This window comes from Metopolophium dirhodum, chromosome 7 (genome assembly GCF_019925205.1).
Source record: "Metopolophium dirhodum isolate CAU chromosome 7, ASM1992520v1, whole genome shotgun sequence".
NCBI classification, from domain to species: domain Eukaryota; kingdom Metazoa; phylum Arthropoda; class Insecta; order Hemiptera; family Aphididae; genus Metopolophium; species Metopolophium dirhodum.
In genome coordinates this window covers 29,175,997-29,305,920 of record NC_083566.1, presented here as the reverse complement: position 1 = coordinate 29,305,920, position 129,924 = coordinate 29,175,997, and the positions used below count along the sequence as shown (strand labels likewise).

General features: G+C 28.4%; 12 protein-coding genes across 18 annotated transcripts; 7 read left to right on the top strand and 5 right to left on the bottom strand.

Annotated features, from left to right (window-relative positions):
• Positions 1-9,958: 9,958 nt before the first annotated feature.
• On the top strand, positions 9,959-12,645 carry LOC132949295 (active regulator of SIRT1-like). 2 transcript variants are annotated; one of them, XM_061020112.1, is made up of 4 exons: positions 9,959-10,187; positions 10,271-10,408; positions 10,476-10,699; positions 12,506-12,645. In XM_061020112.1, the coding sequence occupies exons 2-4, from the start codon at positions 10,324-10,326 to the stop codon at positions 12,620-12,622; spliced, it is 426 nt and encodes a 141-aa protein (XP_060876095.1). In that variant the 5' UTR covers positions 9,959-10,187; positions 10,271-10,323; the 3' UTR covers positions 12,623-12,645. The 2 variants fall into 2 exon arrangements, with proteins under 2 accessions (XP_060876095.1, XP_060876094.1); XM_061020111.1 differs by having other exon boundaries at positions 10,266-10,408.
• A 198-nt stretch (positions 12,646-12,843) lies between these two features.
• On the top strand, positions 12,844-13,643 carry LOC132949294 (nicotinamide riboside kinase 1). The gene is given in 2 exon segments (XM_061020110.1): positions 12,844-13,293; positions 13,295-13,643. Coding segments are annotated over 2 exon segments (543 nt in total). The 3' UTR covers positions 13,388-13,643.
• Positions 13,644-15,805: 2,162 nt separating this feature from the next.
• LOC132948529 (uncharacterized) lies at positions 15,806-25,903 on the bottom strand. Its single transcript, XM_061019036.1, has 8 exons — positions 25,447-25,903; positions 25,204-25,374; positions 21,955-22,066; positions 17,087-17,252; positions 16,861-17,029; positions 16,620-16,797; positions 16,426-16,565; positions 15,806-16,352 (listed from the first exon to the last, which is right to left on the bottom strand). Exons 1-8 carry the CDS (start codon positions 25,543-25,545, stop codon positions 16,230-16,232), a joined length of 1,158 nt encoding a protein of 385 aa, XP_060875019.1. The 5' UTR covers positions 25,546-25,903; the 3' UTR covers positions 15,806-16,229.
• A 561-nt stretch (positions 25,904-26,464) lies between these two features.
• On the top strand, positions 26,465-30,533 carry LOC132948530 (dehydrogenase/reductase SDR family member on chromosome X-like). The gene is made up of 6 exons (XM_061019037.1): positions 26,465-26,967; positions 27,067-27,174; positions 27,920-28,084; positions 29,560-29,770; positions 29,857-30,052; positions 30,112-30,533. Exons 1-6 carry the CDS (start codon positions 26,853-26,855, stop codon positions 30,298-30,300), a joined length of 984 nt encoding a protein of 327 aa, XP_060875020.1. The 5' UTR covers positions 26,465-26,852; the 3' UTR covers positions 30,301-30,533.
• Positions 30,534-33,292: 2,759 nt separating this feature from the next.
• Positions 33,293-37,348, bottom strand: LOC132949785 (ras-related protein Rab-30). The gene is made up of 5 exons (XM_061020863.1): positions 36,875-37,348; positions 36,243-36,326; positions 35,115-35,298; positions 34,897-35,048; positions 33,293-34,316 (listed from the first exon to the last, which is right to left on the bottom strand). Exons 1-5 carry the CDS (start codon positions 36,959-36,961, stop codon positions 34,218-34,220), a joined length of 606 nt encoding a protein of 201 aa, XP_060876846.1. The 5' UTR covers positions 36,962-37,348; the 3' UTR covers positions 33,293-34,217.
• A 623-nt stretch (positions 37,349-37,971) lies between these two features.
• LOC132949781 (uncharacterized) lies at positions 37,972-60,130 on the top strand. Of its 2 annotated transcripts, none has more exons than XM_061020855.1 (14): positions 37,972-38,423; positions 45,707-45,914; positions 49,481-49,606; positions 49,676-49,846; positions 50,071-50,265; positions 50,321-50,599; positions 50,664-51,426; positions 52,541-52,673; positions 55,392-55,740; positions 55,809-57,264; positions 57,334-57,610; positions 57,671-57,897; positions 58,500-58,732; positions 58,824-60,130. In XM_061020855.1, exons 2-14 carry the CDS (start codon positions 45,753-45,755, stop codon positions 59,889-59,891), a joined length of 5,439 nt encoding a protein of 1,812 aa, XP_060876838.1. In that variant the 5' UTR covers positions 37,972-38,423; positions 45,707-45,752; the 3' UTR covers positions 59,892-60,130. The 2 variants fall into 2 exon arrangements, with proteins under 2 accessions (XP_060876838.1, XP_060876837.1); XM_061020854.1 differs by having other exon boundaries at positions 52,529-52,673.
• A 520-nt stretch (positions 60,131-60,650) lies between these two features.
• Positions 60,651-64,827, bottom strand: LOC132949783 (probable asparagine--tRNA ligase, mitochondrial). 3 transcript variants are annotated; one of them, XM_061020861.1, is made up of 5 exons: positions 64,549-64,827; positions 63,597-64,488; positions 62,568-62,697; positions 61,074-62,117; positions 60,651-61,014 (listed from the first exon to the last, which is right to left on the bottom strand). In XM_061020861.1, the coding sequence occupies exons 3-5, from the start codon at positions 62,688-62,690 to the stop codon at positions 60,745-60,747; spliced, it is 1,437 nt and encodes a 478-aa protein (XP_060876844.1). In that variant the 5' UTR covers positions 62,691-62,697; positions 63,597-64,488; positions 64,549-64,827; the 3' UTR covers positions 60,651-60,744. The 3 variants fall into 3 exon arrangements, with proteins under 3 accessions (XP_060876844.1, XP_060876843.1, XP_060876842.1); XM_061020860.1 differs by having other exon boundaries at positions 63,597-64,512; positions 64,606-64,827; XM_061020859.1 differs by lacking the exons at positions 63,597-64,488; positions 64,549-64,827 and adding an exon at positions 63,182-63,516.
• A 136-nt stretch (positions 64,828-64,963) lies between these two features.
• On the top strand, positions 64,964-71,149 carry LOC132949782 (cytoplasmic FMR1-interacting protein). 2 transcript variants are annotated; one of them, XM_061020857.1, is made up of 13 exons: positions 64,964-65,408; positions 65,483-65,695; positions 65,787-65,966; positions 66,072-66,479; positions 66,543-66,647; positions 66,749-67,490; positions 67,555-67,725; positions 67,949-68,580; positions 68,656-68,989; positions 69,057-69,547; positions 69,605-69,843; positions 69,912-70,059; positions 70,131-71,149. In XM_061020857.1, exons 2-13 carry the CDS (start codon positions 65,486-65,488, stop codon positions 70,326-70,328), a joined length of 3,858 nt encoding a protein of 1,285 aa, XP_060876840.1. In that variant the 5' UTR covers positions 64,964-65,408; positions 65,483-65,485; the 3' UTR covers positions 70,329-71,149. The 2 variants fall into 2 exon arrangements, with proteins under 2 accessions (XP_060876840.1, XP_060876839.1); XM_061020856.1 differs by having other exon boundaries at positions 65,474-65,695.
• On the bottom strand, positions 71,039-73,499 carry LOC132949784 (WD repeat-containing protein 55 homolog). The gene is made up of 8 exons (XM_061020862.1): positions 73,202-73,499; positions 72,946-73,089; positions 72,351-72,702; positions 72,078-72,269; positions 71,943-72,016; positions 71,698-71,867; positions 71,401-71,621; positions 71,039-71,333 (listed from the first exon to the last, which is right to left on the bottom strand). The coding sequence occupies exons 2-8, from the start codon at positions 73,082-73,084 to the stop codon at positions 71,072-71,074; spliced, it is 1,410 nt and encodes a 469-aa protein (XP_060876845.1). The 5' UTR covers positions 73,085-73,089; positions 73,202-73,499; the 3' UTR covers positions 71,039-71,071.
• Positions 73,500-81,477: 7,978 nt separating this feature from the next.
• Positions 81,478-102,754, top strand: LOC132948533 (ubiquitin-like protein 3). Of its 2 annotated transcripts, none has more exons than XM_061019041.1 (4): positions 81,478-82,780; positions 91,920-92,028; positions 100,806-100,970; positions 101,495-102,754. In XM_061019041.1, the coding sequence occupies exons 1-4, from the start codon at positions 82,745-82,747 to the stop codon at positions 101,557-101,559; spliced, it is 375 nt and encodes a 124-aa protein (XP_060875024.1). In that variant the 5' UTR covers positions 81,478-82,744; the 3' UTR covers positions 101,560-102,754. The 2 variants fall into 2 exon arrangements, with proteins under 2 accessions (XP_060875024.1, XP_060875023.1); XM_061019040.1 differs by lacking the exon at positions 81,478-82,780 and adding an exon at positions 91,664-91,829.
• Positions 102,755-112,219: 9,465 nt separating this feature from the next.
• LOC132948560 (uncharacterized protein CG3556) lies at positions 112,220-128,936 on the bottom strand. The gene is given in 9 exon segments (XM_061019075.1): positions 112,220-112,833; positions 112,918-113,100; positions 113,102-113,144; positions 114,847-115,117; positions 115,252-115,435; positions 115,759-115,919; positions 116,506-116,643; positions 116,756-117,076; positions 128,724-128,936. Coding segments are annotated over 8 exon segments (1,410 nt in total). The 5' UTR covers positions 128,842-128,936; the 3' UTR covers positions 112,220-112,833; positions 112,918-112,926.
• On the top strand, positions 118,795-128,686 carry LOC132948562 (uncharacterized). The gene is made up of 3 exons (XM_061019076.1): positions 118,795-118,978; positions 124,854-125,015; positions 128,261-128,686. Exons 1-3 carry the CDS (start codon positions 118,928-118,930, stop codon positions 128,441-128,443), a joined length of 396 nt encoding a protein of 131 aa, XP_060875059.1. The 5' UTR covers positions 118,795-118,927; the 3' UTR covers positions 128,444-128,686.
• Positions 128,937-129,924: the final 988 nt, after the last annotated feature.

The following is a 129,924-nucleotide window of genomic DNA, read 5'->3' as shown; positions in this document are numbered from 1 at the left end:
GTATTTTATTAATAATAAAAAAAAAAAAATAATAAAAAAAAATCGTAATTTAAAATAAACTATTTGCAAGATATTTAGATACATAAATAGTCAATCACAATATAGGTTTGTACTTAACTTAGGTATACTTTTAATCTGAGTTAATTATAGATTTCCAATATTATTATAACAAGAATCAAATACCATTAGGTATTACTTTAGTCCTTAGCCACCTAATAAAGAATCTAAATTAATTCTATTGTAAGAAAAGTATGATAGGAATAAGGAATTTATGATAGGAAAAGTACAAAATATAATGTAAATGTCCAAAACTAAAAATAAGAAGGGTTATGAATTTCAACTCCTAAATTCATACTTTGCATATGATACCTACCAATATAGGCAATCTATATGGTTCAAATTTCAAGTTTATCTCACTACGAGAAGAGCACCACAAAACATTGCACTTTTTTCATTACATAATTTTTTTAACCCCCATACATACCTAAGACATTAATGTCGACAATCGAATACCATTTTTACTTTAGCCACCTAATAAAGAATCCAAATTTATGATATTGTAAAAAAACTAAAAAGTAACTGTGAAGTAATTAATTACGATTACCTATAACGAAATAACGAATTAAAATAATAATACGACTGATTTTGATGATTGTATGTTAAAATAAAAATAATAAACTATGTTTGCCAACAATTTTAATCATATGATTTTTTTTTTAGTGTCATTATATTACCGATTAAACTACTTAAGTGTATAAAAAGGTAGTTATAAGAAAAATTATTTATCTTTTCTAAATTAAACCTATATCAATTATTTCAATTTAAAGTATTAATGCATATTTTACTAAACCTTAGAGGACCATAGCTGATAAAATAGCGAACCAAAATTGATTATTTGACTATCAACATTTTCAGAAACATAAGCTTTACCAGAATCCATTAAAAATATAGTATAGTTACAAATTTAGAAATCGTTATAAAAAAATTGCCTGTTAAAAATAAAGAAACACTTCTTTTTTCGATTTAACGAAATTCCATGTCATCGATCCATAATCGTTAAGAAACCCCGCGTACGGTGAAATAAGATACACCCTGTTTATTTATACTAGGGTGTGTTACTTACTTACAAACAAAATTTATAGGTACTACGTATGCGTTAAAGATTTAAAACCACGAAAACAAAGTACCTACCTATTTAAAATTGTCCGTAAATGCGTAATTTGTTATGACTACCTTACCTATACGGCTATATACTTATACCTTTTTATATACCTATTATAATATTTTAATGACTTATGGCTTATGACTTTATGAGTTATGAGTATTGATATGACCTGTGTGGCTGCGTTTCATATTATATTAGGTATAATACTGTATATAGCAAATAGGTATATAGGTACAAACATATTATTGAAATTGGTTTAAAACTTGACTTGAGTGTTTCCTGTTAAGTATGTATATTTTATCTCAAACGAGTCAAACACATTCATGTATTGTCGTTTAGATACTTATACTTCATAGTTTATATTAATAATTTATATAGTATTATCAATTATCATAGTCATAAACTCATAGCATCATTTTATACTTTAATATAATTATATAAATTATATAATATATTAATGTAGGTACTATAAATTATAATTTTCCTACGGATCTACGAGTAGGTACGTACAGGTACCTATAGGTAGTATATAGGTAGTATATATATATACTGTAGAGTGTCATACACGATATACCTATTTGCTATAATAGTCTATAATCGTCTATAATCAATGCTATAACCGGCCCCTACTATATATATATATGGATGTATCTTATGTCATTGTACGCGGGATTTTTTAACGATTATGGATCGATGTTATAGAATTTCGCTAAAACGAAAAAAGACGTTTCTTTATTTTTAACAGGCAATTTTTTATAACAGTTTCAAAATTTTTAAACACGCAGGTGTGCCAATAGCAAAATCAACTTTATTTTTTTAATAGTAACTACTATATTTTTAATGGATTCCGGTAAAGCTTTTTTTTCTGAAAATTTTGATACTCAAATCATCAATTTTGGTTCCCTAATTTATTAACTATGGTCCTCTAAAGTTTAGTAAAATATGCAATAATATACTTTTAATTTAAATAATTGGTATGAGTTTAATTTACAAGAGCTAAATATTATTTTCTTATAACTACCTTTTTATACACTTAAATAGTTTAATCGGTAATCTAATGACACTCAAAAAAAAAAAAACATAAACAAAATTGTTGGCAAACATAATTTGTTATTTTTATTTTAACATCCAATCATCAAAATCAGTATTATTATTTTAATTTGTTAATATAGGTAATCGTAATTAATTACTTCACAGTTACTTTTCTTACAATACCATAAATTTGGGTTCTTATTAGGTAGCTAAAGTAATAATGGTAAATGGTATTCGAATGTTGACATTAATGTCTTAGGTATGAATGGGTGTTAAAAAAAATTGTGTAATGAAAAAAGTGGAATGTTTTGTGGTGTTCTTCTCGTAGTGGGATACACTTTAAATTTGAACCATATGGGTTAGGTTTAGGAGTTGATATTCATAACCCTTCATATTTTTTAGTTTTGGACATTTACATTTTATTTCGTACTTTTCCTATCATAAATTCCTATCATACTTTTCTTACAATAGCATTAATTTGGATTCTTTATTAGGTGGCTAAGGTAATACCTTATGGTACCTATTTGATTCTTGTTATAATTATGCTGGAAATCTGTAATTAACTCAGATTAAAAGTATGCCTAAGTAAAGTACAAACCTATATTGAGATTGACTATTTATCTAAATATCTTGAAAATAGTTTATTTTAAATTACGATTATTAAATAATTCTTAAAGAATTTCAAGTGCTAAGTTCATACTTTGCATGCGATACCTACCATAGGGAACCTATGGTTTAAATTTCAAGTTATAAAAGTTAGTTATAAGAAAAAATTATTTAGCTCTTGTAAACTAATGAAGAAGCTCAATCATTTTACTTGCGCTTCCGCACACGACTTCTATCCCACCAAAATCCTCTTATTAAAAACCTCTCCTCTCTAACCCTCCCAGGGAATCCAAGGCGCAGGCTAAAAAGGAAATGGTGTCGTGACCTAATACAATTATAAATTTTAAATATACTATGTTCATTACATGTATATATTCATTTTAATCTCAACATATTGCAAAAAAAATAAAAATAAAACAAAACATATGTATAAATAATTCATGCTAAGTGCCGTCAGTGGGCGGCTTCTTACTCAATTTTTCATGCCATGATTTCTCTTAGCACATAAGCTTATTGTACATTCATGTATAGATTGTTTATATTCTAATAAATATTAAAAAAAAAAAAAAAAAAAAAGCTCTTGTAAACTAAACCTATATCAGTTATTTACATTAAAAGTATTAATGCATATTTTACTAAACTTTAGAGGACCATAGTTAATAAACTAGTGAACCAAAATTGATGATTTGACTATCAAAATTATATTAGTTACCATTTAAAAAAATAAAATTAATTTTGCTATTGGCACACCTGCGTGTTTAAACATTTTGAAACTGTTATAAAAAATTGCCTGTTAAAAATAAACAAACACGTCTTTTTTCGTTTTAGAAAAATTCTATATCATCGATCCATAATCGTTAAAAAACCCCGCGTACAATGACATAAGATACACCCTGTATATAGAGTGTCAAACATAGGTGCAATATGGAGGGAGGGGATAGGGGAGGCCTATATATACAATATTTATATATAGAGTTTTATTTAAGTCTCCCCCCCAATTTTTAAATATATTCATTCTTAAATCCATAATCAACAACTAATAAAAAAATTATCAAATTAAAAAAAAAAAAAGGTGGATAAGTGGATGTCGCTCTGCTGTACAGTAGGTTACAAGTGGGTCACTGTAATGGATATTGTTAAATTTGAATTCAATGATATAATATCATTGTATAAGAAAAACGATTCTGAGCGAAAACGGTCAGTTAGCCTATGATATTACCAAGTATATTTGATGATATTGTGAATAAAGTAATTTATATATAACCTATTTACGTGGAGCCATGTTTTAAATGTTCAATCCTTAGCCATAAAAGTTAAACATTTTATACATTTTTAACTACAAAATAATTAATAAATTATAAATTTGATAAATGTTGTCAAAATTTGAACATTAAATGCTTATAAAAAAAAATTTTGCCTATGTATTTTTAATATTTTTCAACTGCGATTAGTATTAGAACGATATATCAGGAGCCTTATATTCAATTTTCACGCTTTTTTACCCAACAAAAAATTTTTTATTGATATTTATAAAAAAAAAAAACTAAAAAAATCGAAAACTCACAATATTTGCAAACCACTCAAAAAGAGTCAAAATATTTTCAAAATTTTATGGTGTATAGAAAATGCTAATATAAACATTCAGTAAAATTTTCAAGTATCTACAGTCATTCGTTTTTTAATTACAATAAAATAAGAATATTGTTACATGAGAAATCGAGTGAATATCAAATGTTGTAAAAATATAAATTTCAGACGTTCATAAAAATTTAATTTAAGTTTCTTGTTGACATTTTTTTTTTGATAAAGGTAGACAAACTTATGAGTAATCTTATATTACATTTTAAAATCTTAGATTTAAAAAGAAAAATTTTTATGAATTCTCAACTCAAAATAATTTGCTAATTTTCGTGATTTTTCCGTATTTTGTCAAAATTTGAACTTTAAATGCTTATAAATAAAAACTGTGACTAAGGATTTTTAATTTTTTTCATCCGCCTTTGAAACAATAACCTAGGAGCCTTCTATTAAATTTTCAAGCTTTTTTACTCAACAGATAAAATTTTATTGATATTTATAGAAAAATAAACTAAAAAAATTGAAAACTGATAATGTCCGTAAACAGCTCAAAAAGAGTCAAAATATTTTCAAAATTTTATCGTGTATAGAAAATGCTTATATAAACATTCAGTCAAAATGTCCCTACGGTCATTTGTTTTAGAGTTACACCAAAAACCAAAATCGTTTTTTTGAAAACAGATTTTGCGTAAAAATTCCCGTTTTTCCTTAATTTTTCTTTTGTTTTTCACGTCGCTTTTGAAAACTACTGGGAAATCAGAAAAGTTACTGTTTAAGAAAATCCAATCACTTTTACTGTCCTAAAAGGTAATGACAGACACAAAAAAAAAAAATAAAAAAAAAACACACATCATTGTAAAATCAATACATTGAAATATACTTGAAATCAATCAGGCATTCAGGCTTTCAGGCACTTTGTGAAAATTGTGTTCCTAAACTCCTATAAATATTGTTTGAATATTTAAAATGTATGCAATTTAAATGTTGATCATTTGAAAATTAAATTAAATATTTTAAAATGTGACCGGATCGATCTTAAGTAGACATATAAAGAATTCAAATCGGTTTTCAGAAGTCTATCGCGTTATCGGGTCTATCGGTACTCGGTAGCATGAATAACATCTTATAATGTTCATGATCGGTAGGATTGACAACAAGTAGATCAGTGTTGAATTCAGACATTTTTTCCAGGGGGGGGCACTATGAGATGTGGAATTAATATAATACAACTTAACAAAATTTACTTTATTTACCTGATTGATATAATTGAACTTCAGCTTATAAAAACAATTGAAATTATTTAATATTTAAAAAATGTATAATTAATATTATCATTTAAAGCGTATGCGGCGAGTTTTTTTTGTTGCATATAAGTCTATCACCTCTTCGACATATTCAATTGACGGATCTTCATCACCAGTATAGAAACTTATTTTCATACAGTATTGAAGAGTATCTTGTCTCATTCGGTTGCGATGGTTTGTCATAATTCTATTCATCGCACTAAACGATGGTTTTGTGTAAATTTCACCCTAAGTTTAATTGACGGCGAGATTGCTAGAGTGAATTTCTTTTCGTGTCCCAGGCAACATCAGGCTTCAGGCCTTTTCACTTACCAAATATTCGGTCCAACTTCGCTAAAAATGCCCTCATTACAAGAATTACTTATATCTAATACCAACCTAAAATAGACAATAGGTAATAATCTTTCATACTATATTTTTCACCACATTTTTCTATCTTGTAAATATTGTTAAAGTTTTATGTTACACTTATCTATTGTTATCTAAAATCACTATCTATTCTAAGCCGAATGGCGTTAATTTATAATTTGTATCTTATAACCGGGACGGTGCGAGTGTGCGACGAGGATAATAGTAAATATTTTGTAGATTTAAAACCGCTGAAAGTTAATTTTATATTAATTATGATCGCAGGTTGTTCCAAGTTATTGAAAATTACAGATCCTACTCTGCTGTCGGTTCAAACAGAAAAAAAAAAAAAAAGTTATTGAAAATGCCCTCCGTTATCATAATGGGTTGGGAAAATATGGGGAAAATGGTGATATGATGATTTAAAATTGTTTGTAATTAATATTGATTTATCAACAATGTTAATTTAACACGTGAAATTGGCCTAAGTATAATAAATATAGCTGGTACCAATACATATTACATCTATTTTATATTTTTGTGTAACCATTTTTAAGGACTATATTCCTAAATAATATTGGGAAGACAGATAACACTGGGAGTGCTGTTAACGCCTATCGTACTGATGGTTAGGTGGGTCCCCCCCTACGTGGAGTCGGGACTCGAGTCGGGAGATTGTACCTCTGTATTTTCCCGACATTTCGGCCATTTCGCATATATTTTGCTTTAAGTGAAGTGTATTTGAATGTATTTGATAATATTAGTAGAAATTGTACTTACCAACCCATACAGTTAGCTATAAAAGCGTATAAAGTTTCGATACCAAAATGCATTTATTATAAAAAGTAAAATAACCAATATAAAACTATATCTAGGTATGCATCCCGAATCGGAAGTTACAAATTGTTTCCACCAGAGCGCGTTTTGTTAATCTATTTCCCCAATAAACATTTTAATAACTGGGAAACTACTGGGAAAGTACTCGTTAAAAAATGATAAATTTAGTATATAGGTGCATAAAAATGTTCAAAAAATTATTTACTAAATAATTTACAGTAAAAAAGAGGTGTTATCATTTGAAAAAAAAAAGTTTGTATCGCCACATGACACACTTTAAGTAGTAAAAAAATTAAAGAATTCAAAATATGGGCTTCAATTATATTTAAAAGTTTGAAAAATCAGAAATTAAAAAACTTCATTATTAAAAGAAAAATCACCATGTTTATAATATATATAGTAATAGTATAGATACCTGGCTAGTGACTACTGCAGGTAAACAGATTTACAATGATTTAGGCAGGTAGGCAAATCAATGTCAACAAAACGTTCTATTAATTTCTTAATATTAACAAAGCTATTCTGTTCAATCAATCTCCACATATGCTGATAGGCGATAGCACGCGCGCATATTGGCTTGTCGTCTAATACCTACACCTATTGTTCTGTCCGTCTGTGCCTACTACCTAAACTAAACATTTATTGTAAGTTGTGACTTGTGGGCTATGGTATCAGTAAAATCGTACTGCTACTTGCCAGTACAAGAGACTGTTTATATAAAAAAATGGTAGATTGTACATAAGTACATTTAAAATTCTTGACCGTCAGAATAATTTGTTTGCTCTTTTATTATTGATGCAATAACTGTGACCCGTGACTGTTCAACATAGAGACGTTAAAATAAAATCGGTTTTAATGGTTCACATAATATTAATCTCGAAAATTACAGTACATAGGTCATGTATTCATGTGTACAGCTAGTGAACTACGTAAATATAATATATATATATTTATATATATACAATATTAATAGTAATAACTACTATATATTATAATAAGTAATAGCTTTTTCCTATATTATAGCCTATTATAGCTGTATACTATATGATATATTACTATGTAAGTGTGCTGTGTGGTGTATTCAGTTCACTTTCACTATCATTAAATAATAATACTAATTAAATAAAACTATACTGCAGCGAACAGTTGCAGCCTGTTATAATACTATCTATATTACAATGAAAATTTCCAAACTTAGAAAACGACAATCATAAAGTTATTAATAATAATAATAATAATCTGCGAATAAAAATATAATATAATAGACAACACTCAATAGTAAATAGGTAATATTGTTAATATAAAATATGTATAATTAATAATGATTATGTTAGTTTAATAAGTGGTATGTCGTAGGTATGTGGATGTTACTTTTAAACTATTATATACATCATACCTATATTTTGTTACAAATTACGATGAATAATTATGCATTTTTTGAGCTATAATTGTATTTACAAAAAGCTAATAAAAAAATTATGCGTTATACTACTAAGTTTCTAAAAGCAATTTTTTTTTAGCTCACCATTATTTAGAATTACTCATAATTTCAAAAATTATAATTGAAAAGTTATATGGGTATTATGATATACCTATACATATTATATACAAAGCTTCGTAAAATGTAGGTATGAAGCACGATGTAGAGAAGAAATCTTCTCTACATCGTGGTATGAAGATATTATGATAATAATAATTAATATTATAAAATATACTATGTGTTTATCGTTTATGTAACAATTTATATATTTGAGAAATAAAATATTTAATTTACAAATTACAATACATTAGTTATTAAGAGTATTACATCACAATTAGGATACAGTTAATTTTCACATGATTATACATAATACATGATTACCTACATAACTAATCATTTAGTGTAAATATACATACTTAGGCTTGATAGTTTTATTAGTTAGTTTTTTGAGTGTGAGAATATGTTAGTCATTGTGTACATTTACGTCAGACTGTCAGAGACATACCATGGGCATCCAATAATTGGATAGGTAGTTGTAAACTATAAAGGCTAAAATGCTTCCAGTTGTCAATGTTGAAAACAGTTTTGCTTCGCCTCAGATTTGGAAGCCGTTTGACCGAATGAGAGCTATAATAGATTAATAGATGAACATTTTGTTTTTAATACTAAGTTAAAGATAAGTCGGATAAGTCGAATGCTTGAGTTAAATTGTTATCTTTTATTTTTAGTATGATATTTTTATGTGATTCTTCTGTCGATATACGATAGCTATTGCCTATTTCAATTTCCACGGTATTTTATTAAGTCCTAGTTTGACAAGGGATTATTCAGTTATTGTTTAAAACTTTAAAATTAGAGGATGACATTATTTTTCGATTTAGACCATTGAATTTTACCTATTATTGAGATGATTATGGAATGGTAGGATCGAAAACCGAATTGGGTGGCAAGTATTTTTTTTCCAAAACAATCTGAGAAAGTCGTTTTAGAAGTAGGTACCTATTCCGAATGGTTTGCCACTTGTTACAGGTAGAAGATCAGAAGGAAGATGGGTATTGACTTAAAAATATATTTGTGATTTGTTATAATTTTATATACCTATTTGATATTTAATTCCCCTGAAAAATAGGTTTGTAATTTGTATAGCCTATTTGATATTTAAACAAACTTAAAAAATGATATCTCAGATATCTATAGGTTTTATTTTTAAAGTATAACCCATTTGTCGTTTTTCACCCTTGTCGTTTTTCTCCAAAAACATAATATCAAGAAATATTAATATACCTATGTTTTTTCCATATATAATAAAGATACGGATAAGCCACGGCTATGTTAAATATTATATTTAAATAATAATATATAAATAATATAAATAATATAATATTTGAGGCCGCGTTCCCGGAGGGGAAGGCAATTGAGGCTCCTTTATCCATAGCCGTGATTGATAGTCGATACTCGATTTAGGTATACTTTATTTGGCCTCAATTTATTGTTCCCCTCGAAGACCGCTGATAAGACCATTATGTCCTTATCCATATCTTTATTATCTATGATTTATTATCACATTTCACATTACCTAACCTAACATTTTAAGATTCGTCAACTTCTTTATCACGAGCACATGCAACATGCTGTTGTCATTGTACTTTTGATAGGTAAATTGGTAGTTATTAGTTATTACTTAACACTTATTGGTTCGTGAGTAAATAAAATGTCTTGTAAGTTATGACTTGAATTTCAAGTCAAAGTCTTAAGATTAAGGAAGACTGACTGTCATATTTTGGAATATCTTGTTCTTTCAATTCTGATATTTTTGTACTGAAATCAAAATGTTTCGGTACGTATTTTAAATTTTATCTTAATATTTTTAAATAACTTATAAGTCAACTGATATTATTGTTATCTAATTTAACAGTAAATTAAATAAAAAATAAAAAGTAGTTTCGTGTTCTGAAGATACCAACGCAGTTATTATGTCTTATTCTACTTTAAAAAAAGCTCTACAGTTATTCGAGGAACAACCACTTATAAATCAAAAAACTACACAAAAAAAATCTGGTAATTTTTAATAAATTTTTCTATTTTATTTTGAAAAATTTAACTAATAAAGTACATGATTTTGCAGCCAACAAATCTTCCAGTCGCTTAAATAAATCTAAAAGTAAATCACAGCGTGCCAAAAGTGTATTTAAAGTACCAAATTTTATGAAATCTGATGCTGGAAAATCTGTTCTCAAAATAAAAGAACAAATAAAAAATGAAAAGGAATTGAATTTGGTGCAGTTAAATTTAGAACGGTTACATAAATTAGATAGGACTAGTTGTGTAAATAACATTGCATCTAACTTGGTATGTATATTTTTTAGTATTTATATTGCAAGTTATTGAAAAAAACATTTTAATTATCTAACTAAATGTCAGTTTGGTAAATTAGTTTTGAAAAGTGATAACATTTTATTACCTACTCGTTAAATGAAATATTTTACCTATATTGTATATAATATATATAATTGTAATATAGGTTGGTATCACATTGATGTAGGTACTGTACTTTTGTAAGGGCTTCGGAGCTGGTGTGTTTTTAGTTTAAAAACAGGTGCTAATTTGGTACAGGCTTTACAGTTTTTGCTTGTTCTATACTCGGTCTACGCTCGGTACAGGGCTATTGGACAACGACCGAATTTCTTATGCGTGATCTGTTGTCGGTTTTATATATTATTAATATGTTTTTTAATATTTGACTGACTTGAACCTGCAGCGTTACAACAGTGGGTTAACATTTTGTGAAGTTGTTGACTTTGGATTTATGTGCATATTGGAATTTCCCACACTAATGATAATGAACCGTTTGATGAATATATTCATGACAATTTAATGTTGAATATGCTCTCTGTTATATGTGGCCGGTATAAATTGTCATTCCAGCTTTTATATCATTTTTAATAATTAGTATAATAGTTTTGCCACGATACATAAATTGGCGTTCTGTTAATAAGTCTGGCTGTTTCCAACAAATTCCAAATACCCATGATCTTTCTATACAATTCCCATAATTTTGTTATGTTTGTACTGTTTCATTTTTGTTATTGGAATTATTTATTTCTCTTAATAGCTGATGGTCCCTACATTGTAATACATTTATCACAGTTATGCTTCCTTGAAAAAGGAAATCATAAATTTAGACAGTACAACCATGATACCTATTTTTCTTTTAGAACTAAACAACTTCCAATTATTTCACACAGTGAAAAATGACTGTTCCAAAGGTTGTCAAGATCTGTGTATGTAAAAAAAATCATTATCTTTGCAAAAAGTTTAATACGTCTAACAACTTTTTTTATTAGGTACATTATAATGTTTTATAAAATAAAGCCTTATTATAAAGGTACATTATAAAGCCTTTTTAAAACTGCTATCAGAATTCCTTTTTATTTTATACTCTGTAGTCTGTTCTGTTCCATCTAAGAGTGAACCACTCGTCCGACCAAAACACGTTTTTTCCGCGCATCCCCACCAAAATCTGGGCATCGGTGAGAGCATTGGCACAGTTGCCCAAAGACCGATGACTGTCGGCCAATCACAGAACACATAGCCATTGCATTGGGAGGGGGGGGAGTCAGGCACTATTCGGCAGCTCAGTCTGCGTACGCGAAAGCGGTTCATTCTTAGATGGAATAGAGTATACAAGTTGACCATTACATAAACTTTTATACATGTTATGGGATTATTGACTAGTAATAAACCTTAGTTTTTTAAGTATTGTACACAATTATGTAACTTCGTCTCTAATAATCTGGCTTTAGAAATGACCAAAAGGCAATAGTAAATGTCATTTTAAACTCATAAAACACAAAAATGTACATGTGCAAAATATACACTCAAGGAAAATTCACAAGCGGTCATAATTACAAATAAAACCGAAACTGTACTGATATCAATGACAGTAAATTATAGTTAACAAAAATAGTATATAAAATGACCATAACTGCAATAAAAAAACCTGTAGGTCAATACAATTTTATCGGTAGGTTAACTTGACATGTGTAGATCACGTATTAGACCGTTACCTAAAGTCTTGTACTTTTAATTTTCCTATGTAAAATGTATAATGTCTAGTTAATTTTTGTAATGATTTATTTATTTTTTGGATTTTAGATCAAGCAACGTTTAGTCAATTTGTCATCTGAAATACCAAATTCTAAAAAAGAAGAAAGTACTGTATTTACCGATGAAGATTTTGAGAAATTTGAGCGTGAATATTTTCAAGATTAATGGATGATTTTATACTAGGAAAAGTTATCATAGTCATAGTGCTAACTATATTTGCTTACTTTACTTGTTGGCTATTCATACCACCATTCGCTGATTCAGAATCATTTATTTATCAATTATTTCCATCCATTTATAATGCACTAGTAATGCCAGTTTCAATTGGTGTGTTATTTATAATTAGTCTTATAATCTATACTTGTGTTGCTATAAATAATTAAATCATGGCTAAACAATTAGTTATTGTAATCGCAGGAGTCACATGTGGGGGCAAAACTACTATTGCCAACCGTCTTACAAACACATTTAATGATATTTCAATATTACATCAAGATGATTTTTACTATACTAAATATGAAGATCATTTGGAAAGTATTCCAGAACTTAATTACCATGCTTGGGATAAAATAAGTGCCTATGATATGAATAAAATGATGACTGCAATTGATTCTCAAACTTCTAACATTTTAGTGCTTGAAGGAATTCTTTTACTTGATGATATTAGAATTTTAAATTTAGCAGATTTAACATTTTTTACTGTTTTGGATAAAGAAATTTGCTGGGATAGACGTGTAGCTAGAACATATTTGCCTCCTGAACCACCCGGGTATTTTGAAAAGTATGCATGGCCTGAGTATGAAAAACATTTAGAAATGATAAAAAAAAAAAAAAACTGATGTTATATTTTTAAATGGTTCTGACAGCATCGATTTTAATACTTCTGTTGTTGTTAATCACATCAATCAACTAGTATTAAATTTAAAATAATAGTTAGTATGCATTTGTTAATCAAATTTTTTTTTCAGTTTGTACTTCATATTATTATAGTTAAAATGTAATGTTTATTTTTAATCATACATTGTTTAAAAACTTGGAATGTTCAAACATATTACATAAGACAATGTTTATTATAATACACTTAAGAATTATTTTATCCTTCATAATTGTAATTTGTTAAATAGACAATTATAATATTTATATTCAATAAATCATTAATATAATATATATACTTATATTTGATAAATGTTCATAAGCTATTTACAATTTAAAATTATATTTTTTTTTCTTTTAACATTGTCCTAATTAATTTCCAGTACAATATGCAATACTATTACAAAAACAATATAAACATATTATATTTGTAAAAATATTAAAAACTAAAAGTTAATTCCAAAATACCAGTGAATGATAATTTATAGAAAGAAAATATAGAACAATGGAATAGAAATTACTTTAAAATAATTACTAATTAAAAACTATTATTAAACTAAAAATTAGATGTAGAAACATAGGCAGACTTTATAAATTGCATAAAAGGTACTTATTTGTTATCGCAACGCCTCTAAACCGTATTAAATGTATTACCCTGCCACCAGGAGGCAACCTTATATCAGTAGACTTTAATCTAAAATGTTGATATTCCTCTATATCTCAATGTTTTACATGTAGGTATCTGATCTATTTATGGAAAAATTGTATACTTTTATAATATTTGAAATTCTTATTATTATATTATAACCATGTAAGTATGAGTAATTTCAAGTCCACACTTATTTTAAAAATAGGTCATTAATTTATTATAATGAGTTATCCCCTGCCATATTTAAAATGGCATTCAATTTTTTCAATATATAAAATGTATTTGAGGATTTTAGGAAATTTTTTTATTTATTTTTTATAAGTACATTTTGATTATGCTACTATTAGTTGTAAACAATATGTTATTATTACCTACTAGAATTTTAAATTTTTTTAATGGTAGGTATATAAAAATATTATAGTATAATACAACGGACGGTCATCCAGTGGTGAGGTGATATATTTTATTCAGCTTAGTAGACAGACGATAGTAGACGAGCACAATGTGAAATAATCAGGAGCATCATTTCAGAATTTTGTATGGAATGCAAAAACAGTTACCAAATACCAATAGCCATCATAGATTACAGGGTACTCAAATTTGAAAAATGTTATTAAGTATTATATTTTAATAGTTGATTGTTTATTCTTGAATAAAAATGAAAACGAGAAAGTAGATATATAATACTACCAAAAAAAATTTTTCATTATAAAATATTAAAAATTATTAGGAGAAAACAAAGTGAAGATGGTTAGTTAAAGCACTTAAAATGTTCAATAAATATATTCTACAGAAAAGGTGAATTAAAATTTAAATATTATAAATCTCTCAAAAGTTATTTTTGAGTCAGAAAAAGCTTCTATCAATTTCTAAAACAAATCGGTAATTAGGAAGAGCCTCTATGAGAAATTGCACCACTTTAAAAAAATTCTGAAATGATAATTTTGACGTGCAAAGAAATATAATTCAATGTATATTGTCTTCTTTTAAAATTGTTTAGTTATAAACGATTTATTTTTAATAGGGTTAAGAAAGTCTGAATATATGGTATTATATTATGTTTATTAGTATTTACTATTTTGTATACAAGTTTAAATGATAGTGTAAAAACCTAACCTAGGAAATCAAAATCCATGTGTTCCTTTCTGATAGTTATACTAAATACAAGTATCAGTGAATTGAAAACAATTTGAATGCCATTATATAAATGTACAAGTGTAATAAATGATGTATAATACTATACTACTACAAATGTGACAATCATTTATTATTGTAGTTTTATAAAAAAAAATATTATTTATCCTATTCAAAAAAAATTAAATTTAATACATTCATATGATGGTTTAATAGTTTGTAATCCACTGATACTCGTTTTCTTAATGCTATTTGATACCAGTAAAAATAAAAGTATCCATGAGGTATGAACCTTGAACCATTTTAATGTTATCATATAAATGTGTTCAGCAGTTCTTACTTGCAGCCGTTAGCTGGAGGTTTGATCACACACTCGTTAATAAATTATATTTTTATGTTCAAAATGATGTTGCTATTTTTATGAACATCGAAAAGTTTATTTTAGCATTCTCTGCATTTAATCACTAATAGCACCAATTGCTTGTAGACTGTAACTAAACAAATGAATATTTAGTCATGTAAATTCTTAGATGTATAACAGTTCACAATGTGTGTAAAAAAATAAAGGGTACTTAAGAAACGGTTATAATGTGAAACCATTATAAACACGACTCTATCACAATGTACAAATCATATTTATAATAGGTATATTATAAGTCTAAGGTATCATACGTAAATATAAAATAAGAAGACAGTATTTATATGACATAATAAAAGTAGATTTAATGTAAAAATTGATTTCAATCTTTCATTTTTAAAAAAATATATATAAAATATTTTAAACGTACGAACTTAAAACAACAAGCGTAATACAAAATCGAAGCGATTATTAAAATATATGCATTATATATATATAATATATATATGCATTATATAATATAAATTCTTATAAATCTTGTACTTATAGATTTATCACACTTAAATAATTAAAAATATTTCCAAAAAAGTTGTAAGCAAATTAAAAGTTATCAATTATACTCTTGAAAATCAATGCTTCATCACCTGTTTAAATAGGATCCGCAATAGACCAACTTTTGGAAAATATGATTTACAGATTCTAAATTGTATATTACTGTATGTTAATATAATTTAACAGAAAAAATAATGAATCTTATTTCAAATTTGAGATCCTAGACGTGGCCTAGGTAGTTCTCCGAAAATTCTATCACCATGAACACTTTTTGCTAATGCTTTTATGCTAGCAGCAATATCCATTTTATTTTCAGTATCACGTCCAACCTAATTAAATAAAAAATTGTATAGTTAGTTAAGGTATTCCTTTTTTTATAATGATTAAATTATAATTAATTACTGGAATACGAGGATTAACATCACTTGGAACACTGCCGCTATGGACCATAAATCTGGGTACATCTACTGGTAAAGATATAGCAATATCTAATTTTTTGTGACGCTGAATGCAAATACCTTCGTCATGGCTTCCGGATTCTCCTGTACAAATAGTTATCTTTTATTAACAAATTAAAACGTTTAATCAATTATTACCTTCAGATTCAGAAAGATCATCATCAGAAGCACAATCTATTTGTAGATTTTCCATGTCTTCAAGAGGAAACAATCCTTCTGCATCAAATGATGCTGGAGGTAATCCGCTATCATTACTTCCCCCGACTGTAGGTTTTTTAATTAGACTAGGTTTTGATGATACACTATTTTCATTACCCTAAACAAATGTATGGTTAGAAATTATAACAAAATTAATAGATAAATAAAACTTAAATATTACCTTGGTATAAGGTTTGAATGTAAAATCCATTAAATTCATTGTTGGATTATTCTTGAGCGTAGTAATTGTTGGTTTTGGTAACTGTTGTATAGGAGATGACATTTTGTTAGTACTTGTTCGAGCAGGTAAATTCTCAAATTTAGGCTTTTTATCTTTTTCAGATAATATTCTAAAAAAATTAATATTATATAAAAACATATGAAAACAAAAATTAAAAATATCTTACCTAGCTAAAGTCTCATAATCATTTTGAGCTTTAGTTCTGAATTCTTCCAAAGATGAATATTGATTTTCTGTGAATTTTCTTATTTTATCTTCCACATGTTTTGTTTCTTTTTCAAGTACTTCACTCATTTGTCGTTGCAGTGCTTTGACTTTCGGAGGCACCAAACCTATTTTCAATTAAATTTATAAAATTAGAACCAGATAGATAAAATTATTTACAATATATTTATCACATTCTGGATGGATTTCATTGATTATAAATTTATAATTTATTAGTCATAGGAATAGATTATAGATATAAAAGAGCTCCAAAAAAGCTATTAAAACTAAAAATACTTTAAAATTGAAAATCGTCAAAAAAATGTAAGATAAAACTTTTTTTTCAACTCAGGCCATTGGGTGGTTTTTAACTGTGAGGGAGGGTACTGTAGGTTCGAACCGGTATGGTGCGCGTTGCAACCGATACCTTAGTCCATTCGGCCACTCTGTCCCCCATAAAACTTATTCTTTTGGTTCAATAATACATGAAACATATTTGTTCTAAAGCAAGTACCGCATAGCTTTGGAAAACAATGCAAAGTGCATCGTAATCTCAACTTTACTTATAAATTATAATCTATATCAATGGTTGTATTAGAACTAGAGATAAATTTGAAAGGAATGATAAATCTCTGAATTGAAAAATGTTTTTAAAAATCTATTTAATAATTAGAATAGACATGAACATAATTAATTAATTAATTTTAATTAGATGGGATAAAAACTCAATTACATGTATGTAATAAGTTAAAAGTGTTTCAAGTAGTAATTTATCATACATTGTACATAAAATTTGAATAGAAAATAGAAAACCAACAACCAATTAGTAATTAACATATTATGATTTACAAGAATGATAATTAATAGTACAATTGATTTTCAGCTTTAGAGAGTTCCACACTGCCATTTTTTTTATTACGCATTACAATGTACTGAGGTCTGAGACTTGAGTTTAATACAAAATTGCAATGTATAAATATCTAATGGTCATTGTTAAGTGTTAACTTACAATTTACATAAAATATAATTTAAAGGAGATTAAGAGTATAATGATTGATTAGTGAAAGTTTCTCTTCTTGGGTTTATTGGCCCCCAGGATGATCTCATCCCACAACTGAGCCTCTGACCTTCTCTGTAAAACGCTACAAGTACCTTCAATTAGAACCACCTTCCAAAGACCCAAACGTTTAACATCATTTTTAGCCTTCCCATATAGATCTTTTCAGTCACTGCACGTAGCAGCAATTTTTGATTTCTTTAAACATTGCCAGTCTATTGCAATTTTCTTCTGATAACTTTCAATACGTCTAAATCACTATATTTTAATATTTCCAGCTCTATTTTTTCTTAGTTTCTTCTCTTCTGTTATATTATCATTGTCTGAGCCATAAATTCTCTTTAAAAAGTAATGAACTTAATATTGTCTTCCAGTTTTTTGCTCCATACAGTATAACTAGTCATATCTTTCTTAGGTAATCTAGATAATCTGGGACGTAAACGGCTGTTTTTTCATTCTTCCTGACCATGCTCGTGACCTAAGCAACTTTATGAGTTAATAAAAGGATTTATTTCCCACTTGAATTCATGAATCTTACCACATTTGCTATTTTATTTTTATCAGTTAATTTAATACTTAGGAATCTGAATTGTTCGACGCTTTTGAATTCAAACTGATCTATTTTTATTGACTAACCAAGTGGTAAGTTCCGTACTCTCAAAATCATATACTTAGTTTTTTCTTCACTTACATGTAATTCTACTTTTATTGAAAATGTATAAAGTCTACTGAGTAATATCTTCTATCTGTATTGATATTCTTCCATCAATACTATCATCTGCATAATCTAGTTAACATAAGGCTGTCTTATTATATCTTCATGAATTACAATTTTCATTTCTCTAATCACATTTTCCAAAAACATGTTCAACAAAATAGACAATAGACTTGCCTTGCCTTAACCCCAAGTTCATTGTAACCGGGTCAGTTAATCTGTTTCCCACTTGAACCATCACCAAAATCTTAATGACACTGATCGATACAAGATTCACCAGTTTTTGTGGATAATATGGACTTTTTTTAAGATATCCAACAGATTCTCTTTATAGATACTTATGTACGCTATTCTAAAGTCCACAAAAGGTTGCATTTCATTGTCATATGCACAAGTTGTTTTATAACTAAGAAGTATACAATCTGGTCCATTGTTGATCTTCTCACTCCAAAACCTACTTGATATTCTCCCATAGTAATATGGTCTACATTTTCTTTAGTTATATCTAAAATATAGTTCAAAAATACTTTGTTATGCTACTTTTAAAGTATATAAGATATCTCAGTTAGTTGTTACATTCTTATTTATCACTTTTCTTGTTTATTGGACATACTAAAGCAACTTGCCAAACATCTACTCCCAGATTCTGCTAATCACTCAGTGGTATAACCAGGATTATGAAATGGGGTGGGAGGTTTAAGTATAAATTAAACTAAGTTTTTTATAGTTCTCAAAAAATAAATAATACATTTATTAGAGGGGAAAGGCAATGAGAGGGGCAATGGGGGTTAAACACCCAAAACAGGGGACGTAGGGTGAGGGTGGCTATGTCACTGAAATCACTAGTCTAATCCATTGTAAAGTTATTTCCCCTAGCTTTTTAAGAGTGCCATTTGCATACAATCTTCTCCTGGGAATTTTTAATTTTCTAAATATCTGCACTTGTAAATTTTTTTTTACTGTAGTTGGGATTAGATATCCTTGTGTATTTAATTTCTGTAAATTAAAGCAAAACTTTTTAGTTGGCTCTCCATAATTTAGTATGTCAATATTTTCTCCATTTTTCAGCTATATAATCCTTTTCTGAGGTTAATAACTTTCCATCACCTTCTTTAAGAAACAGCTTTTTTATTAAAAAAATCTCCTTTTAAGAGGACGTGATACCCGCATGTGTTGTCTCCGTCTTATAAGTGCGTAACATAACAAAATCTATGCTCAGCAGAACACGTGTAGCTCCGTTGGTTTAAAAATAAGAGTGGATTGACCTCTTATAAAATCTAAAGAATAGATTATTATCTAGACAACCTCATGGGCTTTTTATTATATTTTAATTTTAAAGCGAGCTATGAGTATTTTAAAATTGTAAATTGTTTGTATATCTTAAAGTACTCATAACTTGCTTAAAAGTTAAAATATAATAAAAAGCCCATGAAGTTTTCTAGATAATAATCTATTCTTTAGATTTTATAAGAGGTTAATTTACTCTATAAGTAATTTTTAAATTAACGGAGCTACATGTGTTTTGCTGAGGGTTAAATTTGCTATATTATGCACCTGTAAGACGGAGACAACACATGCGGTTATCACGTCCTCTTAAGCTATTTACCCCTTTTTATTTTCAGAGGATGTCAGCGCAATATTATATTTCTCTCTCAAACCTATGAGCAACAATGATAAAACGCAGTCACATAAAATAAATTTTTTAATGATTTTTGAGTAACCTCTATTTTTCAGTTAAATCACCTATTACAAAAATTATACAGGGTAATATTTTTGAGGGTCTGACATATCTATTTTATATATTATTATTGTTATTTGACTTTGACTGAATTTTTTCCAAATTTAAATGAATATTAAATTCGTTTGAGAGAATATTTAGACAAATTGATGTCATACCCTCAACAATATTATTCTCTATAACTTTTGTGATGGTTTATTTTACTCTAACATTACTCAAAAACATAAAACAAAAAATGATTTTGCGTGAATGTGTTTTTTCTAAGTTAGGTTAATACATGGTTCAGGGAGAAAACAAATTGTGTGCTGACATCATCTTAATGCATATTATAGGTCCTGTTTGACCCGAAGTCTTGTACTTCATACTCTATAGTCTATTTTTCTCAGAGGAACCAGGACCATTATTTTTCTCCATTTATCGCCAAATCCTTCCAGTTTACTCTGCCTCCTAATTCTTCTACACCCCTCTTAACTATATCTTCCCATCTCAATTTTGGTCTTCCCAATGGTCCTTTTCCTACTATATTCTGTTCCAGCACCATTTTCAGTAGAGTTCAGGCTCCGAATTGTATGTTCTGCCCAGCACGGCATACTTTTCTTGATTGTCTTGACTGTTATTTTCATTAAACATTTCTTGTAGCTCTCTGTTTTTCCTTCTTCTCCACTCTCCTGTGATGTCATCTTTTATTAGACCGAAGATCTTCCGCAATATTTTCTTTTCTAGAATTAAGAATTTATTTTCATCTGATTTCCTCTTTAGTGCCCAGGTTTTCGATCCGTACAATATCACTGGTCGTATTAGGCTGGTATATAATCTCTCTTGAACTTAATAGTTTCACAAGTCCATAATAAGTCCTGTTTCCCGCCCAGTTAAGTTTCCCATCTTCACTTGAAAGATCATTTAGATACATACTTACGGCTGGGAAGTTCCTTAAAATCCTTACTTTTAATATAACCTTAATATTTTTTTGGAATATAAACTATAGAATTTTAACAGAAGTTAAGTAAGATAAAAAGTCATGTTTTGCTAATTGTTTACATTCACTTCTCAAATTGGAAAATAAGTTATAAGAATAGGACTTAGTTATTTTAAATCATTTATGTGCCCATTTTATCTCTAACACAAGATTTTTTAACCTTGTGGAAAATCAAGTGGCAAAAGCATAAGATAATAGAAAGTATCAATTTAGAAATAGCATCATAAAAATGACTAATAACGTGATTCATTTTGCTTTCATATTTTAAAATTAATTATACTTAAAAATTACAAAATTACATGTTTTCTTCTATGCTTTAAACAATTTTAAAAAAAGGTACTTACCCGATAGGCGTGGAGAATATAATTGATTAGAATCAGTCCAATTAATAACAATTTCATAAATTAGGGAAAAGCACTCGGAATTTTTTAGTTCTTGTATTTGTGTTGGATCAGTCTGTGAATAAAATTATACAAAATTAAACGGGGTTAATTGAGATAATGAAAACAATATAATTTATGAATTATGATTAATAATTATAAGGAGAAAAAAGTATTATTAAGTGAGTACTGAGTAGTTATTTTTTTACAAAATTAAATAATTTCATGGTTTAGGTTCCATATAAATTTTATCCACAAATAAACGATGGCAGTTGAGGAGTAGTATGTTAGTCTCCTCCTCTGCTGTCGGTTAAACAAGGAAAAAAAAGGTTCCATATAAATTGAATTGTTTTTATTTTTTATTATTTTTTCTGGAGATAAATGTCTTGGTTTTAGGTTTTACAATGTTCCATTTCTTTTTAGTGAAACTAGATTTGGCAGTGAAAAAATATCATATGCTCTATCTAACAGCAAGTGGTCTAGTTGATACTTCTAGGAAATTTTTTCACCGGTAGCATCAAAAAAATGAAAATTCAAGAGAATAGTGAAATTTAATTTAAATAACAACCAGTATTTGATTCTTACAGTAACTATACTTGTTTTCAAAAGAGAATATACCGCTTTCGCGCATGTCAAATGATTCAATTGGTGCGTCGAGAACCACGTGATCACACTAACAATGGGAAATTAGTGGGGAATGCGGCACGCCAGACATAAATTGGTCGCCAACCGGTATTTTCTCTTTTGAAAAGGAGTTTAAATATATATAAAATAGATATTTAGAAATTAGTATTAATACATAGAAAAATGTAGATAATTACTTAGCAAGGGTGATTTTATCACTAAAGGGGGTAAATGAGTGGCCAATGGAATTTCAAAAATGATACTACTTGTATATTTTATTCATAAAATATATTTCTCAGGTAATAAATACTTATTACTTTTTTAAAGAAAAATATACATATTAAGAAGACGCTACACAGACATTTGTTGTCTACATCTTAAAAAGTGCACAACATATCAAATTTTACGTTTAGCAGATCACGTTTAGCTCTATTAGTTTAAAAAAGGAAAACATTATTTTGGTTTGGATATTTTTAGTTTTTACCAAACGCTGTAAAAATCATATTACTCAACAATTGATTTTCATAAATAAATAATGATTAATGACCTATGTACTTGTTCAGATGGTAGTTATCTTACATACAGATATATTATATATTAAGGTTATAAAACAAAAAAAAAATAAAAAGAAAGCACTAATTTCATATCCAATTATATTTAAGTTTTTACGATGATCGTTTACATGAAATGTTGATTATTTTGTTAAGGAAAAATGTGTTTATTAACTATTAAGTGTTGTATGCAATAAGAATATACATTTTAATACACAGTATTAATCATTGTAATAATCTAGTTATTCTCTATGATATTTCTGTATAAAAATATTATTATTTTTAATTCAAAGATAAACTAAAAGTATAATAATGTAATTTAATTTAAAAGTTATATTATGATACTGTTAAAAATTTACTGGCACATCTTAAAATAAATATATTTTAAACTCTGGATGTTGCATTATATATCAGATAAATACAAGTATTTTAATACAAAAACGTGTGATTAATTAACCTGTAATCTTGGATACAATACATTAATAAATAATAATATGTTATAAGAATTTTTTAACCGATTTTTGTTTGCTTTTAAATTTAATAAATTATAATGTTGAAACTAATAAGCATTTCAATAACATTTTATCTGCATGATACTCTGTGCTACCTTCGGCAGTTCTTACTTAATTTGTTAATTTTAATATTAGAGTAAATTTACCTATTTTAAAACTTAAAGATAACAACATTTTCTGTGGTTTGTTTAATGCTTTAATTCTGAAGCAAGATATGAGAAATTTTAAATTTTAATAATTTTTACACCAATAAACTTAATTCAAAATTAAAATATTAAAAAGAAAATTCCAAATAACTAGACAAAATACCTTTAGTTTAATAATTGTTTACAACGGTATAGGTTTAGAAATAAGTTTAATAATAGGTAAATTCGATTTTATATTAAAAATAATCAAGCAAAACAAAAATAACTGAACATACATTTTCTATGTTTTGCACTTGCAAATGAAGATAACACAACAAAAAAATGTCTAAATAACATTCTCGATATCACAAATGTAGTGATATTTTATACAGAAAAAATTGGTGTAGAGTATATAAGGGATAAAAATAAATAATTAAATTAACTATCCGATTATTATTATGTTAAATAGAAGAAGTTTTTCAACTTAATTTTCACAACCTATTAATTTATCGATTAGTGAAGGTTACATCGATTAGCAAGGCTGGACAAGTTTTTTTTTTTAGTGAAGTTAATATGCACCAATAACAAAAAGTTAAAAGTTAATTTAACTATAGGTTAGCTCAGTTAAGTTAAAAGTTAATACACACTTTTTGTTAACTTTTTATTAAGTTAAAAAAAAGTTAATTTGTTAATACAACACTAGTGAACTTAATTTTTTTCCAACACAAAACTAAATTATAGACTATAATGTTTAAAAAAATGAAAAATGAAATCGTTAATTTCACGTTAACTAAAAAATTAATTTTGTAAGTTAACAGTTAAGTTAATGAAAAGCCAAAAGTAACTAGTTAAGTTAAAAAGTTAAAATAAAATTAACATTTTAACTTTTTAACTCGTTAATGCCTTGCATGATGCATATTAAATTTTCATTAATCTTTTTTCAAAAAACAATAGTTCATGCCGTACTCAAAATCTTATAGTACATAAGCAATGATCATAGTACCCAAACATAGATAGACAAGAGTTATCATCATTATAAAATAAATGTTTTAATATTACAGTAGATTCTGCCTAATGTGGGCAACAGTTAATATGGGCAGCTGCGTAATTTGGGCAAAATGGTCTGGTTTTAATTCCGATGTATACTAACTAACTAATTTTGGTTTATATGGCCAATCGCTTAATGTGGGAAAATTGGTTTGGTCCAGACGTGTCCACATTAAGCGGAATCCACTATATATAGTTTTGAGATATATTTTATAAATTGCATAGTAAAATGATATATATATTTGATCCATATTTAATTTAGTTTTCAACCAAAAGTTTTCACCTTGTTGATATTATGAAGAAAATTTAAATACCAAATGTGATTAATTGAACCTATTTGCTGATAAATCTTACCAATAATTCGGGGCTAATCAAAACTGTTAGTATGTTTTTATCCGAAGATACAGCATAACACATCATATCACAGTTGAGACATTTGTATATAAACCACCCAAAGGCTCTTTCTTCAAGAATCAAACAGTCCTGACGCTTAGTGACAGCAATCACTTCGCTACACAGCAATTCCTAAAAGAAAAATATGAAAGTTGTAGCTACGATGGGTGTATACAATTCGAAATGGCAAAAGTCGATTTTTACCTTTGAAAAGAAACCACCGCCCAACAAATGTTTATCAAATTTGATCGGCTCGTATTTGGTCTCAATTTGGATGTTCAGACATTTGCACGATACAATCATTTTTGAAGAGTTTTGAAATTCGTTCCTACAGAGCCGTTTGTCTTAAATAGGTATACCGGTGTGTATAAGCAGCCGGATTCAACGACACCCTGAGTTCCTTTTGAGGACGGTGCCGAGATCAAGATTGTACGGTAAACGGTTGACAGAATTAATATTGATCAGTATTATTTTTTGCAACGAAACTCGCTCATCGGAGCGGCGAGCGGTGTTTTGTTTTTAAGAAAATCTCTTTCAAACAAAGGATGATCAAATTTTGGTTATAATGAAATGAAACAACAACAAAAGAGAGAAAGGTACAAACAGATGATCAAACTATCAAAGTATCAAACAGCTGTTGAGCGGTTCTCAAATTTTCAATTCTGATCCATCGGGAACTAACTAAGGTCTAAAATCAAAATAGTAAATAACAATCATATCAAAATCCAGTAGATAGTAGTTGATCGTGATAGTTGTCCCAGGCCCCGTAGTAAGTTGACCGAGTTGTCTTGTGATACACTGGCTGTAGCGTAGCCAACTGTGCGAAATTATTTTACATAATTTATTAGATAATGCATACAGAATGATTCATTTAGTATGAACACAATTTAATTGCGTTTATTTGATTTTGAAATGTTCAAGACGTGAACAGATTAGATTTTCATAAATACTTGAAAGCTTATTTATTGCCTGGATTACTTATGCAGTTTTATGCCAGTTCCGTATTCATAAAAAGCCCAAAACCACGAATAATAGTATATCTTAATTCGTGTCTTAAATAAATTCATGGAAAGGATGTGAGGCATGCTCAATGAATCACTCTGTATATACAGTTATGCCGTTCAGTGTTGACTTTATGAATATCCTATACCCCCCCCCCCCCCCCCCTACTGTAAGTTGTTTGTCCTACATAATTCCTTATTCCCAAGACCCAAATACATGATTATTGATTAGAAAGTACTATTTAGTATTTACTATTTACTTACTTAGTTTCACCAGATACTGGAAATGAATCATTACACACTGTACTGAATTTTCACCCTATGCATTACAGTAAACAGTCCCTGCAATGATTATCTTACTTTTATAGTTTTGTTTTTATATAGGTAGTTTAAATTTAAAATTATACAAGAACATTTCTCTGGTGGAAAGAGAAAGCTTTTGTATTGTTTAAATTTCAAAGGATCCAACTTATAAATTATAATATTATAATTAATAATTATTAAATAACATTATTACTATACATCGTGTATTCTATGTAATAGAAATTAATATTTAGAGAAATTTGGTTAATATTTGTTGTCTATTAAAGTATAATAAAGAAATAAAAAATGTTTCAAATTCTGTCAACATATTTTAAAATAATACAATATCAAATTTGTTATTATTTTTTGGGAATTTTCGCCGTTCTTGATGATTTAAAAAATCGTGATAAAAATAAGTTTGGTAAGACTATAAAGTGTGTTTTAATTAATACATTTAGAATATTTGATGCAATTATGAAGTTATCAAAAAATATATTATATATTCGTTTTTTTATTAAAGAAATTATCAAGAAACGAGAAAAAGTAGCTGTTATTACTGGAGGAGCTCGAGGTATTGGCCTGGAAGTAGTTAAGAAACTAGTTCAATGTGAGATGCATATCGTAATTGGTAATCTTCATTTGCTATTAAATATTTATTTAGTGTTGGTATATTATGTTTAATAATGATATTATTATAAATATATTTACAATGTCTATTAACTTATAAAAATATGAAGAATATGAATACTAGAGATGTTACGATCTATAATATTTAAGGTCGAACCGAACTTTTCTCTAAATTAACGAACCCGAACAGATCCAAACCTACACACTTTTAATCAAACCTGAACCGAACCGAACTTATCAAATATTTTATCAAACTCGAGCCGAACATTAAAAAAGTCAAAATTGGATATAATTATATTTAATATTTATTTATCATTTAGCCACCATACCACAGAATTATTGACTAAAAATTTTAGATTATTGATACCTAGTAGAAACCTTATAGAACTGACTTTTATTTTTATTTCTTTGGTTCGATTATTGAATTATTAAGTATTTGGTTCGGTTCGATTATTTGGAATTTCCTGTTTGATTTTCGAACCAAACCAAACACTCAGAGTTTGGTTCGGTTTGGTTTGAAAATCGAATAGTTTGTAATATCTCTAAATTGAATACCTACCGGCTTCCTACTGGATTTTAAAAGCATAATCTATACAATGTATTTTTTTAATAAAATATTTTTATATTAATCCATGTAAATTATATATAAAAAAATAATTGGGCTGTTAGACTGTAATGAATAAAATATAAATAAAACGATTATGTTTTGATATACAAATGTTCATATTATTTTGATTAATTTTTAGGATGCCGCAATGTGAAGGCAGGTCAAAAAACAATCCAACAGCATATTTCGTCTGATGCATCTATTGAAATATATGAACTTGATCTTAAATCATTTACTTCCGTAAAAAGTTTTGCTCAACAAGTATTATCCAATCATGATCAAATTCATATACTTGTAAATAATGGTAAACTTAAAATTTAATTATATCAGTTCATCTCCCCCCCCTACTATTATCTGCTGTTTAAATCCTACCTTAAAGACAGACACTTCTCTGTCCGTTCAGGTTCTGCTATATCCGAAATATTCCCGATCTGTGCTGGTGTCCCCCAAGGAGCAGTTGCAGCTCCATTACTATTCAATCTATTCACATCTGACCAACCTACTACTGTCTATACTACAACTGGGGACTTTGCCGACGATAAGGCACTCTTGGCTCTCCACTCAAACCCTAAAACGGCCTCAAACTTCATCCAAAACCACCTAAATCTCCTATCAATATGGTATAAAGATTGGGGGATAAAAGTCAATGAAACCAAATCCGTCCACTGTACGTTCACGCTTCGGCAAGCTGTTTGCCCTCCTGTGTACCTTAATCACCTTCCGCTTCCATCTGCCCAAAACGTTCGCTACCTAGGCCTCCATCTAGACCGCTGGCTAACCTGGGCAACGCATATCCACACAAAACGGCTTGCTCTAAATAATCGGACTCGTCAATTACGCCTTCTCTTAACATCTAAACATCTAAACCTTAAAAATAAACTTCTCTTATACAAATTACTTTCAAACCAATATGGACATATGGCATCCAATTATGGGGTGCTGCCAAACCCTCCAATATTAATAAAATCCAAACTTTTCAATCCAAATGCCTTCGGCAAATAACTAATGCCCCATTTTACATCTCTAATGATACTCTCCATAAAGATATTTCCATCCAAACAGTTAAAAACGTTGCCAAGTCTTTCTACAAACGCATGCACACCAATCTCCACAATCACCGCAATCCCTTGATTTCGGAACTATCTATCCCCACTATCCTTGGTGACCCCAGAAGGTGGACTAAAACGAACGTGGTGTTGTGATTTACTTTTAGACTAACCTCCACCAACACACACCGCGAAGTCCCATCAATGGATGGTCTCTTCTCTCATGCCCCCTGTCTGAATTGTTGTTAATAATCGTAATTATCAACTCGTTTGTTATTACCCTATTATTTCGTCTTTTCTATACTATTCTTTTATCACTTGTGCTTATTGTAAACCTTTAAATTACAGATTGTACAATTCTCTTGTTTAAAAAAAAAAAAAATATGTTAAATAACGGGCCGTATGAGCTGTGGCCCCATCCTGTTGAAACCAGAAGGCATCAGTATTTTCATACTCTTCAATTTTCGGGCGTAAAAAGTTTTCTAACATTTCGCAGTATCAATTAGAAGTCACAGTAACTGAAAAAAATGGCTCTAAATGTGCATCGCTCGAAAAAGCAATCATTTGGACGATATAATTTTTAAAAATTAACTTTAAAAAACCTTATTTAATGTAGTTTCAATAAATATAAAAAAAATTATCTATATCTTGTATAGCTTTTTAAATTCACCTCGGAAATGTGGTTACACCGCACCTGTATATTTACATATATTATACATTTTTTATTTTATAGCTGGAGTTATGTTTGTACCATATGAAAAGTGTGAAGATGGTTATGAAGCACATTGGACTATAAATTATTTGAGTCATTTTTTACTAACAGAATTATTATTACCAGCTCTAAAAATGTCAGGTTCGACAAATGAGCATGCAAGAGTAATAAATGTTTCTTCTTGTGCTCATGAAGCTTCTCCTTTAATTAATTTCGGCTCCATTAGTAACAGGTTAAATAATACAGTAATATGATTTTAAAATGTTTTTCAAATTGAAAATATACTAATTTTATTGTATGTATTACTTACTTTTTTAGTCAAGGTTATATTACAAATGCAGCTTATGCAATGTCTAAACTAGCTCAACTAATGTCAACTAAATATTACAACAAAACACTAGCAAATACTAATGTTCAAGTTTTGGCTGTGCATCCTGGTGTAGTAAATACAGAATTATTTAATGGAACATTGTTGAAAATGATAATGCCATGGATATTGAACTATATTTGCAAAGTATAATATGAATACATTTTTTGTCTGTGCATCATTTATATACATATTTTTAATTTCAGACTCCAGAAGAAGGGTCACGAAGTGTTGCTTATGCTTGCATTTCTCCAAAATTAGAAGGATGTGGTGGTTACTATGCAAATTGTCAACCTACAAAATATTTACCATATGCTGATGATAAAGAGGCGCAAAAACAACTTTATGATACTTCTATGGTTATGATAAAACATTTTTTAAAAGTAAATGAATAGTTTTGTAATTATTTATTAATTTTTAAAAGTAAATGAATAATTTTGTAATAATTTATTAATTTTTAATTGTACGTTTTAAATTCTAAAAGTTATTACTTATTATATATTATTAAAGACTGATTTAATTATCAATAATTTTATTTATATGTTTCAAAAAAACTATATATTCCAGTAAAATTATATAAAAAAATTTACTAAAAATAATTATAATTAATAAATTAAAAATATCTGTTTGTCTTGCAGTGAGATAATGATTTATATTTGTATTTGCTATCGAATTTTCATGGAACTTCCTATTTATTATTAATATTAATATTATTATTATTATTATTATTATTATTATTATTATGTTAATATTATTATTAATTATTATATATTGTAATTCTTAAAAGGGGGGAAACTTTCCCCAGAAAAGTAGATAACCGCTCTGGTGTACAGTGTATGTATCTACAGTAGGTAATGAGTGTACCTTGTCATAGGAGAGGGATTGGTGAAGATGTCATTTGTAAAATGTTTGTGATTTTGATTAATTTCGTCAAAATTCTAACTTCAGATTTTCCTAAAAAAATTACTGTGAATTTACAATAATTAAGTAAAACTAATAAAAATCAAAAATTTTTTATGCGTTAATTTATAAAGTATAAATAGCTCAAAAAGTCAATATATTTTAAATGGCGTATAGAAAATAGTAAATACTAATAAATACATTCTGTGAACATTTCATGTATCTATTGGTTATTTGTTTTTGAAATATCTACACCGAAAAACAAAATCTATTTTGTTGACAACTAATTTTGCATAAAATGTCTGTTGTTGGACTGGAAATTTTAAATTTAGACCTACTAGATTCATTTTCCCACCAGAAAAGTTCTTGAAGTTAAAAATCGAAGCATTATTTTGACTAATAATATAAAAATACATGAATGAAAAAAATCACATTCTAAAATTGATACATCAATTGCTCTGCTCATGAATCTAAAAGTAAAAAAAAATTAGATTAATAAATGGACGGAACATTACCTACCTACATTTTTCCTGAATGAAAATTGAAATATAAAAAGCAGAGTGGATTGATCACGAGTTACAGATGTCTGCATGTCTGCATGATTATTAGTTGAATATTTAGTAATAACTGGTTATCATAATTATAGGAGTCCGTACACGGGCAGCATATAATATTATTATACCTTTGAACTTTTTTCTGAGCAGCCTCAGCTGTCAAATATTGAATTATGGGCTGCAGACCACATTGAAATATGTACACAAAATTATATGTACATTATATACATTATATATTTTATATAATTAAACAATTTTATATATTTTTTAGAAAACGTGTAGATATGTTCTATACCTTTCATCAAAATGTTGGATTTATATTATGTGGTTATTTTCTTATTTCCCTCCAATAATCACATAATTAGTATAGCAGCTAAATTAAAAATAAAATCATTTTCAAATTTTCCTACATTATTGAAGAGCATGCAATTAGTGCGAATAAGACGTGTGCCCAATTTCAAAAACGTATACCAATGGCATAAACATAAGAACAATTGAAAAATGGGCTGGATTAATCTGATGATACCACTTTGGAATCTGCACTTTGCACATGCTTACTTTAGGTTGATAATGTCTTCAAAATTTAGTATTCTTTAAGTCATATAAAATGTTAATTTTAATTACTTTCTGTTGTCATTTATTGCATTCTTTAATTATATGTAAAATGTAATTGCACCTTTGAGCCTTATGCCTGTGATATAAATAAATAAATAAATAAACAATAGTACGTATAAACGTAAATTGTGCCCACAGAATTCTATGCTATATAGAAATCTGTGATTGTGCCAAACGATTGGAAAAAAAATTGTAATTTGTATCCAATCATCAGGCCCACCTCAAGGGATAGGCGATATAGGTTCACGCCTAGGGTGGCATTTTCAAAACTGATATTATTATTTTAGGGGCGGAAAAATTTTTGCTTGTACCGTCCCTAACAATTATAGACCTATAAACTAAGTACTAACCTACTAACCTAATCAAACTAATTAGCTTATAGGTACATGCGTCCAATACATTTGTGTGTAGTAAATTGTGGCCCATAGACTATCAATTTCAATTTATAAGTAATATTATTTGTATGATAGTCATTTAGGATTATATAGAGGTTACCATGAAGAGGCAACTTATCACTGTCCTCCAAAAATAATTTTTTATTTGATTTACACAAAAATAATTATGGGTGTGTATATTAAGTTGTTAAATACATTATTTACACTTTACATTAATAAATGTTTAATGTACAGCAGTATGCCAGTATTTAAAATAGATATCGTTGAATACCGCGGTCACTTATTAGATACTATAGCATAATTTACTATACCATTGTTACTACCTGTTCACTGTGGGCAAAAAATATATAATTAAATGGACACAGAACATAGTTTAATTTATGAGAACAACTCGCATATTAATTTATTATATACATCTTGAAAAAAAACATTAATATAGTATTAAAACTGTGATTTATTAGGTAATTATTAAATCTTTTAAAAAATAATTTGTATTTAAAAACTACAAACAAATTTCAAAAATGAAATAAACATTCAAAACAATCAAAAATTGTTTTAATAATTATGTTTCTTGATATTAATTCACTAAACAAGTTAATTCTATTATTTATCAGTAATAAGTCAGTTTTTATTTTTAATTGGTGTTCAAATTGTTATGACGTATGTCTTAAATATGCAATAAACGATTTTGTAACCTTTAAATAAATGTACATACTTGAATACTAAAATAATGTATTATTGTATATTGTAAATATATTTCCAAATGAAAATGCTGACATAATATTATTATCCTTAAGTTAATAATATTAACAATTCATTTTAGAAGAATAATGTATAATTAGAAAAAATTAATAAAATAAGTAATAACAAATGATTTTTAATATATAATATTTATAACATTTAAAATAAGAAGATAAAAACAAGGTAATTTTTAAAACCAGTTATTATTAATATAAAACATTAAATAATAGTAACAGCAAATTAACAATACCAAATATAAAAAGAAATGTTTTATGCTACAAATCCTAGTATTCCTCTACATACAATTCTTATTTCTTAATAGTAAAACAAAAGTATTGCACTAAATATTTTGTAAAAAAAAATATATATGTACATATATAAATAAATAAGTATAAAATAAACACAACATTTTGTTCCTGGTAGTAATTATAAGTTAAGTTACCACTTTATAGCTAAAATACGATACAACAAAACAAAAAGTAATAGTTTTAATTTTTAAATCATGTCAAACAAAATGTTAATTCTGCTTTAATTGTACATTATACAGGGTCATTTGTTTATTTAATAACAACATTTATATTCAATTAATAGGTAAACACTTTCTTCAAACACATTTTAAACTAAGTGTTAAAAATTAAAAACAATGTCTAAATTGATACTATGAAATATGGTTTATACTTAATACTTGGAAAGTTGTTAATTTTAATAAAACTTCTTAGTTGTAAACAAAAAACAATTAATTTTGATCAAAATACAGGTTAACAGTGTTGTCAGATTAAATAAAATTTGATGATCATATATTTGAGCACATTTATTTTGGATGCACATACAACACATTTTATTTGTATGCCAACACTTTGTAGTTCGTACAACTTTTAAACATAAAAATATCAACAAAGAAAACAATAACTCAATTGATGTTAAAACTAAAACTATATAATACTAATTATTTTTGCTCATCATGTTACTGTCAGGTAACTTTTTTTTGTAAAAAACATTATTATTGGATTGATTCAAGGTAAAATATTAGTTTGATTACAATTTACCCTGTGATAAGCTCAGTTAAATATCAATGACAATAATAAAATAATACTGATAGTTAAGTTTTTAACGATTACAACAGTAATCATTGATGGATTTAGAAGTTCTAGTGTTGAATGGTAAAGACTGTGGACTGTCTGAAGATATTCCTTTGGATTTAGCTTGCTATAGGAAAATTAAAAATATTTAAATAATTAAACAATAAAATAAATCATATTATTATGTAATTAAAATTGTAACAAACAAATAACAACACATTTTTCTAAGTTGTAATATTCATTAATGCTATTCTCAAGACATGAAAAACCAATATTAAAATACTGTACAAGGTGATTCTTATATCAAAGAACACACATAATTTCAGTTTATGAACTTTTTCATATAGTGCAAAAACTGTCAAACATACAAGCAAATGAGGTTTTAATAGGAAATATCATAGGGACTGCTGTAAATATATTAGTATCCTAATGCTACCTACACTTAAATAGTTAAGGGACCATGTCATTAAATTATTAAATATTGTAATATGTATTATTTTAGAATTTTAAAAATATATAGTTATACAACTTATTTTTATAACTATGAAGGTATTAGTGTATTACAATAATTCACTCTATAGGTACTATAAAATATAAATTATATCATACTAATTAATGTTTTATTATACCAAAATATTCAAATTCTTATTTTTAGCAGTTATAAGTATATTTATTACACTTAAGAATGTACATGATATATTTTTTACCTCCATCAATTCTGAAGCAATTTGAACAAATAATTTTTCTACATTGTCTGCTTGTTTCGCCGATGTTTCTAAATAGCGCATATCATGTCTTTGAGCAAAATCTTGACCTACATGAGAAGGAATTTCACGGTCTTCTTTGTCTATTTTGTTACCTAGTATATTAAATTAAAAAGTTATCCTTAAAATATAATAAATCATTTAAAAAATGTAATATTTACCAACTAAAACCCTTAGAACTCTGTTGTTTGCATATTCATCAATTTCACGAAGCCAATCATTAAGGCAATCAAATGTTGGCTGGGATGTTATATCATAAATTAATATTAAAGCATGTGCAGATCGATAATAACTTTGAGTAATTGAACGGAATCTTTCTTGTCCTGCAGTGTCCCAAATTTGGAGCTAATATAATAAAAATAGCAACACATAATAAATAATATTAGTTAATATTATCTATATAGAAAATGTTATTTGTCAATGGTATTCTTATTGTGCCACAGTTGCAATTGCGGAATATAAGGTGTAAAAATTACATTTAGGCAATGAGCTCATTAATTTTAAGCAGATTTTACATATAAACCACAAATGTTTCACTATAGTCTTATACATGCTTAAGTTGTTTTCTTCACACAGTGATTTAAACAGTTTAATTAATACTAATTAATTTAAATTAATAACAAAATTAAATTTGTTCCTCCTTACCATTTTGAATTTTTTTTTACTAAAACTTGTGTAACTCGTCGAGTTAATAACAATGGTGCAATTAGAATTTGTTGCTCAGGCTTACTTTTATAAAACTAAACAATTATTATGTTAATTATTTCAAATTAATTTTAAAGATGAAACTTCCGCTAAATTAACTAGTGATTTATTACTATATCTGAATGCTGGTATAAAATTGTGGGTAAGCAATGTGTGGGAGAAAAGTGAAAATGAATTTTAAGAATAGTCCAAATGAGATCTAACCGGTAGCTAAATGTAATCAAACTAAATACTTTTGATGCCATAAGCGGGACTGTTAAATATGATACGTAGATATCATACTACATGATTATTCATTTATTGTAGATAGCATACCACATTTATACCAATTAATGTGTTAAGTGCATTGAGCAGTTTAATAAGTTTAAGATAGGTTGACACAAAGTTAATAAACTTAATTTTGTTACAATACTATTTTAAGTTCGCCATGTTTTTATAAATCATATTTTTTCTTAGTTTTGATCCCCTTATTATATAATGTAAATATACAATTTACAATAGGCATAAGGGACACATATAAATTATAATATAGTTGTGATAAGTGTACTTAGTCCATAACTATATAGAATGCACTAATAAATTACTTTGACTTTTTCATTGTCTATTTCAATTGTTTTTATCATAAAATCCACTCCAATTGTTGCACCTTGACCTGGAGGAAACATTCCCTAAACATAAACAGAAAACATTAAACATTGTAATATACCTACCTAGTTTGGTTCTAATCAAAACATTTTTGACAATAAAATAAAGTTAATAATTAATAGAAATTAAAAATTACATGCCTACCTTTAATACAATAATTGTTTATGTAATATTTTAAATCAACTGAAACAAGGCAAAATTTAAAATGTTGATTTATTTAAGACTACCTTTGATCTTTAGAAATCAAGGTTAAAAATTATTATTTTATATTATTATGTTATTACATTATATTATTATTATTATTATTATAATTATTCAATGTTCTATCTAAAGTGCTCTTGGTTTTTTGTTTTAATTTAAAGTTCTTTAAACGGTAATTTAAGCTTCAATAGTAGAAACAAAAAACAGGTGTAAATAATAGCTTTAAATTGTAACAGTTCATTGTAAAGAGAATGAAATAATATCAATTACCCAATTGACTGAAGAACGAGAAGAATTTAATAATTAAATTTGAATTAATCTGTTCTCAAAATGCAATAATCATTTCAAATGTTAATAGAGCCATACATACCTGTGTAAATCGACGGACCAAACAAGTTTTTCCGACACCAGCATTACCAACCAGTACTACTTTAAATAAGAATTTATAGTCTTCCATTGCACAAAATACTAATGAATCGAGAAAATATTAAAAAAATATATTAATCTTTAACTTCAACGGGTGACACCAAACATTCCGTTCGATCTATACAGTTACATAGCAAACATCTGACATTTACATTAAACGATTTCTGAGAAACGACCAGCTTATTAATTTTGTTCGATCATCGTATCGAGTATTCGAGTGCTCGTTAACGTAACGTAAAACGGAAATAGGAACAACGGTAGTCGGTATCATTAATTACCCATAAACATGGTTCAAACAATGGAAATTGTAGGTAAAAGGTTTTTTTTTTATTATTACATGTAAGTATAATTTATGTGTGTGTTTATGATGTACGTGCGGGCGTATGTACGTGCGTGTGTGTGCTTATATTCACGTAAATACTAAATACGTAATATTTACAGGTATTATCATTTATATATATTTAATCTTATAACAATAATAGTAATAATAATCATTAAACTACGTGTTGATAAGAACACGTAAATTGATAAAAAGCGAACATAACATTGCGTTATCGCTCGTAAACTCCCACGCACCCACAACCACAGAAATCCATGAAAACATAAGTACATTATATTATTATATTTAAATATACCATTAACGTACTTAATACTATAGATTATTTTAGTTACTACAATCATACATTCATACTACAATACTACGTCGATGCGTGTACAGGCGTACAGCAACAGTATAGATATATATATAATATAAAATGAGTTTTGATGTACAGGGCGCGTCATAGACCTATAAAAGATAGGTCTATGACAGGCGTACAGCAATTTTTTTTATAGCTGTTGTGCTTAGTAGATGGGTTTTTTTTTATAAGTTTTCCCCATCCCCTCTAACCACCACCATTAGAAAGCCGAATATTCCGAAATCCAAATCACATGTTCGGTATTCTTCGATAATTTTACGACCACGGATTATGTTGGATCGGAACGTTGGCAACACCTCGGGACTTCTCGGACAGACAATACAGTCGTGATCCTACCACAGTACCACACTACCACTATGCTACCACTAAACTCTATGCTAATAATGCAACCTGGCCACCTGGATCGGTTCTAAAGTGTTCAGTGTTCACTTGTTCAGTGCATCCTACTCAACGAAAAAGTAGGCTATTATGCGCGTGCGTGCGTGTGTACGTTAGATCGTCGGACGTCCGCCATCTTGTGCAATTTATTCATTTAAGCGACCATTCTGCTTCGCAATCCGGGCAGATGCGCACAGCGTATTTTCACTTCCCGACTCAACGAAAATTATTATATAAAAATTAACTAATCGTTACATTGAATATAATATTATAGTTGTTATTTGTTGTTCGCCTACCTACTCTCTCGAGCAGCAAGCGTTGGATATGACAGTCAATCGCCATAACCACTGACACGTTCGAACTTACAACTTGACGGACCGACGGCACATCACCCGATCGCCGTGTCATCGCATTCCGGTGAGTGGGTTCTCTATAACTATTATTACATTTCCGAGTGTTCGAAAATATATTATTAGAAATATGGAATCCTTAATGTTAATATTTCGGGAGTTGGGCTTTTGTCATCGTCAGAAAACTGAGCGTTTCGGCAGCGGCCATAACGGTGTGTGCCATATTTTTTTTCCACCCGCGACCTCGCTGAGGTTCCTAAAGCCGCATGTCCCGACTGCTCTTCGTACCCCATATTCGCTCGTCGATACCGTCTTCGGTAGTAAGTTTTTGCTGAATGTCGACCTCGGGTTGCCGACGAAACATTCAACGTAAACGATCGCGCTAGCGTTTTATAGATAACACTAATATTGTCAATGTACTTTGTTAAAGTACGTAAATATATTTGATAGTACATTTTTATTTTCTTAACCTACTAAGGTATTCACCACTAAAGTTAAGTTTGATGAAATTATTAAAATCATATTGAAACTCGCCATCTGTTGTCTCATCAGTCTATGTAATTTTATTGAATACCTAGTTAAATTGTTGAAATGTCGCAACTACATAATTATATTCATATAGCATTTTGTGTTATCTTTACTCAGAGAGTAACCATTTGAGTTAATACATAACTCAATTAATGTATATGCTATAAACCTAACCCCAGAATCATATTTTATAAGTTTAACATTATTTTGTGGTTGTTTTCCCCACATAATATGGACCATGCATTAGGGATATTTTATATTTTATTTCCATTAAGAGTACTCTATACCCGCATGCGTTGTCTCCATCTTACAAATGTACAACATATCAAAAAACTATTTTGCACGGGAAAGGACCGAGAAAACTACAGTCATAACTAAGAAACGAGATTTGCACCACATAAAAAGGAGAACTATAGCTGTGCAACATAATATTTTTTTGATATCACTTACATGAAAAAAGTTCTTATTGTTTCAAAAACCATTATTGTTTGTGTTTTCAAACTTGAAAAACTTTTATCATATAAATTATATCAAAAAAATAAAAACAATGTTGCACAGCCAAAGTGCTTCTTTTTATGTGGCGAAAATCTCGTTTCTTAGTTATGATTTTCTCGGTTCTTTCCAGCGCTAAAAAGTTTTTGCTATGTTGTACATTTGTAAGACGGAGACAACGCATGCGGGTGTAGCGTCCTCTTAATATTAGAATAAACGATTTTTTGAAAAATTTATTTATATTGGTAATTTTTATTTATGTGCATAGGTACATGAAAATAATAATATATTTTAACATATTTTTTAAGGTCCCACAATCCATTTAATTTACTTTACTTACCTATAATTTTTTCCCCTATTTAGATAAAACAATATGTGATCTTTACAGGTATTAAAATGTATGTTTATGGATCTATTATAGCTTTATAATTGCATAATACTATTCCAGTGAGAACATTGTACCTATTTACCAATTGGTGTAGCAAGAATTATTGTTGAAATATTTATTTAAAGTAATTAATTATTATGACCAGATCATTGAGCTTATTCTAAAATATGTTTTTTTTTAATGGTCCGTAAATTAGGTTTGCTTAAAAAAGCAACTAATTTTTCTAGGTTAAACTTCTATATAATTTAAATGAATTCTATTGGTTTGATCCATAGACATATATAATGGACAGTGCATTCCTCTCCGCCCTGCTATCAATGCCTGTTGATCATATATCACATATATATATCTCATATATAACAGAGAGAAAGAACATAAAGTAGTGAAGAAGCTCACATAAATATCGTATAAGGAACTGAATAGATTTTACTACTTCGTTTCTTTTCTCGCTCACTCTGTATTATACTCCTGACTTCTCTCTCTAAGTTTATAGGTCTATGGTTTCATCCTAGTATGTAAGTTTAAATCAAATGTGTTTATTAAAATATGTTGTTTTGAATTATTTTGTACAATTTTTTTATGATATCTGATATTTCATTTTGTCAGATCTATGAGCTGATATTAAACAACCTGATATTTGATATATAAATCATAACGAATTAAAAAATTTTACATTTCTAGAAGAGTGATTAATTCATATTAGTACCTACCTACAAAATAAAAATATTCTTTTAGTCAATCTCCTGATAAATAATACAACACAATTATATCTAATAGCTATTAAGCAGGTAAATAATAATTAATGAACCTTATAATTTAAAAAATAAAATGAAATGTGTTTTTGCTTATTGTTTAGCTTGTTATTTCAAACTTTTATACGAAACTAAAATCATTGTTTATATTATATTAATATTGTGACATTATTTATTAATTCAAATCATAATCATGGTAAACAGTATTATAAGACACAGAGTTACATTGCCTTGTATTTACCAGATGGTTTATGGTCTAGTAGATATTTAAATAGTATTATCATTTAAAAATTAGGTACATTATATGGGTTATATTATACTATGGTACATAACGGGAAGAAAATAACTGATACTGATGACTGTAATATTGAGATTATCTCAGCCTATTATTTTGACAAACGATTCATATTTTAAATTGATTACAGTAAACTCGATTATCCATGGAATAGGGTGGTACGGAAACCACGGATATACAAATTCTGAGGTTAATCAGTAAAATACAAATTAAAACTAAAATGCTGTTATTAAATCATTAAAAAAATATATTATGCAGGTAATATTAATCAGTATTTAACAAAGATTAGTAGGTACCCTTTGTATTTGTATTTAAACATTCATACAATATACCTAAATAACATTTACATTTGATTTTTCACAAAAACATATATTTTACATATTAAACAACATTTTTAGTACTGTACTTAGTTTTGTGAAAGATCACGGATAATCTAGAATGTACTGTATTCAAATTAAATTGTTGTTTGCGTTTACTGACTTCTAATCATTCAGTTACCTAATGAGATATGTAAATTGAACTATTGAATTTTTCGTTACTTTGATTCTAATGAAAAATGATGTCAGTCTTTTTGCCTTAAATCACTAAGGCATTTTTAATTTTAAAAATTACATCAACAATTTAAATATTTATGTAAGAAATAAAGAAACAAAAAGTTAGTTATTTATTGCTTTTGCACTTGACATTTTTTTTTTTAATATTGTATAATTCATAGTGTTAAATAAATGTTAAAATACCTAATTATTTTGAATGAAATTTTATACTTATTTTATATTTCATTTTAGAAATATTAGGTGTGTAATTTAAACTGATCGAGTAAATACGCCAAAATAACTAGTTTTTTCTCGTTGAAAGTATCTTTCTCACTCTTAATATTTACCTACAAAAATGTGGATCTACAAATTAATTTTATTTATTTAATAAAAGTTCCTATTTACTAAAAATAATTTGCCTACAATGATAAGAATTTTTTTTATGTTTGCTAATATCTAGTAACCAAGAATTCAGAGATATTTTAAATGCCTTTAGTTTTAACCATCATACATTTTGAAAGTTGCCAACTTACAAATAACTCTAAATTTGATTTTCCTGATATAAATTTTTAAATTAAATAATGTAATAAATTCATTTAAATAATAAAAATGTATATACTTTGTTCGCTTATAAGTTGACCCACTTTTTTTTTGTGTATGCGGAATATGGGGAAAACCGTGATAATACAGTTCACATTAGTTCTACAGTTTCACTTTGTGAAACACCATGCTTTATACGTAGTGAACTGTATTATCACAACGTTTTAACTATACTACTCTTGCGCAAAAATAAAAAAGGTCGAGTCAACTTACGGCAAACAGAGTGTTGCGACTTATCTAGATGAAAATTTCATTACCTATTATCTTATCTAGATAAATTTTTACTGGTCATCTTTTTATTTATCTTCGATGAAAACTTTAGTTACCTATATTAATTTATCTTGATAATTTTTATGTATAGACATTTATTTAATATTATAGTATGATTATACATTTTTACATTTTGTGTTCAGAACCATATTAATGTAATTTAATAGAAGGTTTTAAATAGTATGAACAAATTCCAAGTAGTCATAAAGTCATAAAATATAAAATATAGGTAATATTGTTAGTCAATACACAGAATAGATTTATTCAATTCTGTGGTCAATATTCCATAATTTATTGGTGGCTGTTGCATTGATATTAATTTATGTAGGAACATGGTTATTTCTGATCATCTGTGGCAGTTATATATTAGTATTATTTGTTATACAAATTGTATTTCTGTGTATACTGTTTTAGAAGAATAAATTAATCTATGTATATTATATATTATAATGTAATAATTATATTGTATATTATATGCATTTAATACTAGGTAGGTACATATAATATTTTGTATAGCATGTCACAAAGGCACCATTTCAATGTCAATTATATTACTAATATTTACACAGTATACATAATTAATATACAAATCTATTTACCTCAGAGTTTATATTTTAGACTCAATCTATCAAAACCCAATATAACGCGTCAACGCCAGTAACTGTCATTATCATTCGCTTGTTTTCTTGTAACCTAACCAATTTGATAATATATTTTAATAACTGGATAATATTTTAAGATACATTATTTCAACAATTTGAACTCACTTCAGTGTTCTAATGTGTTAAGAGACCGCTACCAATGTACTTGTTGTCTACGTCTTACACACGTAAGACATGGCAAATTTTCGTTCACTAGATTCATAGTGTGCTGTTAGTTTTGATAATATTTATATTAGAGTGAAATGACCTATTATCAAACCTTTAGGTAAGGACTTCCATCTGTATAATTAAGCATTGGCGAATATTGATATTTTAATTTTCAAGTAAGATATAGGTATATGAAGTATCACAGATTTAAAATGCTCATATCTATCTTCCTTGAAAATTAAAATACCAAATAAAACCCAACGATTAGATGATGTTCATATCTAAATGTTTGATAATACAATTCATTTAAATACCAAAACTATTAACTAACAGCACACCATTGAATCTAGTGGATGAAAATTTACTATGTCGTACGTTTAGACATAAAACGGAGACAACAAACGCATGGATAGCGTTGTCTTAATACAAATTAAAACTAAACTTAACCTACATTATGTTGTATAAAAACAATTAGGTATATAAGTAAATTTAATGTTGTTTTATTTTATTAAGACGTATATTTAAGTGCATGCCTAAGTATATTTATTAAATTAGAGTAAAATCATTAGTTTAAATTTAAAAACATAATAAAATTAATGATGCAAGTATTATGTGTAACATAAACCACAGTTTTTGATTTTTTAAAGAAGAAGATAAATTGTGTAGAAAAATATTGATAAATCGTACCCATTGTTCCAGTGGTATATTTGTGTGGTCGAGAGATTCGGCACCCCCTTGGTTATTTGTGTAGTATACAGCAAGGTTATATGGTATTTAATATAGTGGTTCCCCTCACCTAGGGAGATTTCTGGCTAACCTACTGTATAGATAATGTCAAGTGTAAAAAAATACAAAAAAATTCTTATCAATTTTTTTTTTTTTTTATAAATTCCTATTAATAACCTATTATCGTCATCTAGATAACATTTTAGTCATCTATTCCCAACACTATTACAGAGTAAAGGTGATTAAACCTAGTTTAATCTTGGATTTTATAAATTGTTTTATAATTAGTTAAATTTATTTATTCTGTGGTATCTTTAATTTTCACTGATATATTATAACCTACTTGGAAAAGTGCAATGAAAAAAATAATTTCTACAGTAAGAACTTGACAAAGAATAACCCGAAGAAAAACCCATTTAAGTTTTTTAAAATTTAGATAATAAGTTGTTTTTAATATTTCTTTTTTATTTGATTTTGACTAATAAATAGTAAGCAAAGTAATAAAAATTATTTTTCATTTCTGTTTATTTTATACTTATTTATGCATCAATTAAATTCAGTGTTTATTATACAAGCATTTAAACAGCTTTAAAAAGTATTTTACATCAAAATATGAAATAAAATGTATAACGTGTCATTAAAAAAACAATTATAATAATTTCTTATAATGGTATTGTAAGTGTTAGTTATTACTTTAAATTATGTTAAAACATTGTTTTGACTTAGATAATGAGTTGTTATTAAAAATATAATCATCTGGTATAGCTGTAGAATAATTTAGTTACAATGAAATATGTTTATTGAATAACAGAAAAATAAAATATTGTCTCAATGGGTAATGATAACATTTAAAATATCAATGTATTGTTTTATAAAATATCAAACTCAATAACCAATCTACATCATAAAAAATAAATGTAATTGTTATTACTTATAAATCAGTTTATAAATATTACTGATATTAAGAAAATAAATCACCGATAGCCCAATAGATATTTAATATTGACATAATATACTCCTATTAAGATCTTACATAATAATCACACATATATTGTTAGGTTCTGGTAGTTTCCTGTTACATGAAACTACTGCTATTAGTGGACTACCACCCAAGGCTACCTCCGTTATCACAACTACCGCAATTGTTTTGTGAAACATCAGAATCCTGTTATTTATGACTACCAAAATGTGCACATGTTTCACGTTCAGCTATTGTGGTAGTCGTGATAATGGAGGTAGGCATGGGTGGTAGTTGCTATAATAGCCGTAGTCTCGTATAACAGGAAAGTATCTAAGTTCCTAATTTATAGAATATTTCTTCACACCTAGGTAGTTCTGATATAAAATATAGGTACATAATAATATATTTGATATTTATACAGTTTGACATTGGGTTTCCTCCACATTAACATATTTTGTAAAAATAATGATATCTACCTATGTCATTCTTATTAAAATATTTAAGCAATTAGTCATGATTTAAAACATATCAAATATTTTCAATATTTGCCCTATATCTATATCCCGTTCCAAAAGAGAAGACACCAGGTGGCCATGGGAAATATTGGTTTTGTTACGTAAATCTGGTGTCTTCTCTTTTGGAACAAGGTAAGTATGTCATTATCTGTCTATCAATTTGTAATTATCAAGTATAGAATATGTTTTATAAATAAAGTATCTTGTAACATATTGATGCAAAAATGATGTGTTTATGCCTGACATGTCAGTATCATAAAAACAACAGATAATTACTGTTAATTAAACTATTGAGCTGATGTCTTATCACTAAAAAAAATTACATTTTATTTTGTTACATTTGTTGCTTGTTTTATTTTTAAATGATTTGAAATTCAGAACTAGGTAAATAAATTGATAAATGGGCCATCTAATTCCTATTTTTTATGTTAATTACTTTTGAGATATTGGTTAATGTATATATTTTATATGTATGTTGTAGTGGTGGAAATATTGAAACTTTTAATCTGAACAAAACAAAATCTACAATGACTGCCAAAGAAAAAGAAGTAGCGGAAGAATATTTTAATGCCTTAGCTGACCTCAACATCAATAGCAAGCCTTTGATAAACATGTTGACAATGCTGGCTGAAGAGAACTCAGCTTATGCGCCAATCATTGTACAGTGTATTGAAAGACAACTGCATAAGGTTTTTAAACTTTATAATAGTAATGAATATTTTAAAGTCATAACAGAGGGATATTCACTACATTGTCAACCCAAATTATTTGCTTTTAAATACATTGATGCTACCTAATATAATTTAAATGTAATGTTACTGGAAATTTTTACTTGTAGTAGAATATCTAATATCTACTTAATCAATTCAGATTACAAAATAGCCATGTTTTGGATAATGATAGTGCTGAAATCCCTCTGGCTATGATGACATATATTTAGTTAAAGTACAAATATATGTGAATATTTACAATATTTAAACAACATGAAATAAAAATATATGATGTGACTAAATATGGTTTACGTCCTTTTTGGTCCTCTTTTTTTTCTTGTTTCTTTTTATTTAATATTTGGCAAATATTTCTTTGAAAAGCTCAGTAAGAATATGAAAAATAAATGGTTTACTTTTTAAAATAATAGGTTGTATTGTAAATGAAACAAAATTATAATACTAGTGCTGTATTTAATATAATTTATTTGAAAGTGTAAATAAAATCTATAAATTGATTAATAATGTTTCTTTAACATTTGCTTTACTTCTATGACACCTATTCTCAATAAGTAACATATTGGTAAAAATACAGAATTTAGTTTAAAGGATGATCATTTAAAAAAAAAGTGCTTTATCTGCGTTGGGAGATAACTATTAACTCCAGAAGACCTCAAGTTTAACCACTTCAAAGATATACAGAAAATAACGGATCTGTGTAAATCTGGTTGAATGAGATGATAACATATACAATTTGAAGTTTCACCTTTATGTTATTTACTTCAATTAGTAATAAAACATAAAGGTAGGTATCTAAATAACAGTGATCATAACTAATTTTGATTGCGGATGTATCGTATTCTTTTAGTATAGATGAAATGTACATAAAATTGTACACCTCGGCCTGTTCCAATCAATGGGTTTAATTGTATTCCTTAAGTTGGTGGTTTGGTTTAGTTAATACGGATATTATAATTTAGTTGATAATGTGGTGAAGAAAATAAATAAATGCAGAAAGATCACTGATTAATCTGTCCCAAAAATGAAGTTGTGCTATAGGTTTCAGAGTATTAAAAGTGATTTTTTCTTCGAATGTCCGTTTATTTAATATGGCATTATATAATATTATGTATAATTTCATCTTACGTTTTATAATTTGCTTCAACAAGTGTTTTTCTATATATACATCAATTATCTTTTAATATTAATCCATACATTTTCATTATTAAAAGCACTGGTTATAATTACTAATTAATGTCTAACTAGTAAAAGAAACCAAACTATTAGGTATTGTGAACTTAATGACTGTTCCAAACATTTTAAAAATACTACTTTATGGCCTATGGGTAAAACTTTTATCAGGTGGACACTTAATTTTATTTTACAAATATAAACCAACATTGAATTAAATATATTAGACATGTAATTAATAACTCATAATCAACTCTGGACGTTTTTACTACCAAATGTATAATGATATTACACAACACTAATTAAATTAATTTATATCATTCCAAATAGTTAAAATATTGAGCTAATAATTATATAATGTTAAAATTTCTAGTTTTCTTTACCAAAATATGAATATATTAACTTCTTTTTAAAATGCTGGTACTGTAGCGTTGTAGGGTTAACCTGAAACAATTTTTCGTTAATACAAGTTTTAAAAGTAAAAAAATATTATAATGGGGTTTATTCTTTCTAATACAGTAGGAAATGTATATATATATAATACGTTTTAAGTATATCCAATATGTAGAGATGTAACATATGCAATGTTATTTATAAAATATAATTACAGATATAATAAAAAAGTAACTTCAGCATTTTAGTAATTTATGGTTGCCTATAAATTAAACATCACACACAATTACGGTAACTTTTGGTTGAGTTCGCCAGGGGAGTTATTTTATCTGAATATACTTTAGTTATATTAAATAATATAAATGGTTGTGTTTTAAGCGTCAAAAATTAAAACTTAATTAATTTAAAAATTTAAAATAAATGACTGTGTACGTTGTAATCTACAATTAGATGTGTAATTACAAAAAACCTAAATACATTGTATCTACAATATTTATTTTGTATTGTAATTGTGTAATTTAACAACACCAATCAATATGTGTTTGTGTATTGGCAGATTATGTACAACACTAATACAAAAATAGTTTTTTATCTTATTATGATAAATAAAAAAATTATATGTTCTAGAATATTCAAAATATTTACAATTACTTAAAATTGTAATATTTTAGAAATATATTTTCTTAAACTTATATTTTTTAAATTTAATAAAATTCTTCTGTTTATGTATTAACCATAATTATTTTAATAAAGCCTACAAAATTTCTTCCTTTTAAAATAAAAATTGTAGAGCCTCGAGAACTCAATTTTAACAAAATATTTCAAGTTATTGAGTAAATCATTTAATTATTTATAATATGAGTATATTCAATTTATAAGTTGATATCCCAACTCTTAAAATTAATTAAAATAATTGTATATATATCACATTACAAAAATTGTTATTAACTATTCATACTTGATAAATATCAAGCCACTTAGTCTTAAATATAATATCTATCATGTGTATTGATTATTAAAACAAAAAAAAATATTTTACTAACAAAAATCGTTGTAAACAAGTTTGTACTATGCTTTAAATTCATATTTTATTTTGAAAATTGTCATTAATCAAATTATTTTAATTTTAAAAAAGAATTTTATACAATTTATATTCTTCTTATTGACAAATATTATTTGTATATATTCATTTTATTCTTCGAATAAATTAAACAATATTTTTAAATCTTCATTGTTAAACTATCCCATACATATATTAGTACAATCATAAATATGTTTAGTATGTTAGTTGATACAATCAATGGATTTAAATTATATCATTTTAAATTGTCATATTTGTATTTAATATACATATATATTTGTTATAACATTTATTGTGTTTGAGTGAGTTATTGAGTTTTTCTTAATATTAGTCATGTGAAAACCTAGAGATTCTATTTGGTTTAATCAATTTAAATCATCTAGCTGGAAAAAAATATGAGAAACTGTCTTTGCTTACCCAAGTACTGTATTTACACTTGTGATTAGTCCAATATTAAAATATATATTAATTTTGGTTTTTACTTATTTATACAGTTATGAACAATTGTAGCATAAAGAACAACCTTTATTATCTTTTTCTTCAATACCTTAGTTCAATTGATAATAGACTTAAATCTCTGTATTTAAAATTATAGTTAGTACACATTAGGATAAAAAATAATATTTTTAATGTATATTGTAGTTATAGTTTTTGGTTTATTGTAAACTATCTATTTTGTTATATAATATATATACAAATAAAAAAAAATAACTAACATCTTTAAATATAACAAGCGTTATATTAATTGAGATCAAAGTGGTTGCCTTTTTCTGCACATAATGGAGAATTCTTGAAGATACTCTGGAGGAGTGTGGAGGACCGCAAGGATGAAACCATATTCAGGTTTGTTTTTAAACTTACATTTAATATTAATTATATTCAGGTGCAGGCCGACAGCAAGTTACCAGTGCTTTACTTAATTGACTCGGTCATGAAAAACATTGGAACGCCATATACACCACTTTTCATTCAAAATATTGAGAAACTTTTTGCTAGCACTTTCATTAAAGTAAATATTATATTGTATTTTATTAACTTTCTAAGTGAAATGTTTTCTATATAATCTCTTTTATCTTAGGTTGATGAAAAGACTAGAGGAAATATGTATAAACTACGTTCTACTTGGAATGATGTTGTACCAGCTACTAAACTTCATGCCCTTGATGTAATGATTCATTCAATTGACAAAAATTGGCCTCTAAGTGCTGCTCCACCAAACATTCATGTTAATCCAAAATTTCTAAATAATGTATATAATTATTTTTTGTTTCTTATTGCCTGGTTTACATGGTGTGAATTACATTAAACTTTTATAATCTGAAATATCCAAAGTTATTTTGATCTCTTGATAATTTTTTAATGTTTTATTAATGAACGTTCAAAAGTTATACTGCTAATAGTGAATCATACACTATGTAAACTTGGTTCAAGAAAAATATTGTAGCCAGTTTTAAACATGTTTTAGTTTTCCAGGTTAATCATACTGAGGCACCAAAACCCGTACAACCTGATGTAGAAGAAGATATATCTTTACGAGAAAAATTCATTAAGAAACAAAAGGAATTGCTTGAACTACAGCAAAAAAAATTAGAACTGGAATTATTGCAAACCAAAAATCAAATGGAAATTCAAAAAAAAAGATCAATGAATAAGATTAATCTATCAAAAGTAAATTTATTTTATATTCATTTTAAAACTATCATTTATTTAAAAATATTTATAGAATGCTTTTAATGCGAGTACATCATCTTCAACGGTGGGTGTTTCGCCTTCTAATGAAGACATTTATGCAAAAATTCAGTCATCTGAAAATTCTCGAAGAATAACTGAGAATTCAGTTAAAATGATTGATGTATCTTCAATCAGTTCAGAGTCACCTACAATGCCAATTAAAGTTATTGTTTCACCTTCTAAAAAATTCCAACCAACATCTTTACCTGCAGTACAATCGTTAAAAAATCCTGCACAACCATTTGTATCGCAGCAACAAAATGCAGAAATGGTAATTTTAAATTAGCTAATTAAATAAATATCATAAATAAGTAAAAATTTATCTTTTACTATAGGTTGTTTCTAGTCCATTTTTCAATGTAAACCAACAAACTACCAAAATCAACCCAGTCGGTACACAATTGTTACAAACTCTAAACCGCGATCCACGTTTAAGAAAAGTGGAAAATGCTGTAAAGCCGTTGCCATCACTTACTAATGATATTAAACAGTCAATTCTCAAAAATAAAGATGATAAAAAACTTGATAAACCCAAAAGAGACAGTAGTAAACATCGAGAATCAAAAAGAAAAGAAAGAAGTCCAAGCTGTTCACCTTCTAAAAAAGAACTCCCAAGAAAGACCCATAAAAAAACTGACCGCAAAGAAAAAAACTTAAAAGATGAAAAATATCACAAAAGAAGAGATGAAAAAAAAAATATTAAAGAACTGGACTTAAAGAAGAAAAATATATTATCGAATGTAAAAATCGATCAGGATGAAACAGTGACTATTAAAGGTGCAATATTGCCAAAAATCGAAGAAAAACTGTTCAAAGACGAACCTAAAAATGATGTTAATCTTCCTAGTCATGAAGCTATTGAAATAAATGTTTCTAAAGACGAAGATTTAATTACTGGAGTAATTAATGAAACTGATATAAACAGTACTGAAAACATTATTTCTGAATTAGAAAAAACCGATTCTCTGGAAGATTCCGATTCTTTAAAACGTCTTCGTATCTACATGCAAACAATGAAGAAATCACCTGAACAATCAACTCCAGCACCATTAGAAATGAAAAATGACTCAGACAACCATGCTGTAAAATCCAATCAAAGTAAGATTAAAATGTCTGATCAATTATACTTTATCATAAATTTCTCTGTTGGCGATTTATTGTTATTTTTAAATAAACTGGATGCTTTTCTTCCCCATAATAAAATGAAAACAATTTCACCTTTCCAGAAAGTCCTATCATCTTGTATATGAATGGTTTTACCACCCATCAGCCAATAGTTTGGTGGATATTGTTATTCTTTTTTTATTACAATATATATTTATACAAATTAAGACATTGCGTTTCCTCGTGCATCAGACTAACATTTTGTTTTACTTTTAATAAAACACAGTTTATTGGATGTTATATAAGACAAACAAAATATGTTTTTATTTATCAATAAAAAATGTATTAATGGTATTAAATACTTTTTATCTGCATTCAGACATGAAATGAATTTTAAAATTAATCAACCAAATTGATTAAATTGTATACATTGTATTATAAAGTAATAATAAGTTAATTTAAAACATGAATTGTTAATAATATATATTTATGCATACATTATAGTGTATGTATATTTATATGTGTTATAGATTCTGAATGGAACAATGCCACTATTACCTATTATTCTTATCAGTGTGCTTTTTTTAAGGGGTTTACATTCTTAGTGGTTACTTTTATTTTATTTTAAATCTAATATATTTTTAGATGTCCAAATATAAGATTTAGAATGTACTTCAAATTTGTAAGAATTAAAATAAATTATTACTTTTTGCAAATTTATGATAAATTTGTTAAATTTTGTTTTTAAAGAAAATATTATTGAGGTTAAAATGAGATGCTTCAAATGTGATTTATTATATTTGACTGTAAATTAATCTTGGTTTATGAAAATCACAACATTCTCACAATTTTCCATAAACAAAAAAATGGAAACGAGCAATTAAAAAAAGAACAACGCTCAGTATAGTTTTTAAAATATGGTTAATAATTATAACCATTGTCAATTTTAATATGACAACAGTTAACTAACATTTCATCTACGGGATCATCAACTACCTAAGAAGAATATCTGTTATTTTTTTTTACATAATATCTATAACTTCCTAAACCAGATTGAGTACAAAGGTACATATTTGAACTCTCATGAAAATTAAAGGTGTTCTTGCAGACATTATTATCAAACAACAAAATGACATTGACCTAAGAATTAAAGTCCCGACTGTGAAGAGGACCTCCGATTCAATCAAAACTGATGATACAGAACCTGCAGCAAAAAAGAGCAAATCTGAAATCATTGATGAGTAAGTTCCTTTAATTTTTTCAATATAAAGTAATAAAAGTGAACCACTAAAATAATTAGTAGGTTTAAAAATTATAAAATTTTCATAATTTGTATACATCTTAGAATTGATAATTTTCATAATTATTTAGTTGGACATACTTAAATAGTATTTATTTTTATTTATATAGTATATATTTAATTATTGATCATCATGAAATTGTTTTTATACTCAGAATATGTTTTATGTTTTATGCATACACAGGATGCCCAAAAATTATATTGAAAATTTTAAATATATATATGGTGTCCCTTAGGATATACCCATTGGCCGTAGAGAGGGACTCGCTGACTGGAAAAAAACCGGTTTTTGCCTATAAACTAAAAAAATTATAAAAATAAAATTTTGAAGTCACAATTTTCACAAAAATAAACTAAAATGGCATTCTTCAATTTTTTTCAAAAATAAAATAATAACTTTTTTTACTCTTACCAAAACATGTAAAAAAATAAAAAAGTTTAGTCCTTGCTCTGTTAATAATAAAAAAAAACAGATTTATGATAAATTTATTATCAGGAGATACCACAGTAAATCCTCTCGGGACACCCTGTATAATAATTTAATATTTCTAATTTTTTTTTTTGAGCAACATTGGCAATATTGATATTTTTATTTAAAAAGTATTTTTGTTAATAATGAAATCACCTTGCATTATATATATATATATATATATGCATACAATACAATGTGTAAGATACAAATTAAGTTGATTTCAAGATATGTAATTCATTTACAAAGTATCATGTTAGTTTTATTAAATTAATTTTTTTATGGTTTGTCAAAAATTCATTGTTTTGAATTCAATATGTTTTATTTTACCTGTTAATAATAATAATTAACTTAGTAGATATTAAAATATTATTTGTTTTTATATATAAAGATGGTAGTAAGCAGATAAGTATTACAGTGTTAATGTTCCATACACTAATACAGTGTATCCCAACCTTTTTGTTATGGTGACCCACAAATTTACTTATCTGGGTAGGAACGACCCTCTACCAAAAATCAAGTATGCCATAATCTTGTAATATTACTAATAAATTTTGTTATAAGCAATTTTAATAATATAATGAGATTGATTACTTAATTCTAGTTTCTATATAGATAATTTTTGTATTCAAATCCATTTTTAGTTTTTTACTATTAATTATTAGTTTACGATTTTGACCCCCATTATAAATATTTTGCGATCCATAGGTTGGGAAAAACTGCACTTACTAGACACAGATAATCTTTTAATCATTTTATTTAATATATAGTATTTGGATTAATATAGAATTATTTTATTGTAATGACTTTAGTGTAAATATATATTTTCTAGATCTAAATACCAGATTTTAATAATATTGCTAAATAGAAAATATATAGAATGATTTTTTAGGCATGCTCACCATATTTTTATGTTAAAATTATGCATATGTTAAAATTATGTTGTTTGGAATAATTTTGTAGTTCAAGACAATATTTTAAAATAGATTTTTCACAATATTTAAGGAGGATTCTGTGGCAACACAAACATTGGTTTTCAAATGAGAACCTACATGTATTAATGCAACTTGTGAATCGGATAGTTTTTTGCTGAAAATGTTGACATATTGTAATTTAAATCTGAACAAAAAGTTTCTAAATTTACTCTACTTTTAATATTAAGGATAATAAGGATTATAATAGTCTATTAAATAATTTAAAAATGGATACAAGCTCGGTAATTATGATTAAGTATACAAAAGAAAATATTTGTTTATAACTATTACTATTTGGTCAGGTATACAGTTTTTAATATTACAAAATGCTTATGGATTAATTTTGCATCCAATAATAATAATATACTTTTATAATAGTATTATCCTTACTATTTAAAACAGAATTGGTCAGAAACTTTTCTTTCAAATTTCGATTACAGTACGCCAACATTTTCAGAAAAATCATCTGATTCACAATTAGTATTAAAACATGTAGGTTCACGTTTGAAAAACTAAAGTTTCTATCATCAGAATACTCTTTAAATAGACAAGTGTTGTAAAAATATTGTTTTAAACTACACATAAAAATTTTAAAAATTTAAATTTGTAATTATATGCATAATTTAAACAAACAAATGAGGTAAGTATACTAAAAATATCATGCCTTATAATAACATAATTCAAAAAGTTTTTGTTGCCTATTATGTGTGTATATTTGTTATAACTTTTGTATTTTAATATTGATAATCATCTACAAATTAACTCTACTTACTAATATTTATACATATTTATTTAAGTTCTAATAGAAACTGTTCCTGTGTATGTGATTATTTTGTTTAAGTGAATGTTCTTCAATGTGGTTGATAATACATTTCTGTATACTGTCTATTTAAAATTTTATCTACAATAAATTATTGTCAGATAATGAATTTTGATAATTTTAGATGGAAAACCGTTTTTTCTGGACTTTATTTTAATTATAAATATAGATGTAAACATAAATCTTATCTCGTTTATCAGATATGCCATACATTTGTACTAAATAATATATAAAAGTTATTTATTATGTTTTTAAAAACTTAAATTTCTTTTTAGTTTTAAATGATTTATGTTATAGTATATAGTTATAAATGATATATTTATATTAATGCACAATGTTTATGTATGCTTTGACTAGTTTTATATTTATTTTCATTTCAATAAAAATTATTTTCAGACTCTTTGGTGCAGAAGATGTGGATTTACGAACATTATCTGCTCTACCTATTGTACCTACACCACCTCCTCCGCCACAAATATCGGAATCACAAAATCCTGAGGTTGGTAAATCTTGGGCAAAGTATAAGGAAATAAAACCAGATACATTTAAAATACCATACAAGTCTCCTACCAAAAAATTGCCTTGTGAATTGAATGAAACATTAGTAGAAAATAATGATACAATGGACGTAGACATGCGAGCTAAACCTACACAAAACAATAAAAGCCATATTCTTAGACAAGCTGAAGAAGCTTTAAATGCAGGAAGCATATCTTTTGATGAATACAAAAAAATTATGTGTCAGGTAAGAATAATAAAATGTTGTGTATTTATATAATTTTGAAATTATTGTTTTTTATTTAAATATTTAAGGTAATTGAAATGACCGAAGTGGAAAAATTAGAAGAAGTCAATAATACAGAAGATAGTAATACTAAATTAAAGGAGTACATTGTTCCAAAAATTGCTCTACCTGTTACTGGAAATGGTACTGATTTAAAACCTTCCTTAGTAGAAACGGTAACTATAATTGAAAAACCTGTTGATGAAAACAGTCCCGCGCTTGGCTCTTGGAACCTTGTTATCAAAAAACCAAGCGATGTCAGCGGAAGTGATAGCGATTGTTCTTCAAAAAGTTGTTCTACTGGTTCAGAAGAGTCGAAAAAAATTAACAAAAAATCAGATTCTGAGGATCGACCTGTATTTAAAAGGCGTAAAACAACATACAAACGTAATGAAAAAGAAAATTCTAAAACTCGTACTTGGAGAAATAATAAAATTTGGAATTTAAGACCTGAAAATGGTTCTAGATTCTCTCAAAATAGAGTTGAACCTTGGTCTAGAGGACCTCGTCCAAATTATTCTCATTCAACAAGATCTCTTGTTCCACCGCCTATGTATGAAGTGCCTAGACCAACTGCTCCATTTGCATCTTCTTCACCTGATTGGACAGTTCCTGTTATTCCTCCTTCAGATCCTGTAATATTGGATATGATTGCTCATGATGCTACAAAAACTATCAGCATTGATGGTGTATCGAGAGAAGTACGATTTTATGGTCCAACAGCGATTACTTTTGTATCTTGGGACGATCCTAGAGAGATATATTTTCAAGGAACCCCAAAGAACATTATATTTGATGACCTTTTCCCGGTTTTGTGTCATTTCAATAGTCCTGATAGAGAATTTTTATTAGATGGTCAACCTCATAGAGTACGGTTAGGCGCACCTACTCGAGAACTTTATTTAGACGGCAAATTCTATGAATGTTTTTTTGGTGGCTCTCCAATCTTTACTGACCTTGGTGGTGTCAAAAGATCTGTTAAACTTGAAGGCCCTCCTCCTTCAGTCAATATAGGCAACACAAAGCGACAAGATTTAGTTGCTGGTCGTATAGCTATTATTATTGATAACTCGTATACTGTACCTGTCTATTTAGATGCTAAACCACAGCGTATTGATGTGGGTAATACCGCACTTATTTTTCGTTTTATTGATGGATTGATGAGAGCTATGATTAATGACCAACCGTTCAAAGTTAACTATAACGGACCACCACAAGCAATTATTGTAAGAGGCAATGAATACTACTTAAGATTCACAGGATTACCACCAAATATTAGACCAGGTTATGCTGCTATTTCTCAAATGATGGGTGTAGTACTAACTGAAGATTCTTCTACTGAATCTTTACCGCCAATACCTGTTCCACCAATGCCACCAATGCCACCAAATTTCACCGGTTTTGAAATGACTACATTAACACCAAATGAAGATATTAACCAACTTCCTCCACAATCATTCTCTTCTTCGTATTCTTTAGCACCAAGTAAATTTATAATGCCAAAATTAAATATTTAAGACTACTATATCATTAATTTTGTTCATAATTTTGCAGCAACGACATCGCTACCTCTACTTTCTAATGTTGCTCAGAAATTAGAACCTGTTACAAGTTCTTATGTACCACCTACAATGTCTGCACCTATAATACCTCCTGTCTTACCTAGTGATATGGATATTAATGAATTATTTAAGAAGTTAGTGGACAGTGGAATTGTACCTAAGGACAAGCCAAAAGAAGTTGTCCAATCAAAACTAAAAAAGAAAGAGAAGGAGGCAGAAAATTTAACCATAAAACCTGTTGATTTTTCAGATCCTTTATCCTTAAAACAGTTAGTATTATAATTTTTTTAATTACTTTATTTTGCTATAAATATATTGTCTTATTTCAGAAAACAACCAGGATTAATTCACAACTTATATACAGGAATTCAGTGCAGTTCTTGTGGTATTCGTTTCACTGCAGAGTTTACCATTAAGTATAGTAGTCATTTAGATTGGCATTTTAGGCAAAATAGACGTGAAAAAATGGCAAGCAAAACTGTTCAATCTAGAAAATGGTATTATGATACTAGTGACTGGTGTAAATATGAAGAACAAGAAGATGAAACTACAAGAGGTAATAAATTAATGGTTGATACTTTCTTATTCAAGATCTTAAAAAAAAAACACATTACTAAAATAAAAAATTAGCAGTATAAGAGTTGATTGATTTTGATATTTACTTTAGTATGATAATCAATAATTTTAATAATGAATTTTTTATTTTGGTTTATTAGTTATATATTCTTCTTATTTTCAGTTGTTCATATTTAATTTAATTTAGCATACCCGTTGCTTTATTGGTCATTTGTTGCAGTTATCAACAATGAAATTAACATTGTATCGTTGATTAATTCAGTGGTTCTAACTTTTTTTCACACCCTAGCATATAATCAAAAAATGACTATCATTAAAACTAAAGTGTATTATGGATAACATTAAATAAAAAAAAATTGGTGACAAAGTATGCAATGTGCTGATTGAGAACCACTTGATTAGTTAACGTATTTATAATAGTTTTATTATTAGCGAATTTGTTTTATTTTACAATATTATACACCTAAAATATGTTTGAAATTTTTAATATTTTTACGCTTCCATTTTTAGCATAGTAATTTGATTTTTTTTCTCTAAATCCTTGATTCATAATTAAATTCACAAATTTTCTACCACATTTAGCTGCGAGTTGGTTTGATATACAAGCAGAAAAAGGTGCTAAAGAAGATGAGAAATTAGAAGAAGAAAATGTACCTTGTGTTCCAGCTGGTGAAAATAGTGAACTAGCTGCCTGTTATTTGTGTCATGATCAGTTTGAACAATTTTATAATGAAAAAGATGAAGAGTGGCAATTGAAGAATTGTGTTGAAAAGGATAAACGACTTTATCATCCCATGTGCCACGATGATATGATTGTAAATAATAATTTAAATTAATAATAAATAATTAATTGTTAAAAATATTCTTTCTTGTTTTTTAATTATATTACAAATTGCTTTTTTTTAGAAAACTCGAGAGGAAAAAATTCGTAAGAGAAATCGAGCTATTGTAGAAGCCAAACAATTGGAAAGCCAAAGAATTGAAATTAAAGAAGAAGAACAATTGGAATTACAATTGGCAGAAGACATAAAAATCAAAGATGAAAAAAACAAAGAAATACATTTGAAAGATGAAGAGAAGCTTATAACTGAGAAAGATTCATTAATAAAAAAAGAAATCATTTTAGAAAAACAACCAGTTGGGATTAAAGAAGTATTTACAGAAAAAGAAGCAGTTCTAGATAAAGAAACTGTAACAAAAACTGAAACAATTATGGAAACTGAAACAGTTGTGGAAAAAGAAACAGTTATGGAAACAGAAATAGAAACAATTAAGGAAACAGAAACAACTAAGGAAACAGAAACAACTAAGGAAACAGAAACAATTTTAGAAACGGAATCAATTAATCTTAAAGAAAATGAAGAGCAAATAACTGATGAAAATTCACTTCAAACTGAACCAGTTTTTCGAGAATCACAGACTGAAGAAAATATGAAGACAAATAATTATGAAGATTTGGAAATTCCTGACACTATGGAGATAATTCAAGTGACTGAAGTTTTATCACCTAAATTAGTCGATGAACCCATTGTTGAAAATATTAACAGTTTGTCATCCCCCCCAAACACTCAAGAAATTGTACCTGAAGAAATTAAACCTAAATCTCCATCCCCTGTTTCTACAATGACATGTTCTATTGATGGAAACACTGATACTGAATGGAATGTTCCAGTTGCTCCCGCAATGGGGACAATCAAGATAAACATCAGTCAAAAAATGACACCTGTTCCAAAACCAATCATTCTCTCTGAAAACACATCCATTGAACCACAGTCACCACCAGATTTCACACAGACGTTTGGGGAAATCGATCCTGATCAACCACCACCACCCGGGCTTGAAATGGAAACTGTAGTGGCTCCTAAAATACAAAGAGAAATGAAACCAAGACTGTTGCTCAATGCAAAAAAACTTAAGGAATATCCAATAGTTAATAAAGGTAAAGAAATGTCAGGATTATGTTCAATTATGTAAAAAATATGTGATCTATGTTGTGAATAATTAACCTATAAAATTATATTATTTGAAATGTATATAATATATACCTGTTTTAATTTTGTAAATGTATCTGCTTAAAATGTGATATATATTATTTATAAATATAATATAAAGTACATTTTTTTTGTATATTATTATAGTCATATAAAATATTAGATTAAGTTGTTCACATTGTTGATTTTTTTTTACCAAAAATAAATTTTAATTTTATAATATTGATTTTAATTTCATTTTTAAAAAAAATTTCCTACTATAAATTTACTGAATAAAAGAATTTTGGTTAATTCATAAATACTAAATAGTTATAACATTTAAATAGATATTGTGTATTTTAAATTCACAGGGATAAAAATTTTAGTTTCAACTTGTGGATAGGCCGTTTAAAAGAGTAAAATATAATATTAATTTCCTTTTATTCCGCATATAATATACTTGTGTTTGTATAATATATTTTAAATTAATAATAATAAAAAATTTAGTAATCATTATATTATTAATTACTAGTTTAGTCATCTTTTTAGTGACTGCTAAATACAATTTTGTTGTTGATTATTAATATTGTGTTGGATTTCTTGTTTATAATAAAGAATTATGCTCATTATTTTATGTATTATTTAAAAAAAAAGTATTTTAATATTTCTATTTGAAGATTTTATATAATTGTTTGTAGTGCCTGACGGCCAATTAATAGTAAAAATGTTTTGTGTTTTGTGAGGTTAAATCAAGAGGATAACATTTAAAATAAAATATATATTCAAATAAATCTTATTGATAGTACATTCAATAGTACATAACTACAGTAAACAAGTTTTGTTATTAAATTCAATATTTACATTTTACAGTTATGTGGCCATCTTGGAAATGCAATGGTATCTTTAATATTCTGTACATCTAACAATACTTGAAGAAATCGTTCAAAACCTATGCCAAAACCAGCAGTAGACACATTCCCAAATTTTCTTAATTCTAAATACCAATGAAGTTTGTCTTCTAATCCTACAAAAGATAATTTTTCTTTCAAAACGTCATAATCATCTTCTCGCACACTTCCACCGCATAATTCACCAACATTTGGACACAATAGGTCTACAGCATACACCTAAACAATAACAACACAAATATTATTTTTTATATTAATTAGTTGAATATTTAACACACCAATGATTTGTTATTAGGTATAGCTTTAGTATAAAATGGTTTTAAATCTTTAGGCCAATCCACGACAAAAATAGGTTTCTGACCGTTATATTTCACCAAAAACAATTCATGTTCTTTAGCCAAAGGTTTGCCTCGAATCATTGAGTTTTTAAAGCAATTTTCTTTTTCTAATACATCACATGCTTTTTGGTAACTAATTACTTCATAAGGAACATTAACCATATTCACAGGGTCATTGTCTTTAGAAGCACCTATGATGTTTCTGTAATGGCCTATTTCATCACTAGATTTCTCCAAAAGTTGTTTTACAACTGTAGATGTAGTTTTTTCTATTGAACTCAAGAGTTCTTCTGTATTGTCAATAAAAGCTTGCTCAGCTTCAATCATATAAAATTCGGATAAATGTAATCTAGACTTTGAATTTTCTGCTCTAAATGTTGGCCCTAATGTGTAAACTTTAGTTAGAGCCCGCGCCATACATTCTAAATGCAACTGTCCAGATACTGTTAAATACGTTTGCCCATTAAAAAAAGCTTCCATAGGTGACTGATGATCTTTTGTAATCATTTCTTTAACTAAATTTTCACTATCTGGTTTAACTGCAAATACTTCACCAGCTCCTTCACAATCATTAGAAGATAATACTGGAGCATTTATTTCTATAAAATTGTCTTCAGCAAATCTATTTCTAACAGCACTAGACAATTTGTCTCTGAGCCTAAGTAGACTACTAAATGTTGCTGTACGTGGACGAATATGTAAATGTTGTCTGACATATTCTGGATGGTAAGTTTTTCGAGGTGCAAATGGATAACCATCTTGGACAACACATGATCCATAAACATTAATAGATTCTGCTACCAATTCCAGTTGATAGTTAGGGTTTCTAACTAAGACACCCTCAGCTTCAAAGGAACATCCATAGGTCAATGAAGCTGGAATCTTATTTTTAGGTATTACTACTTGTAGACGACGATGTGTAGAACCATCATCTAAGTCCACAAATATGTTTTCTTTCATTTTTCGCATTGCTTTTGCCCAACCCTAAAATTCAAACAAACAACAATTATTAGTAAAATACAAAGTTAATTAATAGATATAGATTATAATTAAGAACTTTTTTAATATAAATCATACAATCATGTATAATCATAATACAACCAAATAATAGTTGTACTTATTAAAAATAAGGTAAAATAACTAAGAAATATTTACTATGATATTTTATAGTTTGATTATTATTTATTAGGTATGTTTTTTCAGTTTTAACAATTTAATACTAATTTATAGATACTACAATAGATAGAAAAAAAATATTATGCATTGTAATTGGTTTTACATGGGTCATAGACTGAATAAATTAATAACCAAGTCATAAAATTACCAATATTACTTAAGAAAAAACTAAGTTTTATAGGCAATACTTACTAATTATTAAGTTTGATTAAAATTATTTAGATAGGTATATCCATTTAATTTTTTGATAGGTATTACCTTTAATTTTTTTTTACAACCCTCGGGTTGAGTATTTAAAATGTCTTTTACTGAACAACTGGAATACAGATGCCTGCTCAGAGTATATCTGCATGGTAAACTTAATAGTTTCATATTCATCATTTACTACCTGAAATTGGAAATAATATGATTATTTATTTCATAACAATAATCAATATACCCTTGTAAAATATAGTGAAATTATAAAGTGATCTACACTTGTAATAGTATTCGACCAAGATAACACATTTTTGTTAGTGTATTCTAATAATTTTTGTTACAAATTCTTAAATTAATTAATCCATTAAATAAATGTTGTTTTTTAAATGTAAATAAGGTATCAATTGTTTTAAATTTGAAAGATTATAAACGAGTATTGTTGGTACAATTATACCAATTAAATTAAATATTCAAATATTTAGTATATTATTCTGAAAATTAAAATTCAAAAATATGATCATATATTTTGGATTTGTAAAATTGTAGCCACATTAAAGATCTAGAGTTCAGATTTTTTAACCTGAATCGTGAATTTATTATTATAAATTTATAACCACGATCGTGAGTATAGATTGGAACTTGCAAAAAAAAATTTATTTTGAAATAACTAATACCTATTGATGCTAGAAACAAGTTTGCGGCACAACCATAACACAAAGATGAATTTAATTTTATAAATTATTATTAATTTAACTAAAAAAAAACAAAATAAAATCAATTTGTCTGATATTTAAAAAATATATATAATATATAGGCGAATAATAAATATTGTAAATTCAATTTTAACAACAATTTATAGTATAGTTTATAATTTAAATAATTAAAGTTTATATATTCTGTCGTGGTATACACTTGAAGAGTAACAACTAGTAAGCACGATTATAAACCAAAGTTCTTTATAGTTCATAATCGTGATACTGATTTGCTTAACAATGTAACTGTTATTATAGTTATCACGTCAAAATGAATACCACGGACCACGGCCTTAGATATAATCATATTTATAATGATATCATGGATATAATGTACTTATGTACTGGAAACGAGCAGATTATCACGGCCACGAATGTATGTCCAAGAGGCAAAGTGCGGGGGGTCGCTATGTGTTCCTGGAGTTCACAGCGCCCTCTGCATTTAACACGGACTAAGATACAAATTGTGTGTAGCCAAATAAAACCACCGGTAGCGCTGAAAACTTCAAGAACACGAATCTCTTCGCAGGAAAAATTTTTTGTCGGATCCATATCCGTGACGTCACTGTTATCTATGCACGTCTCTGTGATACCATTCTGTATTATCAGCGATACAATAATATTGATACTAATATTGAATGTCGTCGTCTTTTTAATAATTTAAATATATTTTTATTAATTAATTATTAAAATGTTTAATTGATACCAATATTGAATGTAGAAATTGTACAACCGTTTTAGATTATTGTTATAGCTGTAGCTTACATTTAAAATATAAATGATTATAAGAAATGCTTATTAAATTTGAAAATATAAACTTCTTAGTTATATTTCAAAATAGGAATAAATAAATAATAATAACAATCACTATTCACTATAATACATAAACCTAGTGGTCATTTTGGTTACAATTATAATAATATACAGCTCTGACATAATATAAAAAAAAATAGTAAACAATTATTATATAATGTAATATCAAAAAATTGAATTGTCAATCATAAATCACTTAGTTAAAAATTAAAATGTAAATAATTTATATATAATGATAATTTATAAATAGGAGTGGTCAAACATTTGTGTATTACTTATAAATAATGTTTCATTGGAAGAATTCCTTAGTGATTCTCTAATATGTTTACTTTCAGTAGATGATAAAGTAGGTGATTCAATTCTTTTTCTTTTGTTGGTAAAAAATCTGGTTTGAGGTTCAATATTTCTCTTCTTTCCTACATTTGAAGTATTTTTAAAATCTGTATTTTTGGCAAATTTCGAAATTATTTTATTACATTGTTTTACTATATATTTTTGATCTATGTCATTTAACTTTGTACGATTAACCATACCAAGTATTGACTCGAGTTTATGTGTAATTTCTGTATTCCCATAATCTTCATCTAAATCTGGTTATATTATCTAGGTATATTTATATGTTTAATCCTATGGTGCTTATTTAAACCGGAAATAGAATTATAATTTGAATCGCAAACTTCACAATTAAACATTTTAATAATTAATTAATAAAAATATATTTAAATTATTAAAAAGACGACGAATCTTTATCTTATTACATTCAATATTAGTATCAATATTATTGTATCGCTGATAATACAGAATGGTATCACAGAGACGTGCATAGATAACAGTGACGTCACGGATATGGATCCAACAAAAATTTTTTCCTGCGAAGAGACATTCGTACGTTACCAACATCCTATCAGATTACGGATACGGTACAATTTTTTGAGTACAATACTTCATACATAGAGGGATACATAAACCAGATGATCGAGTGTCGCTTCAATAGTTCCATATTGTTCTGTGCTGTAATATAAATTGTAGTCGAAGTCTGGGTAACATAAATACTTTGTTGTTTTAATGATTGTGGTGGAATTGCTGGTCCTGACGAAACCATTTTTATCTGATAAGTTAATTTACTCAAGTATTGGGTTTGTTTACAATTTTCAATTTATTTCCATTTTAATTATGGCGTTCTTGAATCAATTAAACAATTAAAATATGATTACGTACATTACTCGTTTAATATTACCAGTTTAATCTATAATGCCTATCTAAACCATTTATACGCATTTCGTTTTGTTAAAAACCTAAAAATTGAAAAGACTCACCTGGAAGTTGGAACACAGCGGTAATTCACAATAACTGTTAATAACAATTATATCTTAAGTTTTTCTAATTGTAATGTGTTATTAGTATTTTTAGAATATGGCCACAGACAAGGTGACACTGACAGATGCTTTGTCGAATGTGGACGTGCTCGATGAACTCACACTGCCTGATGAACAACCATGTATAGAAGCACAACCGTGTTCAATTCTTTATCAAGCTGATTTTGATACAAATTTCGAAGACCGTAATGGATTTGTAACAGGCATAGCAAAATATATTGAAGAAGCCACTGTTCACGCCAGTCTTGTAATATGAAAATTTATAACTTGTTGATTGCTGAATGTGTTTATATTTATAATATATAATATATATTTTTATTTTTATGGCCTTTTTTTAGAATGAATTATTGGAAGAAGGACAAGTGCATGCGGTCATGCTTTATACCTGGCGTTGTTGTTCAAGAGCAATTCCACAGCCAAAATCCAATGAACAACCTAATCGAGTTGAGATATATGAGAAAACTGTTGAGGTTTTAGGACCAGAAGTTAACAAACTACTTCAGTTCATGTATTTCCAAGTAATTAAATCAAATTGTCTTTCTATCTCTTACAGAAATTATATTATGTACTGCTTTTGCTTAGAAATAAGAATGTTCGTTATTATTATTTTTATTGTTTATTAGAGGAAAGCAATCGAACGGTTTTGTGGAGAAGTTAAACGTTTGTGCCATGCTGAAAAACGAAAAGACTTTATATCTGAAGCATATATACTAACGCTCGGAAAATTTATTAATATGTTTGCTGTGCTTGATGAACTGAAAAATATGAAATCTAGTGTAAAAAATGATTATTCGAGCTATCGCCGAGCCGCTCAATTTTTGAAAGTGATGGCAGACTCTCATACACTTCAGGAATCTCAAAATTTATCTATGTTCTTGGCCACACAGAATAAAATTAGAGACACAGTTAAAGAAAATTTAGAAAAAATTCCTGCGTATGAAGAACTTTTATCAGATGTTGTCAATTTGTGTGTCCAAATGTTTGAATCAAAAATGTACCTTACTCCATCAGAAAAACATATGCTTGTTAAGGTAAATATGAATACTGCTATATTTCATTTTGCTTTGTAAAATTCATATCTATTTTATTTATAGGTTATGGGATTTGGATTGTTCCTCATGGATAATGAACTATGTAATATTAATAAATTAGATCAGAAGAAAAAACTGAATTTAGGCAAAATTGACAGAATTTTTAAGGTTTAAAATTATTTCATTTGTTGAATATTTAATATATATTTTGTGTTGAATTGTTAATAAATTATTATTAATATGAATTATTTATTTTATTTATTTATTAGAATCTAGAAGTTGTCCCTCTATTTGGAGACATGCAGATAGCACCATTTAATTATATCAAGCGATCTAAACATTTTGAACCAGGACGTTGGCCTCTATCTAGTTCACCGCAAATTAGTCCACAAGCGGATCTCATGGTGCATTTACCTCAAATAAGAGAAGATCATGTAAAGTATATCAGTGAATTGGCTCGTTATAGTAATGAAGTAACTACTACGTATAAAGAAACAAGAACAGATACTGAAAACAAAGATACAGCTGAATTGGCATTAAGGGGGTTACAACTTCTGTCTGAGTGGACAAGTGTTGTGACAGAACTCTATTCTTGGAAATTACTTCATCCTACTGATCACCATCAAAACAAAGAATGTCCTGTCGAAGCTGAAGAATATGAACGAGCCACACGTTACAATTATACAGATGAAGAAAAATTTGCACTTATTGAAGTAATAGCAATGATAAAAGGATTACAAGTTCTTATGGCTCGAATGGAAACAGTTTTTACTGACACTATTCGTCGTAATATCTATGCAGAATTACAAGATTTTGTTCAATTAACATTGAGGGAACCATTAAGAAAGGCTATTAAGAATAAAAGAGATCTTATTAGAAGTATACTCGTTTCAGTTCGAGAAACTTGTGCTGACTGGCAAAGAGGTGTAGAGCCGTCAGCAGATCCAGCTTTGAAAGGGAAAAAGGATCCAGATGTTGGATTCGGAATTAAAGTGCCTAGAAGGAATGTTGGTAAGTCTTAAATTGTAATAATATTAAAAATAACACATCCAATTTTGTGTTTCCTTTTTTTTAGGCCCTTCATCTACTCAACTCTACATGGTTAGAACAATGTTGGAATCATTAATTGCAGATAAATCTGGTGGTAAACGTACTTTACGAAAAGATATTGATGGACAATACCTGATGCAAATTGATCAATTTCATAAGACTTCATTTTTTTGGAGCTATCTCCTTGGATTTAGTCGTATGTATACATAACTTAATATTTATAATTGGATATTTTGTTTGTTATTACTATAATATTATATTATTACCAGTAGATATATTACTTGTTTGTTGTACCTATTGATATATTCATAATAAACAAGTTTCATACTAGCAATAAATATTTGTCCCAGTTAAATTGTCTAGTTTTTCCCTTATTATATATTCTTATATAATATTATTATTCATCAAATTTTATTTAGAGTCATTACAACACTGTTGTGATCTTTCACAACTATGGTATCGTGAGTTTTATTTGGAAATGACCATGGCAAGACGTATTCAAAAATGTACTGTTAAACATCAGCACAATGAAGAATGCAGTGATTTAATTACAATGGAAAAAAGAATTCAGTTTCCGATTGAAATGTCAATGCCTTGGATATTGACTGATCATATTTTGAAGACAAAAGAACCATCCATGATGGAATACGTCTTATATCCGTTAGATTTGTACAATGACAGTGCTCATTATGCTTTAACTGTATTCCGCAAACAGTTTCTATATGATGAAGTTGAGGCTGAAGTGAATCTTTGCTTTGATCAATTTGTTTACAAATTAAGTGAGCAAATCTTTGCTCACTATAAACAGTTAGCATCAAGTATATTATTGGACAAGAGATTCCGTGTAGAGTGTGTTGCTATGGGTACATACCTTATTTTATATCCAAGAGCAAACAGATATGAAACTCTGTTAAAACAACGACACGTGCAATTATTGGGGCGTAGTGTAGATTTAAACAAACTGATTACACAGCGAGTTAATGCAGATATGTTAAAGTCTCTGGAACTAGCTATTGCAAAATTTGAAGGTGGTGATATCACTGGTATTGTGGTATGTTATTTCTTAACTTTATTTTTTATCGATTGTTAGAATTCTATACAATTTAATCATGTTTTTTTATTATAGGAATTGGAAGGTATTATGCAAGTAAACAGATTGTGTCACAAATTGTTATGTAAACATCTAGCTTTGGATGAATTTGATGCCATGTTCCGTGAGGCTAATCATAATGTGCTGGCTCCATATGGCCGTATCACTTTGCATGTTTTTTGGGAATTAAATTATGATTTTTTACCAAACTATTGTTATAATGCCGCTACCAATCGTTTTGTTAAATGTCGAGGCATAAGTTTTACACAACCTGTACAAAGGGATAAACCTCCTCAAATGGGACACCAATATTTGTGGGGCAGTAAACAATTGAATCTTGCGTATACTACTATTTACGGACAGTATACTGGTAAATATTATTATTTTTCATTATTATTTTTAAACTGTTATTATTAATTGATTTTTTTCTAATTTAGGATTTGTTGGTGCCCCACATTTCCGTACTATGTGTAAAATGTTAGGTTATCAAGGAATTGCTGTTGTTATGGAAGAGTTGTTAAAAATAGTCAAGTCATTGATTCAGGGGAATCTTTTACAATTTGCAAAAACATTAATGGAAGCTATGCCCAGGCAATGCAAATTGCCACGATATGATTATGGATCACCTGGTGTTCTAGGTTATTACCATGCCCAGCTTAATGATATAGTGCAATACCCTGATGCAAAGACCGAATTGTTTCACAATTTTCGAGAATTAGGCAACACAATTCTATTTTGTTTGTTGATGGAACAAGCATTATCTCAAGAAGAAGTTTGCGACCTTCTACATGCTGCACCATTCCAGAATATTTTACCTAGACCTTTTACTAAGGAAGGTGAAAAGACAGAAAGTAAACAAAAACGTTTAGAAGCAAAGTATGCTGCTTTACAAATTGTTCCTAATATTGAGCGATATGGAACAGCTAAAGTTAGTAATATAAATAAACATATTAAATTATTATTTATATTTTAATTTTAATTTTAGCAAGTTACAATAGCTCGTGATGGAGACCTATTAACACGTGAGCGTTTATGTTGTGGTCTATCGATATTTGAAGTGGTACTTTCAAGACTTCGAGGTATGTTAGATGACCCTGTATGGGTGGGTCCACCACCTCAAAATGGCGTAATGAACATAGACGAGTGTACAGAATTTCATAGACTATGGTCGGCGCTTCAATTTGTGTATTGTATACCGGTGGGTGATACGGAGTTTACTGTTGAGTAAGTACATTCATTCATTACTGTTATAGTATAGATTTAGCACATACATTTCTATTATTCATATTTAGGGAGCTTTTTGGCGAAGGACTTCATTGGGCAGGTTGTACTATGATTGTTTTACTTGGCCAACAGAGAAGATTTGAGGCACTTGACTTTTGCTATCACATACTTCGAGTCCAACGAGTTGACAGCAAAGATGATAATGTCAAAGGAATTGTATGTATACATATATTGTATGGTATACATTTTAAGCCATACAGACTTTACAAATGGTTTTTTTTTCACAGCATTTGAAACGTATGGTTGACAGAATACGTCGTTTTCAAGTACTGAATTCACAGATTTTTGCTACATTGAACAAATATTTAAAAGCTAATGAAACAGATGCTAGCGCAGTAGAACATGTTAGATGTTTTCCACCTCCTGTACATCCATCTCATCCTTCATCACATTATTATAGACCTGATCAAACTGGGTCAAGATAAACTCTTGATTACTCCTTGAAGTATTTTGAATTTATTATACTAAATATCTACCTACCAACTATGTGCGTTTTAATTTATTTTATATTTATACTTATTTTTAAATGTATAATTATTAATTATTATTGGATTTTAACTATAACTAATTATATTTAACTTTTAAATAATTAGATATATATTATCATGATAAGTATTTCCCATTTTTTTTTAATAATTAGTTAGCAATTTAATTTTGTAATAATTTATTATATTTATTTTATTAGTTGGTTTTTATAGTCAAAATCTTTAATTGATCATCGGTTACTCTATTAAGATATTAATCAAGCATTCCATTTTAACATTGAATTATTTATTATTAGAAATTCAAATTATTAAATAAAAATATTTTTTTTAATTCAGAGGATTTATCAAAAAAAAAAAAAGGGTCTGTTAGATACTTTTGGATCAATTCATTAAGTGATGTTTACAGAAGCTACTCAATTTCAATTATATAGTTTCGATAGTGTTTGGTAATATACTGGTTGTTAAATTTGACATAGAAGTCAATTTAAATCAAATAAGAATTATTCTTTTTCTTAAGTAATTTACACAAGTATATATTTGAAAATTAAAAAATATAGATATATATCAAATAAAATCATATATGATAAAATGTTTTATCAGTTTTTTTGAAAGTGGATCTAATAAAAATTGTAGTCTTTACATTATCTATATAGTTTTATGTACAACGCACCATTTACAAATATTTATTGAAGACCAGAAAAGAAGTCTGTAGCATTAACAACATTTGATGATGGCAAATTAAATTCTTTTGTATTAATCTTCTTAAAGTGGTTTTTTAAATCAAAATCCTCAAAGAATTCTATGTTCCAAAATTTAACAATACTACTGAAATAAGATGTCGAAGCTATTAAATGGCCATTGTCTGATATATCCATAAGATCAACAGACATATCTTGATGATGACCAACAATTCCCAAATGACAGTTGGGAAATAAATTTGTTGCCCTAAATAATGAATGTTATAATTTTAGTTTTCTGTCAGTGAGAAAAACAAAATATATATTTATCATACCTGATTTTTCCATTATCTAAAGCACTTAATATAATATTTTCTGTAACTGGAACTAATCTGTTTACTGCGGCACCCTTATCAACACAGGGGAATTCATCGTTGAACATACTGAAGTCTCCTGTACTAAATGTAATCAGTGATCCTTCACCAGTACCACATACTACTTTTGTTTTTCGTTTCATTGTTACACAGCTAGTTAGTACAGATTTATATGGTTCTGACTGAAAAAAAATATTAAAAATATAATTTTATTACAGTTCTAATAATGCACACAAAAGTAAAAATATATTAAAATACCTGGACAACCATTTTTTTTGTTGATAAGTCAATAATGGTCAATGTACCATCACCAGAAGCACAAGCTAAAGTGGGTTGATTGTTACTATTATTAATAGTGATCATTGAATTAATACTATCCTCAGTTTTCTTTAATGAAAATCTACACCCGTTTGCTCGTATATCCCAAACTGGAAAATATAAATTAAACTAATTATCAACGTATATTAAATAACAATAAAATATGTGACTGTGTTATGTTTTACCATTAACTACACCATCTTCATCACCAGTAGCAAACAAATTTTCATCAATAAAAGAAAGTGCTGTTACAAAACTCCTATAAAAGGAAATGCTTTAAACTTAAATTATGGACATTTATTAAGTTTGAATTAACTAACCCAGCTGTATGAGCTTTTTCAAAGTATACTTTCATTTTTCCTGTTTCGGCATCAGACACTGAGACATTATTGTCCTTACAAGCAGAATAAATTAAATCACCAGTTTCATTAAAATCTAATACCATAACTTTTTTTAAATGAACATTATCATTTGTCCTCAAATGCTCATTCATTTCATTACTATACTTATACCTATAAATAAAACAAGAAGTATTTATATTATAAATACATACTTTTACCTAATATTCTTTAATTAGGAAAAAATGTGCATACATAGCAATATCACCATTTGATAGCCCAAGAGCAATAACATTTGTATTCGGATGAAAAGAAAATCCACCAATTAGGACATTCCCAACAGATAAATTAGGTGGATGATTTCTATTTTTATCTGAACTAGCTGAAACAAAAGCTGCTACCACCTCATCTTCTTCCTCTTCTAATTCTTCCTCTTCGTCATCATCCCCATTGCCGCTGCCATCAACATTCTCTTCTTCATCGTTGTCATCATCATCGTCGTCGTCGTCGTCGTCGTCATCATCATCATCATCATCATCATCATCCTCGTCTTCTTCTCCTTCAATATCATCATCACTTACTTCATCATCGTCTTGTAAGATAACAGCTGCAATATTAATTGAGTAAGAATAATAAAGAGACAGCATAATAAACTGTTATCTCTAAGAAATATGTGGCTTTGGTTAGGCTATGCCAATACATTAGATTAAAACTATAGGTCTATGATTATAAAAGTAATTAGATAAACAATGGTAGTCTATTAAAGGTAAAATAATACACATTAATTTATTTCAAAAATATTAATAATAAAAGCATCATTGGTATACTCAAGATGGATCGTAAAATTTACCTAAACTTGAATCTGATGAGGACTCATTGTCAGAATTTAAGTGATAAATGTCTTCGTCACTTTGTTCCTCCTCAGGCGCACCTTCTTCGTCAGATATTGGCGAGTCGTCGGCGGGTTTCTGAAAATCAGGCATACACATTTCACCTGTAACACAATATTTTATGTAAACAATAAATATAAAAATAATTTCTATTTAAACCCAATTTTTAATTTAGAAATATTTTAAAATCTATCAATGTTAGAACCAAGTACTTACCCTATTGATAACTTGACCCTACAACGATAACAATCAGTTTGCGAATTAAAATACGAATTAAAAACAAAAATAATTGTGTAAATTCAAGTTGTGATTTAGTTATTGATTATTTGAGTAAAGTAGTAAACCGCAAATTTGTAGACAGTTGTGAACACAAGACACTAGACAGTAGACGGTAGTCGGTATATTGAGTACGTCGTGGTCGTCATTTGTATATAAAAATCGATACGGTGGATATCATGTCAGATGAATGATGATAATAATGTAAAATAATATAAAATATAGTTGCAAAAGATAAAGAACTGCACTATTCGTGTGATTAATTGAACTTAGAACTGGTTACTCGTTTAGGCATAAACGATTTTTGTATTTCAATTCACAGTTTTTATCAAGGTATATGAAGTTACGAACGATAATTAATTGATAATAAAAAAATGTGAAATGAAATTTCAAAATACGCATCAGCGTATAGATAGATTCTATATTTCTATCTTAAACCGTGGCGTATAGTAAACTAAAAGGTTAGATATCACATAAATACATAATCGGATAATCCAAATTTGAACTTCTAATATATATTATTATTTATCATTATCATTATATAGTAATTAAAAACAAGAATAGCTAATTATGTATTTATTATACAGTATATTTTTCAATATATATTTACAGAGCTTATAGAAAGCTGCTATTTTTTTCTTTAAGGTATCATGGTATAGGTTCTCCACTTATATACTTTAATACTTTATGATATCTAAATATCTTTACCGCTGATTTACCTACAAGTTACAATTAACCAAACTCTCCTTGCCTCATTTGCTGACGAGTGACGACACAGCAATACTTACGTCAAATAATATTTCTGATATCGCGTCTCAAAATCTACACTTACATCTAAATAAAATAGAACTTCGGGGAAAAACTGGAAAATCAAAATCAAAGACGATGATTTTGCTAATGTGAACTTTTTCCTAAACAAAATGGAATGCCCCCACTAAAATTCAATAACAAACCAATTCAACTGCACCAGTCAACAAAATACAAACATTTTTTTAGTTTTTTTTTACCTTTTGTAACAAGTGTGAGCTCAGGAGGGCATCTATTTTGTGTTTGTCTGCCCATTAAGGGATTACATTAAAGAGCAACACTCCTCTTTTATTTGTATTGTTTAACACTTGGCCAGCTCCTGAATGAGGCATAAACTAGACTCGGCTGCAATGTAAATACCACTACTATGATTCGCTGTCTTTTTTGAGAAGAAAATCTAAACCGCTTTCTTTTTTCTGAATTCTCTTCACCCCATCACCCACGTAAGTCATAAGTGAGTACATTCGATAATGATGTTTTATTGGCCAAGTGTTAAACAATACAAATAAAAGAAGAGTGTTGCTCTTTAATGTAGGAGTGCAGTGAGGTTATGAATTAAAAAATAGCAGACTTGGCCACGATGTAGATTTCACGACTTTGATAGGCCGACTTTTTTGGGAGGGAGATTGGAACTTGTCCTTTTTTCACCGTTAGGTTTTTATTGGGAATATCATTTATTTTAGCGGGCTTCAGCATCGTGGACGACGTGTTATATTTTTTTTTTTTTTATATGTCGTAGATTTTCTTTTGTAAGACCGTTTGGGTATCTGTCGAGGAGCTGAAAGATTCTTGGGCGCTTGAGCGTTGTCAATACCAGACAAGATAGCCAAGTACAATCTCTCATTTTTTGTCGTCGAGACTTTTTAGATAGAATAGTTGTTAAGTCTGGCCTATACAAAGTTCTTAGACGGTTATATTCAACAATTGCACTATCCTTGGCTTTCACCTGACAAGGATCAAAATTAATTAAGTGAACTTCCTGGAGGCTTGTCACCATGGAGAGAACCACGTATGCTTGACCATACGAGAATGTAGAGTTGCTGACATCTAACAAACCACACCAACACGATGCGTCGCTATTACGATACGGATAATAATTCCATTCAATTCATAAGAGTATGCAATTTTTCATCAATGTTTTCTTATGACGTTATCACGTAAAATTATCCTTGGTAAACCGACGAATATTATTACAATATTCTGTATTTGAATAATTATATTATATTTTGTATTTGAATAAAATAAATGTACGAAAACATTATTATGTTTTATAAATATATATATAAGTCAACTACAGACAATTTCTTATTACCATATTGTATCACTGTTTGAAAGAAAACGTTTATGCGTGCCACTTCATACGTTTAGAAATACAATCTCTAAAGCGGCATTAATTTTTAAAAAATTAAAATTTTTAGATTTTTCCCTTTAGTCACACTGTAAAACCTACCTTCGTGTAAATTTCACGTTTCTACCTATATATGGGATAGTCTTATAGTATTGATGATGAGTGAGTGAGTGAGTGAGTGAATGAGTGAGTGAATGAGTAACAATATTGCAAATTTTGAAATCCTCCCATTTTGAAATGGCACAATATTAAGGGCTCATTTTCTTACAGCGTCCTAAGCTACACCAGATTAATCTGTATTTTAAATTTAAAAAGTTTATCTTAAGAGGAGAAACAGAGATATTTGGGTTAGAAAAACTGGGTGAATTGGTTCGTGTAAAGATACACTGGCATTGCTGGAACTTAGCCTGGTGCACTGCCTCATAACATAATTATTTCCACGATAAAATGACTTTATTAAAAAACAATTGATTGTCTAATGTATGTTGACATTTTTCGGGAATAATAATTTCAGAAATTGATTTTGGACGCTGACATTATCGATTCTTGATAAATTATTGATGCATATCATTAGTTTCATCGGCTTTTCGTTTAATGCCTTGTTTAATTTTTTTAATTTGTAAATATTGTGGGTTTGGCCCATGAGAATGTTGGTTGATTGAAAAAGGCTTACCTTTTGGATCAATAATATGAATATTATTTTTAATAATAGTCTGTATCAGCACTCCACATCGATAAATCCAATAAAGCACAAGATTATCTTCAATTTTTTGTTGGTATTGTCTATTGAATATGTATAAACAGCCATTTATATCCATTGTACCACGCTTTTCATGAATGGATGGAGTCAAACTTAATTCCATTTTCATTAAATTAGGTAAATAAAAATTTAACTCGTAGACTGAGTATGACTTATGACAAATTATATACCTGTTTCATGTTTGTCTGTCGCACGATATAGGTACTTGTGCATCCCCACGCAACATCGATAATAAAGATTACATTTAGCTGAAACGATTAAACGATAAGGAACAATATTGGTTTTATAGGTAAAGGTAATAAGTTATTACTAATAACTAATAGGTACCTATATGTACTCCAAATATTTTGCTACCTAATCTAATATAGCCTATAGGTATGGAAAATAAATATTATAACACATGATGTTTATGAGAAATACATTTTATAACACATCACTTTTATGAGACATAAATTGATGACACTTGACTTTCAAACACTTGACATAGTACCATATAAAGTACCTTAAGTACCTATATATGATTGAAATGGTACCGATCCGAGACGGTCCGTCTGTTAGAAAATGAATTCAACTAACAATATTTATTAATGTTTATTATCCTCTACTTTTTACATAAAGTATACAAAAACAACAACTCGTATCTATATAATGGTTAGCCCGTGGTGGACCGGGAAATTGTTATCATCCTGGTAGGTCGTCGTTGATCTTTCGTAGTAGTCTCGATCTGTCGCCAAGTCCTGGATGTTGATTTGATCCGCCGATGCTACAAGATAATACCAAGTTCCAGGTAAGGATCCGATTCGTCGTAAGGTATCACCACGTCCTAGGTCTCGATCCGATGCTTCGATGCATCGAGATGCAGTCCGTTCCGAGAAGTTGGCTTATTCTGCCAAAGTATGGTACGGCGTCCACGATGCGATGTCATTACACTCCAGTGTAGGTGGTGTTCACACAGCGTACAAGTCACTTTCCCAAATAACAACTTATCTGTGTGTTATTTGGATGCGCCCCAAAATATAACCGGATAACTCAACTGAGTGCTGTTCATATCTGTACCAGAGGTGGACAACTCAATTACGTGTCACGGCACCGAACCTTACTCGGACAACTAAAATAAGTGCCATGTTAAGCCCCGGGATATGTGACGCTTGTACCGTGTCTTGAATGTGTCGGTGGTAGGTATTTGGACAACTCAATTAAGAGCCAGACTTACGGTCGATGTTCCGATTTCCATGAAACTCCTTTCATTCAATTCTATTTATTGATAAATGCAATTTGAATTGAAGGATAGGGAACGTTGGTCGTGCTGCTGCTCTTCGCCATTATATGTTGTTTGAGCTCACAGCAGACCGGACTATAGCTCACGTTACTTCACACCATGTTGTTCATGCTAGTTGCTAGTCGCCTGCGAAATTATATACTCTGGGCCATCTAAGAGTGAACCACTTTCGCGCACGCAGACTGAGCCACCGGACAGTACCTGACCCCGCATGCGATGACTATGCATTCTGTGATTGGCCGACAGTCATCGCCGGCCGTCGTCGGTCGTTGGGTGCCTGTGCTAACGCTATTACCGATGTCCGGATTGTGATGCGCAGAAAAAATGTGTATTGGTCGGTCGGGTGGTTCACTCTTAGATGGAACCGAGTATAGTCCGGTCTGCCGTGAGTTCGCTCTTTTGTTACAATTTGTCTGTAGTTGTCACTGCGTACCACAGATTATATGAAAATATATAGTTATTTCATATAATCTGTGTGCGTACTGTACTATGCACTGAGCGCGCTCTGTTGTTTTAATTTGTATGGTAATGTTAATTTCTGTCAGCAACACTCTGCTATCTAGTGGATGTTTGCCCCGGAACATGATGTAAGTAACTATAATAGCATAATATTATATAGGTTAGGTTTGTGTTTATTTATATATCATATGAATGAATTCACTCATTTTTGAGAAGGACTGGATACTAGAAATCGGAACTATTTTATGGTTCATGGGACGTATAAGGACCCTGTGCAAAGAATAAGCGACTATATAAATCTAGTAAGGAAAGTAGAACAATACAAGATGAAGTGGGTTTACATGAAATTTGGGGGAAATATGTTGGTACAACAAAGGTGTCCCAAACAACTAGTTTGGAAAGTGCAAACTGCAAACATGATCACAGATTCAAAGATTAGGAACAATCTTTAGTATGCATGAATTAATCATCTATATGGTAAAGGAATTCAGAATTATTAATCCAAGAATATTAAGGCTAACCTGCAGTAGCGTACGCAGGATTTTAGTTCGGTTAGGGTTTCACCTGAGTAAATAATTTAAATAATTTTTTTCTAAACAGTTTTTATATAATTAGTTATAACAAATTATAGTTAGTCTCAAATTTAGTCTACATTTAGAACTCTCGAGTGTTCAACCCGGACACTTCGTCATCTATAGAGCTTCTTCGGGTCGTAATAAACTTGATAATAATCGATGGACGATGATACACGATGATACACCATATGACGGTTATGGCAGACATTTAGCGATGTTCTAAATTACCCAAAAAACTGAAACTATGACTATCTACGTATTTGGCATATTTAACAATTAATAAAATGGTAAACATATTAAAAATTAACATTTATTGAAAAAGACATCAATAAAAGCCACATAATGGTATGGGACATTCTTGCATTAAAATCATAATTAAAATCAATATAAATATTTATAGAAAATGACAAAATCGTCCAATGATAATAGTTTATAATTTATACAAAATGAATACACAAATTTGCTGTCTCCCAAAAAAATGCTGCCCGGGGCAATTAGATTGCTTCAATCTATCAAAATTATCTGCCAAGAGATAGCTTGGCTTCTAAGCGTTTTGTATAAAATCTTCTCTAACTGCATTCTTCTGCAAAATTGATGGGATCTAGATTTTTATAAAGGGATTTCAAGGTACAGTTGTATACTATTACGTCCGGTTACCACATAATATGAAGCAGAAACGTGGCAATTACAAAATATATGATGAATTAAAATTTTTAGTCAGGGAGACGAAAATTTTGAGGACAGTTAATGGACCAATAAAGGATTTCAACTGCAATGAGCTGAGAATTATAATGAATAATAAACTAGGAATTTTTGCCTCGGGATTTTTATAAGGCCCTTAGCCAGGGCCGGCTCGAAGGCGGTTCGAGTTGATCAGTGACACAGGGCCCCGCTGGCCGTGGTTTGTTGCAAAAAGAAATTATCGGATATTAATTTAATACGGATTAAAAATTGGTGGGTTTGGTCACAATACCACTATTCGTCAAAAACGTATACGTTTTTACCATAGTGCATTATTATAGCTTGGTTTTTACCACAGACACTAACGTACTATATAAAATATTATAGATATATGTGGTTTTTACCCGTCCTTCATAAACGGTTAGGAGGTACCTATAGCGGACAGTGTGCCTCGAGTACTCTACTCATTTATTCGTACCCGTGAATACGCCACGTACGACATAGATAAAACGCGTTTACGCAGTCTGAGTAGAACTCGCTCAATTTTGGTTCTAGAGTATAAGTACCTATTATAAAATTGATTTGTGACAATATATCTGAGGGCAACATGGTGCGTTTTTTCCATTATTTCCAATATAACGTTCATTATATCGCTGAGAAATAGCAAAGAATTCAGCATTTTTAAATGACCTTTAACTTTTCAAAAAAACTCACCTTCAAAATGTTGTCATGTTTTAATTTTGTAATATGTGTTTTTACTCTAACATCAAAATTGAGTGAGTTCTCCTTAGACTACATAAACGCGTTTTGTCCATATACCATAGTTTATACAATCGTGTATTCAACAAATGATTCAGATTCATCAGTAAGCTTGAAATCGAACTCTCTCTAAGGTAATGAGGTCCCAAATAAATAAATAACGGCTAACAAGTCCAGTGGCGCCGAAAACGTACTTTTATGGGGCGGTTCTGTATTTAACTAGGGTAGTGGGTGTCAGGTGGTTGTGTCTTGTGTTGACGAGTGTACATTGACACTCTAGTTTGTAAATCGTACACTGGGTCCTACGTTAGCGACGCGTCGCGACGGCAAACCCTATTCTAACCATGCTGTTCCTCGCGACGCGGCAAAATACAAGCTGTTTTGATTTTTGCCGCGTTGAGTTCGCTCACGTAGGACCCCGTGTAAGGAATATACTAACTACGCGTCAGCCGATCAGTAGACTATGATGCGATAGACTAGTTTTTATACTTTGCCTCACCTAATGAAACGCAAGTCGGCGCCAACGCTAACAAGTAACAACCACTAAAAAAACCGGCCCTTAAGCACCTAGGCACGGACTGGTAAAAAAAAGACACGGAATGCTACATAGTTTAAGTGCAAATAGCAAAATAATTTGGGGAAAATTAAAATGTATATATATTATAATAGAATACTCTATATTTTAAATTATTACGAGACACATCTAAACTCTTAAGCCAGATTGCCGTACACCGACTGAGAACCACAGCTATAGTGCTATACATTTACAACTAGAAATCTTGTTAATCAAGCATTTTAACCGAGCATAACTTATTTCATCAACATAATTTTATAGAAGAAAAAATGTATCAGTAATATATTTTTGAATTTACACAAAAAAACAAAACATCATATCGATGTTGGCCAAAATCTGGTTTAGTGAAAATGTTCCTGTTTTTACTTTATTTTGTAAAGTAGGTACTTGGTACTTTTTTCTCTAACCCTCCCAAACAGTAAGAACTTGCTACCAGAAAACAGTAAACCGCCTTCAAAGTTAAATAGGCGCAGACAGATACAAACTAATAAAAATAAAACACGTAATTGTAAAACCAATACATTCATCTCTCAGTTCACAATCTAAAACCCATTATAAAAATAAGGAAATGTTAGACGAACTACACTCGGCCGAGCCGGATGTATGTAATTATAATCGCACGAATAATACGATAATATAATAATCATTTTATTATTTAAAAAAAAAATAATAATAATTCATATGATAATTTATGTCACGATCGAGTAAATATTAATAACAATAACGTGTGTGTGAATATTTTATGATAAAAATATTATATTATACGTATATTATGTATACAATATTATAGTAAAATATAGGTAACCATATAATAATATCGCCGTAAGACACCAGAACTAGCGCGCGTGTGGGGCACGAGTGCACGACGCACGTCGCACGATCTCCGCGGCGGCAAGTCGGTGGTCCCGTTCTGTAGCCGACCTGTCGGTGACGGGCGCGCGCGCTTAACAGTGTTGCCAAGATTCTCCTAGTCCGACGGCAGCGCGGCGGTGCACCTTGCGAAGTGCGAACGGCCCGCGGCAGATCGGTGGTGGTCTTGAGAACCGAAGTCTCGAACCACGACTGTAATACCGTACGAGAGAGCGAGTTGTACGACGTGTCGACGTGCAGCACAGCGGCTACACACGGGCGGTCGGCACCAGCATTGCAGCGCACCGAGCACCACGGCAACGGCACTACCTACGGCCGTGGCGGTGGTGAGCGGGTGAGGTTACAATATAGGAAACCACCTGACACGCCCCCACCGTTTTCCCAGTCATCACAAAGGATCCGCCACTCTCTATAGTTGCATCTTCTAATCAAGCGCGCGCGCGCACGTCACGTACACACGCATACGCTCGCACGCACACACACACACACAACACATACGCATTAGTGCGCACACACACGCGCGCGCGAGACGCACGTACTACACACAATATATTATAGTTACAGATACATTTTATTATTATTATTATTATTATTATTGTTTTTTTTTTTAAATTTTATTTAATTTTCTCTTTTGTACGCCACTGACTGATGTGAATAACTTATTAGCGCTGCGCTGGCTCCTCGCGTACGGCTGGCTGGTGGTGGTGTCCCGAAAGCGGATTCTCGTCCAAACAATAATAAATAATAATAATAATAGCAATAGTAACGTAATATCATATTATTATTATTGTTAAGTTATTGTAATATCCTCCGAGTTTTGTATTTTGTGAGATTTTCGTTCCACCACCGACGTTGTTCCGTACGTACTATAACTATTTGGGACTTTTTTCGTCGTAATCGCGTCAATATGGCGTAGTGCCGCCGTCCGATTTCGTCTTCGTCGCCGCCGCTGTCGTCGTCAAACCGCCGCCGTTAACGGTATCGTCGTAGGTAGTTCGGTAGGTAGGTAGCCGACAGCCGTCGCCACTACCTTGCAGTGTCAGTGCGATATATAGCTTCGATAATAATAATTACGATACATCATAAGGTTGTTGTATTTTACCTACTAGCAAAAAAAGAAATAGTGCAAACGGAGTTTTGTCTTCGTTATTGTTTAGTGCTTTTCCGATTTCGAAAGCCTTGTGTGCTACTGCTACCAAGTAGATAAGAAAAGTAACGTTCATCGGTGGTGTTGTCGTTGGCGTGACGGTGAAAAAGAATTGTCCCTGTTCTATGAGTCCATGACTTCGAAGGATTATTTAGCAGCGATCCGACAGCGGACATCATCCGTAGTTACCTTGTAGCGCACTGACGTCGCTTATCAAAACAAACATGACTACGTCCATCCGGTCCATCCCGTCTGACAAGGTATGTATCAAGTTTAATTTCGATACGTTTTAATAAAAGTATAAGATTTTAAGATGATTTTTGTCTTTTTATTTCTTTTTAATCATTATTAACATCATAAATAGGTTAAAAAAAACATTGATGTTTTATTAGAAAGTATGTGTCATAGGTAATACATATTATGATATACACTTTTGAAATTGGTTATATTCATTTGTATATGCCATATAGTTATCTATATAGACATTTAAATTTTGTAATTTACGGTACAAGTAGGTACTTATTGTTTGCATAGTATAATATTATAGTAGGTAGTTTTATTAATTACAGTAAATCCAGGATGTTCAATTCTTCGTGGATTGCGTAAACTAATTTAAAGAGAAAGTCTACCAGTTGTTTCTTTTTGGTTATGTAGGTGTAGAAATTATTTTTTTCTATCAAAAGTAAATTAAAATTATATAAATAAACTACTCATCTACATCAATTAAACCTACATTTCGAGTTATTAAAACAAACTGACAATAACAAATATTCTATGTACCTACCTATTAATATTGTAACTTAAGGGCCATTCTTACATTGTCCGGTAAAGTGTCGGTTAACTTTAACCGGATATTGTAAGAACGGCCCTAAATATCATAACTAATTTTTAGTAATTTTAAAGATGAAAAAAGTACAAATTATTCTCAAAATTAAGTACTTGGGTACATTAAAAATGTACTTTGTCATTTTGTGTTAAACATTATAATAGGTGCCTATTGAATAATGTATGTTTAAAAATGATCATAAATCTTGAACTAAGTTTATTCCAAGTTCAATAGGTAAAACAAAAAAATTAATTTAAGATCTAGGTATAACTTTTATTGTAGTTACTTAATATAATATTTAGGTAAGCCGCTATGGACAGTAGAAGAATAATTTTTATAATTGATTTATTCTTATTTTGATGATAGGGTTATAATTTAAAAAAAATAATGTATCAATTGCTTATCTTATGAGTTTTAGTTAGTTATATTCAATCGTTTAAAATACCCAATTATAAGTAGACATTGTTTTATTACTATTATTATTATTTTAGGTCATGTTTTAATGTACTTAATAATTACTTGATTGTGTGATGGTATAGACTGTTTAGACATCAATGTATGTAGCATCATAAAGCTGCCACATGTAATATTTTTCATTGACAGATGATGACACTTTACAGTTATAACAGTTGTGTTGTTTAATGAGGTGTCTATACTGTCCTCGATACTGTATCAATTTATTATTACATTATTTAATAGGCACTTATCTAATTAATTTTGGCATTAATTGTATGTAATATAATTATAGTGTAAGTCTTTAATATTGTTGTCTATGCAGGCATTTTGTTGGTTTAGACCTCGGTATAGACTATTAGACTAGAATATAATACCAAAGTTTTGATGTAAGTAGATAATATTTTAAAAGTTATTTTCATCACTAGGTACCTAAACAGTGTCTTACATAATGATATTTTTATTTTAAAATATTTTAATTAGATTTGTAATATACCTATAACAATTCCTATTTTACTACAGGAGCAATAAAATATTTTTGTAATATATGAATTTTAGAGTATCTAGTATAAAAATTGTATGTTTGCTACTTGATAGTAAATTAAACTGTTAAAGTATAGGTTATATAAAGTATAGCTGATAAATAATTAGAATATACTATAATAATATAATGTTTTTGTAATAATTGTTTTGCAAAACTACTTTGGTTTTTTGACTAATAAAACAAGAAAATAAAGTACCTAATTAAATGCACAATGGTTGATCTGGATTGGCCATAGATACCAGTAATTTTTCTTTCTGAAATATTTAGTGATTTATGAGTTATGAACAATGTTTCATTTATTTATTACCTAACGAGGTACCTATGTACATTCAAACATTTTTTTCTTATTAAAAGAGTTAGGACGCTATATCCGCACGTGTTGTCTTACAAACATTTAGCATTGAAAATTATATGTTCTGAATAATTAATTTAACCCTGTTATGTTTAATTTTAGTATGAATTGACCTAATATTAAATTTAGAAGTAAGATTATCATCTTGTTGATGGCATTTTTTTTTATATTTTAATTTTTAAGCGAGTTATGAGCTTTTTAAAAATATAGTAAATTGTTAGTACATTTTAAAATACTGATAACTCGCTTTAAAATTGAAATTTAAAAAAAACTATGTTATCGACTATATAATATTCTTACTTCTACATTTGGTAATAGGTCAATTCATAATAAAATTAAACTTAAGAGAATTAAATAAATTATTCAGAATGTACAAATTGCTATGTTATGCGTTAGTAAGACAGAGACAACACATGATGTGGCCTCTTAATGAAAACTATTTTTGAAATTGTTTTAATATCTAAACATTTTCGTTAGTAATAAACACTACTAGGAAACATGTATTAATTAGTTAATTGTGAAGGTACCTATATGACTTTACCTTGTAACCAAATAAATGTTAATACTGGGAGTAAATTAAGTCTAAAAATGAACACCAATAAACCACTGGGAAACTAATATTTACACAATATTTATTTTAACTTATATTTTGTAGTCAAAATTTGAACATTCATTAAAATAATTAAAAATAGTGACAATTTTGTAGATTGTAATAATATATTCTGAACTAATATTAACTCACTAACAATTATTATATCATAAGAATTTTTAAGTAGGTTCCTTTGTTTTCTATACTTTATACATAGGCATATTAGGTAGATTATATTTGGTTAAAATTTTAAATCAATATTGATGAATTTTGTGTGTGTGAAATAATGAAAACTGATTGTTTACATTTTCCAATCAGTAACAAAAGGGTCACTTAAAAGTTTGTAGTGAAAATCTCTATAATTCTTTTCTTGTGTGACCATGACAAGGGGGGGAGGGATTAAAATCAGATTGAATTTAACCATACCTGACTCAGAGGTCTGCGCACGCCTACGACTATAGTATTTATAAATATAATTTATTGGTGTAAAAAATTGGTTTAAAATTGGCTATGACCATGATTTGCAAATTTACAATGTAGGTTCATGATAACTGTTAAAATAATTTCATTTTAGATTTTAATAAGTAAATCCCAATTTCTAAACATTTAAATTTCTTTACTCATAAATTGTTACACCAATAGCCAGGCTGTCTTATTTATTAGTTATATGTATATTACGTCTTGTACTCAATGTGTGGAACAGGCAAACATATTTTGGATATGGGACTACAGCATTTATTTTATATTTAATACTGAGAGGTTAGTTATATATTGTTGTATTGAATTTTCAAAATAGCGTTAGGTATGTTATTATTTAAATATTTTTTTATGTTTTCATTTTGACCATACACAATAATATGTATGTAGGTATATGGAATAATATGTGTATAATATAATATATATATATTGTCGGGTGTAAATAATTATTATGTGTTAGTGTTATCTACAAATCTAATTATTAATTGAGTAGGTAAATACATAAAGATGTATTAGAGTCGTCTTAATTTCATATAAATATATTGATAACTGTAATTATAATACATTTTTACAACCCTTTTATTACTTATTGATATAAATCATAAAAATATTTTTAAACTTAAACATTTTCAGTATAGTTATAAACTTGTTGTACTTTGTGTACCTACTCATTTATCGATCATTTTTATTTACATTAAAATTGGAGATGATGTATATAGGTAGTTATTTACAAAGATATGTAATTATTAAGATTTTGATCTCGCAAAATGTACATGTTGATAAAATGTTAATTTTTCGTAAAATAATTCACTGGTATCTTTTCATAATCCTTTTAAAAATTACGAGGTGTGGCTTGCTTAAGAAACCCAACTATTTTTATGTTGTATCATATTTTAGTAACACTTGTCAATTTTGAAGTAGAAAAATATAATATGCATGTAATTTTAACTGTAAAATTTTTAGTTTATTATTACTTTACAATATAAATACATAGGCGCCTGTTTTTGTGTGCTTCATGAGTATTTTATGATATTAAATTTATAAGCATAAATATCACATTGTTTAAAAGATTATTTCGAGGGACTTGATTTTTAAAGAATAAATAATTGCAAGTTGAGATTTTTGAAGTTTATAAATTTTAAATTTGTAAATTTGTAAATATGTAGGTAAATATAAAATATTATCAACTTTATATCATTATGATTAGGTACTATTAATTAAAAATGTTATATCAATTGAATGAATTAATATTTTTTTTGTATACGCCTATATAAGCATAACCATGAGCGATAAACTGTAGGGCAGTTGCGGATCCAGGGGGGCCAGGGGTCTCCCCCCCCCAGACCTCTTCAACAGACAACAGACTCCTCTTTTTACTTACAGAAATATTTTAAAGTGTGTAATGTATTTATAGCTTAGATATACTTTTTTTAGAAGCCCCCCCCTCCAAAAAAAATGGATCCGCCACTGCTGTAGGGCTTATGGTTTTAACTCTAAAAAAAGGTCTTATTCATTAATTTGACTTTTAGTTGTCTATTGATTATTTTTAGTACTACTTAAATTGTTATCAAAAAAACAAAGTTTTTAAAGTTACGACTGAATGAAAAAATCTGATCGGTCTACTTGTAGAATAAATAATGATTTCAAAACAGTTTTTAGAATAAAATCTGTAATTTAAATATATGACATCGATTTCTCATATTAATACTCCTCAGTTTATTGGTTAAAAAAAATCATTTTTATAGGCATTAGCGACGCGATCAATCGTATTGAAAATTAGAGTAATTATAAATTATCAATAATTGTTACATTTCATTGAAATTTTCCATAGATAAGTGTATTTAACAATTTGTTATTGTTTTTTATTGCTATTCTTAATAATAACTTAGCTTTAGGACTAATTTCCGTGTCTATAGTCTTAAATATCAGCCTTCACTCCACCCCTTATGACAAAATCGTTTGACCGGCACTGAGACGCACAATTCGCCAACGAAAAATCGAAAAAAATCGATACGGCAATCGGGTACACTGATAACGCCTTAACATATTTTATATAATATTATAAAAATGGAGTTAAAATTATGATAAAAAAAGTTATTTGTATAATTAAATAAATTGTGTTTCATAAAATTCTAAATATTTAATTTTAAATTTGGTTTGCTCAGTAATTAATTTTCAAAGTTGTCATTAATTTACAGTCTTATTAATTGTACGTGACCTCTATATTATAGACAATTCACAACTATATCGATATTTCATTTATACAATTTCTGATAAATGTAATATCTTCTAAATTCTCGTATTATGTTCGATGTATTAAAAACTATAATTATTCAAAATGTACTGTACCACTCTGTTTTCCAGGAGGTCTTAACATTTGTATCTATTATTATTTATTTAATGACCCAGATGCCATTGAAATGTATTATTGCTATGTAAAATTCGTGTTATATTTTAGTTTATTTAAATAGTCCGTAAGTTTTATTTGTATATTCATATAATATACTTAAAAATAAACAAGTATAAATAAAAATACAGTATCTATTTTTAATTAACAATGTATACTGTATTATTGTTTAATTAGACGAGTAGTAGATAATATTAAAAATACCTATTGACTTTTTTATTAGAACGCGAACCTCTTTAAGAGGGCGCTACCATGTGGTTCTCTCTGTCTTACAAACGCATAACATAGCAAATCTTACGCGGGACTGATCCACGTTTAGTTGTTAGTTTGTTTGGATTTTAGTTTAATAATCTTAGTTAGTTTAAACCATGTTATGAGTATTTTAAAATTGTAAATTGCTTGTACATTTTTAAATACTCATAACTTGCTTCAAAATTAAAATCTAAAAAAAACTTATAATGTTCACTAGATAATAATCTTACATAAAAATATTTTAAATGGTCAATTCACTCTAATTTTTAAACTAACAGCTGAGTGTACATTTTTCTAGACAGAGAGACAGAGAGAATGCATGCGGGTGTAATGCCCTCTTAATAATATAATATAATATGGAGTGTTAAGAAATTCATGTACCTTTAGGATTGTTTGTGATTATTATGAAATCCTAAAATCATTTTCATCTAAAAATGTTAATTAAAACACATATTATGCAGATAACAACTAACTCTTAATTTTAATATTTGTAAAATAAAAATTTGATTTTATAGGTACTTAAAATGTGTATGTTTTTTTTTTTTTTGTAAATACTCATACTTAATATTTTATACATATCATTTACAATGCATAGAATTTATAAAAACAATCTTACTTAAGAAGACGTCACACCCGCATAATATTATGTTGTCTCTGTTTTACAAATGTACAACATGTAGAAAAATGTTTTGCGCGGGACAATAATTTTGCTCCCTTTGTATTTAGGTATAGTAGAATTACCGAATTTTCACAACGCAGAACTTCATCTGTGTCGTAGTGTATTTATTCTTTGGATAACATTTAAATTTTATCAGTTTTATAACATAAGGTTTTTTTTTCATTTAATTATTTATTATTAGTTAGTGCTATCAAAAAAATTAAAACACTCCTACACAGATAAAGTTCTTCTCTACAGTGTGGACTTTAGGTAATTATACTATAAATACAGAGGGAGTCAAAATTATGCTATGCACGACAGTTTTTTCTATGTTGTATATTTGTAAGAAGGAGTCAACTCAAGCGGGTGGACATCCTCTTAAGATTAATGAATCAGTTTATTAACGTTTTAAATATTATAATTTATAGTTTTTTTTACTTAATAATACGTATTTTAGTCAAGCTATTTCTGCCATTTTGCAAAAAAAAGATAAATGAAATAGGCACACATTTTACAAGGACATCTAATAGGTGAGGTATATTGATTTAATTTTTTTAAAGAAGCCCATTCAATGTCTTAGATATTTATGAAAATTTTTATGAACGAGGTTATGTCAGTTGATATATTTTATATTTATAGATAAAAAATATTTTATTCATCCTTAGGTTAACTGTTTGTATTAGATTTTACACAATACGTTATACGTGTCTTTGTGTTTTTGTGTCAATAACATTGGTTAGTAGGTATACACTCTTCAATAAGTATTATTTTTCTAAATATTTTTGCTGTGGCCTACTTATAGTCACTTAAACAATAGACCAACGTCAAACAGATCAATGTAATACCAATACATTTTTTATTTAAAGATATTAAACATACATATTATTTTTACTGAAATGTTTTCTGGATAATAACTTGTATCTGTCATACAAAAAGTCAATCATATTATCAAAATATAATAAAACGTTAAAATGTAAAAATATAAATAATAATTAGTTAGTTAGGGTTAAATATCCGTTAAAAAAAAAAAATTAATTTGGTACATATTTTGTAATTGTATTAATTTCATTTATATTTCTTTTCATGTAAAAGTAAATTTAAATTTAAATGAATTGTTTAATTTATTTTAATAATTACAATCATTTTCTTTTATAATCTTTTGTAGGTAATGTAGGTGTAGGTATTTCATATATTTCATATTGATATTGATCTACATAATCATACAATCTATTTATAAATTATATATAAATATATAAATACATTAATATTTAGAATAATTTCAGTGATATTTAGTAGTTACACCAATACTTAGTCATTGAGGCATATTTTTAAAATTTGTTAAGTATTTTCTTTCCTATTTTAAAAATAATTGAAAATAACCTTTTGTTTTCTGCAAGGTGTTTGGTCGACTGTTTGATATCAGCAGTTTTTTCCCTTCCTCTTGTCTCTTAGTCTACCACAGAACCATCTGAATATCGATTACGCCCTTCACCCGGTGGGTTTCGTTCTCTTTCTCCCTCCGTTTTGCCTTGGAACTGAGCCCCGGTGACCCATTTCCGACTAGCAGGACCACCCTTTTTGCAACAGACGTGTCCTATTTCCGTGAATAAACTACAAACGAATTTTTAAATACTATCAAAAAAACAATTAATTAAGTGTATTTATTTTATTCAACTGGATATTTTAAATAATATGTAGGTACTCTCAAGGTTATTTTTAAGAAATTACTATTCCTATTTTAGAAGACAATATTTTTATTATCATAGAGTAAAGGTATAAATTACTATATCTACGGGAAATTATGTTTTGATATTATGTCAAGGTGGAGACAAATGTTTTGGACGGGATGGTCATAAAAGCCGACACCACGGAGGGCAGAGATTTGTCTACATGATGTTTTACGTTTTTAAAAAATATAGGAATGACCCAAGGAATTAAAGTATTAAATAAATACATAATTATGTATGTCCATCCTATATATTTTATTCAATTTCTAAATCATAGTTAATTGCAATAATATTATAATACTATTGGGCGAGTTATTATGAATTATAGTATATCTACTAAATAACTTGCGCTTAGCAAAAATTGAAAATTTGATTAAAATTTCAATGATTAAATAGTAAGATAACCTATGTACGTATTTATTACCTATTAGTTAATATTGTATATTCTAGTTTATAGTATAGTTTGACTAGTTTGAGTATCAGTGAAACAAAATATATTTAAATATAATATGGTTATTCCGCTCAAAATTATGTCTTGCAATCGTCAATTTAATTCCGTTTTAGGTACAAGTGTAGTGATATTATTATATTTTCGTCTAAAAATATAATAATCTATTTTATTTATTTAATCATTCAATATTATTGTGATAATATTATTAAATATGGTATTCTTAAACCAACGCACGTACATAATATATCAATACTTATGTGATGTCCGTACGTATACTGTCGTCCTTGTTTATAAACAAAGGCATACATTGAATTATAGGAGTAGGATGTGAATTTTACTTCCCAGTCTTCAATTGTTTATTTAATTTTTTTCTGACTGTCTGCTAGAATCTTCAATTCTGATTTTGTTTCTCACCTATATTGACTCAGTTAACATCGAGGTTGACATTTTTAAACTAAAAAAATGGTTTTCAGTTATACGCCAAAGAGCGATAAATTGTCTGTAGATCATGATTTAGTTGTTCTAGTGTCAATAGTAAATGGTCTTAACCCTGAAGATTTGTTAAAGACTAAGGTTATATAAAAATAACTACACTAAATTAATTAAGAACTTATTGGTAATCGATATAAACAGATATTTTGAATATTTATATTTATGTTACAGATAAACCTCAGATTGATTCTTGTCAGCGGTAAAACTAAAGAATTCATATTTAGCCCTAACGACTCGGCGGGCGATATAGCTCAAGCAATTTTTGATAATTGGCCAGAAGGTAAGATTTTATAAATAAGTAGTATTTCATTTAGAATCTACTGTAAAAGTCTATAAGCAAAAGTAAAATATTGTAAATTAATTGTTTACGAATCAAAACTAATTTTAAAAATTAACAACCTACAAAATTTAAGTTTTTATTACATCAATATAATTTGTTGTTAGCGATGATTGTCGTAAGGCAATTTTAAACCTATCATAGAGGCATATTAGTAATAACTAATTACATTTTACACTAATCCAAAACAAAGTTGAAGATTTTTTAAAACGTTTGCTTTTAGTTTATAAATTATCAATAGCATGTATAAGGTATAACAAACCAAATGTTTTTGAATTTTTCTTCATTTATTTAATAAACAAATTGTTTCTATCCTTCTAATTTACTTGAACATAATATGTTCATCTTTGTTTTATTTTTTTTGCTCAAGTGATATTCATTTAACATAAATTCTCGTTTAATGCAAAAATTACAAGTTATAGCTATTATTTCAGATTATTTAAGCTTAAAAATAAAGTATAAATTAAATAGCTCCTACTACTAATTATTCTTGTAATTAAAATTTAAGATACTACAATTTACAAATTAGAATGTAGCTTACTTAACTAAACTTGTGGGGACTTGTATTAACTTTGGAAGGTTATAACTTAAAAAAGTTTTGAGTAATATTTTAATTTATAGTAATAATGGTGTGTACATTTTTCTTGAAACAAATAAAAAGAACACATTGTTATTGCTTGTGAGTTGATGACGTAAGAGAAAACGATTATTTACTACAAACAACACGCTGTATTTACGTCATAAAAATACATTTTCATTATTATTACAAATACCTACCAATATATGTTCTATATTTACATAATAATAACGAGCCAATTATATTTTTTAAGTGTATTTAAATTTAATGGTTAATACTTATATATTTTCAACATTTTACATGTAAGGAGTTATAAATTATAATTTTAAGTTTTATTTTTGATATTTAATTTCTGTACCTATTTTAATAAGATTGTTTTATATTTTGGCGTTATTAGTTGGTCGCTGATTGTTCTTGTGTATAAAATCAAACAATTATAATATTATTAGTCTGAAGCGTGTGCTTGTTTCTGTACAAAATCACAAGTGTTACGTGCAACTGGGTGGGGCAATAAATGGGATTTTATTGTACTATGCAACTATTCAACTTGTAAAAACAGATAATTTTATTGTAAACACTTGTAGAATATTTAATAGTTAATACTATGTCGTGTAGTATCTATACGATGAAGTTTTCATTAGTGTTGAATCATCAAAACTGAAGCTCATCGTTTGATCTGAGGATGATATTATAAAAGTCCAGAGGATAAAATGTTTTGTCAAGTTCAAAATGCATTAAATAATATAACTAAGGAAATAATTTATGTCTTATAAAATAGAATCGTATATTATTGAAACTGAAAAATAATATTTTCTATTTTCTATTAATATTTTATAGGTATTTTTTATTTTACTATACATACAATTATATTTCTATAATTAGGTATTGTATTTTAACTATTTAACATTTTAATAGTACCTATTTAATAATAATATATATAATTTTTATTTACATCGAAATTGAATTCAAAAGTGCGATTATTTTTGCCTAACCATTTTGCATTCCAATTTCCATTTTATAAAATACTCCGTCCTATTTATTTATCTTTAGTTTTATCAGCCAAGTTATCCTCGGAATATCATAATATAGTCTCCTTTATTCGTCAACATACGAGACATAACACATATTTATATGATAATTTATAAATTATAAATTTTAAGAGAAAATTTAGTATCTATCTTTAGTTAAAAATAATACTGATAACTTTTTAGTAGACAAATTTCAATATTGCAATTTTTGTGAAATTATATCTCGTCATTTATCGTTGGAGTGAAAGCTTCCTCTTTCAAAATTATCTTTCTGATTGCCGCGAATTATAGACCATGTAAATGGGCCGGTCGACTGGTGACTGAGTTTTGTAAGACTTTCTCTCACTTTGTTTTGCATTTATAAGGTATATCATATATATAAAAAATAGTGTTCCATCTAAAACGTATCATTAAATTAAAAAAACTACCTATATACATAAACATTTTAGGCATACATATAGTTAGTTCACACGCTTATTTTTAAATTTTTTTTCCAAAAAAGTGACCGAGGCACTGAATTCGGATTTTTTAAAAAATTATCACTCTTTTTACTTTGGAAGTTATATTAACTGGGAAACTAGATATTTAAAAAAATCGTGATACCTATTAAACATTTCAAAATTAAAATTTTTTTATTTAGTATATTTTTTCAAACTTAATATAACAGCTGAAAAATAAGATTTTGATCTTTGTAATTAATTTTTAAGCTATAAGATATAACTTAGGTAGGTATACACTATACACAACAAAATGGCTTTCAAGTTAAAAAAAATGTGGTTAAGTGGATATCGATCTGCTATACAGAATAGGTTACAAGTGGGTCACTGTAATGGATGGTGTTAATTTTTTAATTCGATGATATAATATCGTTGTATAAGAAAAACGATTCTGAGCGAAAACGGTCAGCCAGCCTATGATATTATTGTGAATAAAGTAATTTATATATAACCTATTTATGCGGAGCCTTGTTTTAAATTTTCAATCCTTAGCTATAAAAGTTGATCATTTTATAAATTTTTAACTACAAAATAATTATTAAACTTTATATTTGATAAATTCTGTCAAAATGTAAACTTTAAATGCTTATAAAAATAATTATGCGTACCTATGTATTTTTAATATTTTTCAACTGCTATTGTAATAACAATATACCAGGAGCTTTGCATTAATTTTTCACGCTTTTTACCCAACAAATAAAATATAATTGATATTTATAGAAAAAAAAACTAAAAAAATTGAAAACTGACAATGTCCGTAAACAGCTCAAAAGGAGTCAAATTATTTTCAAATTTTTATCGTAAATAGAAAATGCAAATATAAACAACCAGTGAAAAATTCATGTATATAATATGTTCATTTGTTTTAAAGTTACACCAAAAACTAAAATTCGATTTTGCGTAAAAATTCCCGTTTTTCCTTAATTTGTATATTGTTTTTCCTAGCGCTTTTGAAAACTATTGAAAATTTGAAAATTTGACATCCCGAACATCGAACAAGATACTGTTGAAGAAAATCGGAACAGTTCTACTGCCCCAAACCGTGATGACAGACACAAAAATAAAAAAAAACACATTACCTATTTTAAAATCAATATTTTCTCCGCTCAAAATCTAAAAGTTAGTACAAATTTTCTAGCAGTCATCCCCCTCAAAAATTTCAATTTTTTTAAATTTAAGATACTTAATCCTAAAAATCTAATCTAGCTGAGGAAAATGTAGGATATAATATGATATTTTCGTATGACTATTTAGTATCTTAACATAAATATTTGATTGGGGACAGCCAAGTGCCAACCATTAGTGGTAGTGGTATGCTACCGTTACATATATATTATTACCGTTAAAGTATGAAATCCGTTATTTTATAATATAATGCGGGATATAATGTATAGGTTACTATATTGAACGTATAGGTACTGCTTTAGTTTGACTATTTAAATTAAATTAATTCTATATCTAAAAAATGTATAGAATAACTAGTTATTTTATACAATCTCCGGTTGAGGATAGTTAAAGTGTAGAATCTACACTGTAGATGTACAATTTTGATATTAAAAAAGCCGTCAAATAAGTAACCGATTTGCCGTACAGACAAAAAAAAAATTGAAAAATATGGTAATTACTTAAACAAATGTTTGAAAAAATCTATTAATTTTTTTGGTGGAACTCAAAAACTAATAACCGTAGACACTTGATATTTTCACCAAATATTTATATCAGCATTTTCCCTATATGGTAACAGTTTTGAAAATTTTAGTTTTTTTTAATTACTGTCTAAAAACTCTCTTTTAGTAAAAACGCTAGGACATTTAACGATTTTTTATTAGCTTATCTAAAATATTAAAGATACAAATATATGCACATTTATTTTTCATGTCATATGCCTTTTTTTTTAAATTCTCGATTGTTATGAAAAGCTGTGGAAATTTTTGACTATTTGACCCCCCTCCTGTACAAATTAGATCTAATTTGTTCAAAAATCACCCCTAGCGTTGAAAATCGAAACATGTTTTCCACTATAAAAAGTATTTTCGAGACACAAATATGAATAAAATCAATACATCCATTACATTGCTCAAAATGCCTACAAAAATGTCTACGTAATAATATAACTGCTTTACGATGTTTTAAAAATCAAGTTAATTTGTTAACCGACTATATTTTAAACGTAGATTACCTACTATTGATTATCATAAGACTGGCTGACTTTGGTGTCTTTTTGAATTGCACTGTTGAGTGTAGGTACACCATTCTTACGAAAAATACATCGGTTCCGCAGTACCTATATTTAATAGTTCACTTACATCTAAAAAAACCTTGACCATTCAAAAAAAAAATGTAAATAACACTTATACGTTATACGTAAAAGTGTAGTCGTAATAAAATATAACAGTATACATATCGATGCGTAGTGACAAGTGTTGAAACACTATCTGGCTTGCATTCTGGCTAGCTGTATGTGTATGGTTTTATTATTATTATTTATTGTTAAATAAATTATGATAAATGTATATTAGGTATTATAATAATCAATAATCAATTTAATCGCCGTACCTGTTATTGATAACCAAAACGACACAAACTAGTTCTCTCGCCTCAAAAATCTAATTTTATCTGAACGACTTCTAATATTTAAAATGCGACAAAATGTAACCAAACAAGTACGATAAATGTATAAAATATCTAATTAGATATAATATACTTATAGGTCATAATACAATTTATGGTTTATCGCCTTAATTTGGTTATTGTATAAAATAGGTACCTAGATATTTATTTTATTGAAAGATTTGAAACTTTTCAAACACTTGATAATACTGCTAATATATTAAATATTTATATCCCCCTAATAAAACAATGTTTTATTATTATTATTTTGATATTAAAAAGCAGCAGGAAGGTAACCTCTCTACTGCACAGTAGATGAGTATAGAATGATATTACTCTATGGTGTCGCGGCATCGCCCATAGAATAATATAACTCTGTGTTGTCGAGTGTAACTCGTCATTGAGTAAGTCACTGTAATGTTTGTTTTAAAATTGAATTCAATGATAATCATTGCATACGAAAAACGATTTTGAGCATAGGCTATTGTCAATCAGCCTATATTACTATTTACTAAGTATATTTTATAATATTATTGCTACTAAAATAACTTATTTTACTATGAGTAATACAGTAGGTTGAATTAATTTTTGCAGAAAACATTGCATCAGAAAATGTCATATGTGTATAAAATATAATAATTTACGTAGGTAAATGTTTCTAGTTCTCACAAATAATATTTTTGAATGACAAAAAATAACTAAATAATTTATTCTTTGTTTAAATATCTAATTTTGACAAAATTATAACTTAAAATGTCTATAAAAAAAATTGTTTATATATTTAAATTTTAGATTCTGACCAGAGCAATGAATGTATTGATTGTACAATGTGTGTTTTTTATTTTTTATGTGTCTGTCATCACCTTTAAGGACTATAAAAATGCTTGGTTTTTCTTCAACTGTACCTTTTTTGATAGAAAAGTGAATCTATTTGGTACTTTGGGGGGACAAGAGTAAAATTTTCCTACTACTTTTCTAAAGCGTAAGGAAAAACAAAAAAAAAAAATAAGAAAAAACTGGAATTCCACGTAAAATCGGTATTCGACAAAATTGATTTTGGTTTTTTTGATGTAACTCTACACATGAAATTTTGACAGAATCTTTTCTATACACCTTAGTATTTTCAAAATAGTTTGACTTTGAGCTGTTTACGGACATTTTTAGTTTTTTTTTCTATAAATGTCAATCAAATTTTATTTGTTGGGTCAAAAAGCTTTAAAATGTAATACAAAACTCTTAATATATTGTTACAATGGCAGTTGAAAAATATTAAAAATACATAGTCATTCTTAAAAGCATTTGAAGTTTGAATTTTGAAAAAATTCGTAAAAATCACGAAAATTTCCAATTATATATATATTATAATGTGCAAAAATAATGTCTACCGGAAAGTCAAATTAAATTCTCAATAAAAATCTCAGCATTTGAAGTTAAATTTTTTACAAAATTTGATTTTCACTCGATTTTTCAAGTAGCGATTTTCTTATTTTATTGTAATCTAAAAACGAATAACTATAGATACTTGAAATTTACACCATATGTTTATTTTATCAATTCCTATACTTGATAACATGATCAAAATATTTTGACTGATTTTGAGCTGCTTACGGACATTTTCAATTTTTAATTTTTTTAGTTTTTTTTCTATAAAATTGTATTTGTTGGGTCAAAAAGCGTGAAAATGTAATAGGCTCCTAATATATTGTTACAATAGCAGTTGAAAAAAATTAAAAATACGATAGTCACAATTTTTTTTTACAAGCATTTAAAGATTGAATTTTGACAAAATTTAAAATTTAAAAAGTCTTTTGTAGTTAAAAATTTATAAGATGTTCAAATTGTATAACTAAGGATTGAAAATTTAAAACAAAGTTCCGCGTAAACAGGTTGTATATAAATTACTTTATTCAAAATATCATCAAATATACTTAGTAATATCATAGCCTGACTCAAAATCTTTTTTTTTATACAATAATATTATATACTTGTAACCTACTGTATGAGTGACACCCACTTGCCCACCTTTTTTTTAATAGACATAAAAAAATTCCAAAATGTCAAATGTCTATGTTTAAGGCTCAAAAAAAATCAAAATATTTTGGAAATTATACCATGTACTTATATAAAATACTAATATTTATTATATTAGGTAAAAAGGTAGATAAGTGGATGTCGCTCTGCTGTACAGTAGGTTACAAGTGGGTCACTGTAATGGATGGTGTTAAATTTGAATTCAATGATATAATATCATTGTATAAGAAAAACGATTCTGAGCGAAAACGGTCAGTCAGCCTATGATATTACCAAGTATATTTGATGTTATTATTTTAAATAAAGTAATTTATACATAACCTATTTACGTGGAGCCTTGTTTTCAATCCTTAGCTATAAAAGTTGAACATTTTATACATTTTTAACTAAAAAATAATTATTAAATTATAAATTTGATACATTTTGTCAAAATTTGAACTTTAAATGCCTATAAAAAAAAATTGTGGCTATGTTTTTTTAAAAAAAACTAAACAATTGAAAACTGACAATGTCCGTAAAGACAGCTCAAAAAGAGTCAAATTATTTTCAAAATGTTATCGTGTATAGAAAATACTAATACAAACATTCAGTGAAATTTTCAAGTATCTACAGTCATACGTTTTTTAATTACAACAAAATAATAAAATCGTTACAAGAGATATCAAGTGAATATCAAATGTTGTTAAAAATATGAATTTCAAACGATCATAAAAATTTAATTTGACTTTCCTGTAGACATTTTTTTTTTTTTTGATAAAGGTAGACAAACTCATGGATAATCTTGTATTGCATTTTCAAATCTTAGATTTAAAAAGAAAAATTTTTATGAATTCTCAACTCAAAATAATTTGCTAATTTTCGTAATTTTTCCGTATTTTGTCAAGATTTGAACTCTTAATGCTTATAAATAAAAACTGGGACTAAGGATTTCTAATTTTTTTCATCTGCCTTTGAAACAATTACCTAGGAGCCTTCTATTAAATTTTCAAGCTTTTTTACCCAACAAATAAAATTTTATTGAAATGTATAGAAAAAAATCTAAAAAAATGGAAACTGAAAATGTCCGTAAACAGCTCAAAATATTTAGAAAATGCTAATATAAACATTCAGTCAAAATTTCATGTAAGTACCTACGGTCATTTGTTTTAGAATTGCACCAAAAACCAAAATTGATTTTCTCGAAAACAGATTTTGCGTAAAAATTCCCGTTTTTCCTTAATTTTTCTTTTGTTTTTCACGTAGCGTTTGAAAACTACTGAGAAATTTTTACTTTTGACCCTCCAAAATACCAACTTGATTCACTTTCCTATCAGAAAAGTTACTGTTGAAGAAAATCCAAGCACTTTTACTGTCCTAAAAGATGACAAAAAATTTTTTTTAAAAAAACAGTAAAATCAATACATTCAACGTTTCGCTCAGAATCTAAAATGTCTATGGTCATTTGTTTTTTTAAATTATAATAAAATAAGGAAATCGTTATTAGCTAAATGTCCTAAATACTATCTGTCCAGGAATTAGCTTGCTGATATCATACTGTGGCTGTACAGTAGTTATTTAGAAATAAAAATAAAATTACATAAATTACATTTATTGGAATTATTATTATTACTTTTACGAATTTTGAGATTTTTTGCGGAAGCAGAAATGAAGAATGTAAAATCGTAGCGAAGATTAATTGTTTTGATGATAGCACTTATACTTATATTTTTCATTGTATTTATCGTGTTTAATTATTGTTGTGCATGATAATTTAAAATTTAGTCAGTGTATTTACTATACTTAATAATTTTATCATCTAAAAAATTATTAAATTACTGTGGCGGTGTCACGTTTATTACTTATATACTTGTCGATGGCATTCATTTTACCATTGATTAGAAATATTATACTATATAGTATATACTATTGTCTATTTACTCTATTATAATATTATATCAGTATATTAACATATTTATTTATGTTTTGTAATGATTACAGATTGGGCGGACGAAGCAGTCGAAAAAGCCGAGATCCTCAGACTGATATATCAGGGTCGTTTTTTACACAGCAACGTCACATTGGGTGCTCTAGGCCTTGTGCCAGCCCGTACCACTGTTATGCATCTTGTACCAAGGGAAACACTACCTGAACCTAATTCACAAGGTGAGACATTTGATGAACTAATGATTATCGGTCACTGGTTGTGGTTTAGTGATGATACCACCTACTCTTCTAATCAACAGTCGACATCTAAGAATACTGATAGGCAACCTTAAAGTCCTTTAGATCCTTGATTAATGATTATCCCCCGATTGAAATTTAACTGTCATTATTATTCTACGCCCCTCATTGTCCGTAACAAAACATTGAAGGAACATAAATATTATAATTAATTGTTGAGTATTTTTTTTTTAATTTTTTGACTTTACCCCCATCCTATTTTGGAATTCTGGCTTTGCCACTGCCATCTTCGATATTACTATTAAAACTTGATTATTATGGCATTAAATTTAAATATTTTTAAAAGAAAGCAATGTTTTAATTTCTGAACTAGTTTTGGGAAAATCAAATTTTTTTTTTCTATCACATTTCCATAAACACTCAATTTAATTCTATAAATTTAACTAATTTATATAATAAAATAATGCTTAATATACCTAATTATTTTATTTTATTTTTATTTTTAGATCAAAGACAAAAAAGTAAAGGTGCAAGCAGTAGTTGCTGTTCAGCCGCCTGTTCTATATTATGAATGTGTTCTACAACAATGCAAATATTGTGTATTTAGTAAAATAAATCAAGTATGCTTAAAATGCAACTTTCAAAACAAATTTGTAGTGAGTGGTCTCACCATTTACCCATGATGAATTGTGACCATTGGTGGGTTAATGTTCTATAGATTTTTTTTTACTTGTATATTTTCAGATATCCCCTCCAACTTTTTTTTTTATTATTTTTGTTTTTTATTAACTATATCATAGATAGGTCTAAGGACAAAAAAATGTAATTATACTTTATATTAGGTTTATTAATACATCACAGATATGACGCGAGTATGAACCTGCTTCATTTTTCGGTATTTTAATAAACTGTTAAATTTATAAAAATTAACGCAACTAAGTTACTGTACCATGATTATAAATAACCGAACTATCCTTTATTTTGTACTGTTGCAATTCATGATAAAAATCTGTAATCTTAACTATTATATTTTATTTAGATTTGTTCGGTCTTCCCTTAACAACAAAAAAAGAGTTAATAAAAAATAAAAATATTTTTATAAAAATATATATGTAAACATTTAAAAAATAAATGTTGTCGCACGGTATATGATTACTGTTCTCCATTTGTCTTTATGATGTATGTTTTGTGTAAATAGTAATATTCATTCGAACATTTAAATTATGTTTTGAATTATATTTTTGGGATGAAAGAAATCAACCTGCAATATCTCAGAGTCGTGCTTTGGTTTGTGCTCATTATTCTTAAACTATATGAAATATAAACTTGATCTTATTGTTGTATGAATATTAATTATATTGGTTGTCTTAAATCATAATGTTTATAAAAAATATTATAGTATAATATACACTATTATCAAGAAACTCAAAATATATAAATATGATTTTTTTTTTTTGCTTTTACTCTTCTGTGATTTTTTCGTTATTATACAATTTTTTTTTTAGATAATGTAATGTGTAATATAGTACGTTTACAAATGTATAATCTCACCTTTTTGATTCTTAATGTAAATTGTGTTTTATTTCTAATCTCCTTATTTTTTTAAACCGAAATTCAATTTAGGATTAGGTGTATATTATTATCGTTGTCGTTGTGTAAAGTATATTAAGAAAAACGAATACATAATTATATAACATATATGATTATTTTAAATATAACAGTATGTATTATTATTATCAATATAGTATTATTTAACTGTTCGTAAATATTTGAATATTTATTTTATCCTTTTTTAAATATAATATTACTGATTGTCACAACGATCGTAATTATAATTGTACTGTTAAAAATTATGACACCTAAACTTCGCTAAGACGGAATCATTTGAGTTACCAGGTTTTCCATCTTACCAAAGCTTTACTGTATAATATTCCACATAATATGATGACTGATTTTTGGGTTTTAAGAATTGTATGGCTCTATGTACCTACAAATGTAAAATAATTAGAGTTTATACAGATTTTGTTCCTTTAAAATAAAAAAAAGTGGGTAGGTGGAAGTCGCTCTGCTGTATAGTAGGTTACAAGTGGGTCACTGTAATGGATGGTGTTAAATTTGAATTCAATGATATAATATTATAATATAAGAAAAACGATTCTGAAAAAAAAATAAAAAAAAATTTAACCTCCACTAATATATGTGGATTCTATAATGTTTAAATGTTTTTCATTCCCAATTGATGTTCACAAGTCAGTAGCTATTGCATTGTTACATACCATATAATTTTAGATTCTGAGCGAAGCGATGAATGTATTGATTTTACAATGATGTGTGTTTTTTTTTTATTTTTTTATTTTTGTGTCTGTCATCACCTTTTAGGACAGTAAAAGTGCTTAGATTTTCTTCAACAGTAACTTTTCTGATAGGAAAGTGAATCTAGTTGGTACTTTGGGGGGTCAAAAGTAAAAATTTCCCAGTAGTTTTTACAAGCGACGTGAAAAACAAAAGAAAAATTAAGGAAAAACGGGAATTTTTATGCAAAATCTGTTTTCGAAGAAAAATTTTGGTTTTTGGTGTAACTCTAAAACAAATGACCGTAGTGACATGAAATTTTGATTGAATGTTTATATTAGCATTTTCTATGCACCGTAACATTTTCCAAATATTTTGACTCTTTTTGAGCTGTTTACGGCCATTGTCAGTTTTCAATTTTAGATTCTGAGCGAAGCGATGAATGTATTGATTCTACAATGATGTGTGTTTTTTTTTTTATTTTTTTTATTTATTTTTTTTTTATTTTTGTGTGTCATCACCTTTTAGGACAGTAAAAGTGCTTGGATTTTCTTCAATAGTAACTTTTCTGATAGGAAAGTGAATCTAGTTGGTACTTTGGGGGGTCAAAAGTAAAAATTTCCCAGTAGTTTTCACAAGCGACGTGAAAAACAAAAGAAAAATTAAGGAAAAACGGGAATTTTTACGCAAAATCTGTTTTCGAGGAAATCGATTTTGGTTTTTGGTGTAACTCTAAAACAAATGACCGTAGGGACATGAAATTTTGACTGAATGTTTATATTAGCATTTTCTATACACCATAAAATTTACAAAATATTTTGACTCTTTTTGAGCTGTTTACGGCCATTGTCAGTTTTCAATTTTTTTAGTTTTTTTTTCTATAAATATCAATAAAATTTTATCTGTTGAGTAAAAAAGCTTGAAAATTTAATAGAAGGCTCCCAGGTTATTGTTTCAAAGGCAGATGAAAAAAATTAAAAATCCTTAGTCACAGTTTTTAATTATAAGCATTTAAAGTTCAAATTTTGACAAAATACGGAAAAATCACGAAAAATAGCAAATTATTTTGACGAGAATTCATAAAAATTTTTCTTTTTAAATCTAAGATTTGAAAATGTAATATAAGATTACTCATAAGTTTGTCTACCTTTATCAAAAAAAAAATGTCTAGAAGAAACTTAAATTAAATTTTTATGAGCGTCTGAAATTTATATTTTTACAACATTTGATATTTACTCGATTTCTCATGTAACAATTTTCTTATTTTATTGTAATTAAAAAACGAATGACTGTAGATACTTGAAAATTTCACTGAATGTTTATATTAGCATTTTCTATACACCATAAAATGTTGAAAATATTTTGACTCTTTTTGAGCTGTTTACGGACATTGTCAGTTTTAAATTTTTTTAGTTTTTTTTCTATAAATATCAATAAATTTTTATTTGTTGGGTAAAAAAGCGTGAAAATTTAATATAAGGCTCCTGATATATCGTTCTAATAGCAGTTGAAAAATATTAAAAATACATAGGCACAATTTTTTTTTATAAGCATTTAAAGTTCAAATTTTGACAACATTTATCAAATTTATAATTTATTAATTATTTTGTAGTTAAAAATGTATACATTTTTAACTTTTATGGCTAAGGATTGAAAATTTAAAACAAAGCTCCACGTAAATAGGTTATATATAAATTACTTTATTCACAATAATATCATCAAATATACTTGGTAAAATCATAGGCTGACTGACCGTTTTCGCTCAGAATCGTTTTTCTTATACAATGATATTATATCATTGAATTCAAATTTAACACCATACATTACAGTGACCCACTTGTAACCTACTGTGCAGCAGAGCGACATCCACTTATCCACCTTTTTTTAGTTTTTATTTCTATAAATATTAATAAAATTTTATCTGTTGAGTAAAAAAGCTTGAAAATTTAATAGAAGGCTCCTAGGTTATTGTTTCATAGGCAGATGAAAAAAATTAAAAATCATTAGTCACAGTTTTTATTTATAAGCATTTAAAGTTCAAATTTTGGCAAAATACGGAAAAATCACGAAAATTAACAAATTATTTTGAGTTGAGAATTCATAAAAATTTTTCTTTTTAAATCTAAGATTTGAAAATGCAATACAAGATTATCCATGAGTTTGTCTACCTTTATCAAAAAAAAAAAAAATGTCAACAGGAAAGTCAAATTAAATTTTTATGATCGTTTGAAATTCATATTTTTAACAACATTTGATATTCACTTGATATCTCTTGTAACGATTTTATTATTTTGTTGTAATTAAAAAACGTATGACTGTAGATACTTGAAAATTTCACTGAATGTTTGTATTAGTATTTTCTATACACGATAACATTTTGAAAATAATTTGACTCTTTTTGAGCTGTCTTTACGGACATTGTCAGTTTTCAATTGTTTAGTTTTTTTTAAAAAAACATAGCCACAATTTTTTTTTATAGGCATTTAAAGTTCAAATTTTGACAAAATGTATCAAATTTATAATTTAATAATTATTTTTTAGTTAAAAATGTATAAAATGTTCAACTTTTATAGCTAAGGATTAAAAACAAGGCTCCACGTAAATAGGTTATGTATAAATTACTTTATTTAAAATAATAACATCAAATATACTTGGTAATATCATAGGCTGACTGACCGTTTTCGCTCAGAATCGTTTTTATCTAATCCAAACATTGATCATATATACTCGTACATTTCGTTCCGTTTGAGTTAGTTAATTCATTTACCAATTCATATTTCCGCAGTTCGGAGCGAAAATGCGCTGTGACGTTCCCACGACGGTGGTTCACCACACTACGGCTACATTATATGGCACAGGTTTCACCAGAAATATTATTCTAAGTTATGTGGTGGATAATTTAAAATATATATTTTTTGTCTAGGACAAGTGATGCAGACGCGTGTTTTATTATAGGGCGTGCGCAATAAATAAAAGACACGAGGTTGGCTGGTTTGATATCGACGATTGACATTATTGTTAACTTATTTGAAAGTTTGAAACTATACAGAAATGATTAACTATGTATCAGAATTAAGATTTTATATAACGATGCCACTGAGACAATCAGTAAAACATTATTTTAATTCAGTAGGTATACGTGATGTAGGTATAACAATGACTTCGTGCCTGTTTCGTGTATCTTGTCTCTAGTAAATATAATTAAAAACTAAAAACTTTAAAAAAGATATTCGTGATGGATGGTGGGTAAGTTCCGTTCTCATCGCATAATGCGCAATGAAGTTTAACGGGGGTGCATGTGTCAAAACTATACGTGTAATTAATTTGTAAACATTGATATACACAGAGTTCAAATCGAAAATAACCTTGATATTAATTTTGAACTATTTCCTTAGATGTTCATCTAGTATGGGCAATGAGAAAAACAAGATGATGTCGGTTACTCGCTTCAATCTCGTACAGACATGATTCAGAAAAATTCTGGTCAAAATTATGTTATTGGTCAAATGGGGTTTATATATAGTGATATTTTATCAATTTCAGAACTTTTCCACTTTTTTTTCCTAGTCGTAACTTTAAAGGTACGTACATAAATGTTCACAAAACAGAAGCATTTTCACTGTAAATCCTAATAATTAGCAAAAATAGGGTACCTATATAATGACATGCAAATTATTGGAGTTATGTGAAATAAGCATGTTTTTACATTGCTTTTGAAAATAGTAGGTATCTCCAATCTCCCTATTATCAGACATTTTGCCATCTGGTATAAATTATAATTTATAATAATAATGATACATCAACTTACAATAATTATTATAATATGATACACACAAATACGTCTCCGAGAAAAATTATTCTGCTCGGTAGAATGAACGAAATTTGATAATTTTTTTTTACTAATAGAGGGTAATATTCTACAAGCCGCATCGAACTCCGTTTTTCAATGTTTTGATCTCAAACTTTATAATATGTCTTCAAAAATAATACAATTTTAAGTATTTTTTTACAAATTATATTATACAATTATTTTAAATAAAACAAAAATATCGGAATTCGATGCGGCCTGTAGGAAGTCTCCTTCTTTCAGATAAAAAAATAGTTATCAATAGGGAAAATATCTGACAATTCTATGATTGTACCTACATTCCCCTGAAGTCATTTTTTAAAATATAATTCCTCTATAGACCCCCCCCCCCCCTAAATAAGTATCGGGTTGTAGATTATTGGAAAAGTATTGTAATTAAAGTAGCAAGTAAAATATAAAATATAAATTTCAAATTTTAAAGAATTGCGGAAAATTTGAAAAACTGGCACCGCGGGCCCCTTAAGAAATAGTTATTACTTATTAGTTATAATTACAACATATTATGTTTGTAACACTTAATTTGAGTATTAATTTAACTATCTTTTGGCTTCTTATTCTGATTAGAAGTTTAAGGGTAAATCCACTATCTTATACTTAGAGTTATGTTAAGCAATAAAAAATATCACCAATCAATTATTCTATATTTTAAAAAAAAAATTGCCAACTATGGTTTAAAGAACAGCGTATGAGTTCATTACATTCCAAATCTTGTTATGACATCATTTTACCAAAATGTCAATATTTAGAGATACCCTTTTGAGGCTTAGGACAGCAATAGGTACATACGTCTCCCTAAAATATATCATACCTGTAGAGATTAAAAAGGAAACTAGGTATCTAAAAACTTTTCTCTGGGCAACCATTTTTGTCGTAAACTGAAGTGGATAATTGATTAACAGATGACATAATGTCCACGTAGCCGGAATTGTATTTTCATAAACAACAAACGCTTATGAAGTTGTTCTTCAATAACCATATGTTGCATGGGAAGATTAATAGAAAACTGTAGGTACACAGGATGTTTAAAAAAAATTGTTGTCAAACCTATGACGATAATCTATAATTTATAAATAAAATATAACACTGTATGTTAGTGACCGCATCATTTGAGAACCGATTTGGCTCGTTTTTTAATGAAAATGTTCGTAATAGTCCGAAAAAGGCTTTTAGTTTTTACGGAAAGAAAAATTGGGGAAAACTGAAAGTGCATTTTTGACTGACTGATCAACGTAGAGCCTAAACTATATAGGCGGAGATTTTCATCCGTACCACCTATGTAAGGGTGCACTAAGAAAATATTTACCAAAATTCGCATTTTGAAGAGCGGTTCACATAAGGATTTTGAGATTTACGTTGGAAATCGAACATTTATTTTGTTAAAAAAATTTTTGCCGTTGGTCATATCTTACAGATTATAATATTGTAATAATATATGTATTTAGTAGAAAATAGTACATTTTTGTATATAAATGCTTCCCATTGGTTACTCGGGCAGATGAGTTAAAATCATGCATTAAATGGTCACATTTTTGCCATTGACTCAAGAAACTATCTATATCTTAAATTCTTAAAACAAATATGTTTGTATTAGTTTTAATCATGGCAAGGTGACAATAAGACCACCTTTTGGACAATCAGACCACGCGGTCTTATTGTCCTTTTCCCCTCCAAATCTACTTGCCTAATTTTTGTAAACATTTCAAATTGTTCTTAGAGATATCAGGATAGTTTAGAGAGTAGTTTGAACCACATTCGATTTATGCCACTGGCTAATCTCGGTCGAATTAGTTCATAAAGCGAGGTAGGTACACCGTACATCGACGCCGATTTCCCCGTGAACTGAGGGTACACTAAATACTAAATACCTACCTAGATACACCTATTATTAGCAATATATTTTTACATTTTTTCACGGGCCAAGTTGGTTTATACAGCTGAAATGGATGTTGGCTTATCTGAAATTAATAGACTCCTGGAATAAACTACTGGACCGTTTTCAAAAAAAGTTATATAACTCATATCAAATATCAATAGATTTTATGAGACAGAATTATGGAGCTTGTTTATAGCTTATTTTTTCAACCACTGTAGTAGGCGTATAGCTAAAGAGCTCACATCATATGAATTTTTTTTAGCCCTGGATAAAATAATTTTATTTTTGTTTATTTAAATAAATTCCATTAGTTACATATTATATTTATTTATTTATTTATTTTACAATACGGGACGAACCCTTTAATACATGAATATAGTAGTAATAATTTGCTTTATGGAACGAGGCTCAATTTTACAGTGAGAATGCAGGGTCAGTATTGGCAGTGCGCTTAAGATGCGCATTATCGGTGAGTTAGGATAGTAATTTGAGGAAGAAAACGGTATATGGAATGGAACAGATGATCTTGTACGGTGGGAGGGGACATTTAATGAGACACGGGATAGTGATTCTGGACCGTCAATTACTATAATAATTAGTAGAAATATGGCATAAACATTTTTTTTTTTCAAATGTATTAATAAAAAGCTGGATAAGTGGGTACCGCTCTGCTGTACAGTAGTTGTAATGAATGTATTATATTTAAATGCAATAATAAACCATTGTATACGAAAAACGATTCTGAGCGGTCAGCGTAGTCCTTATAATATTATTTTTTTTTATTCGTTGCTATGGTGATAAACGAATCGTTAGAAATTAAAATCCCATTTTTAGCGGTTTTTCGTTATTTATTATTCGAGTTTTTTTCGACGATTTGTCGATTTCTAAAACTACTTGGAATTTTAAATTTTGACCTCCCAAAAGAACAAATTATGTTCACTTTTCTATCCGAAAAGATGCTGATATCAAAAATCAAAGCAGCTTACTGTCCGAAATGTTGCTGATAGACGGGAAAAAAAACACAAATCATTGTAAAATCAATACATTCTTTCGCTCCGCTCAGAATCTAAAAGGTCAACAAGTTGGTACCGTTCTGATGTACAGTATAGTTGTGGGGTACTCGGGTATATCATTGTATTAGATTTGAATTAAATGATAAATTATTGAATAAGAAAAACGATTCTGAACGGAGACGGTGTGTCAATCATACTTGTATATTAGTTGTATAAATAATCAAATAATATTTAAAAATTAAAAAATAAATTAATAAAAATCAAAAATATCATGGCTATAATAGCGTTACTTTCCGGTTATTATTTTTTTTTTGGTTCAAGGTAGAAAAACTTATGAGGAATCTTCTTTATATTTTCAAATGTTAGGTATGAAAAGAAAAATTAAAATATTACGAGAAGCTACGGTATATTTTAATATTTTTAACTCCTATAAAAACCTTACGAGAAGCATTTTCAAGCTTTTTTACCGAGCGAAAAATTGTTTATCGACATAGTAATTTAAAAATAATTAAAATTTAAAAATCTTTCATGGCTATAAATATCTCAAAAAGATTCAAAATATTTTGAAAATGTTATCGTGTATGGGAAATTCTAATATAAACATTTGGTGAAAAAAATCAAGTATTTACGATTATTACATTATTAATTTTCAAGTTACCCCAAAAAAGTAAAATCGATAAAATTGGTTTTGCGTAAATATTCACATTTTTCCTGATTTTTTTTGCCGACGCTTTCAAAAACTATTGACATTCTGGATGCACCAACTAGATTCACTTTTCTATCAGAAAAGATGCTGAAATCAATAATTAGATCATTTTTACTACTCCAAAAGATGATAATTTACAGAAAAAAACACATCATAATATAAACACCAATAACTAATTTCAACGCTATGCCCAGAATCGAATATTTAGATTATACACTTGTTAAATTTCTGATTGAATAAATAACTTCTTTATTTTCTGTAACCAATGGCAACTACCTATATATAAATACACTTGGAAAATATTCAATTTTCGTTTGCCGAAACAAAATCTCTAAGTGAGCCCATCTTTAAAATTTGAATTTTTAAAAATCGTTTATTAGTACACCCTTGTGGTCTGAAGGTACCACGACTATTTACTAACCATATTAGTATAGGCTATATACGTTGATTAGTCAGTCAGGTCTTCAATTGTATCAATCACTTCTTCTTTTTGTCTAGATGAGTTATTAGTCATAATTACTTAAACACTTAATGACAGCATCTAAAAACCTAAAACGCCATATTTCATCTATGTACCCTTTATAAATATTAATGAATATATATTATATATTTCAAGTTTCATGAACATTGGTCCACTAGTTTCGGAAGAGACAGCAATAACAAATTGCGTCGAAATGGGGATAGATGCGGGCTACACTTCGCTCCACCCAATAAAATAATAAATTTAAATACACTTTTTATTACCTATGAGTGTTTAAAAAATTATCCATAAATTAATTTTTGATATTTATTGAAATATATTGGTAGGTATTTGGTATTGTGGTGGTGATGCAAAGGTAAATTGTTAAGTCACTGGGTGCAGGCCTAAGGAAGGTGGGTGGATAAGTTAGTCAATAAAATATTTATTATTAATAATTTCTGTATACATATATTAGGATTTTATTTTTTATTTAACCGGGTCATCAATTATGGGGAGGGTGTCAAAAAAAAAATACCGTGCTTCAAAAGGTTTAATAGTTTGTGCCACATATACATATATTAGGTATATATGATATGGCTATATATAAATGAAACACTATCAATTCATTCAATTATAATAAAAATATCTTACTGCAATTTGTATACTATATTTTTTATTTTTATGGCGCAGTTTGATATCGATTTGCTAGAAAAATTTTCATTTTGTCAAAGTTTACACTTTACAAAAATCCAACTGGTGCAACTATTAATATGTTGGTACCTACCTATATACTATGCCTATATACTTTTTTCGTAATAAAAATTAAACACGAAAAACGTAGTTGACGAATGACAATTGACGATCCAATCCTGGTATTATCGTCCAGGGAGTCATGTCCTGTGGTCCAGATTGAGCAACCTATATATGGCTATATACCTACACAGTTCTACTAAAGAAAATTGAACCATTATATAGGAATTTAAAAATAAGACGGATAAAATATTTTCATTAAAAATAAATAAAAGCAATTGATTGTGTATTGAGTATAACTATAAATGTTATTTATATCTTATTATTGAAAAATTATTTATAATAAGTTTGAGAGGATCTTGAAAGATAATGTTTTCCACAGCCTTTCAAAGTTATCGGTTATTAACACAATAAATTATGCATTATAATATTATGCTTGTACAATGTTGCATGCATATTAAGTGACGATATAGTGACTAAGGCAATATATTGTATATGGTTAGTAACAGTGTATATTATATATATATTATATAATATATATAATGTACACAAGCCACATTTGACAAAATGCAATTAATTATTAATCTAAAAATCGTATATAGAAGCGTATAAACATGTGGTAAGTATGTGGTAAACAATTACAATATTAAAAGAAGTTTGCAAAAAAAAAAAAATAAAAATGTTTTGTTAATTTTTGTTTTTATAAGCGTAGGTACAGAGAAAAATAACTTTTGACACATAGTTTTCAACAAGTCTAAAATGAATATCACTTAATCCCTAGAAAAAAAGATATATTTTTTTAAAAATTATTATTCCTGTTAATTATTGTCGACCATAATATTTTAAACGTTGTATATAAACATCTGAACTCCCATTTGTAATCCTGAAATAATATGATTAATTGTTTATTAGTTATTAGACCAAATATAAGAGTCTGTACCTATACATATTTAAAAATCAAACAAACCTTTACAATTTAAAGCTTCTTGTACCAAAATAAGTAGTGTTCGCCATTTTGTACGATTAGATCGTCAACACCGGTCGGGGCTACTAGTTGATTGCTTGGAGGATTTTGCGGGTCAGGACACGATCTCAGTTTGTACAATAGCCAAAAATGATAACTCATAGGCTCTTCTTTAAGTCCCGAAAGGGGTGTGCACATAATGACCATTCGGCCATTCCGTAGCTGAAAACCTATATAAAAACCAATTATTATGTAAGCCTTGATGATTAATTATTTCTTAAATGTTTATACAAATTACCACAGGGAGTAATATTCAGTGGATTTTCTATTTAAAGAGAGGGTGATTAAACATGATCAATTAAAATTTGACACCTACATGTATCTAACTGCAAAATCACATTTTTTTAAATTAAAATTATTATAATGTGAAGTAATATTATTACTATATACTAAATGTATACGTAAATACGTAGCTATTATATAACATACCTATTATAGATACATTTTAATGTTACATAATATAGGTAATACATTCAATTATATTATTCAATTTTATATTTTATATAACACTGCAAAAGATATAATAGAATTGTATACTATTTGGTCCAGTCATAGGCGTGTCTACGGTGGCAGCCTAGGGTGCCTGGGCTGCCCCAGCAATTTTTGAAAGGTGCTAGTCCACCGAGTTTCAAATCAGAAGGGTCACAACATTTATTTTTTTTTAAACTTGATTTTTTTGTGTGTATAGTTATAATTACCATTTACTTACAAAGATATGTTCAACATAATTAGGTAGATAATATCTTTATTTATCATGTATTGTCATATTAATTTCCTGACTTCAGAAATCGGAAAAACCTATAAAGACTTGAGACAGACGACGACGGTACGGTATGCATATAGGTATTATTATATGTTTAATTTGTATCTAGGTGGTGTAATCCAAGGCTGTATATGAATAATATTTCTGAAGTTACTGTAGATTATTATTGTAAATAGATAATTCAGACTTTTTTTAAAATTATATACATATTTCACTGTGGGGGGGGGGGGGGCTTAAAAAAATACGGCTTTGGGTGTATAGAGCTTTTTTTGGTTCACTAATAAGGTCATTAGCTAGGCTGCCCCTGCCGATGAAGTCTAGTCACGCCTATGGGTCCAGTCATCTAATTGCATTATTTCTGCGTGCCTTTTTGGAAAATAATTTAATTATAGTAAAAACATATACACAGGAAGATTTATTAAAACGAGACACACATTATTTTAAAAAAATATTATTATTTTTGTTTTTTGAGCGATAATATTACACATTATTAATTTCATATTGCTAAGTTGAATATTTTTCAGATTATTTCGATTTATAAAAATATAATTTTGAACGAGTACCTACAGCTAATTAGTTGTAAGCATTTAAAGTTCAGAAGATTGGAGTTGTGGACAATCATCAAGCGGGTTCTATGTTGATAGTAATGATAGTAATTTAATCATAATATTATATTCTATTATTACATGCACCTAATGGTATTATGTTTATTTAATCTTAGGTAATAAACACGTAAGTAATTTACGCTCAATATTGTATTTTATTATATTTTTTTATGTTCCAAGTTTTCAATGCTGACAATAGATTATAGATTAAAACATTTTAGATTCTGAGCGGAGTGATGAATGTATTCACTTTATAGTCATGTGTGTTTTTTTTTTTTGTGTATGTCATCACCGTTTGGGGCAGTAAAACTGCTTTGATTTTCTTCAGTATCTAACAGTATCTTGTTCGATGGGAATGTGAATCCGAGAGGTACAAATTTAAAATTCCCAATAGTTTTAGTAATTTGGTAATAATTATTTAATCTATTACATCTATGACCTATGTACAATATAGATATTTGACATCGCATAAACATAACGATGAATTATTTGTGTATAACGTACGTGAAAGCGCTGTCTAAATCAGACGCTCTTTGCATGATCTCGTAAAACGTGACGTTATGATCGGCCGTGATGTTGATTGATCGTTTTTCCGTGATGTTGCTGCCGATCCACAGTGAATAACTGACCGTCACATTGGTGCCGCTGTCCGACATCTGTGGCAGACGGTATTCGTCGGTGGCAACGGGTTCGCTCACGTTGACGGACACCGGACGTTTGGTGTCGACGGCCGATGGGTGTGGTATGATCACCGCGGTACCGACGTTGTCCTTATCTATATCGTTATTCACCATATTGTATTATAAATCAGTTGTGTTCGTAACCCAACAGAGGTGTATAATCAAGAATTACGATGTCAGCTCATAACAACCCTAACCAACTAGCCCCGTCCCCGTCTCGAACACTCACCAGCTCCAGGCCGGACCTCGCAGTGGTCGGCTATCCCCTCGGCGACGCCGGACACACGCGCCAAGGCGATTATCACTTCAGCCGTCGTTGCAATGTCGAAAAAAGCTCCGTCGGGTCCTTGATGGTTTAACAGCCAGTCGACAGCGTTTGTTCGGTTCCACGTGGCTTTGCCCTCTTGTAACGCCTGTATAGCAGAATCATACGATGAATAACGAATTGTAATTATTTACGAAGAAACTTAATATTATAGAAATAATATAAGCAAGTTGATTCAGTTGTACGGTGCCAGTACCATAGGCGGAAATCCATTTCATCTAACATTATTAACAACAATACGAGGCGGTATCGATTCCATATACAATTAACAAGTTATCTGTTTTTTTACACATGTCAATTGACTTCAAATCATTGTGTCAATTAGCAGCCACAAACCATTTGTTTTTTAATAATTTACCACTAATTACATTGGAATGGTGGAATGTATAGATTATGATTTATGGTACTCACTCGGATTGCAAGTGCAGTCGTGTGAAGACTACCAAATCCTCCGTCCGGCTGCTGGAGCGCTACCAATGTCGCTAATGGTTTCTTGAGTAACGGTTTAACGTTCCGGTTGCGATGGTCGTGTTCCACGCACTGGAGCGCTAATATGGCCACACTCAATGAATCTGTAAATAAAGATACAATACGTTATTAATTCGTTTAGGAAACATATAGCCGGTCTATTAAAATTCAAAATAATAGTATCAAATATAAAGTGTTAATTTCACAAAATGTTTAGCAAAAACACATATTATATGTATTGATATATATTATAAGATATCACTAATACCGGGCTGGGTTATAATAAGGATACCTAATGAATTTACAGTGATGAAATTAATACAGCTGTACTGTTAATTATAAATATTAAATAGGTACTAACGTCTAACATAAATATAAAATTCTTATAAATATTAACTTATTAGTTATTAGACATTAGTTAAAACATTTTAAACAATCGTTATCATTGTGATCGCACTAATTATTATAACCTGAAGATGGTTTAGCCGTTTAGGTGACACAATAAAATTGGTTAAATACCAAATTCTATGTACCTATATATTATAATATATTATATTATTTGTTTTTACTAAATATTGGGAAATGCTCACTTCTATTATTATTTTATGGACCTATAGTATACGATTATTAAACCTTTGAACAAAAGGCAGTAAAGTTATTGTTTTTCTAATCTATTGTATTTTAACTGACCCACTGTGTGCTTAGTGTTGGCTATCTCCATTAACCTTCTAATGTGTCTTTTTCTGACGTGTGTACCCGATTCACACGCCACCAGGGAGCTATATGAGAAATCCAAATCGGATATAGTTTCGTGTTGTAGCAACGAACCTGCAAATTAAACAGTTGAATTAGCACGATATTTAAATTCCGATATTTGATTATTATAATCTATTACAATTTTTGTTTAACTGCCTATTGCAATTTTTTTTATAGCTTTTACCAATCAAATCATGTCCGTGGAATTGTCTTGGATCGTGACAAGCACTAGCCAACGCCATCGAGTACGTCGCTATGTTGGCTACAGTTAACGCTTCGTCTTCGTCGTCTTGTTGTTGAAGGGTAACCGAATCTGGGTCATGGTGTTGCCATAGCCTAGCCAAAAGCTCGATTTCGAGTTGTTTGGCGCTCAGTTCTCGTTCCAGACGTCCTCCGGTTTTCGTCATCTCCATGGCCACAATGGCCTGGGCGGTATCCGTGCCGGTTCCCCATCCCCAGTCTTTGCCCCTCTGTAAAGTAAGCCAGTCAATAGCTCGTTGTAATTCTGTAAAACGATGAAATACATTAATTTCCGTTCGTACAAACGTGGTTTTAATGAAAAACCCATAGCCGGATACGATTAACGCCGAGGTTATTGGTACTGCACAAAGTGTCGATAAACACGCTGTGTATTATTTGATAGTAGCTTTGTTTAGCGAGTATTGTCTTTTTTTTTAATTTTCCAAACCAAAACATTTTCTCGATGTACTGATCGTGAGAATGAATTATAAACTATAATGTACTAATTGGTTTTTGTTACAGCACAATGATGGAATGAATAAGTAAATAAAATTAGCACAACTGGTGAAAGCTCAGTTGTTTCATATTGTAGTTTATGGTAAAACATTAAATTTACGAGGCAATATAAATAATATTATATTATTACGTTTATTTGTATACAAAATGTTTTCTATTATAGTCGATATACATTTAATATTTAATATAATATTTAACAAATAACAATAAACTACCTATTGGGATAAAATCATAATGGAATAACTTATAATCAACCGATTGAATATCGACGAACCATTAAAATTAATTGTCAATTTTTTGCGTTTATGAATTTATAGTATTGTATTAGTTGTACACATTTATTAAATTAATATTAATATGTATATCATATTTTGTTCTATATAATATGGTCTCTATAGAATAGTGTTTACACATTATGGTCGAATACACGAATCTATTAGAAACACATTTGCCGGTTTTAAAGGACGCACCTCTAATTTACTGCTGCGTTGTGATTATATATGTTGATATATACATGTGTCTGTAAATAAGTATGTTTGTAAATAATTCAAAATTGTATTAAAATATTTCAATAGTCATAACTTTTTAAAGAACGTATTATAAAAAAGTATACAAACGGTATTGATTTCATTTTCATCATCGAAACATATAGCTTTGAGTTAAAATCGACTCATAGAAATGCCTGCAGACATACGAATCCATTCAGTAGATATATGTAATATTTACTTAGTTTATCAACGCCTGCAGTGTAGTTTGTATTACGTAACAATGATAATATCGCCCACTTATATGTAGGTAACGTTACCTCCGAATCAGCGAAAATTCTTATAAGATGTAAAGGGTAAACTATAATATATAATAATATAATTTATAACATATCAAACGCCAACATTGCAGATGCGAAATTATTTAGCATTAGTTGTCATGTTTACCACACCCACCATCACCATCTGCATCTACCTAAATCAATTCATACATAAATCACTCCTGTCACTCACCGTGTCTAATATTTGGTGATTTATGTGATGGATTACTATTGTGATATCATATACAGTTAAGTCTTGTTCAACTCTGTCAACTCAATATATTATATCCCGAACGATCGGCATAATATGACTACACGATTCACTTTAATTAATTTATTGATTAAAACATTTATGAGCTGCACCTGCGCGTGCGTGATTTGATTTAATTGTACTGTTGATCGACGATAAAAATGCTGATAATTCAAAACAATATCTAAATTTGAAGTTGTTAGTAAATATGGATTACTATAAATTACTATCTCAATATTATAAATAATTAAAGTGATTTGATATGAGTCATTTATTTTTTATAATTTGGACGATGATTTACATTTAAATTTATCATGTTTATTATAACCGTTGTAATACATTATGCCATTATGGTAACTTAACTATATTGTCTCCAACCTCGCCCATAAATGACAGATAAGTAATGTGTGAGCATCGGCAGAGTGCTAGTTTTATACCACTCATTAGTTGTTAACTATATTGCTATAGTGAAGAATAATATTGTAGACTGTAAATTGTAATATCAATTGTTAGTACATTTATAACATAATAATTTAAATTAAATCATGACTTCGTTAATACAATCTATAATATTTCGTCTTAAACTGGCACAAGTAGTGAGTATTGTATTTAAAAAAAAATGTATAAATATATGATTTAATTAAAATAATATTTTAACCTGATTTTATATACTAATATTATAAATATTGTAATTTTTTTTGATTTCTTTGGTTTATCATTAAATGTTGTATATAATAATATTTGATGATTAATATTATACTTCTTCAGTGGCACCATTGTTTGGATTCATTCAATTTTTTTAATTTTAAAATAAATCATAATCGGTCATTGTTTCATAACTTATAAGAATACAAAAATATTGTAAGCTAATGTGTATGTAGGTAACATCGTTTTTATCGGGTTGAAAAGTAGGTATGTATTCGAGCTTCATAAACGGGCGCGTTTTTACCAGCGTCTAAATTCGAGTGAAAATAAAGTTATGTAAGATAGGTACTATTGTAATAACAATACCTACTCCTGTTGGCTGTTTCTTCTGCTTCATGTATGGATAGGATAGAAACATACTACTGGGAAATTATAAATATTATTATATTATGCTATAATTGAATAACTAAATACAAAAAGGGTAAATGTCCACATTTCATAAATTCTTCAGGAGAGACAAAAAGCTTAATATCTATAGAAAACATTGAAGAAAAAAATTAAAAATGTACATTATATAGACAATAATGTTAGACATTAGACATTTTATAATGTACCTGCAAACTGAACATGTACCTCGTTTGCACAGAACGATGTATTTATCAAACATAAACAAAAATCTGTAAAAATATATAAAAATTATGGACATGTGCCATTTTTGCATTTATTGATTCATATAATGCTATATTATATTATTGTCTAAAGGAAATCGATAAATACTGATAATATTATAAATAGTTTTGACGAATATCATAAAAATAGAAGAATATTGTTAAAATAAATTATATGTCTGTTGTCTATATTATTTTGAAAATATGTAATTTTTAGCTGTCTTTGACTTTTTGTACACTATTCTTATTGTAAAAGATGATAAATATGTTATATTATTATCTTGTCTTTCTTATTATTTCAAATTAATTTTTATTATGCAATCAAATTCATATAAGTGCTTACATTTTAGATTCTGGGTGGAACGATGAATGTATTGATTTTTTAATAATGTGTGATTTTTTTTTTTCTGTCATCACAGTTTGGGGCAGTAAAACTGCTTCGATTTTCTTCAAAAGTATCTTGTTCAATGTGAAACTGAATCTAGTTGGTGCATTCAAAAGGTCAAGTTTTAAAATTTCTAATAGTTTTCATAAGCGACGGAAAAAACAACATAAAAATTAAGAAAAAACGAGAATTTTTACACAAAATTAGTTTTTCACAAAATCAATTTTGGTTTTTGAGGTAACTTTAAAACCAATGACCATGAAATTTAAGATACATAATTAAAGATACATTAAATTTTGACTGGTTGTTTATATTTGCATTATCTATACACGATAAAATATTCAAAATATTTTGATTTATTTTGAACTGTTTAAGATTATTTTCAGTTTCCAATTTTATTAGTCTCTTTTTCAATGAATGTCGAAAAAACTTTATTTGTTGGCTAAAAAAGCTTGAAAATTTAATACAAGGCTTCTACTTTATTGTTACAATGACATTTGAAAAATATTAAAAATCCTTCACCACAGTTTTCTTTTATAAGCATTTAAAGTTCATATCTTGACAAAATACGGAAAAATCACGAAAATTAGCAAATTATTTTTAATTAAGAATTTATAAAAAAATTTTTTTTTAAATCTCTTTTTTTTAATTTTTAAACTAGAGAATTGTACAATCTGTAAATTAGTGGTTTACAATAAGCACAAGTGAAGAAAGAATTATAGAAAAAGAAAAAAGAAAATAATATGGGTAACATAGCAACAAGTTGAGAAGTTACTATTATCTACATTAATTCAGGCAGGGGTTTTGAGTGAAGAGACCATCCATTGATGGGACTTCATGACATGTGGACATGTGGTGTCTTTTTAAATCTAAGATTTGAAAATGTAATACAAGATTATTCATAAGTTTGTCTACATGAATAATGAAAAAAATGTCTACAAGCAAATCAAATTAAATTTTTATGAGCGTTTGAAATTCATATTTTTACAAGATTGCATATTTACTGGATTTCTCATATGGCGGTTTTATTATTTTATTGTTATTCAAAAACAAATATTTGTGGATACATGAAAATTTTACTAAATGTTTATATTTTCATTTTCTATACACCATACAATTTTGAAAATATTTTGAATTTTTTTTAAACTGTTTACGGACATTGTCAGTTTTCAATTTTTTTTAGTTTTTTTTTTCTATAAATATTAATAAAATTTTATTTGTTGGGTAAAAAAGCGTGAAAAATTAATACAAGTCTCCTGATATATTGTTACAATAGCACTTGAAAAATATTATAAATACATTGGCACAATTTTTTTATAAGCATTTAAAGTTCAAATATTGACAAATTTTATAAAATTTAAAATTTAATAATTATTTTGTAGTTAAAAATGTATAAAATGTTCAACTTTTATAGCTAAGGATTGAAAATTTAAAACATGGTTCCACGTAAATTTGGTTTTATATAAATTACTTTATTCACAATAATATACTCAAATATACTTGGTACTATCATAGGTTGACTGACCGTTTTCATTCAAAATCGTTTTTCTCATACAATGATATTTTATCATTGATATCAAATTTAACACCATCCATTACAGTGACCCACTTGTAACTACTGTACAGCAGAGCGACATCCACTTACCCACTTTTTTAATTTATACTTAAATTGTTTTTGATTTTAATATTTTAAATATTGTATTTATATTGTTTTACCTATTAAAAAAGGAATACTTGTTATTTGAGTTTGTTCTATATTTAAATTGTTATCATAAAACATAATATTTATCTTTAATTTAAAAATGTTTTGTGACATTTTATTATGGTTGTACCACAATTAATAGTGTGCTTAATATTGGGTGTATTTTGGGAATTGTGATAAATATTAAATAAAAACGTTTTTCCTCCCTAAAAAAATGTTGGCCTCAGATTGGTCCGCCTGGTGCAAAAATTCTGACCCTGCTGAAGTATACTAGTGTGTTACGTAGTTTCCACACAGATAATAATGATTTATAATATGTTTTTATAATTTATATTTAGTATTTGAAATTGAACGCAAGTAGGTAGGTACTTAATTATTAATAAACGATTATCAACATATAGGTAATATACCATCAACTATAGACTATAGTCTATATTCTATAACACTATACATATTACACATTGATAAATGATATGTACCTATACCTAAATAATTTAATACAAATAGATATTCAGTAGGTGCCTACTATTTAAGTAACATAATAAACATATATACACATCGGAATATGAAGATTTAAGAATTATCATGTAAAATATATATATACCTCCAGAAGTCTATTTGATCATTTGTACGGAATAATATTGTATTACCTGCATACATAAACGTGTATAAATACGTGTGATAAATAAACAATATTGAATATATTCATAGTTTAGAATAAATATAAGAATTAAATAACTCCAACTATCGGTTTATTATACATGGGATATTTAAATATTTTATTGAAGATTATTCACACCTTAAATAATGAAATAGATACCATACAGTTACAGTTTACACAATTAGATAAGACAACACGATTAAATTTATGGTCTGCGTTTATGACCATGGTTTATTTAATTATTTTCTTATCATTGTTGTAAGAGTCATGTGATTCTATATTGAAAAAAAATATTTTTGTAATGTCATTTGAATATTGTCTTCATTAATCATTAATATAGTTATCAATACTTATACTAATACATTATTATTATAATTCACTACAACCTGTTTTTGTTGTACCTATACGCATATAGTATGTTGGTTCCATAGTTCATTCACCCCTCTATAAGTAAAAATCTTTCTGTGGATAACTCAACAAAACCTCGGAATTTTAAATGTATTAATCGTGATAATTGTAATGTCTATCCTATCTAATTTAAAATTACGATGATGATATTCATGATGTGTGTGTGTGTTGTAGCGTTGTGCCATTGTGTAGATATAATACATATATATCATTTTTAATAATACATTAAGCTTAAACATTAACCCGCTTTTATACTAAAAAATACAGTAGGTGTATAGGTAGTAGCATAGTTGTCTTTATAATGATATTGTGTAATTGTATATTATATTATAAGGTCCAAATGTTAAGGTGTATGTCCCTGGGGCCTACGTATTTAAAGGGCACATTTAGTCTTTTCAGCTTAAAATGTTATCATTAATGCACCCGGTAGATACCAATGCAATTTTGTACACAAAAATACGCTCCACGGGAATAATGATCCTGTTCTGTAAAATCAACCAAACTTGATATTTTTTTTTTAACTAATAGAGGGTTATATTCTACAGGCTGCATTGAACTTCGTTTTTCAATATTATATTCTCTAACTTTCTCATTCTTTCGACACCCTATCAACCCCCCCCCCCCCTCCCCCCATAAATAGAATCGGGCAATAGATTAGTAGAAAAAAGTATTATAATAAAGTTGGCAAATAAAATATAAAATCGAATTTTCAAATTTAATAGAATTGCGGAAAATTTAAAAAACTGGCACCGGGCCCCTTAAAATAAATCGGTCTTTTGTACTTATTATAGAGTAAAAACAATGTAATTTAACTTTCATGCCAGCCTGAAAAATTAATACATAATACTATATTATGTTTATATAAAAATAGTATATACCATCAGGGCTTGTTTATATGGGGGCCAACCTAATTATAAATTAAATTTTAATTTAGATAGTAGATATAATGTTTTAAATTTTTAAACATACTTTATAAAAAATTAACATACGATCAACAAAGAAACGTTATCAAACAAAAAAAGGGGATTTTTTTAAATAAATAATTCAATCTTGTATTTGATTTAACGAAAAACTTGCAAAATGTACGAAGTATTTGGTGTAAATGTATTATTGAATTACAACAAATATCGAAAGAAAATCAAACAACACTAGTTGTACAGAATCTGTAATACGAATCAAAATAGGAATATCTTTTTTATAAAAACACAAAACAGAAGCTCCTACATCTAAAAATTAAAGAAATGTAAAGTAACATTTAAAAATAACAAATAGTTTTTAATTAATTAAAATATTGTAATAATTAGTAATAATTTCTATTAGTAAATACATATATAATACACACTTAAAGTTATATTTAATAGTATAATTAGGTTTTATTAAATGATTACATAATATACCTATCTTGATTTTTAAAAATATAGATTATAGTAAATCGATAAAAAGTAGTACCAAAATTTGATGTGATGGGCATGTATAGAGTTTCAGTAACATATCGTTATAAGTATTGTTTTATTTTACATTGATTGTGGGGAAGAAACCATAATCCGGCCTTTAGGCCGTTTGAGATCTTAATCCGAACTTGTATATTGAGTGTAACAGAAAGGCCTGACAAATTAAAAATAGCATTGATAGGTACTAGTTAAACGTATGATGAAAATTATATGGATAGTAAATAATTTAAGATTTACCTACTTATGTCTGAAAATTCATAAAAATAATATTTTGAAAAACGTATTACGTTACGAATTAATTTAGAAAAAAAAACATTTATATTTAAAAAAGTTTATGTAAAATGAATTTTAGTACCAATTCAATACGGCCCTGACGAATTTTATACGTCAAAATTAGTTGTACAGTTTCATATTATTATTCATATTAACAATTCTTATCTTTAATCGACTAAGGGTTTAGAAAAGAATTAATATAAGAATGTAATTTAAAATGTTTCCGAAAATCTAAAACATACATAATAATAGTATATATTTTATTTTTATTTTTTTAGATTCTTTCTTTTGGAAGTATCATACCAGTGTTCTCCGAAATATCTGTTACATATTTCCAGTTCACTTCAGATTTCGTGTACCTAACGCTGTACAGTTACTTGGGTATTGGTATAATCACTCTGGTGAGCTTATGTATAGCAGAACCAATCTCCGACAAATTGGTAAATATATTATACTTGTACATGATGTGTACACATTGCTCGAATAACCTAAAAGGCCAAAGCTTATATTTATATAAACCGCCCTTAAAGACCTAACCTTTAACATGATACACACGCATGGTAAATGTATGTCGTTACAGGTTTATATAGTTTAAACGGTCCCCTAGAGAAACTCTGTTGAAATCTTTAACTCTCGTTAACTTCCCATCATTCCGTATTTCCTCTCTTACGCTTCCTATGATGTGCGTGGTTCAAAGTTCGAGTATATAAAGTATATGCTCGGTAAGCAAATAGCCCGAAGGCTTTTGCCATAAATTTAAACTGAATACTACATCATGTGTATGGAATTATTAATGAACTCGTGTCACAAAATTCAACGATTTTTTTTTTTACATATATAGATATTGTACCTACGTTTTGATATAAACCTTCAATAATATAGTATTTATAAACTACATTTAACTAAAAGCTTAAATTTGTAAAAATAATATGTATACAATATATATATATAGGTATGGCTAATAAGTTATAACCTATATATTTTTATTGATACGTTGTTGCCAAAATAATAGGTAGCACTGTAGCAGGTACGAAGTATTACTATATTATATTATGGAAAAAATATAGCTTAACATTTTAAAATTTTATTTTATATTTTGTTTCAACAAAGGTTCTCTATTTTTATAAAAAATATATTTGATTGAAGAAAATTGTATATTATCGGCATTATTCAAAGTTTATCGAGTTAACGTTATGAAATTTGCAGTAAAAAAAAGTTCGTGGAAATTAAATGAAACAAATGTATTTATGTATTTAACATGAAATATAAGTACCTACTAAAAAAAAAATAATAAGAATATGTAACGATTGTATTTATTGTTGAATAAATGTTGGGTATAGATTGTACATAATTTAACACTGACCTTAAAACAAATAATTATTTCTATTTTTTCAATCACAGTATATATTTGTCAAGTACCCGTCTATTGGACAATTGCAAGTGTTTAAATATTAGAAAAGAAAATATCGTCGATTGGCCGTGATGACATTTTATATGACACATAAAATTAAAAGTTGCACCTGTGTAAAGTCACACAAGTTCATCTACAACTTAGTTTATAAATAAAATACGATAAGACATGTCATATTATAGGTCATAATAGTAAAAAACATAGATATATAAATTATAAATGCATAAACATCAATATTTATAATATTTTTAATACTAAATATTTTTTTGTTGGGCTGGTAATTAATATTGGTATTTACTTACTCCTGCATCTTATTTAACTAAATTACAAAATAGTTTTCCAGTTTGCAAATAATTAGATTTCCGTTTCCGCTTTTGAAACAATTGAAATTCCAGCATTGTTATTTATGTTAATTTCAGCAACTCAGAGAGCAAAAAATTATATTTAATTAGACGTTAAAAATAATTTATGATAAGATTGTGTTTTTTATGTATGTTTTCTATTAAAAATTACACGATTCTGTTATTATTTTATACGACCATACTACCATTTAACCGTACAATTTATTTTCAATGTTAAATCTTATCAGATTATAATTATTTATTTTCATAATTTCGCCCACCCCCCGACAAAAAATCTATATTATCACTTTTCAAATAAAAACGAATAAATAACCCTCGAGTTCATTGCTCCTTTAAATTCCACCCACCACTCACGATTTTTGCATATTAAATAATTGTATTGTAAATCGTAGGTGTAAAGATTAATTTTATAATTTATTTCTTCAAATGTACGGTTGTTATTATTCTGTACGCCGTGCAATTTTTTATACAATTTACCAATATTGTCGATTGATGATGACGATTTCATAATATTATAATATAATAAACTTTTCCGACGAAATAATAATAAACAAAATTAATTATATTTTATTGAACACGCGTTTTGCAAACTACATAGATAGGTATGCGTATCAGTTTTCTACATGTCGAAGTTCTATAAATATAAAACCAAGACTATAGCGTACACCGTAGGTACACGTCATAAAAATTTCAAACGCGAAATTGCCCGAAGGTACCCGCCACACTGCTATTATAGTATTTATTATTTAATAATATAATAATCCGGCTAATTCGACGACGTTACCTGCCGCCGTCACCGACGCGCACGCACACACAGGAAAAGGGCTGTCGAACACATAACGAAGGGATGTGACCCTATACATATATTATATTATAAACACGCACACACTCATAAATTGTACACTTTTGTGTGCAGGGAAAATTAATGAGCCGAGCTCTATATTGGATGTAAAAAATTCATTGTCACACGCCGCCGAGGGGGAAAACTCGCGTGTCGGAACAACCGGTGTAGAGGAAGTGTAGGTCCGTTATAATTTCGTATGTTATTATTATTATTATTATTATATTCCGTCGGCGCGACAGAAAATTGGATGCGAAATATAATAACAACACGCGCGCGACCCAAACACACACACACACACACACACACACACACACACACACACACACACACACACACACACACACTACAGCTAGCCCGACGATCAATATCACCCGGCTGATTGTTGTACGTTTCGCAAAACACACTGCAGGCCTCCGCGGTATGTTTGACATTTAATAAAATTATGAGGGTATATACATACACTATACAGTTAGTATATTTGAACGAGTAGTAGAAATCATTGAGACATAAGCCTCGGGACGCGTTTGTATAATCTATCGTAGGTAGGTACCCGAGCCAGTGCAGACGTATTTATATTGGGTTGGCGGCGAGGGAAATTCGATATAATATGTATATTATATTGTTAGCAATACGTGAAAATAGTAAAATACCTACCTACAAGGATTTTTTGAAAATTATAGAATTTATAATTTTATATATTTTAAATAAATTTTAAAAAACATGTGTTTATTATATTATATATTAAAAAAATCTATACAATGTTATAATATGAAAATAATTTTGTAATATTAAAACAGGGAGTGTTTGGGACAAAAGCCCCTTGCTTTCGGAAAACTATCTAATTTCTCCCCCCTCCCTAATTAAATATTTTAAATAAATACGTATTTAGACCGAGACATACAGAAAAAAAATCAACTGTACAGATTTAAAGTTTTAAATTTAGTTTAATTTTCACGGTTTCCAGGCCAAGTGCGCACGTGCTCGGACTTCGTCACAGTTTTTGTTATTATTTTATACTGTCATTGTTATTGTTGTTGTTGTTGCTATATCGGACGTCATCGTTTCCAGGCTCTATACTCTTCGGGCCTGGCTGTGATCCTGCACCTGGTATCGACGTTTTTCATCATCAAAGACGTGATCGGCTACGATGAGCTATGGGGATTGCGGATCATTAGCGGACTGTGTACCGGAGGGAACACCGTGGCCTACGGATGGGAAGTGTTGTACTCGACGAAATTTATACACCATTAATGCTGCGATGATACGGCATTACGCCGGATAAAGAAATGACGATCGGTCGAAAAATGAATATACTTATAATAGGTATCTTTTTTTGTCCTCTCCTATACTAAATTATTTTATTCTCCGTCGCCATATATAGCATAATATTATGTATACAAGACAGAATAAGCGTCGCTATCGTATTTGTACAGGTATACCAATATATATATCTTATACTATTTATAATATATTATATTGTAATGATTAATATAATTAGTTATTAATTTGACATTAATACCATCGACCTTACCCGATTTGTCTTTGACGGCGTTTTGGGCGGCGGCTAGATGGGGTACGGCCGCGATGACAACGGCGGCGATGATTATCGCGGCAGCCGGTGGCCACCGTGGTGGTCGTCGTGTAGCCATATGACTACGGTGGTGCGACTACGCGGTGGTGCCGGGACATCGAGACGACGTACTTCGCGGCGTCAGTGGCGGCGGCGTCAGTGAGGGCTCCCGACCAGTTGCGCCGCGTGCGCGTTCGATATAAGCTGCCGCCGACGCGCCGAAGTCGCTGGCCACGCCTACCCCACAACGGTCAACGCGACGCCACCGCTAGGCATCTGTGGCGCCTGTACGTCGCCCCCACCGATCGACAAGCGGGCGCACGTTCCTATCGCGGGGGGGTAGTGGGTAGTAAGGGGTTGTAACGTTGTAAGGGGGAACATAACCTAGATCGCATTACTTTTTATTTCTTACCCTCATCCCCGTCCAACGAGTGGTAGCCGCTGCCGTTATACGGCGCGCACACCTCTGCTCATCCGCTGCTAATACCACCGCAGCGAGAGGAGATGAAAATATAATAATACGATTTGCCGGTAAGATGCCTGCTGCAGAACCGAATGAAGTTAATATATATATATATATACGTGTGTCTGTGTTTGTGTGTGTACGGTTTGGTGGTGTGCGTGGTGGGGTGAGGGAGGAATGCATATTTCCGGCACGATTGAAAATCAATTTACCCTCCCGCGGTCAGGTCGCGAATGCTGCACGGTCTGAAGAAATGCCGAAAATGCTGTAAAAAGAAAAAGGGAAGATTATTAATATACGTATTCCGTTTATTAAACCGTATATGTAGGTACCTATATACCGTCACACCGACGATGATGAAAAATATATCCTTGAAATATTACCAGCATAATGTCGTCGTTATAATATTTAATATGATATATAAGTGCTGTAAAGGTATACCTACTTGGTCGAAATCCCTTCGGGTATGAAATTGCTCTTATATCGCTAACGCGATATTGATGAATTCTGCGGCTGCCTCATCATATACAATACTAATATACATATAGTCTATACTCTATAGATTATACTATATATATAGTAGTTGTCATGAATAACGTACCGCTGAGAAAATATAATGTCGACGAGTATCGTGAACAATAGTGCTGCTGTTTCTGATGGTATCTATAGATGTATACGTTTAAGTTTAGGTACCTATAT

Excerpts from the sequence above, each read along its gene's own strand:
- LOC132949295 (XM_061020112.1), top strand. The coding sequence starts at position 10,324 with ATGTCTTATTCTACTTTAAAAAAAGCTCTACAGTTATTCGAGGAACAA. Across the intron at positions 10,409-10,475 it reads AACTACACAAAAAAAATCTG|CCAACAAATCTTCCAGTCGC; the intron begins GTAATTTTTAAT and ends ATGATTTTGCAG. Across the intron at positions 10,700-12,505 it reads ATAACATTGCATCTAACTTG|ATCAAGCAACGTTTAGTCAA; the intron begins GTATGTATATTT and ends TTTGGATTTTAG.
- LOC132948529 (XM_061019036.1), bottom strand. The coding sequence starts at position 25,545 with ATGATTGTATCGTGCAAATGTCTGAACATCCAAATTGAGACCAAATAC. Across the intron at positions 16,798-16,860 it reads CATTCAAACCTTATACCAAG|GGTAATGAAAATAGTGTATC; the intron begins GTAATATTTAAG and ends ACATTTGTTTAG. Across the intron at positions 16,353-16,425 it reads ATGTTAATCCTCGTATTCCA|GTTGGACGTGATACTGAAAA; the intron begins GTAATTAATTAT and ends TTATTTAATTAG.
- LOC132948530 (XM_061019037.1), top strand. The coding sequence starts at position 26,853 with ATGTTTCAAATTCTGTCAACATATTTTAAAATAATACAATATCAAATT. Across the intron at positions 26,968-27,066 it reads TCGTGATAAAAATAAGTTTG|AAATTATCAAGAAACGAGAA; the intron begins GTAAGACTATAA and ends TTTTTATTAAAG. Across the intron at positions 28,085-29,559 it reads TCATATACTTGTAAATAATG|CTGGAGTTATGTTTGTACCA; the intron begins GTAAACTTAAAA and ends TTTATTTTATAG.
- LOC132949785 (XM_061020863.1), bottom strand. The coding sequence starts at position 36,961 with ATGGAAGACTATAAATTCTTATTTAAAGTAGTACTGGTTGGTAATGCT. Across the intron at positions 35,299-36,242 it reads TAGACAATGAAAAAGTCAAA|CTCCAAATTTGGGACACTGC; the intron begins GTAATTTATTAG and ends TTATTATATTAG. Across the intron at positions 34,317-34,896 it reads TTGCTTCAGAATTGATGGAG|CAAGCTAAATCCAAAGGAAT; the intron begins GTAAAAAATATA and ends ATTTTCCTATAG.
- LOC132949781 (XM_061020854.1), top strand. The coding sequence starts at position 45,753 with ATGACTGCCAAAGAAAAAGAAGTAGCGGAAGAATATTTTAATGCCTTA. Across the intron at positions 45,915-49,480 it reads TTGAAAGACAACTGCATAAG|GTGCAGGCCGACAGCAAGTT; the intron begins GTTTTTAAACTT and ends AATTATATTCAG. Across the intron at positions 49,847-50,070 it reads ATCCAAAATTTCTAAATAAT|GTTAATCATACTGAGGCACC; the intron begins GTATATAATTAT and ends TTAGTTTTCCAG.
- LOC132949783 (XM_061020861.1), bottom strand. The coding sequence starts at position 62,690 with ATGATGAATATGAAACTATTAAGTTTACCATGCAGATATACTCTGAGC. Across the intron at positions 62,118-62,567 it reads GTTGTAAAAAAAAATTAAAG|GGTTGGGCAAAAGCAATGCG; the intron begins GTAATACCTATC and ends TTTGAATTTTAG. Across the intron at positions 61,015-61,073 it reads TACCTAATAACAAATCATTG|GTGTATGCTGTAGACCTATT; the intron begins GTGTGTTAAATA and ends GTTATTGTTTAG.
- LOC132949782 (XM_061020857.1), top strand. The coding sequence starts at position 65,486 with ATGGCCACAGACAAGGTGACACTGACAGATGCTTTGTCGAATGTGGAC. Across the intron at positions 68,990-69,056 it reads TATTTACGGACAGTATACTG|GATTTGTTGGTGCCCCACAT; the intron begins GTAAATATTATT and ends TTTCTAATTTAG. Across the intron at positions 70,060-70,130 it reads ATGATAATGTCAAAGGAATT|CATTTGAAACGTATGGTTGA; the intron begins GTATGTATACAT and ends TTTTTTTCACAG.
- LOC132949784 (XM_061020862.1), bottom strand. The coding sequence starts at position 73,084 with ATGTGTATGCCTGATTTTCAGAAACCCGCCGACGACTCGCCAATATCT. Across the intron at positions 71,868-71,942 it reads TGAAGATGGTGTAGTTAATG|TTTGGGATATACGAGCAAAC; the intron begins GTAAAACATAAC and ends TATATTTTCCAG. Across the intron at positions 71,334-71,400 it reads TTAGATAATGGAAAAATCAG|GGCAACAAATTTATTTCCCA; the intron begins GTATGATAAATA and ends TTCATTATTTAG.
- LOC132948533 (XM_061019040.1), top strand. The coding sequence starts at position 91,719 with ATGGTTTTCAGTTATACGCCAAAGAGCGATAAATTGTCTGTAGATCAT. Across the intron at positions 91,830-91,919 it reads AAGATTTGTTAAAGACTAAG|ATAAACCTCAGATTGATTCT; the intron begins GTTATATAAAAA and ends TTTATGTTACAG. Across the intron at positions 92,029-100,805 it reads TTTTGATAATTGGCCAGAAG|ATTGGGCGGACGAAGCAGTC; the intron begins GTAAGATTTTAT and ends TAATGATTACAG.
- LOC132948562 (XM_061019076.1), top strand. The coding sequence starts at position 118,928 with ATGACTTCGTTAATACAATCTATAATATTTCGTCTTAAACTGGCACAA. Across the intron at positions 118,979-124,853 it reads GTCTTAAACTGGCACAAGTA|ATTCTTTCTTTTGGAAGTAT; the intron begins GTGAGTATTGTA and ends TTATTTTTTTAG. Across the intron at positions 125,016-128,260 it reads AACCAATCTCCGACAAATTG|GCTCTATACTCTTCGGGCCT; the intron begins GTAAATATATTA and ends CATCGTTTCCAG.